General features: G+C 42.2%; 1 long non-coding RNA gene across 1 annotated transcript; it reads left to right on the top strand.

Annotated features, from left to right (window-relative positions):
* Positions 1-16,076: 16,076 nt before the first annotated feature.
* On the top strand, positions 16,077-89,572 carry LOC142014376 (uncharacterized). Its single transcript, XR_012645925.1, has 6 exons — positions 16,077-16,118; positions 46,468-46,619; positions 47,968-48,062; positions 58,577-58,658; positions 89,052-89,141; positions 89,506-89,572. It is a non-coding gene; the product is annotated as an uncharacterized LOC142014376 (long non-coding RNA).
* The last annotated feature ends 54,607 nt before the right edge of the window (positions 89,573-144,179 follow it).

The following is a 144,179-nucleotide window of genomic DNA, read 5'->3' on the forward strand; positions in this document are numbered from 1 at the left end:
GTTGTTGTTTTTCTGTGATTTTGATCATATCGTGTAGATCAAGACTTTAAAAACTGTTACTTAAAATTTGACTCTTAAATCCAAATTTATGCATCTCAATGTGAGCCTTGATTTTCAAAAGCGCCTCACAGTCAGCAGCTCCACTTCACTTGAATGAATTGGTTTCAACTTATAAGTCATTAGGAAGAACCTAACTTTCAAAATCTGTTTCTGAACATCTTAGTTTAATTGGTTTGTGCCTCAGGTTATACACCTGTAAAATGGGAACATTTCTATATCATACAGAATATTATCAAGACTCATTTATATTTATGCTAGAGGAGGAAGGCTAGCATATATTTATGCTAGCCTGGAACTGGTAAGACCCAGGTTCACTTCCCTATCTGTGTTACCATTGGGAAATTGCTTTGTTTCATTGTATACCAGCTTACCATCCATAAAACAGGGGAAATTGCTGGGGCTCTACCAGATTCCAAGTCAGTTTGGGTGAATTTCATGGTCATGGGATTTTAAGAACAGCACATTAAATTATTTCAAATTTTTAAATCTTAAATTTCTCAGAGTTGTAACTGTAGGGGTCCTGTTTCTCACCCGAAGGTAGGTTGTGTGTATGTGTCGGGGAGGATTTGCAAAGTTCTTGTAGGGAAGGTCATGGTATTGCCAGGCCTACTTCTACACCATTGCTGGTAGTGGCACTGTCTCCAGAGCTGGAAGAGTGGAGAACAGTGGCTCTGGGAGCTCAGCTCTGAAGGTAGCATTGCCATCAGCAGCAGTACAAAAGCAAGGATGGCATGGTATGGTATTGCTACCCTTATTTCCATGCTGCTGCTCTCAGAAGTGGGTCCATGACAAGCAGCCACCACTCTCTGATAAATGCTTTGGCAGTGTGAAAGGGTCCTGAAAGTGGGTGTAAATGTAGAGCCTCTTTATGGTCCAATTGCATTGCCAAGCCAGTATCAAAGAAATTCAAGAGTGATTATGTGCTTGCACTGCATGCATCACGAAACATATAATTATGACCTGCTTGCAAATTCACTTTTGAAGTAATTCTGTCGGCAACCACATTCGAAGATGTTTAAGTAAAGCGCACTTCTTCTGCTGACGTAGTATAACCTGGCATATACCTATGACTGAACAAACGAGCATGGGCTTTCATTGCAGGCGCTGAGGGAATAATAGATGGGAATTAGCAAAGGAAAAGAGGGGATGAATGAAAAGATCTAATGAATGTTTTTCTCTTTGAAAGATGATCTCTTGGGCTGAGATTTAGAGTTACGATGCAGCTAATGGTTGATACAAATGGTTGTAGATAGGATAGATAGCCTAAAGATTGATGGCTCACTGTTGTTGTTCTAGCTCTTTAATCCAGGCTCCTTCTGGAATGTAAAGTTCCCAGCTCAAAACCAATTTGAGGACATCAAGAAGAAAATAGATAGCCATGTCATTTGTCTGCTTCTCAAACTCCCCAAGATGTGAAACTGTTTTTGCTTGCAATGACATGCCTATTGATGCCAGGGCTTTTTCACTGCAATGCTTTGTTTGCATTTAAAGGCACTGAATTTCTCTCTGGCAGTATATGTTCCTTGCTACCTTGACCTTTGTAAAGAATTATGTGTGTGTTGTCCACTCTTTTGGATCTTCAGGAGTTGAGATTTCATAGGAACAACAAAAAATCTGAGCCTATGGGGGCAAGACTGCATGATAATAGCAACACCATCAATTATAAGCCTCATTTACAATTCTTTGCAGAAATACAAGGGTATAAAAACTGACACAGCCCAGGGCAGTGATGAGCAGTGGGAAGCAGAGATGGATTTAAAAAAACCCTGGGTCTGAACTTTGGAGACATTTGAATCTCAGTCCATATTTGAATGGTGCAATGTGATTTTATCTGTAGTAGGAAGCATTCATTGGCATAAGGAGCAAAGCATTAGATCTGTGAGAAATCTAAACTTTCAAGTGCAATGCCAGGATCAATGAAAACTATTTGGATAATACCGTAAGATGCTGCCCTTGTGGGCCTCTGGCATTAAGAAATAACAAATGTGGAAGGCTTTTTACACCACCATCTGCTAAATTTTATTTGTTATCACAGCATCAGATTAGAGCACACTGCTGACAGAAGTTTTTGTTGGAAGGTGTATTCTGACAAAACTTTTATCGACAGATCGTGGCTAGACAGCAAAGTGGATCTGCTCTGTTGACAGAAAGCAGCCAGGCTATCAATCTGCTCCTTCTACAAAATGCTTCCCAGAACATCGTCAGATAGGGGTGCATGGCTGGCAATCCCTTCTGGGAGCCCCGGCAAGATGCGCCCTTAAAGGGCCCTCCCCAGGCTCCCATTACCTGCCCATGTTGAGGCATGCCTACCTCCATGAAGGAGAGCACTCCTGCTAGAGCAGGGCTTTGATGCTTCCATGGACACAGCTCCTTCCAGTGAGCCATGGTGCCAGAGCAACCCAACACAGAGGTGCTTCAGCAACTGCTGCACCTCCTTGTGGCCATCCTCTACTTCCTCACAGAGGGCAAGCCTGACACCCCTTTTGAGGAACTCGCTGTGGCTGCCAGACGGTCACACCCTCAGGCAGATCTGGAGGCACTGCACCAGTTCCGACTGGTAGGAACAGCTGGTCATGGGGCAGTGGGATGACCAGCAGTGGCTCCAGAACTTCTGCATGTGGAAGGTCACCTTCCTGGAGCTTGCTCCACCCTCTGGAGACAGGACACCTGGCTGTGGCCCGCCATCCCTGTGGAGAAGAGGGTTGCAGTCACCCTTTGGAAGCTCATTACCCCGACAGCTATTGCTCAGTGGGAAACCAGATTGGTGTGGCGAAGTCCAGCACTGGGGCCCTCCTCATGGAGGTAAGGCACTATCAGGCTTCAGTCCATGCACCGAGTGGGGTGTCCCGCCAAAGGGGGACCCTTGGGAAGTGGGATCGGGGTCTGAGGGGTATGGTGGTGGTGGGTGAAGCCCAATTCCCCAGGGACCCTAACTCCCTAACTCCCTCCCTCAGTCCCTGATGTGTGTGTTCAGTCCCCACCCTTTGCAGGTCACAATGGCTAACAGCACCATCCTGCTGCACAGTCATCCCTCCGACAGCTAAGGCCAGGTTTGCTGCCCTGGAGTTCCCAAACTGCTTTGGGGCTATCGACAGGGCCCGCATCCTGGTCCACACCCTGGATCACAATGAGGCCAAGTATATCAACAGAAGGCAGTACTTCTCCATGATGCAGCAGGCCATAGTCGACCATCATGGACACTTCCTAGACGTTTATGTCAGGTGGTTGGGCCGGAAACATGATGTGTTGGTGTTCCACAGCTCTGGGCTGTGCTAGAGGTTGGAGGTGGGTATATTTGCTCCCAGCCATGAGCTGGCGGTCAGGGATGAGTACATGTCACTGTGAAACATGGGGGACATGGCCTACCCCCTCATGATGAGGCTCATGAGGCTTTACACTGGCCAGTTAGACCCAAGCCAGGAACTTTTTAATGCCTGCCTCAAACAAGCCTGGATGCAGATCAAGTGCACGTTTGGCTGCCTCCAGGCATGCTTCAGGTGCCTGCTCACCCACTTGGATATGGGGGAGCACAGCATCCCCCAAGATGTGGCTGCGTACAACGTAGTAGAGGGGAAGTGGGGGCTCCCCTTCTGAGGTGAGGGGCAGATGCCGGCCAAGGATACAAGCAGCTGGGTGCAGGTCTGATCCACTAGGCCCATTGGGACGGGGTGCAGGTCCAGGAGGCCCTGAGGGAGATTGTCTCCCAGAGCCCCCAGTAACCCTCCCCAGGGCAACCCCAGCTGTGGTCTTGTCCCACAGGCCTACCCCATTCACACCACAACCTCTCCCTTCACCACCTCAGCTCCCTGACACCTGCCCAGTAAAGAGGAATGTAGGCATTGTGAAACAACTAAGTATTTTACTTAAGCAAATTAAAATGTGTTGAAAAGAACCAGTGTACTTGCAAACTATTTACAAGAAAGCAAAATGCAAGTATCCTTGCGGGGCTTGTTAGAGGATTGGGGGAATCTCAGTCCATGGTGTGGGTGGGGGGGGGCACAAACCTGAGGGGGTGCAGGACCCTGAGTGGCATTGACCTTGGAATGGTCTCATGCCATGGGTTTGGGGCCCCATCAGGGCTGGTTTGGGGCTGGGATCAGGGGGAGGTATGGAGGTGGTGAGTGTGGTGGTGTCTGGGTGGGCAGGAGAATCGGGGAGGGGGGGTTTGGGGAGCAGGGGCAGCTGGCAGGAGTTCCAGAACACCCTGCAGGATGGCTGGTGGGTGCAGGGTGGTGGGTGTGGCAGCAGTTGTAGATGGCTTTGCCATCATGTCTCACAAGACATGGGTGGCAGCATCAAAGCGGGACAGACGTTGGTCCCAGCCATACAACTGCCACTCCCTGTCTTCCTGCAGCTGCTTCTCCTGGAGAGCAGTCATCCTCCAGAGGGCAGCATTTTGGTCCCTCTGGAGGTCCTCCTGCAGACGTCAACAGCCCCTCTAGCTGTGGGACTGTGCTGGTACTGGGGTGGGGCTGGTTCACCATGGAGGCAAGGTGGGGCTGGTCTGGCCCCCAGATGATGTTGGTCCTGCTGTAAGAGGGGCAAGGAAGAGAGATGGTGAGTCATTTATGCAGCACAGCTCCTAAGGCCCTGCCTCCACTGTGAGCAGCAACCACCACCCCCTGGGTCAAGGGACAGGAATTTCCTAGGAACAAAGCCATGTGTGGCCTACGCAATGGGCCCTGCTGCATGGGGACTCGTGCTGCATGACTGTGTTGACTGCTGTGTGCTCCCCCCCCGCCCACCTGGAGAATGGGCTAGCAGCTAAGGCAGGTGTCTGGCCATATAGGAGTCTCCTCTTGGGTGGCACATAAGCTGGGAGCAACTTGGCTTTCCCTGGTGCCCTCCACACACCTATAGCTGGCAGTGGTGTCCATGAGAGTGGGTGCTGTTGTTCATCTCTGGGCATGCCTGCATGCAGGATGCCGCACTCCTCAGTGTGTCAAGAATCAGGCTGGCACTCTTGTGGTCAGCTTGCTACCAACCATGGCAAGTGCTGGCAGACACTCCTGGGGCCTGGGGCTTGTCTGGCCTTCCATGAAGCTGACAGCAGGCTGGTGTACATGCGTGGGGGCTGTCTGCTGGGTCCACGTAATGCCCCCTACCTTGCGCATGGTTCTGTGTGCCAGTAGCACAGCACGAAGTCCCACCTGAGCCAGCGAGGTGATGCTCACTGCACTCACCTTCTGTGCCTGCCTCCCACACCAAGGGGTGTGTGTTGTGTGGGGTACTCTCTTGGACCCTCACCCAGCTCCCCAGATACCTGGGAGGTGGCCTGGCTGGGGGGGGACTGGCTCCAGGCTTATGACCAGGGTGCTGCTGCTGCTGGCCTCTGGGCCTGTGTCTGCCTCCAACTCCAGTGGGGGTTGGGGCTCAGAAGCCTGCTTCTCCTCCTCTGGGGGCACCAGCTGCAATGGTGGGGCTTTCAGCACCCTGACAATGGTATGGATTGGAGGTGAGGTAATAAAAGGAGATGAAATAAAATGTACATTTTGAATATTGCTCTTGTAATAATTAGTTTATATTCCATACAGTTACGTCCAATTGACTGAAAGTCCATTCTTATTTCAAAATGAATAACATCTCTCCTACTCAGAACTTCTATCTTGTTTTAAAGGAAACAAAAATATTCCTCAAAACTTAGGTAGAAAAATTGCTATTGCAAACACATTTGTTTGGCGTGTTTTTGGGAGTTCAGATGGCATAATCCGTAAACCATGCAGGATTTATAAGCAAAGAGCAGTTTATCAGAAGAGTCAATGCAACATTTCTTTAGAATAACCTAAGAAAAACAACCAAAGCTGGTATATTTTTTTCTAATGGGCAGATCCATTAAGTTAGGTGTGGTCTGGCGTAGAGAATTTTTTGATCACACCTGCATAAAATGTGTATGTGTCCCCATCCTAGAAGCAACTTTATTGATTTGAAGACACAATCTACTTCCCCTTCTACACACAACCCCATCCTTAAGCTGTAAGGTTTGGCTCTGAGACAAGACATCCTGTGTGATTTCAGCAAGCCCATATGGCCTGTGAATGCTTTTCCCAAGGTGAGGATTAGAGAACATCAAATGCTGTTTGAGGGAAAGAGGAAATCTCATGTAATGCTTTTGTTCTGCTAACATCTATGTAAAGAGCTGCCTGGGAGTTTTGGAATGGAATCTGTCATCACTATAATCCTGTTCTGGAAAATCACAATGGAGACAGCACAGAGAGTGATATCATTGACAGTCTGACACTAGAATTTCCTTTAGCAAACTCATCCTCTAACCAATCTTCCCCTCCTTCCTGATATTTGACTGCCCAATTGGCAGGATAATTGGCATCTTGTTTTTTCCACAGCTGTGATAAAATTTGAAACACAGATATGTGAAAAATAAGCTAATACAGAGGACAGTCTGTTCAATGCTCTCCACAGACTAGAGAGGAATTTCTGTGCATTTTTGGCATCGTGTGCAGGAAATTCTTCATTGGCCTGTACAATACAATAAACAAACCTTCTGTGTATTAACTTAAGCTTTTAGCACTTCCTTCTCAGCCTATGATGAGCAGTAAAACTTTTAGGAAAAGGCATTTGCTTTGTAAGGCTTATGATCTACTCTTCTTGTATGTACATATTTTCTTGACACCTGTTTCCACTTAGGGCCATCATGCTGCTGTGCCAGTATACCAAAATGCCATTGAGTCTCCATGTACAAGCAGATAAATGCAGCTATCTAACATAATTATTCAACTTCCTCCCCTTTCATGGTCTGTAAATTGATTGAACACATATGTGAAGCCCTGTGATCTAGATGGCTGAGTGTGAACCTGGGAGCCAGGCATTCCCAAATGTAACCCAGTGATAGATGTGGACTTATTGGATAACTTTAGGTACGTTATTTATTGATTGCCTCAGTGGTGTGTTCACCTAGCTGTAAAATGGGGATGGTTCTCCATAGTGGTGAGGTGATGATTAATTAACATTTGTGAAACATATAGTACCTGGCCATCTTCAAACTGCTCGATTAAGACAGATATATAATTTAGTAAGCAAGAGCACAGAAGGGGCAGTCTGTAATATATAGGTCCTGATATTTAGAGGTGGTGATCACGCTGAGCCCCTCATAAATTTAGTTAGCACTATGGATACTCAGCACCTTCAAATGAAGCCTCTGTGGCCTTGTATATAAGGACAAGAATACAAGGTCTTCATGTAACAAGAGCACTTTGCACTCTTTAGTATCTTCTGTATGAGGATCCCAAATGTTTTCACAGCACTAATTGGCAAGTTTAGATTTGTCTCACTCTGTGAGTTTGGTAGGGATAATTTGTTATCTCAGTTTTACAAAACAGGAATCTGAGTCTCGGAGGGGTTGAAGTGTATGGATTCATGGAGGCCGTAACTCGAAATAACCATAAATAACCATAACTCAAAATAACTGTAGCCATAATTCAAATTAACTTACGTAATTTGCACAATGCAAATTTTGAACATCCCCCTCTCCTCCAGGTTAATTTTTCAATCTCTTTCTTTCAATAGATTCAGGAAGGAAGAACAGGGAAAAAGACCCTTGAAAGATGGTGTCACACTACAAAATGTGACCAGCTAATAGTACTGTCTCGGATATTTCCTAAGGCCCTATAAGCAGTGTTTCTGTTCCCTGTGGTTGGGATAAAAATCTACATAAGCAATTTGGGACATGAATGGGGGTTCTCCAGTAGCAGAATCCAATGGACTTTTTAAAGGCACTGTGCAGAAAGCAATAGTTACCAAGGCTCATGATGGCAAGTATTATAGAAGAATTCAAATATTTAGCTGTATTGCCCTTGAATAATCCTTAAGGACAGTTATGGTGCCACTAATTAGTTGCTGAAAATGTCTGTGAATGACAGATATTTTTCATGAATAGCATTTAATCCCCCTTCAACACTTAAAACATATTTCCCTGCTTTACTTTTGATGCTCTCAGAGCAATGCTGTGCTAGGAAGGCTGAGCTGCCAACTGGGAATCGTCAACAGAAAATCTATTAAAGGGTGATAAATCATTGGAGGCCCAGCATGTGATTAAAAGCTGCAGCCACCAGCAGTGACCCATGGGGATGCAGGTATCAGTGACAGAGAGCAGGAGGAGGTGTTTGGCATTCCTGTTCAGAGGCCTAACTAAGGCACAGAGGTTTGTTTATGTTTCTGTTCCACTGACTCCTGTGAAATGCCCTCTGTCTGAACAAGGAACACACATTGAGTTGGGGAAAGTATCTCTGGTATTTCTTGAAACTTCAGACACTGATCCTTCAAGGTAATTTGTGAGGCGAATTACATGGGTTTAAAGAGTAGGCAGCATATGTCTGGTCAATTCAGGGCCCTCTGCTTCGTTTGACAGCATTACATACCTTCAAGTGTGTTTAGTGCAAATGGATAGAAATATTGCAGATCAACCCTGAAATATAGCAAATATTCACCACATAAGTAATGTTAATTCTGGTTAGGTTGCATATGGAGATCCTTTCAGGGGTTTTACTCAGTCATGGGCGTTAATGTTTGTCTGAGTAAGAACTGAAGAAAATCTGAGTAAGGTCTCTAGGAGTTGGCTTAATTATGTAACGAGCGCCCTGCAGTGCGTGGTGGCTGTACAGCACACAGAGGAAGATACAGTTTCTCTGGTTATCATTTTATCAGTTGGTTATTTGCCTAAACAATGTGTTTGTAATTGTCCGTCATTTGCATCACATATAGCCCCTGGGGCAGTGGTCTTGCAAGCTGAATTGACACTGCAAAGAAAAGAGGGCATAGGGATAGAAGACAACAAGAATCAGGGTGAGTAATTTAATCTTATTTAAGTACATAAGTGGTCCTCATTGCCTTATTGTGTGTGTGCCTATGCTTGGTGGGAAACATGCTTTGTAATGAGAGACCTGGAGGTAGGGAAAATCCAGAGGAGGTGGAGAAACAGAAGAATTTATTTTAGTAGTAAGGGTGCCATAACATTTTTCATTATATGTCAGATTGTTTATGAAACTCCGTTGCAGTATGGAAACACCTTTCTTTCTCTTGAGCACTTTTTTCCAGGGTGAAGGATGCACCTTCTTTTGCTCAAGAATAACACCGGAATTGCCCTAGTGCCATGAGGTCCATCTGAAAATTAACGTGTAGTAATCTGCCCTCAACTACTAATTGTTGGAGATTGGCTTACGTCCAGATTTGTGAGGAAAAATATTTTCCTTCCAATACTCTTCTTAGCATAAGCTATAAGTTCTCATTCACCAAATAAGTCTGAACTACTGGGAAGGATAATGTGTCCTGCTTAACTGAACGATAGGCATATCGTCTAGAAAATGTCACTGTGCAAAAGCTGTCAGAGCGGCTGCTGCAATGCACTTAGGGCTTAAAAAGGGGAGAGAGAGACAAATCCTGAAAAGATGAGACATAAATTAGGCAAATGGGAAAAATTTGGTGTGAAATACTGGTACAAACCTTTGTCTAACTTGCCAACATAATGGATACCAGATGTGCCGTTCCAGATGTCAGGATTTCCTATTACATTCTGCTTCCAGTTGGGGGCAAGGTGATTGTAGAGGAGGTTTCCATGACAATATATACCTGATTTGGTTTTGGACTCTGCTGCTGTGTTATTTTCCTCTTCTTGGAATTCTCAGACTGTGCCCAGCCACACTCAAGTCATGTAACACTGCTTTCTTGGGGTTTGATAGATTAAAACGTCAGTGTAAATGTTCTCTTAAACCAGAGTAAATATCTTCCCCGACTCCACAGTTTCTTCAGCTCTGTCCTAGGCTCTAGATTTCTTTTTGAAATCCAGGTCTTGGTGCCTGGAGTTTCCTCAAGCCTCTACCCTTTTCAGACTGTTGTTCCTGTCCCTTACTGCAGGTAGCTAAAGCCAGACTCTCTCCCTCTAGCAGGTATGGAGAGCTTCTGGTCCTGCTCCTACCCATAAGTGAGTTTGCTCCAGCTAGACCTTTACATCTAACTAGTGTAGAGAGTTCCTTGTCCGGTTCTCTTTCTGACCCTGGGCTCTTCTGGATTGCCTTCAGGAGCCTCCTTGCAGGGCACTCTCTTTTTAAGTGCACCATGTTCCAGCTCTCCAGATCTCTCTGAGCAGAGGAGCGCTGCAGGCCCTACTCTGGATTTTGCAATTCTCTGCAGATACCTTCCTGTGACACTTTGGGACCCCAGGGATGCTAACAGAGGTGCTGAAGATACCGCTGAGCCCCCGCTTCTCTGCTAGCCTGACCCCCATTTTCCCCTGTCTTGCTGAGCCAGGCTCTTAAGCCTCCCGCAGCAAAGCACACAAGTTAGGGCCATACCCTGCTTCTGATTCGATATTGAGAGCAACTCTGGGGTGTCTCTCAGATATTCACTCCCCCTTGGAGTACTCAGAGTTATATGAGATTTGCCTCCCTCCTCAGTGTGAAGGAAGATATGCATGGCCTCTCTCCAACTTAAACTGGATTATGTTGTAAACAAGAGTGAATTTTATTAGCTAAAAAAGGTGTGTTTTAAGTGGGTAAAAAGGTGAGAAATAGAACAAAGGAGATTACTAAGAAAAATATAAAGCATGCAAACTAAGCTAGATTCACTAAAGAAATTGGTTACAAATGATACTTTCTCACCATAGATATTATGTCAGAGTCCTTCACAGGCCAGAGGTGTCTCTTCTAGCTTGGGGTCCAGCAATTCACCCCCCACTCCCTTCAATTACAATCCTTTTATTTCCAGGAGTTTCTAGTATCTCCTTGGAATGGGTGGCAGAGGAGAAGAAAGCTGTAGACTAAGATTGTTTTCCTCTCCCTGACTTCTATGGAATTTCCACAAGGTGGGAATACTTCATTTGAATTCCCCACCTCCCTTTGGAACAGTTCAGCAGTCCAAGACGGAAGTTAGCGTCAGATGACTGGATGAACTAGAGTCTGTAGTATGTCAGCATCCATGAGACAGTTGCTGTGCAGGGTTCCACAGAAAAGCGAAGCCTTTTCATAGCCCATTGCCCTTGCTGATGGGCCAACATCCCTACCTGTTTTTTCCATTATAGTACCTGAAGTGCCAGCGATGGGAGTGACCCAAAGCAGCAAATTTAAAATACAGATACACATGTCAATAGCTGGCTATACGTCTACATTCAACACAGGCCACTGCTACAAGTCCCTGGCTGTCTTTTAATTGGAGAAGCACAAGCTGACTCTCTCTCACTGTGACAGTTCAGGGATGGATGGTTCAATGGGTTTTTCTGCACAACACCTGTGAAAAGGTAGGGAACTTGTCATCCTCATTTTGCAAATGGGAAACTGTCACAGACAAATCAAATGGCTTGATCTGACACAATAAGCCCATTGTAGAGCCAGGAACTGAACACAGATCTCCTAGGTTCTAGTCAAGTGCCCAAACCATATGATACATATGCAATACTTGTACCTTAAGTATATTACTTTCACACTTCAAGAAGAACTTATGACTCTAGCTGGTTAAATAATTCTTAGCAAATAGTTTAATTAATTAATCTTTATAACAAGACCTGGTCAAATTACAGGCAGAACCACATGGGCAGGTCTTCGGCATATGCAAAACCCCCTGAGGTCAGTGGGATTCTGCCTCAGCAAAGCAGTCCACTCACATGTCTAGGAGTGCCAAATGAGAGGCCATTCTGTAATCCTTACTCCTGTGAGCAGTGCTTTGCTGACATGAGCAAGGGCTTCTTTCAGTTGTGGCTAGGTTAGGAAAATTGTTTGAACCGTAGTGCGGTGTTTTGTATTTGACACACATTGCAGCCAAGGATGCTGCTGGGGAATATGGGGCAACCTCTTCCTAATTAGCTGGATGTATGTCCCCTTCAAAGTATCTTCTCTACCTTGCATGCTTAGGGATAGCTGTGCAGTCTATCATAAAGCACGGCCTTTTGTTTTTCTATACTGCTTCTAGAAATGCAAGACACCTCAGCCGTGTACAAAATAGCAACATTGCTGTGAAAGTTGCCTTATTGCAGCTGCAGAAGGTCAAAGCAGTGGCTTGGAAGCGCATTGAGGTCACTGGGTGGGCAGGAGAGACCTTTCAAAATTACATTTAATTTGACTTGCAATCAAGCAGAAGTAGAAGACAAAACAGGAAATGGTATCTTCAGGCATGGCATGAAATAGTATTGCTGTCACCCTGAATAAGAAAATCTGACATTTTAAAAAGTGACTGCATATTTAAATAGCCTGTAGGGTCAAACTCTGCTTCCTACAGTCCTCTGATAACTGTGCTGATAACAGCTCATGCACTATAAATATCCTAAATCAATAACCCTGTATCACTGCTGAAGGCAGACTTGTTCACATATCACAGCAGATGGGAAGAAAGCAAATAATATTTGTCTTGCCTTTCAAATTGATTTCCTGTTTTTAGTGAGGCTGTGTGTGTCCATATGTTAATTGGATTGATAAGAGAGATTGCAGAGTTCAGGTCAACATCCCTCTACTTGACATGTTATTTAAAAAAAAGCTCCAGGTGGCCAAGTATCTGAGTTAGAAGCAGTTTTACAAATGGTAGCAAGAATAAGGGTCCTTAACTTCTAATGATCAACATTGTGGAGGGTGCTCAGCACCCGTAGATTCCACTGAATCAATAAGAACATTGTCCAGGGATTGCTCAGCACATTGCAGAATTAGGCCTGACATGTCCTGTCTAGATGAGGTTATGCATTCAGGTTTTAATTCTTTTTTTCCTGTGGAGAAAATACTTGTTACGATAAAAGCCAGGTACCATGAGGCTGGACCTAGTGTAAGAACCTGAATAGGAGAGAATCTTCCCAATTGCAGTTTAGAGCTGTATTTTTGTCTCTCCAAGAAGATCTTACTTAATTTTAACTGAAGGAATACTCTGTGGACCACTCACCCTGTCAGATATATGCATGCAACACCTACTGATGTTCAGAGGCACTGTACAACTATATTGAAAGAACATTGTACACCCCCCCTTACTGTAGATACGCTAATCCAAATGGTATTTTGAATAGACCTGGGCAATTTTTTTTTACGGGGGAGGGTAGGAGGGGAGAATCTGATTTCAGTGACATTTGGCTGATTTGAACTAATTTAGCTGAATTTGTTTCAAGTCAACCATGCGATCCTCCCCACAACCAATCAGCTTAACTAACTAACCTCAACAACTCTTTAAATATTCCACAAAACTAAAATGTTTTATATTGATGTTTTTGTAAGAAACATCTGATGAGTTGATTAAAATTGCAGAAAACATGAACAAAGATCAAAAGGAAAAATAATTGTTTTGTTTCCAGCTGAACAAAATGTTTTGTTCCAAGTTCAAATTAATTTTTTCAATTTGCTGATTTTAAAAAGTTTAATATTGGTTTGACCCAATTTAATTTATTGTTCAGTTTCTCAGAATGCCCAGAATTGTTGGGCCACCTGCCTGACAGAGTATTAGAGCTCCAAAGCCTATAGAGAGTCTTTGGTTTAAGATTAGAGGTTAGAGTAGCACAGGTGATATAGTGGGCATCTGTTATAGATCACCAGACCAGGAGGATGAGGTAGACAATACTTTCTTTGAACAACTAAAATAAATGTACAGATCACAGGCCCTGGTTCTCATGGGGGACTTCAATCGCCCTGACCTCCACTGGGAGAACAATATAACAGTGCACGGCCAATCCAGGAAGCTTTTGGAGAGTGTTGAGGACAACTTCTTGGTACAAGTGCTGGAGGAACCAGCCAGGGTCCATACTTGCAATCATGACAGCAAGTAGGTCGGCTTAACAGAGAAATATTTGATGAGCTTATCACACAAAAAAGTAGTTTACAAGAAGTGGAAACTTGGACAGATGACTAGGGGGAGTATAAAAACATTGCATGAACATGCAGGAATGTAATCAGGAAGGTAGAAATGCTGTTGGAGTTGCAGCTAGGAAGAGATGTGAAGGGTAACAGAAAGAGTTTACTATATGTATGCTTGTAGAAGAAGAACATCAGGGAAAGTGTGGGACCCTTACTGAATGGGGAAGGCAACTTAGTAACAAATGCAGAGTCATGTAGGACTTGAAAGACTAACAAAATAGTTTATTAGATGATGAGCTTTCGTGGTACAGACCCACTTCTTCAGATCATAACCTTACCAGAACAGGCTCAATATATAAAGCCCAGAGGCCCAAAAATTGTTATCAAGGTTGACAAATCAGAAAAATTGTTATCGAGGTTGGCAAATTAGAAGAGCAGAGGGATGGCGGCAGGGCTGTGGGGTGGGGAAGTTAAGATTTAGATTAAACATCAAAGTATGTAAAAGAGTCCTTATAATGGGTCAGGTAACTGCTGTCCCTGTTTAAACCATGTGTTAATGTGTCGAATTTGAATATGAAAGTTAGTTCTGAGCATTCTCTCTGTAGATGGTTGTTCAAGTCCCTTTACAGTAGAACACAACCTATGAGATCTTTAACAAAATGGCCGACTCCATTAAAGTGCTGGCTGACAGGTTTGTCTGTTTAGAGTTTTTGATGTCTGTTCTATGTCCATTCATTCTTTGTTGAAGAAGGTTTGCAGCCTGTCCTATATCTATGGTGTGTGGGCATTGTTGGCTCATGATGTCATATATGATGTTAGTTGAGGATCAGGAGAATGTGCCCGTGATTCTGTAATTAATGTGGTTATGTCCAGTGATGGTATCTCCAGAATAGATATATGGACAAAGTTGGCAATGGGGTCTGTTGCAAGGATTGGTATTATTGTGGTATAGCCCGTGGTTGCTTTCTGTCACTAGTAACAAATGGTGTGGAAAAAGTGGAAGTACTCAATCCTTTTTTTCCCCTTGGTCTTCATAGGCAAGATTAATTCCCAGACTGCTGCACTGGGCAGCACAGTATGGGGAGGAGGTGAGCGGCCATCGGTGGTGAAAGAAGAGGTTAAGGGCTCTTTAGGAAAGCTGGATGCACACAAATCCATCAAACCAGATCTAATGCAGTGGAGGATGCTGACAGAACTCACTAATGTGATTGCAGAGCCACTGGCATTATCTTTGAAAATTTTTGGTGATTGGGGTGGTCCCATATGATTGGAAAAAAGCAAATCAGATGAGGTTCAACAAAGACAAATGCATAATACTGAACTTATCATAGAAGAATTTCATGCACTACAGGCTGGGGCTCAACTGGCTCAGCATCAGTTCTGAGGATGAAAGATTTAGGATATGTTGACACTGCCGCAATCTTTTGAAAGAAGTCCTTCCAGAAGATCTCTTCAGAAAAAAAAATCTTTTGAAAGGTTGTGCCCACACACAAAAAAGTGGATCAAAAGAATGATTTGCTCTTTTGATAGAGTGTGTCCATACAGCCCCCGTTTTTTAGAAAGAATGTGCCAGGGGTCAAAAAATCAGGCACCATGAGGACAGCTCTTTTGAAAAAAGGGCCCAAGGAAAATCTACGCACATTTTCTTTTGGAAGGAGCACCTTGTTCTTTAAATTTAATTTCAAAAGAACGCTTTTTGTGGATAGATACTCCACCACATAGTGCGAAAGAGCCTCTATGTGGAAAGAGAAATGGTGCTCTAAAGAAAATGCCAGTGGCTGAATGCTTTTGGTTTTTTGAAAGAGTGGAGTCAGATCCCAGAAAAATCAATGGATTACATGGAGACTACGTGATCCATTTTTCTTAGTTTATTGCATGGTAGTTTATTCTAGCTGAACTTCAAAGGTAAATTGCCAAACTCCAGAGAGTGTAAACAGAGCAGCTGAGAGGGCAAAAGATTTTAGTCCTGATGTTATAAACTTGATGCTTTATTTTTATTTAAAGGTTCTCAGCACTATTCCCCATCAACTCAAGGGTGACAGAACACAACACACATGCCCTGAGAGAAAGATGTCTAAAACCAGGGAAGACCAGAGCTGACATTCCTAATAACTCTGAAGTAAAACAAGCCGAATCCTGCCCTTCTTTCTATTTAAAATAAATAAAAACTACTGTTTGAGAGGGAGGATGAACTGATGATTACGGCTTTGGAACTAGAAGCAGAGATCTAATCCTGGTGCCCCCACTGACTTTCCTGGATGATCTTGGACAAGACTCTCATTGTATCTCCCACAGGTAAAATGCAGCAATGTTTCCTATTATACAAGAGCATTGTGAGGATAAATTCCTTAATGCTGGTTAGGCACACTAGGCTGCATTTTCAAAGGTACTTGGATATCTAAAAATGCAATTAGTAACCAAGTGGTAATTTTAAAAATGATGACATGGATTTAGGTGTCTAATGCCCATTGATTTCAATGCCAGAGAGGCACCTAACCTCCTCAGGCATTTGTGGGCACATATGCTCATGTATCTTTAGGTACCAAAAAACCTTTGAAAATCTGGCCTTCAACTATTATAGTGGCAGGCAGCATAGAAAAGCCCTAGGAATAAAAGAACACTTCATAACAAAAACTGGGTTCAGGTGATCATATTAAACCCATTTAAATCATTTGCAGATCAGTTTTGTTGTTTTGTTACTTGTAACAAAACAGAAAACCTCTGTAATAATAAAATGATTTTTCCTACCTTGAAGTGCTTACAAATGAAATCATTTACAATCTTAATAAAGGCCCTTTGTATGGCAAATCCTGGTCATCAGCCCAGCTCCTAGCACACTATTAGCATAAGAATTCAACTGAGGAGTCACATCCAATTGCTCATTGCATCCTGCATCTGATGGCGGTAGTTGGGAATCAATATTTCAAGTATTCTTGATCTTTATTATACGAAGAATTTAATATTCTGCCATTGTAAGAAAGATAGATCCCAATCAATCTACCTGCTTTGTACACCGTTTATCTTTTGTATTAGTGTAATGCCTAGAGGACTGGTGAAAGGTTGGAGTCCCATTGTCAAGCACTGCAAAAGCACACGGTGCAAAACTGTCCCATTGAAACATGCATGACAGACGTAGGGTGGGAAGGGAAACAGAGGCAAAGAGCAGAGAAACGACATGCATTCAAACCAGCAATAGAATGCAGAGCTCCTGATTCCCAGTCCAGTGCACTATCCGTCAGCTGATGTTGCAGCCCACATTTTGAGCAGGTTCAGAATTGGACTCTAAGTCTCGTTCCTCATTTTGTGGTTTTGATTCATTTCATTTTTCAAAACTTTTTGGCTCCTTTGCACATGGTTCAGTTTGACTTGTTTGGCTGCACATCTGATTCCTGGTGGACCCAGATACTGCAGTCTGTAGAGCATTATCTAATCTATTTTTAGAGTGCATGTGGCTGTTTCTGAAAGCAAATAAAAGTAATCCAGTTAGACCTTGTTTAAATCCATTCAGTAGAAATAATTATCTGAAATGTCCAAGCTTCTAACATTTATCAAGCCAGAAAAAGACACAACGATGTGTATAAAAATGGCAGTAATGGTCAGAGGGAATGAGAATAGAATTGTATGTTGTTTATTTTATTTTATTACACCCACCATTTTTGTATAATGAAAATTGTCTTTAAAAAAAGTTTACAATTTGCAAGGAGCTGTTTTAATTTTTTCCGAAACAGCAAATCTACAATATAAGGGGGCAAAAGGAAAGGGAGTATTGGCTTTAACCTTGGGTTGAAGGTAATACACTAAATTATGTAATGTGACAATACATTTGTAATCACCCTGCACTGGGCTAGTATTTAAACATTCCCCCTTCCATTTTATGACTGTTAAGTGGCTGCTGAGAAACTGGAACCTTGTCAAATAAACTTGACATTACGTTTCAAATTATTTTTAATCAATATGTGAAGAGGCTAAGCACTCCCGTATGTTAGGCACCAGCCATTAGTTGGTAGCTGGTCATTAACTCTAAGATTTTCTGACAGTGACTGTTGTGATTGCTTCTTTTTTATTTTTAATCTTTGTGGCGTATGGGCAAAGGGAACATTTGTGGCAGATTGCCTTGAGGACAATAAAAACTCTCATGTAGTATGGTTGTTTGTTCAGACGCAGACAATAGAGACATTTTGCTATTACCATTTGCCAGCTATCAAGGGGCTTTGAATCTCCTCCCCCCATCCTTTTCTCCCCCCCTCCCCCGGGTGCCTACAACTCAAAACAGATGCAAAATCTTTCTTTTCAGTCCCCTTGAAATGACCTGTGGTGTTGCAGTGTCATTTAGAGGAGAAATTATTGGAGTGAGAGTGGATCTTAACAATAGGGGCCTTGTGCCTGGCACATGACAGAACAGTGAGGGGGCTGTTGGTGACTTTACTGGGGAGGAGCATGGGGATCTGGCAGGTGCTGCCATTGTTAAAGGTCTCAGCTTCTAGACAGTGGTCACAGATGAGTTCATGTCACTATGTTCAGACTCTTTACATGGAGTTCAGTGATGTGACACTGGTCAAGTAGCCAACCTAGCCTTTCTGATCTCTTCTATAAAGTCTTTCAGGAACACAATCCTTTATTGCTGAGATATATCAACATGTCTCCAGGCCATATGGCTCCCAGTTAAAGTAACTTTTGTACTGTCTGAAAGGAACATAAGCACTTAATGTTTACTCTGCTCGTACAGGCTGGACAGCAGCTATTGATCCTGGCATTATTGTGTTAAAATGTCATTCAGAAAAACAATTAAAGTTTCATACAAAATATATGAGTTAGTTTTAGCATGCAGTTTTATGTCATAAGAGGTTACTACTTCTGAGTTAAATGCTGCTTTTCAGCTATGTTTGGAAATATGTAAGAAGAGCTTTATTATTTGTATAGCCATGGGAATGCAGAGATGCTGATGGTATGATCACAGCTTAGAAATTTGATGTGATAAAGTTTGAACTTTGTTTCTACTCTAAAAATTACATGAACAATGTTAAATAATTGTCACACATATTCAAATTAATTTATCCATGTATTAATTTTTCCAAGCTATCTGCACTCTAAGGCTATGTCTAGATTACAGGGACTTGTCAGCAGATCGTGGCCAAACTGCCAAGCAGATCCCAAGAGGGATCCGCTGTCGACAGAGAATGACTGGACTGCCTGGCCACTCTGTAGGGAAAACAGCCAGTTGGAAGCATAGCAGACAGGGCTGTTTGGTGTTGCTCTCAACAGAGTCTCCCCCCACTCTCCCACACTGGAACATTCAGATTGTCTTTCTATCAACAGATCTCTGTTAACAGAGGTGTTCTTCCTCATGGGGAGCAGCGTACAGATGTTGACAAAAGTGCTGCATTTTGTGAACTGACTGTCAACAGATGCCTTGGGAATCTGGATGCTCCCTCGGTTCTGTCAGTAAAACTGTTTTGCTGACAAAACCCTCTAGTTTAAACATAGCCTAAGTCTTGGATAATGCCATAGTAGGTACATCTGCTTCTGTCATACGCATTTTTTAGTTCTAGTTTTTGGCTCATAGAATGTGTTCTCGTAATTTTAAATTATTTATTCCCCAAAAATGGCAAAGTTGGCAGACTGATCAAATCAGCCATATGGAAATTGGTTAATTTCACTGTGATAATTAGAAATGGATGTTAGTTAATGAAAAATTATTATTTGTTACAGCTGCTTTCATGCAAACTGTTCCAAAATGGTCTAGAGCATTAAATTGCACTGTTACAAAACGGAAAAATGGATGGAAAGAGAAAAAAGAAAAATAGAGGTGTTGCCCAAGAAGAAAAATACACGTATTCAGATCATATAGTCCACAGGCTGGGAATATAATGAGAGTAACTTGTATGCTTTACAATGTTTAAAGATCAATACAACAAAAGTACTTAAAAATTAAACTCAACAGCTAAAAGAACATGGATTTCAATGATTTCAAGAACACATTATCTGTAGTGATTAGAATGGAGCCAGAAAATCACAACTCCTCATTTCTAATCCCATTGAGTGTGTCTGTACTGCTCTGGGTATGCCTACAGTACAGCTGGGAGGTGCAATTCCCAGTGTGTGGAGACACACTCATGCTATCTTAGCATATGCTAGTGCACTAAAGATAGCAGTGTGGATGTTGCAGGACAGGTAGCAGCTTCTGCTAGCTACCAAAGTCCAAGTCCACCCTTTTCCATGGGTCTGAGCTCTGGTGACTAGCCAGAGCTGCCACCTTGTATTACCTCAGTACCCACAATGGAATGCTAGTATGAATCTGTCTATCTCTGCTAGAATCATACCTCTCAGCTTCAGTGTAGTAGGCATACCCAGTGACCTTAGGCAAACATCTTTATAAGTCTGTACCTCAGTTTTTCTACCCGTATAGTGGGGTATAAGCTGATGCATGTGGCAAGCTTGATTAATTTTTGTAAACCACTTTAATGGCTTTGGATAACACAACTAAACACCTCTGGGAAATTGAGCCCCACAACTCTCATGAAAGTTATTGGGCCAAATATTCTTTATTGTCTGAAGAGCTGTGCTTTGTCATGGAGAATTCTGTGGTAGCGTTTGGGGAAAGAAAGTGTCTTCCTTAAGATTTCAGTCATGACTAGAGCTGTGCAAATTTCTGATTTATTTTTTGGATTATCAAATGCAAAATTGAATAAAACTTTTTTCAATTAATCCCAAAATAAATTTCTTTTGAAATTTTATGCTAGATAAGAACAAATGAAAAATTGTGTTTGAATCAACAAATTTCCAAATAAATTTCTAAATTAAATTGAGGTAGAAAGTGAAATGAAAAGTAATTTTGAATTGAAATGTTTTGTTTTGAATATGTCATAATATGGTTTGAATATTTTTTTCTGAAAGAAGTCCTGGCATTTCCTAGCTTTGAGGTTGAAAAGTCAAGCGCTCAAATGTATTTAATGTGGGATTTTGTGTGTAATTTCTAACTTGTTTATGTGACAATCTCTACTACTTGTGCTGAGGGATTAATTGATAGTAGGCTGTCATCCTCTATGTGGGCTAGCACTGGAAAGGGATGAGACACACACTTTCACAGATATTTGTTGAGAGCAGAGTTAGTGGTGAGACTCATAAGTCTTATGTTATATTCCTTTCTGGAGAGGGGGAGTGCTCACTTTCTGCCTGTTCCACACCAGTCTTTATGCCTTCTCTCCAATGCCCTCCAATCTGTCTAGTCCTGTCTCCTCATCCCATTCCCCTTGCCCTTGCCCAACCAGCCTTACTCTGCCCCTCAGGGCTCCTATCCAAGTCCCGGACTCAGCTTCCAATCTTTTTCATTCTCCCAGCTTTGAGCTTAGTTAATCCCTAGTATAGAAAGGATGTGGATATATTGAAGTGGGCCCAGCGGAGGGTAACGAAAACAATTAGGGGGCTGGAGCACATGACCTATGAGGAGAGGCTGAGCGATTTGGGCTGATTTAGTTTACAGAAGAGAAGAGTGAGGGGTGATTTGATAACAGCCTTCAACTTCCTGAAGGGGGGGCTCGAAAGAGGATGGAGAGAAACTATTCTAAGTAGTGACAGGTGACAGAACAAGGAGCAATGGTCTGGAGTTACAGAGGGAGAGGTGTAGGTTGGATATTAGGAAAAACTAGTTCACAAGGAGGGTGGCAAAGCACTGGAATGCTTTACCTAGAGAGGTGGTGGAATCTTCATCAGTAGAAGTTTATAAGTCTCAGTTTGACAAAGTCCTGGCTGGGATGATTTAGTTAAGGTTGATCCTGCTTTACTCCGGGGCCTACATTCAATGACCTCCTGAGGTCCCTTCCAGCCCTAGTACTCCTATGATTCCATGATTCTATTCCCAGTTCCTTCTTACCTCAAAGTCTTATCCTTTTTCCTTACCCATCCAATCTCAGTTTTACCCTTGCGCATTCTTATCTGCTCCCCTCTCGCTTCCCACTCCCATAGGATCCCAGTCCTAGCCTTCTTGTTTAACCAGTCCTGGCTTCCATTCCATCCACCTCATATCCTAGTCCCTTTGTCTATCCAGTCACGGGCTCCCCTTGGCGTATCCTGACTCTCTGTCTCTGTGCTCTAGCTTTACCATTCCTGGCCTTGCCTTCAGATCATCCACCTGTGCCCTCAGCCCCAGTCTTCTTCTACAAACAGTCTCAGTCTGTTCTCGTGGTTCACTGTCTCTCCTTCTAATACCTAAGCACAATATTTCTCTTTCTGCTTTTCCTTCCCAGTCTCATTCTTCCTAGGAATCTTGTCCCAAAGGCCTTCCATCCACCGTCCTCTTATTTGGCTCTTGTCTCTCCTACATTTGAGTTGGGAGACTTCTTCCAAGTTGCTGGGCCCAGAAGGCAGGGGTGAGATCACTGATAGCAGAGGAGAGACAGGTTCTTCGGACCATTCCAGTCTGTAGCAATAAGGATTTGATATTTCAGGGTGTAGTGGGGCGGGATGGCTACCCCACTACCTAGAAGGGGAGGACTCCTTCTGGCAACCATTTTGTGTGGAGCCTGGCCCCTCCCAGTCACCTGACCAGAAGTCAGAAGGTGGGGCCATACCTATAAAAGCCTGGGCTGAGGACTCAGAGGGGGGTTGAGCAACTGGAGGGGCCAGAGGATGACTCTGTGCTCCCTGCCTGGCAGCCTGAGGACTCTGCTGGGGTCCAGCCTCCAGGGGAGTCAGAGGATGGCTCTGGGATCCCAGCTGGGAGATGGAGGACTGGCTAAGTGAGGCCAAGGCCTGGGTTGGGCTGCCTGGGCCCCTGCCGTTCCTGACACCCCATGAGCCCCAGCGGGACCAGCCTGCCAGACCAGACCAGCAGGACCTGGAAGACCGAGTAGAATATCCACCTCAGCCTGTGCCCCAAGCCAGCCTGAGGCAGTGGAACTGAGAGGAAGTGCAGGCCTGGATTGGGCCACCCAGACCCCAACTGGACCTGATACCCTGTGAGCCCCAGGATGTCGGTGGACTTTGGGTAGGTGCTGTGGGGGGAGACTGGGAGTGGCCCGGGGATAGAATGGACTGTTAAAGGTCCTTGGGCAGTGTGTTGCAGTCTGGATTTCCCTGCTGACCCACGCAGCAGGCTGTACTGCTGTGACTAGGGCCCCTGGTCTGGGATGTGGTGGAGCAGGTGGACCCGAATCGCCTCAGTCTCCTCCCTTTCAGCCAGCACAGGCAGAGGAACTGTTATGTATGTTTGTTGCTGCGCCCTGAGCAAGGGCCTGGGCCAGACCCGCCTTGCTCCAGGGTCTGGGCTCCTGTTGGTGTGTGCCACCCTGCCCTGAGCAAGGGCCGGGGGCCACCTTCTGTGTTTGTTTGTTGCCTTGCCCTGCATTAGGGCCTGGGCCATCCCCACCTTGCCCCAGGGCTTGGGCTCTTTTTGATGTGGGCTGCCCCTCCCTGAGCTAGGGCCAGGGCCACCCAAAGACTGTTGTGTCCAGCCCTGCCTTGCTCCAGGGCTTGGGCTTTCTTGGGCTTGCTGCCCTGCCCTGAGCTAGGGCTGGGGGCTGACAAAGACTGTGGGTTTGCTGTCACCCTGATCTAAGGTTAGGCCCTGACTGGACCTAATTTCCCCCCAGCACCTGTCTGAAGTAATGCAAGGGGCTTTGAACTATTGCCTCTCACCCACCCAAGGCAAGGTGGGAACCCCCCAGATGAGTGACTTGGGGATTGTTCTGGTAGACATTTGTGGCAGTGGGACAGGACAGCCATCCACTGACCCGGAAAGGGAGGAGCCCTTCTGAGAGCCCGAACTGGCTACACAGGGTAAGTTTGGCTTGGCTCCTCTAGTCCTAGGCTGGAGTATGCTCAGTCATTCTTTAGTGATGGAGAATACACAGTTAGGTCAGTGCCGGAAACTGAGAAAAGCTCAGTGAGGATGACTTTTTCAGCAATTTTAGCTATTAAAATCTAAGAAGTGTCTCCTGAGCATGGGCAAACTGGTTTTTTTCCCAAAAGCTCTTAGTCTTGAACATCGGCCAAATTTAGACAGATTTCCACAGAAATTGTGAAAAGCCGATCTTTGAGAGTAAGACTAAACCTCTGCCAAATATCAGGCCCCCCTCAAGAACACAGATGCTAAAGTTATTCAAATAACTAGAATTTTTTTAATGTGGATAAAACTATATATTTTCCCCAGCCTCATTCTTAGACTGGGATAAACAGCTTTGGTTGAAACCTTCCAAATAATTCAGCCTGGGGCAAACCTTTAGCATAGAAAATTTCAGCCCAAATGTTAAATCTTGGCTAAATTGTAAACCACTGAGAAAAGGTTTTATAGGCTACATCTACTCTAGAGAGATTTGAAGACAAAATTGGCATTTTGTTGACAAAACTTGCAAAGCATCTACCCACAAAATGTATTTTGTCAACAGAAACTGTCAACAAAAAAGTTGTGTAGGTGCTCTGGAGGGCCCTTTTGTCAACAGAGTGGATCAAATGATTGATCCGCTTTTATGTGTTGATGCGATCTGTCGACTGAAATTTTGTCGGCACTTCTCTTCCAACAGTAACTTCTTTAGACAGATGCTTCTAGGGTAGATGTATCCATAATGGGAAGTGTCAGGCAACCTTAATCAGTGGTGCTACTAGTACTGCCTATAATAATGTTCTAGAAATATTGGCGGTTGGCAGTTGGTCCATAAACCACTTCTAAACCACTCCTTGTCTTCTTATAGATATATGATGAGGCTTCTCAGAGGTGGAAGCAAAAGGTGAAGGGCCACTTCACTGCTCATTGCCTGTACACATTGAAACCATCTCAACACTTCTGGAGCTGAGTAGTCAGACATCATTGTAATTGTTCTCAAGGAGGCAACAGGTGTGAAAGCTTTAAAAAATAATCCCCAAACCAAAACTACATTTCACATGACCTGGCATATGAATTTACACTTGTAAATATGTATTTTCAGTAATTGAATGTAAATTATTTTACCAAAAAATTTAGAGAGCTAACTTGTTTTTAACTTCATTGAACATCGTGCATAGCAAGATGAGGCATGTTACCAAACAGACAATGGGAATTAGCTTGTGAGAATTGGAAGCTAGGTAACAGTAGTAATCTCAGCAGAGGAATATTGTAGAAAGGGTGCACTGCTGAATTTGATGAAGCTCATTAGCATAAGTTAGATCAGTGTTTCCCAAATGTAAAACATTAGTGTATCCTTTTCTGGACTTTGGCCTTACCAACATACCCCCTGTTCTCTCAATGCCATCCCCGTACTCGTCTCCTGATTTTTAAAAACCACAAGAAGTCCTGTGGTACCTTACAGACTACCAGGTATTTTGGAGCATAAGCCTTCGTGGGCAAACACCCACTTTGTCAGGTGCATCTGATGAAGAGGGTCTTGGCCCATAAAAACTTATGCTCCAAAATATCTGTTAGTCTATAAGGTGCCGCAGGACTTCTTGTTGTTTTTGAAGATAAAGACTAACATGGCTACCTCCCTGATACTCCTGGTCCCCTTCCAGAAGCAAAGCTGCCATGTAGATGGGGTTCCTTTGGATTGTTTCATATTGTATTGTATCATATTAGATTGTATTGCATCGTATCGTATTGTATTGTTCAGTGAGCTGCAGCTGAGTATTCTTTTCTGAAATGCGAGAGATTAGCTATCTCTAGGTATAGTAAGATTAGCTAGCATATGGCCAGGTCTCCTGTTATTCAGACCACCCAGTTTAATTTCCTAGAGAACATGTCATTTCTGTGTATACAAAAATCACTCTGTGGCAAAGATTGTTCATCAGTTATTGTCATAGAGCTTGTAGTTACTGAAAAGATAACCACTTTGAGCACTGTTTTAGAGAGAGAAGTGGACGAGCTGACTTTTATATTCAAATGTGACACATTAACACGTGGTTTAAATCATGATGGGAACTTTCTGAGTCACTATAGGGGCTCGTCTGCATACTTGGCTCAATCTAATTCTTGATCTTCCCCCCCACCCCTTCACTCTCTGATTTGCTCACCTTGATTATCTTTTTCTGATTTGTCCTCCTTGCTTACGGTTTTTGGTTCTCTGTGTCTTAAATATTGAGTCTGTTCTGGTCTGGCTATGGTCTGAAGAAGTGGGTCTGTCCCACGAAAGCTCACCTAATAAATTATTTTGCTAGTCTTTACAGTGCTACTTGACCGCTTTTTGTTTTGATAGTGTATAGACTAGCACGGCTTACTCTCTGTTACTAATTCCAGAGAAGTGATTCAAAAATAGACAATAGTTCTGGTCTCACACAACTGCCACTGAAATCAGTGAGAATTGTGCATACAAAAGGGCATAGTCTGACCTCTTTAATTATGTTATAGATAAATGTTAGCATAATCCAGTTGAGATCACACCACGTCCTGGCTTTCAATGCAATAAAATGAACAGAGTGGTAAATGTAAAAGAAAATAATGAATTATCATGCTGGAAAAAAAATTTACCGTACTGTAGAAATTTAAAGCATCATCTTTGGGTTATTTTTTCAAAAACTTAATATTAATGGACACGTTTGCACGAACTTTTGTCTATAAATGATAATAGATAAAACAGTTACTTTTATGGTATTAATGAAATGGTGTAACATTACAGGATTTTCACATGCCCCTGCCTTCTTGTGCTAGTACATGAAAACTAGAAAATGAACTGGCTTCAGATTAATTCCATTTCATGGCCGAAGTAGAGCGAAATCCATAAAGTGAATGAAAGCTAGAGGTTAAAACTGATGTTTAAAATTCTTTGCGTGTAATATCTTAAACTAACTGCCACATAGCTATTATTAAATAGTTTTTCTCTCTCTCCAACATCAAGCTATCAGTCCTGGAAATATTTTTTCCCACTTCAACTTGACAGAGTATATTTTAAGAGATAACAGCAAAGCACATATCACAGTTTTATTATCACCCAGTGGAAAGCTTCAGAAATGATCACATACTGTAACAGTGCAATTTCCAACTTTAGGGATTTTATGAAAGAAAAAGACCACCAATTGGACAGGGCTGAAAGGCTGACCATAACTAAACTGTTTTTTCTTGAGACTGCTGGGGCTATTACCAAATAACAGCGAAAAGTGAATAAATTATGGGCATCTTTACTTTGCTGCTTGCTCCCTGGTTTAAAGATACCCTTGTCCTCCTTCTGTCCCTTACATATTTGACAAGTTTGCTTTCAGCAGATATGACAGGCACTGGTAGGGGTCACTGGCCCAATTCCACATTGCCACACTCGACTTGCTCCAAGTTCACTGGCCTGAATTAATGTCTCCAATGGAGGTCATACTACTGAACATTATGAGTTTTTATACATTAAACATGCATTAGTGGTTTTACCCTGCTTAGCTGACAGCTGTAGAAAAATAAAGAAAATTCAGTTTGAACTTTAAAAGAGGGGGCTTAATTTATGTCCAGTACCTTTGTTCCTCAGTTTCTTTTTCATTTGCCAATTGCAAAGCTCAGGGGAGATAATAAAATGGAGGAGCTGCTATTTTATACTTCCACGTGCCTCACTGTGCCCATGCCTTACTGGTCAAGCCAACTTTAACTCTAGAAGAAGAGTTTTCAGATGGAAATTTGATTAAACAATACAATCATCTGTCTCACAATCTGCTTTTTTTAATATGAAGTATTTTTTTCCAGGGGGAATTTTCTTTCAGAGGGTTTTGTATGAAAAGAGAGACATCATGAATACTGATGGGAAGGGCTTGGTACTTTGTTATTTCTGGGTAACAAAGGCAAAATGCTTTAATAAAATCAGACGAAACAGATGTTGCTTTGAGTATATTTTGCATCTTTTCCTTTTTTTTTTTAAGTTGGGAACAATTCCTCTCTCAGACAGAAAATAGCAGCTCATGACAGATAAAATTAGTTTTGGGAAATCTAGCCAAAAGTTTAGTTTTTTTTGGTTTGTTATTGTTTGGGATTTTCTTTGGCGGTGAAAGGGATCTCTGAAGGAAGAGGCACATATGAATTGAAAGCTCTTGTTTCTCAATCTCTGTGTAGTTGCCTGGATATTAGTCCTCGTAGACAGTGTAAAATGGAAAACTGTTAATAAACAAGCCAAGAAAGTATTGTTTGTGTGTAGGAAAAGTGGGGAAAAATGAAATCAGATGACAGTGCTTCATGTTCAAATTAGAATTAAGCCATTTCTTTTGTGTTTTCTTAAAAAAAAAATAGCAGGAAAAACTGGCTTTGTGGGCTGAGGCAGAAGTGAGCCAAAATTGACCTGGGTGGCAATCCTGAGTAAATTACATCATTTCACATTTTCAAAAGAAGACACTTTTGGGGGTAGCTCAATTAGAAAATTTCAAAATGACTTTCAACTTGAGATGTGAATGTCCTAAATGAGGTATGCAGAATCATTAGTGAACTTTTGAACATTCTGATTCTCAGTTCATTAATGTTGATAGAGGGCTCTGAGATTCTAAGCTGGAGAACTGCAGAGCTGGAGTCTCTCCGTAAAACAACCAGTGATGACCAACAGACAATTTCCACTGCCCAGAGGAATTCTCTGCAGGATGTGGCCTGTGAGGGATGAACAGTTCGTTGTGATCTTTTGTCTTTCTGAAGCGCAAGCAGTTCAGGGCAGGTATTCGATCTTCTGAGTGTGTCCAGCACTTAACAAACTATGGGAGCTACCAGGAAAATTATTTTTTCAACATCAGAACACAACATTATGACTTAGGCACTGGACTGGGATTTGAGAGGTCTGCCTTCTGTTTCCAACTCTACCATGGGGTTCCTGTCTGATGTCAGGCACGACAATAAGAGGAAAGCTATCGGAAGTGCCTGACATTAATTTTAGTTTTCTCTGTTTCTAGATTCCTACTTTGAAATACTGTGTTTCAGAGGTGCCGAGATGGCTTTACAACTGCATAGTAATTTGAACAGCTTGTGATGTAAACACCAGGTTTCAAAGGAGATGTAGAAAGAGACAATCCCGAAACCATCAACAAAAATCATTAGTGATGATTCTCTAGTTGGGAAACTTCACAATCTCTAATGTATCCCAGATAGTTTTGTGCTGTGAAAGAAGGTTCAAGTTCAATGGGATTTCTGCCCACAATATTAGCCATATGTTCATATTCTGCTTTCTCTCTCTAAAACAGATTTTTAATCCATAAAAAGACTCACCTTTCATTCAGTGGTTAAACAGTTTAATTAATTGTCTCTTCTAATGCGTTTTGGAGGTATAAATTATTCGTTAGTTTGCTTTATCTGTTTTGTAATAACTTCTTCAAAAGACTCCAGTACAAGTCTGGAGAAGCATGTAAGGAGTTAGCAATCTTGACAATTAAGATACCTATATGGGTCAGTTTTGCATTCCCTGTGTACTAACCTACTTGATTACTTCAGTGAGTTTTGATTATGTCATAAATAAAAAGGCAAGCACTTACATTGATAGTTTGCTCCACTTGTGAAACCATGAGGTCCCTTCTATGGGAAAACCAAAACTATCAAAAACAATGAATAGAAAATCTCATTGCTTAGTAAAATTAAAAACTGAGACTTTTTTGTAACCTTAATCACTTTCAGGTCACTGCCATGAATGGAAATGGTCACACAGAGATGTCTTTAATAGTTATTATAGTGTTCAAAGCCAGGAAAATGGCAGAGCTGGTGATCTTAATTATTTCTTAAATCTGGATGAAGTTCTAATGAACATTTTTTCTTTACCTCCCTTTCCTTTTCTTCCCCACGTCCCCCTGTTATTTCTTTCTGTGGTGCAGATAAAAAGTGTGTATACTTCATTTGACACCTGTTTGTCTACTTCCACACCACTTTCTTATCTAGTTGTGAAACTGTTTCCATCAAAATTTCTAGTGCTGCCTTTGATATAGGTTCTTTTTTCTTCACTTGTCCTCTTGAGGTAAAAGTGAACACCCGCTCCCAGATGATGAAAATGTAAACCTTCTGTTTGATTCTGCTTTTTAAACCCATTTTTTATGCACAAATCACATATAAGCATGACAAATAAGTGCCAGAGTAGTAGGAGAAGCTGGAAATAACTGCCATATGCACATGAAAATATGAGGTATGGCTGAGTTGCTATTTTCCCTAGATTCATGGCTAAAGTCCTGAGACAGAAGGGAGTGCTCTCCCTGCCTGCTGCTCTTACTTTTTGGAAGGTTGTTGCTAGGAGAGTCCAAAAGTCAAGACTGGAAGATGGCAGAGGTGGCCACCAGAGAAATGCTTTATAATTAATATTATTTTGCCTGGGGAGGTCCTTATATGAGGAAAACACAGATGTGGTGACTGAGAGAAACTCTACCCAGCTTTCTGGCTCCTCACACAACCTGTTAATCAAGACCATTCCCTATCATTCCATTTGGAGACGTTACTTCACGCTTGCAACTGCACAAGAACAAATGGAGCAGAAGAGTCTAATTAAACTTACAAGGACTTCTTTATAATGGAGCAAATGTCAGTTTAATGATATAGTTACAAGTCACAAAGAGATTGGAGCAGGCGCCCCTGGTTTTATACATTTTTGGCAAAGTAAGTTGGAAGCTAAGTGCTAAACTGAGGTCAACAGATGGGAAGAGAGAGGAACTATAGGGGGAAAAAAGCAATAACATACACAAAAACCCAACCAAAGGATGAATCTTTGGAAGAAACAGATTTTTAAACAAAGTTTGCCAAATAAGTAAACTTGTTTTTTGGAGGGGCAGATGTGAAGTGCCCTTTCAGTTAATTTTTCACAGGAAAAAGTGAGCACATGCTGGACTTCAATAAATTTTGATGCAACCACAATAGGCAAATTCAAACCATTATGAACAGTTCAGTGCTGGAAGTTTGGAGGGTTATTCACTGATGGCTCTTCAAGTTCATTCCTCTCTTCTATTTTAAACCCTAGGTATTAACTGAACAATCAGAAAGATGCAGAGCTGAATATATTCCTCTTCTGTCCTCAAAACGCACAGGTTGTGTGAAATATATGCTGTTACACAGCTGGGAACAGGTTCTTCTCAACTGTGGGTGCATCTACACTAGGAACTAACTTTCACGTTAACTTTGAAGTTAGGCACTACATCGAAGTAGCCAGCAAAGAGTCTACACACAATTTCCCTGACTCCAAAGTTAACTTCGAAGTAGGGAGCCAACTTCGAAGTCCTTACTCCATTCTTGAGAATGGAGTAGTGCCCTTCTTCAAAGTTTAACTTCAAAGTAGGGTGTGTGTAGACGCTCTACTTCGAACTTGTACTTTGAAGTAAGCAACTTCGAAGTTATTTTTGTAGTGTAGATACAGCCTTTGAGCGTGACCAAGGGAAAGGGATTCAGAATTCTTAGGATCTGTTTCTTCTCAGTCACTGATTTGCCATCTGGGCAAATCAATCTAAGATCTTGAAGCTGGATGCCTGCATTAGGCTCCTAAAGCCCTACTTGGGCCATTCAGAGGGAAAGGAATGAAACTTAAGGAATATCTAGTATATTGCCCCATATGATAGATGTGGAAACTGAGGTCAAGAGAAGTTAGAGGCCAAAATTATCAAACCAAAGTGCCTGAGGTTAAGTACTTAAATCCATACTTAGGCACTAAAATAAGTAGCATGATTTTCAGAAGTATTGAGTGACTGGTATTTTTATTGAACTTTGGGCCCTGTCATTGTTCCTCTGCATTGCAAATTGAGGCATTTATTTATGTAATTTGGATTTAGATGACTAACTTTACAGCATCCAAATTTATTTTTACTCCTCTCTATATTGATATTTATTTTTATATATCTTCAGAACAAATAATTAACTGTGATGCACAAGGCCTGTAGGTAGCTACTTCGAACTGATGCTGTGTCTGTTGACACTTCTCTCCACTTCCAACCATGTTCTGCCATGACCTGGTTGTATCGAAATCTCTTTCAGACAGGAACCGTTAATGAAACCCTGGTTTCACTGTGGTCACTGGCAAAAGTCCTTGCCGTTTCAATACAGGGAGGATTTGACCTCATACCTCTTTGTATGCTTGGCCCACTAGGGGAATCTATTTGTTATTATTATAATATAACAAACTCATGTGATGACCCAACCACAAACTTTGGATAAAGTTTTAATTTGGATTGTGCATAATCTCAAAATAATATAAATGCTTATACTGAGACAGAATAGTGAAATAGGGTATATTACTCTAGCCAAGGATGTATTTTCTGTGATGATCCTTAAGACAAGTCACACATTTATACAAAGCCCTGAAATTTAATAAAATAGACATTTAGCAAATGCCTGCCAGTCTATTTATCTGAGTTTGCCACAACTTGCAGGAAAGGCATTTACAACACGCACACACTTGCAAAAAGCTTCCAACAGTTGGATCTGATGCAAATTCCATGACATATGATTCAAAAATATCAAGAGATTAGAGACAGAACAAACAGGGAATATGTGACCAAATGAGTCTCCCAAACATGTTCCTGTACTTACTAGAGAACAGTTGTGAAATTCTGGCTACCATAAATGTCTATCTCAGACTTCTAAGGGCTGGCTCTGCTGCAATGTATGTGACCACTAGAGTCTCCTTAGCTGAAGGAGAAATTTGTCTGTGTTTTGAGCAAAATGTCTTACCATATTGTATCTGTGTATTTGATTTAGTGGATGATGATTGTTATTTGTGGATGGTAGCATGGTTGAAACTGTTCATATAACCTATGGATGGTACTATGGGGTCAAATCCTCATAGAGTAAATTGGGGCATCTCCAGTGAAATCTGCGGTTACACCAAGTGAGAATCCATAAACAATGAATTGGTCTCGATGCTGCACCATGTAATACTTTAGTTATTTCCTTTGGATGTATGCTGGAGTGGGAAGAACTTACCAAATACAGGCAATTTGGTTTAACAGCATACTTCTCCCACTCGAGAAACATGCTACTGTTTCATTGAAAATCCTCTTGAAAGAAAATGATTGGGTAACATCTACTGTAAGGTTTCTAATGCAGGAATGCTTCAGGGAAGTATTTAAATTCACAGTGAACATAAGAAAACCCAGATGCCTTAACAATGTTTCTCTCTAGTAAATGGACATTGAGCCATTGTTTCCCTATGGCTACCACCTTCCTTAGGTGCTGATTCAGGAAAGCACTTAAGCACATGCATGTCCTTAAATTCTTCCTTAAATAGGGGAAGAAATGGGGCCTCAGTGAGAGCTCAGAGTAAGTATATTTCCATTTCCAGATTGATACAATACAAATGTAAGTCGCTGATTTGTGCATATGTGTATATTTGTATATGGAGGTCATGACTGGGTAAAAATAATAGCATGAGTCTCTTCAGACTAACTGCTAAAAAGGGTCATCTGTTCCTTTTAAACACCAGAATTATTTCAATTTCTGGTAGGCTGGAAGAGGGAAATAATTATAAATTGTTCTCTCTAGTCAATATAACATTTTCTGGAGTAGTCCCAGGTACCTCGAGGAGGCCAAGTATTTCAGAACTGTCCCATGTCTTCCAGCAAGCTCCTTATGGGATATCTGTCACAAATGAGATAATTCCTCAGTGTGCAGGCCAAAAACACAGGAATTGGCTGAGACTTATTTTTTTTAAAAATATACTCTAATTAATGGGTAGAGTTAAAGGAAAGGAAATACTTCCTTCCCTAACTGTTAACCAGCTGTGCAGATATAATGCATATCTGGTTGCCCACCTATGCAGATTACATCACTTCTCACCTATAACCAAGCTTCTATATTTGAACATGAACTATTTCATAAGTGTGACAGTTTGCTCAGTTTTCATGCAGCAGGTCCGATCATGGCTATGTTTTGTACTGTATTATAGGCACATTAGCATATAGTTCAGCTATTGATTGCTATTGAAATATTGGAAAGTGATTGGAATTAAATAGAAATATTTCTTGCCAATAGTAACAAAAGAGAAGCATAAAAGAGAATGTAATTCACAACATCCCTGTCAGTATGTTAAATCATCCATATGGCATGAATCAAACATTTCACCAAAGGGACCATATGTGTTCAAAGGGGGCACATAGTAGCTGTCCCTCATTGTCTTCATTGTATTCAAACTTCTTGTCTTTATGTTTAGGCTCTACTCAATGCCATTCCCAGGCTTACAACACCATTCCCACCTGAAGCTGTCTGGATTCCTTATTCCATTCCACTTGTATGTTCTGCCCCAGACTCCCTTCTAACTACTCCTTTTGCCACTTCATTTCATGTTCCCATTCTCCTTCCTTTGTGCCTCTCATACCATGAGCTCTTGTGGCTCTGAATGTGTCAAATCACTACTATTTCTTTGTACAGCCCCCTCCTTAAAACACATTTCAATTGGAATGCATCTAAAAATAGAAGTTATACTTTACACACATATACATGTGCCTATATTGCAAATATATGTAGAATACATGATAATGTTATATTAAGGATACTGCATCATGAATTCGGTGTTCATATTACTTATAACTAGCAAAGCCGTAAATATCTATGGCATCTCAAAATGGATAAAACCTTTATTCCGCATCATGCCATATCATCAGGGATTCTATTTGTCACATATTTTGTAGAACGGTTATTTTAGATTTTTTTAGAGATTTTCAGAACATGCACATGTCACTATATCTTCTTCCCCTCCACTTGTAAAGCTAGGCAAGCCCTGGTTGCTATAAAAGGTAATGTGCAGAAAGAAATAGAGAAAATTCAAAGATATAGTATTCAACGTATACAAAAAGTGATCCAAAATAAAATTCGTGTACATAACAATACAATTTTAAAATATGATCTCTGAGCACCTGTCTGGACTACATGCAAATATTGTATATCCCACTAGGAAGGGGAAATTTCCAGGCTGATACTCCCTGAAGCATTATGATATATCAGATCTCAAACCATCACAGGTCCACAACTGGCAATTGCTTGTACTAGGTGTGTAATTTTTTTTTTCTTGAGGATGGGGGAGCAATGGTGGGTGAAAATTCACAGTGAAATATTTTGTTAATAGTTTTCTTTGGAAAAAGGTGGCTGTTTGAAACTGCTGTGCTGAGAGGTTAAAATGTTAGATTAAATCTTGAATAGACAGATTAGTGGGCTGAACACACATGAGACGATCAAAACGCATGATAAATTCAAGTTACCATGGGTTCTGTTATTTATTACCTGGATTTCACTCCTGTGTATATAGTATGTGTGTATATCTGTGTGACTACAAAAATGTGTATGTGTTTAATTGTGAATGTGTGTTTATATACATGCATACTAATCTCATTGCATGTATATGTACATAGTGCACACAATGATAAGATAATTTGCCAAATATCTGTTTCTTTATCCTGGCTAATTTAAGAATTTCTATTTGAATACTAAGAATGAAACTAACGCATAAGATTTGAGACGATAAGGAAAGTGAAAATGAGAAGCTTCTCCTTGGGTGGCAATATAAGGTTACATGTACACTTGCCTTGAAGGTTGATGGCTGCTATGCAATTTTTGGTATGCTAAATGCGTACCAAAAATTGACTTCCGTGCCTGTCTTCACAACAGAAGGTCGATGGGACTGCCCCTCCCATCGATCTTCCTTAATCCTTGTGGCTCAAAAGGAGTTCCAGGGTCGATGTCCACCCTGGAATGTCCCTTTTTGAGCATGCACAAAATGGCACTCTGGAAGATTGACCTGGAGCTGTCAACCTTCTATGGTAACTGTAGTAGCCTTAGGAAGTGGAGCTAGGGGCATATATGGGATGTACAAAGAGATAAGAGAGCATAAATTGTTCCTCCTGAAATGTTTATGTCAAAGGGATCTGCTTTTGAGTCTGGAAGGAAATGTATTCAGTATGCATGTAAATTGCCTCCTTAGCTGTGTCTACACGTGCACGCTACTTCGAAGTAGCGGCACTAACTTCGACATAGCGCCCTTCGCGGCTACACGCGTCGGGCGCTATTTCGAAGTTAACTTCGATGTTAGGCGGCGAGACGTCAAAGTCGCTAACCTCGTGAGGGGATCGGAATAGCGCCCTACTTTGACGTTCAACGTCGAAGTAGGGACCGTGTAGACGATCCGCGTCCCGCAACGTCGAAATTGCCGGGTCCTCCATGGTGGCCATCAGCTGGGGGGTTGAGAGATGCTCTCTCTCCAGCCCCTGCGGGGCTCTATGGTCACCGTGGGCAGCACCCCTTAGCCCAGGGTTTCTGGCTGCTGCTGCAGCAGCTGGGGATCCATGCTGCATGCACAGGGTCTGCAACCAGTTGTCGGCTCTGTGTATCTTGTGTTGTTTAGTGCAACTGTGTCTGGGAGGGGCCCTTTAAGGGAGCGGCTTGCTGTTGAGTCCGCCCTGTGACCCTGTCTGCAGCTGTGCCTGGCACCCTTATTTCGATGTGTGCTACTTTGGCGTGTAGACGTACCCTCGCAGCGCCTATTTCGATGTGGTGCCGCGCAACGTCGAAGTTGAACATCGACGTTGCCAGCCCTGGAGGATGTGTAGACGTTATTCATTGAAATAGCCTATTTCGATGTTGCTACATCGAAATAAGCTATTTCGATGTTGGCTTCACGTGTAGACGTAGCCCTTGTCTCCTGTGGCTGTCCTTCATAAAGAGAACTGTACCTTTGGCTGCTGGAAGGGATGTTTTAAATTCAGAAATCAGAGCTTATGAAATAGCTTACATTATTATTATTATTATTATTGTTTTGTTGTTGTTGTTTAATTCTCTGTCCTCAGGCTACATTGCTTGGAGTGATGCTTATTGTGTCACCATGAAAGGATGCAGATTTGTCTCCCTGTGACTCGACCTCACCTTCATTCTTCAGTATATATAATGTAGGGTCACAGTCTTATAAGGAAGTCACTCAAAGCTCAAGGCAGCAAACTTAGGTTTGGGCAGAAAAAAACTGATGCACATTTGTAATGATGTCTTCAGATATTTCATAGCTGATCATATTATTAATATCTAACTGGCCAGTCCTGGGCTTGTGTCTTACTGCAGAAAGGGTGTGGTAACTCTTCAACACTACAGGTGTGTTTACGCTACAAAAATAACTTTGAAGTTGCTTACTTCTTTGAAGTACAACTTTGAAGTAAGCAACTTTGAAGCTGAGCATCTACACACACCCTACTTTGAAGTTAAACAGTGAAGTAGGGCACTACTCAATTCTTGGAAATGGAGTAAGGACTTCAAAGTTGGGCTCCCTACTTCAAAGTTAATTTTGAAGCAAGGGAAAATGTGTGTAGACTCTGCTGGGTACTTCAAAGTAGTGCCTAACTTCGAAGTTAGTTCCTAGTGTAGACGCACCCTACATGTGCTAATTTTGCTTATAGGGCAGGCTGGGTCCAATGAATAGTGAACGGAATCTGTGGTCATTCTGCTGTTGGGGACTGCTGTACCTTGTTGAAAAGAGAGCTCACTTGTAAGCCTCTCTTAATGCTTCCCAGCTGTAACTCTGAATCTAGGATCTCTTTTTCTTTTTGCTGGCTTAGGAAGGCTATTGCAGCTTTAGAGATGGAGAGGGGATACCTGCAGTTCTGTAGCATGCATTCCTAAATTATCCGGGTAGTTTAAATTGACTACAATATTCTTTAATGTCCTGAGAGTTTATGCAGTTGAACTGCTAAGAACTGCCATGGTACACCCATGAGAGCTGTCAACATCAGCGCTGGTAACTGCTGTGGGGCCAGGGACAAGGTGGGAGGGGGTCCCTGCTCCCTGTAGGGGTGAGGCCAAGGGCAGAAGGGGTGGGTCTTAGGGCAGTCAGCCCTGGCCCCCCCTCATGCTCCCTAAAAGTGACATGTGGAGTGGCGACACAATGCTATGCGGTGTTTCAAAGGGTCCAGAACTCAGGCTGTTGCTACTACTTCAACAGCAGTGGCAGCTGGGCTCTGTGGCTCTGTGAAATGCTCAGCCTGGGGGCAACTGCTCCCTTAATGCCCCTCCCCCTGTTAGCAGACCTGCTCATCAACATTTCCGTGACAGGTAAAGCAATTTTTTTGAGTAGTTTCACATAGTGCTTTGACATCTTTTAAGTGCGATGCTTAAATGTACATTGCATCATTACGTACTAATGATGGCAATATCTGGTGGTATTTGGATGCCCTTGGTAGTTGACCGGGCTTTGTCCCATTAGTTACCGGATTCCTGCCAAGTTGTTCTTCTTTTCTTGAAACAAATAAATAAAGGACTGACCCTTGCTGTGAAAGCTGATTTTAGATACACTTTGGCTACACACGTGGAACCTTCTGCAACATTTTCCATTGTACAGACACATTTTTTCTTAGCTGAGCAGCATGATAAATTGTTAATTTTAGGTCATGCAACTTACAGTACAGAACAAAAACAATGACTCCATGGAAAATGAAAAACGTGTCTAGAGGACTGAGTGTAAATTTAAATTTGGCACGTTCAGGAAGTCGACTCTAAGAACAAGGGTGGAAACACCTCATAGGAATAATGTACTAAAACCTAAAGTACAGGAAAGTAACATTCAATACCTCTTGAACCCACCAAAGAAAGCCAGCATGCAATTTTTCCTCTTTAAAACTGCCTGGACATAAGTTGAGTTTTCTTCTGCTCTTCAGATCCAAATAATTTTATTTTGTGTGATGCTCTGTGGCTGTGTCTACACTACAAAATAACTTGGAAACTAACTTCAAAGTAAGGGGCTACTTTGAAGTAGCCTGCAGAGTGTCTACACACACTTTTCCTTTCTTCCAAGTTAACTTTGAAGTCACTACTCCATTCCTGGGAGTGGAGTAGTGCCCTACTTTGAGGTAGCAGGTGTGTAGACATTCTGTACTCACTACTTTGAAGTAAAATGTCCGTCATGGCAGCCCCTCCCCCTCCCCCCGGAGCCTGGCCAGCCCAGGCAGGGCTCTATAGTCCCTGCCGGCTGCCTGACAGGAAGCAGCTCCCCCGCAACCCCAGGCAGGAAGCTGACAGCATGCCACAAGCAGGGGCAACATAAGCTCCCACTTGGACTGCCCCTGCTTGAGGCTCCAGTTAGCACTCATGCTGTCTGACCATGATGGCAGCATAGCAGGACCCCCTACCCCAGGGGCCCCAGATGACAAATCCAATGGCTCTAGGGCAAGGGGTGTGCCAGGATTGGACCCTCCTGGACCAAAAGGGAGCTGAAGGACTTCCTCGCCTCGTGGGGGGAAGAGGAGGTCCTTTGGCAAACCGGCTCCTGCCAGTGCAACGTAGTGGCCTATGACAGGCTGGCAGTGGGCTCACCACCTGAGTCCACCCTGAAAGCACCAGCAGCAGTGTCTGGATCAAAGTTGAAGAACTGAGGCAGGTGTACTGTAAAGCCTGCGACGCTGCCAGCCAGATGGGGGCACAGTCTGCACACTGCCCCCACTACAGGGAGCTGCACAGGCTGCTGGGGCCGAGGGAGGCAACCACCCCGGAACACGTTGTGGACACTACCGCCCACCCCGGTGGACACCGATGATGAGGTGGGCCCCTCTAGCATAAGCAGCCCCCCACGCGGGGGCCGGCCCACAGAGACCGAGGACGATGATGAGGGTTCCAGCAGTGGGACCCTCGTCGTCACCCACCCTTCCGGGACACCCAGCCAGGCATCATCAAGATGAGTCTTGCCTGGGAGGTTGCAGCTTGTAGGTATGGGGCGATCAGGATGTCACAAAGCCTGGGAATGCCACCTCTCCCTCCACAGAACAAACCCACAGCCCACATGCCTGGGGATGGAGGGGAAGCGAAAATGGGCTGATCCATGCCAGGCAGAACCCCCTCAGCATCTGGGGACTCACAGACCATCGGGCAGCAGGGGAGCTTTGTGGGGGCCAGCGGAGTGGGGTTCCAACCCCCTAGGCCCTCGGCAGAGGCCTGGCACAAGGCCTCCTGGACCCGGACCCCATCCCGCTGGGCCTGGCGGCACAGGACACCACTCAGTGCTGGTGGTGAAGGCCCATTGGCTCCAGATCAGGGGGCCCAGGGTAGGGGCAGCAGGGCCCTGGCCAGGTCCTGGAGGGTATGGGTCCCATGTAGGTGACCTGGCCATGCCGGTGAAAAAGCATGGCTGCCAGCAGGCTGGCCAGGGTGAAGAAGAGGTCCTCCCTGGGGAGCATCTGGTGTGCAGCTCTGCTGCCCAGCATGTGGTCAGCCCTCCTGTCTGCAGCTTGGCAACCTTGAGCATGTGCAGGGTGCGGCTGTTGGGAGGGGCCCTTTAAGGGGTCGGCTGGTTGCAAGCCCAAAAGGGCTTGTTGGCAATGCAAACCCTGCCTACATCATACCCTGGCCCCTTACTTTGAAGTAGGGGCTGTTGCTGTGTAGACGCTTCACTTTGAAGTAAGGGAAGTGTGCTTTTTGTGCGCAGACGCTCTACATCAATGTTGCTTATGTCAAAGTTGTACTTCAGAGTAAGCAGGTTCAAACTTATGTTGTAATGTAGATGTAGCCTGTGTCTATCTTCTATATCAAGAAGTCACAAGATGTATGTTTTTCCTTTTAAAAGAAATTTAGGTCTCATGAAAGTGTGAAACTGACAGCAAAAGAAAATGAAATCTGTAGATGAGTCTAATTGTTTTCTTTGATTAAAATAAATTGGAAATGAATAGTACCTACAATATGAGGTAATTTAGGGTATTTCTCTGCCTGTGCAGATTGGTCCCTACCATATACTATGTAATGCTGTTTAGTTTAGCTTTAAAAGCCTCTGGGAAAAATTTTCATCACAGGCCAGATTTTCAAAGGTGTTCAGGTACCTAAAGATGCAGATAGACACCCAGTGGGTTTTTCAATAGTGCCTAAACAGGTTAAGCACCTAACTCATACTTATTTCAGATGGATTTTTGAGGGTATCCAGTCTCCTAAAGATGAGGATAGGTGTGTCGTGGAGTTTTTTAAATCACCTCAACTGCCTAAGTGATTCATTTGGTTCTTAATCGTTAGACTGTACTATGGAAGGCAATGGTGACCTTTGATCCTGTCTGCTGTGTTTCCTGGTGGCTGTTTTGTCAAGAGAGTGGCCGGGCAAGCTGGCCAGTCTCTGTCGATAGAGAAGATGGAAAGAGTGATCTGCTTTGTAATCTTGATGCAATCTGTCGACAGATATCTTCTGTCAACTTCTGACAGCAAATCCCTTTAATCTAGGAATAGCCTTAGAGCTGTTGTAGACACTGAGGGCTACTGTTCCAAAGAGAGTTTGGGCTTATCTACGAAAACAATGCCTCTTTTCTTAAAAAAAGAGGAGCTGGTACTCAGCCGGCTCCCCACCCCTCAGCCCTAGCCAGTCCCTTGGCAGGGGCTGCTGAGGTGCTGGTACTCAGTACTGGCAAATACCAGCACAAAAAGAAGAAGAAGGAAAAAAGGAGCACTGTACACAAACAATTAGTTTATTAGTTTGTGGCAACTACCTTTCTGGAAACTGACTGTGTGGATCATAGTTTGGACCATACTGGTCTGGCAGCCTCAGAACCAGATTGGTCCTGAACAAGGGAATTTGCCAGACCAGGGGTGGTCGCCTGCTGCCACTCCCTGAACCTGCCACTGGCTCCTCTGCCAGCCTCGGCTGGCATCCTGCCAATGGCCCTGCTGGGCTGCCCTGTCTCAGCCCCCTGTCCTGCCCTGGCAGCCCCAGCTCTCAGCCTTGCCGTGGGGCTGCCGTGGCCCCAGCTCTGCCATGGCAGCCATGGGAGGGATGAGAGCCGGGGCCACTACTGGAGCTGTGGCCAGGCTGGGAGCCAGGACACTGCTTCCTGGGTGTCCCTGGGTCCTCTTTCAAACCTCCAGGCTCTCTGGTCCAGCAGCATCCGGATGGGATGTCAGAGGTGTAACTTGTATATGTTCATCACTGCATTCACTACACATCTAAGCCAGGTCAATTTTTTTGTTTCAAAATTGTTATTATTACTAATGGAAGAAAGGGGGAGTTAATATTCATGAATATCAATCAGAAGTTAGATATTGTAGAAAATTTATAAGAGAAGCAAAAGGACACTAGGGCTACGTCTACACGTGCACCCAACTTCGAAATAGCTTATTTCGATGTTGCGACATCGAAATAGTCTATTCCGACGAATAACGTCTACACGTCCTCCAGTGCTGGCAACGTCGATGTTCAACTTCGACGTTGCTCAGCCCAACATCGAAATAGGCACAGTGAGGGAACGTCTACACGCCAAAGTAGCACACATCGAAATAAGGGAGCCAGGCACAGCTGCAGACAGGGTCACGGGGCGGACTCAACAGCAAGTCGCTCCCTTAAAGGGCCCCTCCCAGACACACTTTCATTAAACAGTGCAAGATACACAGAGCCAACAACTAGTTGCAGACCCTGTATATGCAGCACGGACCCCCAGCTGCAGCAGCAGCAGCCAGAAGCCCTGGGCTAAGGGCTGCTGCCCACGGTGACCACAGAGCCCCGCAAGGGCTGGAGAGAGAGTATCTCTCAACCCCCCAGCTGATGGCCGCCATGGAGGACCCCGCTATTTCGATGTTGCGGGACGCGGATCGTCTACACGTCCCTACTTCGATGTTGAACGTCGAAGTAGGGCGCTATTCCCATCCGCTCATGGGGTTAGCGACTTCGACGTCTCGCCGCCTAACGTCGATTTCAACTTCGAAATAGCGCCCAACACGTGTAGACGTGACGGGCGCTATTTCGAAGTTAGTGCCGCTACTTCGAAGTAGCGTGCACGTGTAGACGCAGCCTAGGAGACATTTATGACCAAAAGTGATCAGCCCAGTAAGGGTTTTTTGAAATATATTAGAAACAAAAAGGATTCTGACAGTAATAGTGCAGAAAGGGAAGTGTTCAATAAATATTTCTATTTTGTGTTTCAGGAAAAAACATAATCTAGTTTTCTTATATGGTGATAACACTCTTTTCATTCCCCTAATATTTGTAGGGGCTGTTGAACAGAAAAGTTAGGCATTTTTAAATCAGTGGGTCCAGATAACTAGCATCTAAGGGTTCTAATAGAGCTGGCTGAGGAGCTTGCTGGGCCATTAATGTTGATTTGCAATAAGTTTTGGAGCATTGTGGAAGTTCCAAAACACTAATGCTGTGTCTACACTGAGACAAAACTTCAAAATGCCCATGCTAATGGCCAAATCGAAGAATACTAATGAGGCACTGAATTGAGTATTCAGCACCTCATTAGAATTAAGATGCTTCTGGCCGCGGCACTTTGAAAGCACCACTTTCAAGCGTGCACAGCTCAGCGTGGCTACACAGGGGGTCCTTTTCGAAAGGATCCCACACATTTCAAAATCCCCTTGTTCCTCTCAGCTGAGAGGAGTAACGGGCTTTTGAAATGTGCGGGGTCCTTTCGAAAAGGACCCCCATATTGCAACGCCGACCCGCACACTTTCCAAAGTGGCGTTTTGGAAGCGCCATGGCTGGAAGCGTCCTACTGCTAATGAGGCTCTGAATATTCAGTTCAACACCTCATTAGTATTCTTCAATACAGCCATTAACATGGCCATTTCAAAGTTTTGTCTTAGTGTAGAGACAGCCTGAAAGAGAGCTAATATTATGCCAAGTATTTAAAAAGCTAAGCAGGATGTCCTGGGTAAATGTAAGCCTGTCAGCCTGACATGGATGCAGGCCAGATAATGGAGAGGCTGATATAGAACTCAATTTATAAAGCATTAAAGGGTGGTAATATAATTAATGCCAATTAACATGAATTTAAGGAAAAGAGATCCTGTCAAACTAACTTGATATCTTTTTCTTACGGGATTAAAAGTTTGATTGATAAAGCTTATGCTGTTAACTTAATATACTGAGATGTTTGATTTGACGCAGCATGCCATTTAGAGTAAAATACGCCTCTGCCCCCACAATAATATGGTAGGTATTAAATAGAGTAAAACCTAGCTAAGTGTTAAAATGTAGAGGGAAAACTATCACTGAGTGGGTGTGCTTTTCAGGGGGATGCACAGGGATCAGTTTTTGGCTCTACACTATTTAACATTTTTGACTTGCAAGAAAGCATAAAATCATCACTGACGCAAATTGGGAGAATGGTAAATAATGAAGTGGGACATGTTGCTCCAGTCACAGCAATCTGGATTGTTTAGGAAACTGAACGCAAGAAAAAATGTGTGTCTTATTAGACAAAATGTGTACCTGTAGAGACAAATAATATACATGATACTTAAAGGATAAGGGACCCATCTTGGAAAGATGAGAATCTGAAAAAGGTTTGGATGTTTTGGCTGATAATCAGCTTGACAAGAGAGTTAATGTAATCTCGAAATGCAGGCATTGATGAAGGGGCACCTCAAGTAAGAGTAGAGAGATTATTTTACCACTGCATGTGGCACTGGTGTGAGTGCTGCTGGAATACTGTGTTCAGTTCTGGACACATTTCTAGAAAGATGTTGATAAACAGGAGAGAATTCAGAGAAGAGCCACGAGAATGATTAAAAGGTTAGAAAACATGCTGTATAGTGACAGTAGACACAAGGAGCTGTATCTATTCAGTTTGATAAACTGAAGGCTAATGAGGACTTGATCACAGTTTTGAAGAATTTACATAGGAAACAAATATCTAATAATAACCTCTTTGGTCTAGCAGAGAAACAAATAGCATGATTGCATGACTGGAAGCTGAAGCTAAATAAATTCTGACTGTAAATAAAAAAAAATTTAATGTTGAGACTAATTAATGACTTGAGCAATTTATCCAGGGTTGTAGTGAATTCTCCAAATTTTAGATCAAAGTTTTTTTTTTTCCCCTGAAGGATATATTCTAGGATTTGTTCTGGGGAAGTACTGTGGCCTGTGTAATACAGGAGGCCAGACTAGTTGATCATAAGCGGACCATCTGACCTTGGAATCTATGAATCACACACTGTTAATGCCCATCAGTGGAGCCCACACAGATCACTGCAGCATCTAGAGTTGGGTTGATATCCACCCCCACTTTCCCTCTGGTCCCAGCATGCTGCACAACAGTTGTTTGTCGAATGATGCCCTTAGGTGCCTGTCTGTGTAGAGTCTAGAGAATCACTGAAGCTGCTTCTACACTATGAGATAAAATCAATTTTAAGTCATCAAGCCTGATTTTTCCAAGTGCCTGTCCTCACTGTACATTCCATTAGCTTGATTTATGGAGCACTAAAATCAACATAATGTCAAAATCTTAAAATTGTAGTAGCCTGACAGGTGTAGCATTCAGTTCAAATAGAATTCCGAATGGAGGGTAGTGAGGGTGCACCATGTCTTTAAATCAAATTCATCAGCCTCCAGAGAAGTCCTGTAGGTGCCCCACAATGTCCACCAGTTCTCCACTCTGGCCTCTTACATCTCCATTGCTCTCAGGTGTGGAGGAATTAGGCAACAGGAAGACCTTTACAATTCAGCACCTGGAAGCCCGTGGCTGTAGTGTCATGAAAGGCTGAAAAATTTTCTCTCTTTTCCTTTGCTAGTAGCTTGGTGGGGATGGGGGGTGGGGTCCTGTGGTTCTGTGTATACCCCTACTGGCTGCCCTTTTTCTTCTGTGCTGCCTGGTGCCAGCCACTGCTTTGCCCCCATACCATGCGGCAGGTAGGCTGCGGGTGGGGGTTGTGCTTGTGTGATAGGATGAGAACCTTCTTTTCAGCTGTTTACATTTTGTCCTGACCCCCACTTCTCCTCCCTTCCCTCATGTTTTTTGGGGGCTGGCTGTTGTCTGGGTTCTCTTAGGTGGCTGTGGGAAGTCTCCCTAGGCAGTCATGATTTTCAACGCTGGCTGTAGCTGGGGGGGTCTTTATGGCCATGTCTACATGTGCCCCAAACTTCGAAATGGCCACGCAAATGGCCATTTCGAAGTTAACTAATGAAGCGCTGAAATGCATATTCAGCGCTTCATTAGCATGCGGGCGGCAGCGACGCTTCAAAATTGCCGCCGCTTGCCGCCACGTGTCTCGTCCAGACGGGGCTCCTTTTCGAGAGGACCCCGCCTATTTCGAAGTCCCCTTATTCCCACGAGCTGACAGGAATAAGGGGACTTCGAAGTAGGTGGGGTCCTTTCGAAAAGGAGCCCCGTCTGGACGCGCCGCGCGGCGGCAATCCGCGTCATTTTCGAAGCGCCGCTGCCGCCCGCATGCTAATGAAGCGCTGAATATGCATTTCAGCGCTTCATTGGTAAACTTCGAAATGGCCATTTGCGTGGCCATTTCGAAGTTTGGGGCTAGTGTAGACACGGCCTATCTGGTTTATCTGATGTCATGGTTTTCAGGGCTGCCAAAGTCATCATTTTTGGGTGCTGGCTGTAGCTGGGGGGTTTTTAGGCACCTTGAGCGTGCATGTTTCAATGAAGGCAACGTAGAAGCTATACAATTTCCAGTTTTTGAAGTAAGGCTTGCGGTGGGGAATATTCTTGTCCTGAGGTCTTTTTCTGGCGGGTCCAAACCTGGCTGTTTTCTGGGGTCTTTTAGCTGCCCCAAGCCATAACTGTGAATGATTCATTCGAATTTCAGTGTAGAGCCCATGTCTACGTAAACATACTTGACATGGCAGGGGAAAAAGGGGAATGAAATGTGGGAAGATGTCATCATACACCCTCATCTACTTGCAGGGCCAGAATGCTATGGGGCACAGGGAACCGTGGGAAAGGTTCCCACAGTACATTGCTGCCGCACGCGATTTAAGGTGCTTGCGTGTGGCAGCAGTAAGTCGATTTTGTGCGGAGCATGTGGGAAGGTGAAGATGGTCAAAATTGAATGGATAAAATTTGTTAAGAGATCTATTTTAATAAAATGGATTTTATCTCGTAGTGTAGATGCAGCCTGAGATACTTAAAGCCTGAATTTGGCACCAAGCTTCCATATTCAATGAAGAAGAAAGAGGCACCTCAGAAAGGGATTCACTAAAGCCAGCATATTGAGCAACATCTTGCCTAAAGTAGCCAAATGGGAGCTTCCATAAAGTGAGTAGCTCTATATTAAATGCTTTTTCCTCAGATTTATTGTATGTACAGAGAGACAGAACAGTTCCAGCTCACACTTAGTGCAAGATTCTATCCTCTTCCATAAATGGGCCTCATTCATGACCTGTGACCATCTGTAGGGATGAGCAAGTTTTTCATTTTCCATGCCAGTTCCATCCATTGTCTTCTCTTTTGACTGCCAGTAAGGAATCCATTAAGTCCCAAATGTAAAGATGTTTTTTGTATTGTGAACACCTGTCCATTAGGAACCAAATGAAGCCTTCCACCTCATTTCATGTAGCCTAGTAAAGAGCTGTCAGATGGGAACAATAACAGTTGGTCACTAGCAATCTGGTTAGTGCTCATTCAAATTGGTGACCTAGAATTGAAAGCCTCAGTATCTCATCACCAATGTATTTTTGTGGGGTGGAGGGAAGTTACCCAGATAATATTGGTTTTTGCTGGGTAATGAACTAGTACAGAATAGCTTTCAGAAACAACTGCAGTGCCTTTTTATATGTGGCTACAATTTTCAACTGTCCCCCCCTTCTATAGAAATCTTCTTTTTATTTGAGATTTATGGTACTTAATTTTTCTTTCTATATAAATATGTGTAACTGACATCTGTTTCAAAGATAATATAAATTGGAGTTAAAATCAAAATGAATATTTTTCCACATCATTCCTTCTGTTAGTTTTGTTTTTAACTGACTGAATTGTGTTACACATGAGAAGGTAGGAACAGTATATATTACTCGTCTTTTATTTTGTTTTCACTTTCACTATTGGTTGCTTTTAAGAGAGAGAACATTGATGCACTGACCTTTAAGATCCTATGAAACTTTTTTTTGTGGGGGGAGTGGTGGGGGACAGGAGTTCGGGTATCCCAGCCAAATCATCCTTTGTAATTAAATGCTGTTTACCCAAAATTCTTTCTGTAGCTTCACTTTAACAAAGGTTTCTTCTCTGCTTTTAGCCTGAAAAGATTTGTTTTCCCTTAGTGTTCCACTGTAGAGGTGGCTGCATACCAACAGTGACAGCATTTTAGCTGTGTATTGTTAGTAAATATGCATTTAAACACATGGAATTATTATTACTTTTTAAAATGTTCATATATGTAGGCCTTCTTTGTGGAGCTAATGAAAAGGCAAGGATTCTAGCTCCAGAGGTCTTATAAGCTAATTTTAAACATGATGCTGCCATTGGGAGTAACAAACTGTAGGAAAGAGATGAAGTGGGGAGACCATTTTTATAGCAATAATATCACATAACTACTAAATTCAGGTGGTTCAACTCAAAACATTTTCCTAAAATAATAATACATTTTTCTGTCTCATTTCTTATGAAGACTGTAGGAAAGGAGAGTCTTAAGGATTGATTAGAATGAGAAGAAAGAAGTGGCTTGTTGGACCAGAATTTGAAGAGCAGTCTGGCACTTATGTAGTAAGTATATAAGTAGTACACAGGTACATAAGTAGTCACATTGACTCTTGGGCCGTGTCCACACTAAGACAAAACTTCAAAATGGCCATGCAAATGGCCATTTTGAAGATTACTAATGAGGTGCTGAAATGCATATTCAACACCTCATTAGCATGCCGCCGGCCATGGCTCTTTGAAATTGCCGTGTTTCACTCCTGCATGGCTCATAGGAATAAGGGGATTTTGATGTTGGTGGGGTCCTTTTGAAAAGGACCCTCATCTGGACAAGCCACGTGGGAGCAAAACGTGGCAATTTTGAAGAGCTGCGGCTGGCGGCATGCTAATGAGACGTTGAATATGCATTTCAGTGCCTCATTAGTAATCTTCAAAATGGCCATTTGCATGGCCATTTTGAAGTTTTGTCTTAGTGTAGACGTAGCCTTGGTGTTTCATCCCTTGCTAAAATTGGGCATATGCTTAAGAAACTTGATGGAGTTGGTTCTTTATGCATAAAACGAAAGAAGATAAACAGATGTAAACTACTGCAATTCATTAACACTCCTGTACATGGGAATTTTTGATGTAAGCCCCTTCTAGAAGTCAATGCTGGTAACAGGTAACATTTTTTGGAAGAGCTTAGATAAAATCAGAAGGTTGGATAGCTCAAAAGAATTGAAATAAAGGTCTGAAACACTACTTTTAGATTTGCAAAAACAAAATGAACCAAGCATATGCAACCCCAGTTCTATGACCCATTTCAAATTTCTACCAACAGGTGTTAGAAAAAAATTATTTTCCAAAGCGGGCAGGATTTGGCTTCTAATATTCAAAATAAGAGCCAGGGAATTGTGGAAAGCGTGAGAATTTTCCAGTGTCATAGATTTGTCATCTTACATCTCATCTAGTTCCCTTTCATTTTGTTCCTTTTTTGTTTTTTTATCCCATCCGTGCTTTCTCTTGGCAAACTTGTTTGCATTTCCTTCTCCCATTGTGGAATCCATAGCCAGCACACTTATGTGCTATAAAAGGCAAAATCGTGAAAATTTGTCCTTGACAAACCCAGTGGAGGGAAAAGAAGAAAGGAAACAATTTCCTTTTCCTTTGTTCTTTTGGTAGCTGCTGAAGAAAGTTTGCCAGAAGGAGCAGTGGCTGTACACTGCTCAGCATTGTAAAATAGTGTCCTGCCATATTTAACAAAATAGTTGTTACTTTCTGAAGAGTTAAACAGAAACAACTTGACTTGTGGCAGTGAACCTCATGAAGAAGATTAGCTGCAGGAGAGTATTTGAAGTCTGCATTGAAAGAGGGAGAGTGCTGCAGCTGAGAACCAAGGGAGAATGGAGAAATGGAAGTGGTTTTTAAAAGAGGCACGGTGGCCTACATCATGGAACTTGGGTGGCCAGATGTCTGTTTTTTGAGTGGAAGGCCAAGTTGAAAAGGGATCCTGGTGGCCCAGGGCAGTACTGCTGACTAGGCCATTAAAAGTCTGGCAGGTTGTTCTGTGGTGCTATGGTCAGGCTCCTTATTTGTCCTGGCTCCATGTGGCTCCTGGGAAGTAGCTGGCAGGTTCTTGTGGCTCCTAGACATATGGGGATGGGGACAGGGAGGCTCCCCATTCTGCCTCCATCATGAGCACTGGCTCCATAGCTCCAACTGGCTGAGAACTGCAACCAATGGGAGTTGCAGGGATGGGCAATATGCAGAGCCTCCTTGGCCCTGACCTAGCAGCAGTAGAGACCTGCTGGCTGTGTCCTCGGAACTGCTCTAGGTAAGCACTCTCAGGAAACTGCCTCCACTCCTGTACCCCAGTCCTTTGTCCCAATCCTGTTGTCCCAGTCCTGACTCTCTTCCACATCCTGAATCCCGCACCCCATCCCAGAGCCCACTCCCTGAGCTGGAGCCCTCACCTCCCTGCACCTCCAACTATCTGCCCCAGCCTGGAGACCTCCCTCTCCCTGACTCTGAACCCCTCATTTCCAGCCCCACCCCAGAGCTTGAAGCCCCAGCCAGAGCCTTCACACACACATCTGGACTCTGTCCAACTGCTGATGTTAAGGGAGGGGAAGAGGAGGGAGTGAGGCGGGACAGCAGAACCGCAGGGAAAAGATGGATTGGGGGTGAGCCCTAGGGAAAGGGGCAGAGCCAGGGGTGGATCAAAGGTGTTTGGCTTTGTGCCATTTGTTAGCAACTCTACCATGGAACTGGATTCTATTCCAGGCTGTGTCACTGATTCAGAGTGATTTGAAGTGAGTCACTTCATTGTTCTTTGCAGGAAACAAATTGCTCTGTGGGGAGAAATTGGTACTTATCGCCTTGTAAGGTGTGCTGTCATCAGTGTGTGAAAGTACCCTACAGTGCAGGTCCTAGGGATTACTCTGATGTTTTAATACTAATCATGTTACCACACTGATAGCTGAGTTAAGGAAACGTGCAATTATTTTACTATTAGTCTGAGGACACTGAGCATGTTACTGATACACCTAGGTTACGTCTACCCTTCAGCTGGGGCCATTCTTCCCAATGCAGACAGACAGATATGTGCTCACTCTGCTGGTGCTGCACACTAAGACCAACATTTTATTCCCACATCACACACACTTTGTGCACATATGTAAATTCTAAGGCAGTAGAAATAAGGCCTAGGGAGCCTGAGCTGTGATGGGATGAGGAAGATGAGGGGCATTGTATGCACAGTGAGCCTGAAGGCCTAATTCTGCCACATGTTCTGGGCAGGTGGGAGCACACACACCAGCTGATTTAGCTGTAGCTGTTCGGACAGAAACACTCTGGATTCTCTCTTTCCCCAGTGCACCTACTCAAGGGGACATACTTTGTTCAGAGTGGGTCAGGTTTACTAATCTATAGTATATCCAGTTCCAGAGCTGATCAGTGACTGACTGAAACACACTTTGTGACTTTGCCCTGCATGGTACAAATATGATCTATATTCTTTTTCACTCCTTTGAATGGAGCAACAAAGTATTGTGGAATTAAATAATGACTTCCTAGAAGCTGTCTTTATAAAATGTCCGCCTTATTCTTAGTCTTTTCAGGGGACCTGAAAAGCCAGTTGTTTTGGGCTTGAGTGTTTTATACGTCAGTGCTTTTGTACTTCAGTTGCAGGATGGATGAGAACTTTAGCAGAACTGGAGTGTCCTTCAGGAGCTTTCTGAGGCATCCACATTGGTTAGCAATTTAATTTGAAAAACCCTTTTCAGCAAGAATGTGGCCTATTCTTGTACAAACAGTGCTGTTGTTTTTGCTTTTGATCGTTTTAGAATAAAATTTAAAAAAAGAAATTAAAGAAAATGTTTGAAGCATCAGAAAAGTCTGGAAAAAGAGACATTTTCCAGCTTAACAGTAAAGTGTTTGTATATTTATGGGGTTTATTTTGACCAGTGGCGCGGGGTGGGAGGAGGTTTATGCAACATAGAGACCACAACACATATACTATATATAAATAAAATGTTGCTCAACTTTTGCCTGAGCACCAACAGATCTTTAACATTGTGTCAAACTTTTCAAGGGTTCTGTTAGCACCAAGATCACTTTACTCCAGAGTGAGCTGCAGTATGGGGTGATGCATCTTGCTGCTGCACAAAGGCAGTGGTTGGGATGGAGGGGAAAAGGAAATTGGGGCTGCCTCTTGCGCAGCGGGTAACCTGTGGTGACTTAGAGTTAAACTTGTGTGCAAAACGTTGCTGAAATTCACTGATAGGTTTCAGGAACAATTTTTACAGAATGAAAAGGAAAGTATATTGTTGCCGACCTCTCATTACCACAATCGCTGTCATGGGATTAAAATGTCATATGAAAAGAATTCAAAAATGACTGCCATAGGGCCTGGCCTTTGCCCAGCTTCCAGACGATTGCTGCTGGCTCTAGTTCCTTTAAAAAAAGTTTATTTTCTTAGCACAAGCAAATAAAGCCACAAAAGTACTCTTTTAATTCAGTCCTTTTTCTCAGGCGTCCAGGTTATTTTTCATTAGAAGCTGCAGGCCTTGGGCCCTGATCCATGGGAGTATAGAGGGCCCCCTTTAAACATCATGCTTAAGGACTGTGAAGTTGCGATGTAAAGTGCAACAGTGTATAAAGGGGAGTCTTCCCCTCCTAAGAATATGTGTAAATACAAGGGCATAGGGCCTTCACATGCAATAACAGTGCCATTGCCTCAGTGTCACTGTCTGAGCCCCCTGGCCTGCCCCAGCTTCCTGGGAGCTGCCACTCTGCAGGGTGCCCCTGGGGCTGCCCCCCAGGCTCACCGGGTGGCTTGTTGGCCTTGCTGGGCACCAGCAGTGGTGGTGAGGGCACCAGTGGTTCTCAGTGCAGTGAGGTGCTGAGCAGGTGCTGGAAGCCAAGGGGAGCTGGGAAGGAGGCTGCAGCCACCTGCCCTCCCTGAGCCCCAGGTCGTGGCGGCTGGGCCCCTGGCCCCACCCCGTGGTTTGGCCTGCTGCCCAGCAGCTCAGCCTTGAAGAGCACACTGGGCGGAAGAAGCATACGTGATGATGTAAGAGCAGGGAATTTTTACATACGTCCACAACATAAGCGTGAAACAAGGTACAATGGGGTGACTTTTAAAGGGGATCCCCTGTACTTAAGAGTCAGTAAGTGCTAACCTCTGGGAGCGCTTTATGAGCCCATGAATAGCCCAGTCTCCAGGCTGTCTTTGGGGCTCATCTGCTTTGACACAGGTGAGCTGGCCTTGTTCTACCTGTAGGTGCCAGCTCATCTGTGACTGTGATGTTTTAAAGTCAACAACAATTGGAAAAAAAAATATTTGTTGTTGCCTATTCTTGACAAAGTGAAGAGCACAGCATTTTCCACGGGGACTCTTTATAACCAGAAAGCTATTCTCCCAGGCAGTGGGAGACTGTTTGAAATTCCTAGAATTGGTGGCTTATCTGAATACATTCACCCCTACCCTGCTTCCTGCAAAAGCAATATGTACCAGTGCAGGAAGGTCAGTTTCTCCTCTACTAGTCATAACAATCTTCTTTCATATGTTTGACCCACACAATAAAATGTGTAAGTAGCTAATATTATGGATGTTAAACAGAAAGGGCAATTTAACTTCTGCTTACTTCTCTATTCCGTCCTTTTGTCAATAAATTGCCAAGTCACTGTTATGAGGGAGAATCATTTAGGAGAGCAAGCCCATCAAAAGCAGGATTACTGTGTTACACATACAAAACAAAGCAGCAGTCACGTAGCACTTTTAAGACTAACAAAATGATTTTGTGGGACAGACCCACTTCTTCAGATTTACAGAATTTCCAGTCCAGACCCAGTTATTTAGCTAGTCACACACACACTTTAGTATTAGTTTCAAAATGAATCTAATTTCAAGTGTATCTGAAGCATCCTTTAAATCAACTCTGCAAATCTTGAAAATTTCAGTTAGGATCACAGACTCATAGGGCTGGAAGAGACCTCAGGAGGTCACTGAGTCCAGACCCTTACCCAAAGCAGGATCAACCCTAACTAAATCTTTGTCAAGCTGGGACTTAAAAACCTGTAGGGATGGAGATTCTATCACCCATCCAGTTCTTCCCCACCCTCCTAGTAAAATAGTTTTTCCTAATATCCAGTCTCCCCAACTGCAATTACAGACCATTGCTCCTTGTTCTGCCATCTGTCGCTATTGAGAACAGCCTCTCTGTATCCTCTTTTGAACCTTCCTGTGGATTATTAAAGGCTGTTACCTTTAATACATGCAAATATTTATTTTGATTTTCATAGTGAGAAGCCAGCAGTAGTACACAGACAATCCAGGAAGTTTTGGAGGATGTTGGAGATAACTTCCTGGCACTAACACTGAAGGAACCAAGCAGGGAACTGGAATAGCTTGACCTGCAGCTCAGAAACAGGGAGAGTAAGGGAAGTAGATGTGGGTGGTAGTCTGCGAAGGAGTTATCACGAGATGATTGATTTTAGGAACCAGGCAAAAGGAAGAAAGGAAAGCTGCAAAATACACATCATGTACTTCAGAAAAGCAGACTTACACGCCTTAGAACAGATGGGCAAGCTCCCCTGGGATTCTAGTATGAAGGGGGAAGGAGTTCAGGAGAACCGACAGTATTTTAAAGAAGCCTTCCAGAAGGCACAGGAACAAACCATCCCAGTACATAGTAAGATAAGCAAGTATGGAAAGCGACCACTTTGGCTTAGCACTGGAATCTTTGGCAAATTTAAAAACAAAAAGGAGGCATGCAAGAAGTGGAAACCCTCTCCCTCCCGGCTCTCCCTGCCATGGTCAGCTCCTCCACCCCCTCCTGCTCAGCTCTCCCAGCCTTGATCGGCTCCTGCACCCTTCTCCCACCCAGCTCTCCCAGCCCTGGTCAGCTCCTGCACCTGCTCCTGCCCGCTCTCCCAGCCCTGGTTGGCTCCTGATCTCCTCTCTTGCCCAGCTCTCCTTCTCTAAGTCTGCTCCTGCACTCTTCCTTGCTCCTGCACCCTTCACCCCAGCCAGAAACCCAACCCCAGCTCACTCCTGCACCCTCCCACCCCTCTAACCACCCCATCCTAAGCCTGCTCCTGCACCTCCCTCCCAGCCAGACCTCCATTCCAAGCTTGCTCCAGCACCTTACCTCCCACCCAGACTAGGGATAGAAGAGTCCATTTAACTGGTTAACTGATTAAACTGATGGGGGTATGGCTGGGTGCCCCTGCTCACAGTGGGCTGGGGACCAGAGTTGCTCTGGCCCAACTGGAGTGACCCTGCCTGTGGCACTGCTGCAGGTGGAGGGCACTCCAGTATGGCCAGAGGAATCCCCAGCTGCAGCAGCCTGGCTTGGTAGTGCCCCCTGGCCTGACCAAAGCAGCTCCCATCCATGGTAGCCCCAGAAGTGCTGCAGAGTGGGGCCCTCCAGCTAGGCCGAAGCAGCCCCTGTCCCGGTGCACCCTGTTAATCACTTGCAATTTCTAAAATGTGACTCCTGTATATAATTTGGTCACGCTTTCACTTTATAAATGAAAGCTGTGACTATATTTAAATTCCAGATTTGAAGTATGAATGTATAGTGTGTATATGTATGTATCTATATAGTATATAATACACACACACACACAGAGACACACATATTTGTGCATGCATAACTGGCTGCATAATTGTTCATAGAGAGGAGTAACGAATGGTTCACAGTCATGCTGGAAAGGAACAAGAGGGGTTTTCTAGAGGTCAATTCTGGGGCTTGTCCTGTTCAACATCTTCATCAATTATTTAGATCATGGCATATAGAATACGCTTGTCAAGTTTGCACATGATACCAAGCTGGGATAGGTTGAAAGTGCTTTGGAGGATGGGGTCAGAATTCAAAATGATCTGCACAAAATGGAGAAAATAGTCTGAGGAAAATGGGGAGAAGTTCAGCAAGGACAAACGCAAAATAATCCACTGAGGCAACAACAATCCGTTTCACGCATACAAGACAGGAAGTGACTCCCTAGTATGTGACACTGTTGCCAAAAAAATGCAAACATGATTCTGGGATGCATTAATAGGAGTGCTGGGAGCAAGACACAATAAATAATTCTTCCTCTCTGCTCTGCGCTGATTAGGCCTCAGCTGGACTACTCTGTCCAGTTCTGGGCCCCACATTTTAGGAAACGTGGAGAAAATGGAGAGGGTCCAGAGAAAAGCAACTAAAATGATTAAATGTCTAGAAAAAAAGACCTATGAAAGAAGATTAACAGAACTGAATTTGTTTAGTTTGGAAAAGAGAAGGCTGAGAGGGGACATAGAATCATCGAATCCTAGGGCTGGAAACAGGATCAACGCTAACTAAAACATCCCAGCCAGTGTCAAGCCAGAACTTAAAAACCTCTAGGGATGGAGGTTCCACCACCTCTCTAGGCAGTGCATTCCAGTGCTTCATCACCCTCCTGGTGAAATATCAGTAATATCCAACCTTCACCTCTACCTCTGTAACTTCAGGCCATTGCTCCTTGCTCTGCCACCGTCATTGTTCTCAGCCTCTCTCCATCATCTTTAGGAGCCCCACTGCAGGAATTGGTAGGCTGCTATCAAATCGCCCCTCACTCTTCTCTTCTGAAAATTAAATAAGCCCAGACCCCTCAGCTTCTCCTTATAGGTCACGTGCTCCAGCCCCCTAATCATTTTCATTGCCCTCTGCTGGTCCTGCTCCAATGCATCCACATCTTTTCTATACTGGGGGGCCCAGAACTGGATGTAATACTTCAAATGAGGCCTCACCAGTGCCAAATAGAACGGAATAATAACTTCTCTAGATCTGCTGGAAATGCTCTTCCTAACGTGCCCCAATAGGACACTACAAGGGCTCACTGTTGACTTGTATTCAGCCTCTCATTCACTGTAATCCCCGGGTCCTTTTCTGCTGTACTGTTACTTAACCAGTGAGTCTCCAGCCTGTAATAATGCTTGGGATTCTTCTGTACCAAGTGCAGAATTCTGCACTTGTCCTTGTTGAACTTCATCAGATTATTTTTGGCCCAATCCTCCGATTTATGTACGTCACTTTGGACACTATCCTTACCCTTCAACATATCTACCTCTCCCCCTAGCTTTCTGTCATCTGCAAATTTGCCGAGGGTGCAATCCTTGCCCTCATCCAGGTAATTAATAAAGATGTTGAACAATACCGGCACCAGAAGTTGATGAGGGAGAAAAATTATTCTCCTTAGTCTCTGATAACAGGACAAGCAGCAATGGGCTTAAATTGCAGCAAGGGAGGTTTAGTTTGAACATTAGGAAAAAGTTCCTAACTGTCAGGGTCATTCAGTACTGGAATAAATTGCCTAGAGAGATTGTAGAAACGCCATCATTGGAGATAGTTAAGATCAGGTTGGATAAATATCTCACAGGGATGATTTAGATGGTGCTTGGTTCTGCCAGGAGGGCGGGGGACTGGACTTGATTACCTCTTGAGATCTTTTTCAGTTCTTGTATTCTCTGATTCTGTGGTGTATACACAAACACACACAAATATATATGCATATATATACATGCATGTTTTATATATGTGTATACATATATATTTGTGTGTGTGTGTGTAATATATATGTGAAAAATAATGGTTCTCTATGATGATTTGGGTGGTGATTTCATAAGATCACTACTTTTTTATTTCTGGGTACTTGAGTTCAACTAAGAAGCGATAAGCTTGTACTTTTACTCAAATAGTTTTCTAGAAGGCTGGTTTGACTTCTACTTAATTACATTTTTCAAAGTACCAGTACTTTTATTCAAGTAACTTTTTTGAGTACTTTTTCCACCACTTTTAATCTCTTAGTTAATAATGTTTGAACCTGGACCTCACACCAGGGCTCCAACATCTCCATACAGTACACAGATTCAAGTCCAACCAACCATATCCCCGACTTCCTAGCATGGTCCTGAAATGAGTACAAGATCCATTTTATTTGTGGTGCAGTCTGGGAAAACTTGACTGTCCATCCCCACCACCCACACATCCCAGGAAGCTGTCACGGCCTACAAGCACATCCTGACAAGCTATCATTTTGGCCTGCACGCTCCCAGCAGCCAAAGTCAGCAACATGGAGGAGCCATTGTTTCAAGAACATCTTTTTCTTTGGAGTTCACTCCTCTTACAGACTAAGATTCCATGAGGTAGTAGTGGACATTTTAACAGCATTTTTTTACCCATCGCCCCGGCATCAGATGGCGCTAATGATGGAACAGACAGAAGAGGATGATACAGACAAGTAAGCCTCAGACTGGCTGATGCCGCTCATGACCAGAGATATTTCCCCCATCTGGAGAAGTGTCACAAGACTAGTGGATTCACATCATCATGGAGACCTGGCACAAACAGTGGTGGGCCCAGAACTTACTCATGAAGAGAGCTACATTTCTGGATTTTTGTGAGCACTGTGCTGCATCATGCCAGTGTCATATGAGATGTGTGAGGTGGGAGGGTGGCTATACTGGTCTGGAAGTGAGTTGTTGTAAATTTCTGTTATTTGGCTAAACCATACTGCTAAAGGTGTGCTGCTAACAAATTGGGTGTTGGGAAGTCAGCTGTGGATAAATTGGCAGTGGTGATTTCTGATGCAAGTGGGCTTGTGATTTACCTAGAGAAGATGGGCGTAAACAATATCCCTGAAGTAATTACAAGTTTTGAGAAAATGAAGTATCCAGACATTGATGGGACTCATTTCCATTGGTTTCCCTTCTCAGGTAGCAAATGAGCACATAACCCCCCAGCAATTATACTACTCCATTGTTACACAGGCATTGTGGACCACAGAAGCTGACTTATGGACACCAGTGAGGACTGCACTGGAAAGGTTCATGATGCCAGAGTTTTCAGCCAATCAGGAATCTGCTTGGACAGTTTGGACACCAGTTCCACCAAATAGCATAACACTGTCATAAACGGAATTATGGTCCCCACTTTTATAAGCGGGACCCTGAGTACCATCTTTTGCTCTGGCTTATTGTCTTAGAGGTCCTGGCAAAAGAAGGATTAATGACACGTGTAGAATGATCATTAAATATGTCCTTGGTTGATTGAAATTCTGCTGGTTCTCTACAGAGTTATTTGGATTTCCATGCCATGAATGCTTGCTGCATTTCTGCGTCTTGCTGTGCTCGTCACAATCACTGGGAAGGCAAAGGTGAGTGAGCCGTTTGTCCTGACTGGAGCTATGACAGTAACAGGCTGCTGGACTAGTAAACCTCAGCCAGAAAACGTAGCCATGGCAAACGGGAGAGATGCATACAGGCAACAGGAATCACATTATGGACTGTGGTCCCACATTATTCATGTGGTCCCACATGAACTTACATGAGCTGGTGGAAGGGGAGAAAAGCACATTTATGAATGTGTTATGTTAATTGTAAATGAGGTAGTCTCACATCATGTGATGAAATGGGTGGGTGCTGCTAATGCATGCAGTGAAAGGAGGTTGATTATTAGGCTGTATTACTGCTGACGTGACAATGTTTGAGGAAGAGTTCTGCATTTACATTATGCATTGGTGTACACAGTTTTGTCTTGGGTTACTACTAGCCTGCTGTGCTTTCCCATGTGTTTATTAGTAGTTGAAATACACATTATATAAGCAGCACTGGCAATACATTTTCTTCATAAAATAAAAGCTTTTATTTGTATTACAAACATAACAATACTAAAGCATTGCCAGGTAGGCCAGCTGCCAAATGAACACGGCTATAATAGTAATAAACCCCCACAACCAGTAATAAAATGCAGTGCTTAAACCAAACACTGAACAATACAAGCAGTGCTATCAGAACAAATACCCCAATGTTGCGTGTCCCCTGCATGTTTTCCATATACTTTTTTTGTGAATTTAGTGCTTAATTGCTACTGGTGGGGGGCAGAGGCCTGCAAGTGGTGGTGGACTGCAAGGAAGAATGGGTGTGCACAGGGGTCGATACTCTCAGTGGGAATGGGATTGGCATGGAGGTGGACGTATTTGGGTGGGGGAGTGGGAATACACTTGCCCTGCTCATCTGCTAAGTGCCAGTTGCCTTGGGCACCCCACGGTGGAACTGTCCAAGCTGGTCCTGGCATGCATGGCACCATGGAGAGGACTCAGGCCTTGGTGTAGGTTTAGGAGGCGTCTGGACACTTGTGGCCAGCTGAGGTACCTGCGAGCAGATATAAAACAGAACATTATTGTCTCAGTGATTCACAAATAGTTTAGGAAAAGTCCTTGTGGAATCTTAAGGACAAAAAATGAGACTTTTGGAAACAATGTATTGTGAGAGGAATGTTTCAGATTCCAGAGGCTCCATGGACACAACCAGACGAACCACAGTGGAAAGAGTGCACAGAGAATGGTAAATTAAAAATCAGAGTTGAAAAATTGCAGACCACCTTGAGCTTTGGGGGAGGAGGGTGACCGCAGTGTATTACATAAGCCGTCTCTGGCATGTCAGGCATGCCACATATGGGAGGACAGAACAGTTCTAGTGGTTTTCTGAATGGCAAAGCCTGCCATGGCTGCCACCAAAGTATTGAAACTTAATGTGACTTAACAGTATAAATTCTAGTTGACTCACTCTGGGTGTGTCTTCACTAGCCCCCTTCTTTGAAGGGGACATGCTAAGCAGCAGGTCGAAGGAGGCTAATGAGATGCTGTGATCCATATGCAGCACCTCATTAGCATAATGGCCATCACAGGAACTTCAAAGCTGTTAACTTGAAGCATTGACAGGCCATGTAGTCGCAGGCGCCTTGAAGTATATGCCGAACTTCAAAGTTTCTTTACTCCCAAAAAGTTTTGGGAGGAAGTTACCCTAATTAAATGTGTGTCCTCTCTGCTGAGATGGCTATAAACGAGGTCATCTATGAACATGTTTTTGTGATGTGAACACTTGTCTATTAGGTGTTTGATTTCATATAGGCTATTCAACAATCATCAAATGGCAGTGACCTTCATCCACTACTAGTTTGGGCCAGATTCTAGTCGACTTAGTGGTTCAGAAAATGCCATTACCAGGCTCCAGGACCATATCAGTGTTAATTTTAGACATTCTTTTTGGAGATAAGTGTCTGTACACATTTCTCTGTTTGTACTGGTTTTTGTATTAAACTAAAATGAAAATCAGCTGCAGTGCTTTATTTCCATACTAGCTCAGAACAATGCATCAGATGAAAGGACTTTCTCGTCTGAGCCTTAGTTAAGCAAGGTATCTAAACATGTGCCTGACTTTGGGTATAGGAATCCTCCTATTGACTTCAAGAGAGCTACTCACATTCATAAGTTTAGGTATGTATTCAAGTGTTTTGCTAAACTGTGGCCTAGGGTCTAAGAGAGAAACTTTTTTCACGGGAATATGTAGTGCAATTAAAACTACACCACCACCTTTTGCAAAAGTCTAAGCAGGTGCTTAGATTTTTGAGGTCCTAAGTCTTTCTTTCTTTCTTTTGTTATGTTTTGTTGACATGAAATCCAAGGCTGAATTGCAAAGGAAACAAACTTTTGCTCCCACTGTGTTGTGCGTACAAGCTCTCTGATATGTTTTATTGAAATTAGACTATAGCATCTCTGTGGGTCTACACTGGCTCTCCTGTGCTGGATTAAGTAACTTTTTTTTTCTTTCACAATGGGTGAGATGTGTTTAATTTATTGTAGGAAATTCTTAAAGAGGCAGGATCCTTTTAGAGCTTCCTACAATAGCCGTGAAGCACCTATTTAATCCCATTGAATGGAGGCTAGATTTACTAGCTGGGTTAGACGTGATTTTTGTTCAAAAGTCATCTTGGAGTACATCGAAGTTTGAAGATCTTTACAGAAAAAACAAGGAGAAACAAAAGGAGTAAATTTTAAAAGGAACTTTTTCAAGGAGTTTTAGATGTTAAATAGATAGAAAAAATGCGGTGGTTTCACTGAAACAAGTGTTAAGGTGGCAGAAATGTTATTGATTTGGTGGGAGATGCTAATGAAGCACTTTAAATGCAAGTTTTATGGACAAAAAGGGGCAATTTCATACCAAAGTGCAGCAAGGTTACTGAATCAAAGGAGGAACTCTTCAGTTCTGCAGGAGGACAATGTCCTGTTGTCAAATCTTTTCTCTTTTGACTTTAAAGATGTTTTAAATACACTATTTACTAGATTGTGCAACCTCTCTTGCCCGCTGATTGAGAATTTATGACCAGAAACAAACCTGTTAGGAAAAAAAGAAAAACTGAGTTTGATTCTTACTGTAGCTTTCTAAAATAGATTGAATGAACTTAACCTGAGCCCAGTAGGGGGGAGGGCAATATGTTTTTCAAGACCAGAGGCTAACATTTGAGTGCAAACAGAATTTTGTCTTTCAATAACAATTAAAAGACCAAGAGAAAGTGTGTGTGTGTTTGGAGGACATCTGTGGCCTTATGGTCTGCGTTAATGTGAAGCTGCTCTTTTTTACCGTAACAGCCCTAATTCTGAATCATGCCCCATTGATTGCCAATTGTGGTTGAACATATTCCTGGAGGTTTCATCACATGACATAATTTTTTATTAAATTATTAATTTTTAATTCTTGGAGACTCCAGGCCAAGCCTGGAGGGTTGGCAACACTAGCATTTGACACTTCCAGGTTGTGAATTCATCATACTTTTAGATGGAAATTCACAAAATTATTATTCTAATTAAAGCTATAGTTTCAAATTTTATAAATGTCAAGGCCTTCAGACGAGGTGATGTAGTATATTTATCCCTCATCTTGCTCCCAGGAAAGTGAGCAGCAAAATATCCTTTCACGTCTATGGGACAGGACCAAGTCCCTTAAGAGAATAACTGAGTAATACTTGAACAAGATTACCATCTGGTTAATTTACCAAAATGTAACCTTCATGTTCACTGAAACAGTGATTAAAGATAAGAGAAATGTAGCTTACTTTTCCCCATCAGATTTCACAGGGCCACCTTGTCTGGCTTTAAAGCTACTTGAGGGTAGAGACAATACTTTACTGTGTGTTTGTATGTGCCTTGCACAATGGGGCCTCAGTCTCAGTCAGAGCTTTTAGGTATACTGCCATGCATACAAAGAATAATACATTTCCAGGTATGAACTATTTAGCCTTTGCCCTTGGACATACTCATGACAATAATATATGGTGAAGTATGGGACCTGATTCTAAACTGCAGCTCCCCTTACAGATTCAGAAATGGCACAAAAAAGAAACTTACTCGGGAAAAGAAAAATCTTAACATACTTTTTCAAATGTCAAAAACTGAATTTAGTATTTTAATTGCTTACTTTTTTTCCATGTTTAAAATCTTTTTTCTTCTAACTTTGCAGTCCCCAGTTCTGTCTGAAAATCAGAAGCAGAAGTTGTGTTCTCTTATACCTCTGAAAATTAGGAGTACATGAAATCTCATGAAGATGTCTTTTTTAGAAGAATTTCTAGTCTAGTTTTGGACAAACATTTTCAAGCTCTGTTATAATTTCCCAGAGGCTGTGTCTACACCACAAAAATAACTTCAAAGTTGCTTACAGACTTCGAAGTTGAGCATCTACACACACCTTACTTTGAACTTAAACTTCAAAGCAGGGCACTACTCCATTCCCTACTTTGAAGCTAACTTTGAAATAAGGGAAAATGTGTGTAGACTCTCTGCTGGTTACTTCAAAGTAACGCCTAACTTTGAAGTTAACTTCGAAGTTAGTTCCTAGCGTAGAGGCACTCAGAGTGTTTACAGCTGGAACTATTAAGATCTCCAATATCTTTTTAACATTCTGCCTCCAGATTTCAAGTATTATCCTTTTAAAAGGCTTTGTGATAGCACATGCTTGCATTGCTTACACAGGTAATGGAATGCATAAGGTACGAAGCTAAAAAGGACTGTATATGTTCTCACTTTGGAGAAAAACCAAGAGTCCAGCACATTTTAAAAAACAAAAAATATTCTCCTGAAAACTAGGTGGCAGTAATAACCAGCCATTCAACACTGCCTGTAATCAGTGGTGCAATGATTCATACTGTTCTGAATAAAATTAGTTGGCAGTAGTAACCAGTCATTCAACTCTGCCTGCATAGATGATGTGAACTATCCCCATATAGACTGGGTACATATCACCTCAGGATGGGAAAGCTGAGATGAAGGCTGCTGCCACACTACCATTCTCTCATTGGAGGTGCCATGGTAATGAGGCAATTCAAAGCAAGCTACTGAGGCGCTAACATGCATATTCAGCACCTCATTAGCATAATAGTGGCCATGCAAATAGACTTCGAATTGCAGATTGACAGTGAAGATGGGGGCAGGTTCGAAATAAATGCCCTGCTTCGACATTCTCTTACTCCAATCTAGTTTTGTAAGAGTAAGGGAATGTCAAAGTGGGACACTTATTCTGAAGCTGCACCCATCTTCACTGTCAATCTGCAGTTCAAAGTCTGTTTGCATGGCTGCCATTATGCTAATGAGGTGCTGAATATGCACATTAGTGCCTCATTAGCCAGCTTAGAATTGCCTCATTACCATGGCACCTCTGACGGGAGAATGGTAGTGTAGCAGCAGCTGAAGTTTTTTGACATCTTAAATGACTGCTTCTTGGAGCAGCTAGTCCTGGCAGACACAAAAGGAGAGGCGATTCTTGATTTAGTTCTAAGTGGAGCACAGGATCTGGTCCAAGAGGTGAATGTGTCTGGACATCTGGGTAACAGTGACCACAGTATAATTAAATTTAACATTCCTGTGTCTGGGAAAATATCACAGTGGCCCAAGACAGTATTTAATATCAGAAAGGGGGCTGCACAAAAATGAGGAAGTTAGTTAAACAGAAATTAAAAGGTAGAGTACCTAAAGTGAAATCCCTGCCATCTGCATGGAAACGTTTTAAAGACGCCATAATAGGGGCTCAGCTTAAATGTATACCCCAATTTAGGAAACATAGTAAGGGAACCAAAAAAGTGCCACTGTGGTTAAACAATAAAGTAAAAGAGGCAGTGAGAAACAAAAAGGCACCCTTAAAGAAATGGAGATTAAATCCTACTGAGGAAAATAGAAAGGAACATAAAATCTGCCAAGTTAAGTGTAAAAATATAATTAGGAAGGCCAAAAAAGAATTTGAAGAACAGCTAGCCAAAGAGTCAAAAATAATAGCAACATTTTTTTTAAGTATATCAGAAGCAGGAAGCCTGGTAAACAATCAGTGGGGCCGTTGGATGATCGAGATGCTAAAGAAATGCTCACGGTGCAGAGAAACTAAATTATTTCTTTGCATCAGTCTTCACAGCTGAGGATGTGAGGGAGATTCCTAAACCTGAGCAATTCTTTTCAGGTAACAAATCTGATTTACTGTCTCAAATTGAGGTGTCATTAGAAGAAGTTTTGGAATAAATTGATAAATTAAATACTAATAAGTCACCAGGACCAGATGGCATTCACCCAAGAGTTCTGGAAGACCTCAAATGTGAAATTGCAGAACTACTAACTGTAGTTTGTAACCTGTTATTTAAATCAGCTTCTGTTCCAGATGACTGGAAGATAGCTAATATGATGTCAACCTTTAAAAAAGGGCTCCAGAGGTGATCCTGGCAACTACAGGCCAATCAGTCTGACTTTAGTACCGGGCAAACTGGTTGAAACTTAGTAAAGAATAGAATTGTCAGACACACTGATGAACATAATTTGCTGGGGAAGAGTCAACACAATTTTTGTAAAGGGAAATTGTACCTCACCAATCTATTACAATTTTTTTGAAAGTGTCAACAAGTATGTGGACAAGGGGGATCCTATGGATTTAGTTTACTTAGATTTTCAGAAAGCCTTTGACAAGGTCCCTCACGAAAGGCTCTTAACCAAAGCTAACTGTCATGGGATAAGAGGGAAGGTCCTCTTTTGGACTGGTAGCTGGGTAAAAGATCAGAAACAAAAGGTAGGAATAAGTGGTCGGTTTTCCGAATGGAGAGAGGTAAATAGTGGTGTCCCCCGGGCGTCTGTAGTGGGGCCGGTCCTATTCAACATATTTATAAATGATCTGGAAAGAGGGATACAGTGAGGTGGCAAAATTTGCAGATGACACAAAACTACTCCAAATAGTTAAGTCCTAAGCAGACCGTGAAGAGCTACAAAAGAATCTTAATAAACTGGGTGATGGGGCAACAAAATGGCAGATGAAATTCAATGTTGATACATGCAGAGTAATGCACATTGGAAAATATAATCCCAACTGTACATATAAAATAATGGGGTCTGACTTAGCTGTTACCACTCACGAGAGAGATCTTGGAGTCATTGTGGATAGTTCTCTAAAGACAACCACTCAATGTGCAGTGGCAGTCAAAAAAGCTAACAAATGTTGAGAATCTTTAAGCAAGGAATAGATAATAAGACAGAAAATGTCATATTACCTTTATATAAATCCATGAAACATCCACATCTGGAATACTGTGTGCAAATGTGGTTGCCCCATCTTGAAAAAGATATATTGGAATTGGAAAAGGTTCATAAAAGGGCAACAGAAATGATTAAGGGTATGGAACATCTGCCATATGAGGAGAGATTAATAAGACTGCAACTTTTTAGCTTGGAAAAAAGATGATTAAGGGGGGGATATGATAGAGGTGTATAAAATCATGACTGGTACAGAGAAAGTAAATAAGGAAATGTTATTTACTCCTTCTCACAACACAAGAACTAGAGGTCACCAAATGAAATTATTGGCAGCAGGTTTAAAATAAACAATAGGAAATATTTTTTCACACAACTTACAGTTAACCTGTGGAACTCCTGCTGGAGGATGTTGTGAAGGCCAAGACTATAGTAGAGTTTAAAAAAGCCCTAGCTAAATTCATGGGGGATAGGTCCATCAATGGCTGTTAGCCAGGATGGGCATGGAGAGTTTTCCTGCCCTCCGTTTTCCAGAGGCTGGAAATGGGTGACAGGGAATTGATCACTTGATGATTAGCTGTTTGTTCATTCACTCTGGGGCACCTGGCATTGACCACTGGTGGAAGACAGGATACTGGGTTGATGGACCTATGGTCTGACCCAGTATGGCTGTTCTTATAAGGCTCATACTTTTCTGATGAATTTTGAGTGGGCAGTAACACAATTACCAGTTCCTTAGAAAAAGTACAGGACCAAAGAGCAAGTAAACTTTTGTACTTGGAGAATGGAAATATTATATTGTCACAGCAAACCCTGTGAGCAGTGAACAGGAGCAGCTAACAGGGAGTTTGCCTGGGAAAGCATCCTCGAGGAGCTCAGGTGAGTGTGGCATTTGGGGGGCTGTGTTGTGAGCTGGTGGGTTGAGTTTCTTGTCTGTGCGTTTGTTTGATTTTGCAGAGAGGGGCAGTTTGAATACCTGCCTGTGTGCCTGAGCATCTGTTTTGCAGAGAGGGGCAGCTGGAAAGTGTGTTTGGCAGTTTGGCAAGTTTGCAAGGTGTGAATTGGGAGAGCTTCCTTCCAGGTGGGCCTACAAGGGCTAATTAGATTGGAGGCAAAGGCTTTGAGCTGGGCCTAACCAGCTAGCAGCTCTGTAAGAAAGCAGCCCCAGCAAACCCTGTGAGCAGCTAACAAGGAGTTTGCCTGGGAGTTCGCCTTTGGGAGGAGCCCCATACCTGTTTTCCCTTTCTTATACGGTGTTTCTCTTGTGCCCTTCAAGGCGGCAGTAGAAACAAATAAGGAATCTCTGAAAAGGGAAAAAACGGACAGTGACATGGCTGGTGAGAGGTCTGTTGTTGTGACCTGCATGTCATGAGCCATTTTTGTCTTACTCCCGAATGATAGAAAGGATTTTCTATGTACCAAGTGCAAGTTGGTAGCCATTTTAGAAGAGAAGGTTAAAGGACCTGAGGTGCAAATATCAACCCTCAGGTCCATCAGAGAGGGTGAAGACTTTCTGGATAGAAGGCAACAGATAATATTGCAGGAACAGCAGGCTGCCCAAAACAAGGAGGAGAGCTGGAAGAATGTTACCTCGAGAAGGAGAAAACCAGTTCAGGTCTCTCCAGTTCCAGTGGAGTTAAGTAGCCGCTTTCAGCCTCTCTCCACAGGTGATATGGTGGAGATAACTGGGGCTGATACAATCCCTGTGAGGTATCTGAAAGAGTCCCCACGGTTTCCAAGGCATGGGATGCGCAGTCCTAGGGATGTGAGTTCTATGACCACCATCCCTAAGAGAAAAAGACGGGTGATAGTGGTTGGGGACTCCCTCCTAAGAGGGACGGAGTCATCCATCTGCCACCCAGACCTAGAATCCTGGCAAGTCTGGTGCTTGCCTGGAGCTAGAATCTAGGATATTACAGTGTCCCTGCCAAAAATTGTTAAACCTGTAGACTATTACCCCTTCCTACTTCTCCTTGTAGGAACCAATGACACAGCTAAGAGCAACTTTGATGAGGTCATGGCGGATTATGTAACCCTAGGAAGGATGATCAAGGAATACAGTGCACAAGTGGTGTTCTCGTGTATCCTCCCTGTGGAAGGAAGGGGTCTGCGTAGGGATCATCGAATCACAGAGGTAAATGTGTGGTTGCATAGGTGGTGTAGCAAGGAAGGATTTGGTTTCTTTGAGCATGGGATTATTTTTCATGAACAGGGATTGCTGGGAAGAGATGGGATCCACCTCACAAAGAGAGGAAAGAGCATCTTTGTGGGCAGGCTTGCAAACCTAGTGAGGAGGGCTTTAAACTAGGTTCATCGGGGGAAGGTGACACAAGCCCTGAGGTAAGTGGGGAAGGAGGAGAGAACAATCCAGTGGGTTTCCTGGGTGAAAAGGAGAAAGTGGGACAATTGGCCCCTTCTCTAAGATGTTTGTACACTAATGTCAGAAGCCTGGGGAACAAACAGGAAGAACTGGAGGCCCTGGCACAGTCAGAGAAGTATGAGGTGGTTGGAATAATGGAGACTTGGTGGGACGATTCACATAACTGGAGCATGGTCATGGAGGGTTACAAACTGTTTAGGAAGGACAAACAGGGTAGAAAAGGAGGAGGAGTTGCGCTCTATTTGAGGGAGTGGTATGATTGCTCAGAGCTCGTGTATGAGGAAGGAGAAAATCCAGTTGAGTGTCTTTGGGTTAAACTTAGAGTCACAAGTAACAGAGGTGATGTTGTAGTTGGTGTCTGCTATAGACCGCCAGATCAGGGAGAGGTGATAGATGAGGCTTTCTTCAGGCAGCTAAGTGAAGCATCCAAATCACGGGCCTGATTCTTGTGGGAGACTTTAATCATCCAGACATTTGTTGGGAGACCAATACATCAGCACACAGACAATCCAGGAAGTTTTTGGAGAATGTTGGGGATAACTTCTTGGTACAAGTGCTGAAGGAACCGTGTGTGCAACTTGACCTGCTGCTCACAAAGGCCGCGTCTACACGTGCACGCTACTTCGAAGTAGCGGTGCCAACTTCGAAATAGCGCTCGTCACGGCTACACGTGTCGGGTGCTATTTCAAAGTTGAAATCGACGTTAGGCGGCGAGACGTTGAAGTTGCTAACCCCATGAGGGGATGGGAATAGCGCCCTACTTCGAAGTTCAATGTTGAAGTAGGGCACGTGTAGACGATCCGCGTCCCGCAACATCGAAATAGCGGGGTCCGCCATGGTGGCCATCAGCTGAGGGGTTGAGAGACGCTCTCTCTCCAGCCCCTGCAGGGCTCTATGGTCACCGTGTGCAGCAGCCCTTAGCCCAGGGCTTCTGGCTGCTGCTGCAGCAGCTGGGGATCCATGCTGCATGCACAGGGTCTGCAACCAGTTGTCGGCTCTGTGGATCTTGTGTTGTTTAGTGCAACTGTGTCTGGGAGGGGCCCTTTAAGGGAGCAGCTTGCTGTTGAGTCCGCCCTGTGACCCTGTCTGCAGCTGTTCCTGGCACCCTTATTTCAATGTGTGCTACTTTGGTGTGTAGACGTTCCCTCGCAGCGCCTATTTCGATGTGGTGCTGCCCAACGTCGAAGTTGAACGTCGACGTTGCCAGCCCTGGAGGACGTGTAGACGTTATTCATCAAAATAGACTATTTCAATGTCCCTACATCGAAATAAGCTATTTCGATACAGTGTGCACGTGTAGACGTAGCCAAACAGGGAAGAACTAGTAGAAGAGATAGAAGTGGGAGGAAACCTGTGCTGCAGCAACCATGAGATTGTAGATTTCACGATCTGGACAAAAGGAAAGAAGAACAATCCAGGGTACTATAGACCCGTCAGCCTTACCTCAATCCCTGGGAAAATAATGGAGGGAAACCTCAAGGAATCCATTTTGAAGCACTTGGAAGAGGGGAAAGTGATCAAAAGTAGCCAACATGGATTCACCAGGGGCAAGTCCTGCCTGACCAATCTGATTAGCTTCTATGATGACGTAACAGGCTCTGTGGACATGGGGAAGTTAGTGGATGTGATATACCTTGACTTCAACATGGCTTTTGATATGGTGTCCCACAACATTCTTGTCCATAAGTTAAGGAAATATGGATTGGATCCTTGGACTATAAGTTGGATAGAAAGCTGGCTTGATGGTCGGGCCCAACGGGTAGTGGTCAATGGCTCAATATCTGGATGACAGTCTGTTTCAAGCGGAGTGCTGCAAGGCGCGGTTCTGGGGCTGGTGTTATTCAACATCTTTATTAATGACGTGGATGAGGGACTGGATTGCACCCTCAGCAAGTTTGTGGATGACACAAAACTAGGGGGAGTGGTAGATATGTTGGAGGGTAAAGAGAGAATCCAGAGGGACCTGGATAAATTGAAGGACTGGGCCAAAAGAAATCTGATGCAGTTCAACAAGGAGAAGTGTAGAGTCCTGCACCTGGGGTGGAAGAATCCCAAGCATTGTTGCAGGCTGGGGACTGACTGGTTCAGCAGCAGTATGATGGAAAGGGATCTAGGGGTTATGGTGGATGAAAGGCTGGATATGAGTAAACAGTGTGCCCTTGTAGCCAAGAAAGCTAACGGCATACTGGGGTGCATTAGTAGGAGCATTTTGAGCAGATCTAGAGAAGTAGCTGTTCCCCTCTATTCGGCACTGGTGAGGCCACATCTTGAATATTGTGTCCAGTTTTGGGTCCCCCAGTATAAAAAGGATGTGGATTTGCTGGAGCAGGTTCAGCGGAGGGCAACAAAAATGATTAAGGGGCTGGAGCACAAGACCTACGAGGATAGGCTGAGCGATTTGGGTTTGTTTAGTTTACAGAAGAGAAGACTTAGGGGAGCCTTCAACTTCCTGAAGGGGAGCTCTAAAGAGGAGGGTGAGAAACTGTTCTCAGTGGTGTCAGATGACAGAACAAAGAGTAATGGTCTGAAGTTAAAGAGGGAGAGGTGTAGGTTGGATATTAGGAAAAACTACTTCAGCAGGTGAATGCATTGCCTAGAGAGGTGGTGGATTCTGTATCCCTCGAGGTTTTTAAGTCCCGGCTGAACAAGGTCCTGGCCGGGATAACTTAGTGGGAGTTGATCCTGCTTGAAGCAGGGAGCTGGATTAGATGACCTCCTGAGGTTCCTTCCAGCCCTATGATTCTGTGATTCTGTGATACTATAGTAAATGAAGAATGATTAAAATGATTAAAAGTGCAAACCCCAGAAGAATTAACAAATACTACTGGTTAGATAAACTGTTTGTGTACAGTAAAACATTAATATTTCTATTTTCTTTGAGTGATAGATAAGGAGAAGCTGACATTTTAGCTGAGGACTATTGTAAATGGCTTACCATCCGCACCCTATGGGTATAGTTAATCTAAGGGACTAATATTTCACTCCTGCTCTTCTAAACCAGAAGGAACATTTCCAAAGTCAGTGGAACTACTTTCGTGTGAGACTGGTCTTCATAGGGAGATACTAGCCCCTGAAGCTCTCAAGAGTTCATGATGAGTATTTTCATTATTCCTATGATTTTCCTGAGACATCAGTGCTAGAACTATTAGCCCCCTTGAAGATTTATTGGCAGGTTGCATTGTTTAAAGGTAATATTCTCCCATTACATTCACCCAGAATAATTGGATTTAAACATGCAGACTTAGGCTGTGCTTACCAGTTAAATCAAAGAAAAAAACCCTATTCCCCAGACCAACATAGCTATGCCATATCCCGACCTAACCCCCAGTATAGATGCACTTATGTCAGTGGAACAATAATACTGTCACAGTAACTATCAGTGTTCAGGGAAGAAGTGATCCTATATTAATGGATAATCCCCCTTTGTTAATGTAGGCTGTGTGCACAACATGGGGTTATGCTTTGCATAGCTATGGCAGTGTAGCTGTGCTGGTATAGTTTCTGTGGTGTAGCTGTATCCTGAGTTATACAGGATTCTGTGAGGTCTTTTTATGGCTCATTTAATTGCTCGAGTGCTAAGAAAGTGAAGAGCCATTTAGCAAACCATGTCAACCACTATCCGAAGCGGTTTCCTACCTGCTGCCACTTGATCATGCAAGCTTATTATTTGCTTTACTGTAAAGCATTGTTTTCTGGAAAATCTTGGAAACCTGGACATGCTCAAAAAGTGACGGAAGTTGCTTAAACAAATTTTACTTTTCAATATAAGGGAGCAATTGAGGTGTTTATTTTCTTTATATTAGTTTTTTAAAATTTTCTCTGTTCTCTGTATGACACACATCTTTTGCTGTTAAATGATTTTTTCCCACCCTTCCCTCCTTAGCCTGGGAACCTAGGTCATAGCTGTTGCCTACTCTTGCAAGAAAAAAAAAAAAAAAAAAAGATCTTCAAGATCTCAGGCTGAACTCAGAGTAGGCCGTTGATGTTGCTAGCAGTAGAAGGGATTGAATTTGTCAACATTCTACAAAAAACAACAAAACTTTAGCAAAAACCTCACATTTTGGATCAGAGCTAAATGGGATAGAATGATGAGCCCAACACAGATAAGACACATCAAGAAGATTGTACTGTTATTGTATCTCCACCTATGATATACTTTGGGTTATAAATATGGGTAGGTCAGTGCTCTGCACATTTCTTCTGAGCCTTTCCCCTCTTCTTTATTCAGTTCCTTCCATTCCCATCTCTATCCCTCTCTGTGATTTTTGCTTCTATTCTTAATCTTGATACTTTTTCTTCAACTAGCTAGATTGAAATAAACAATTTTTCTTTTTTTTTATAATTTATTTAATACAGATAAGTTATGCACTTGTGTGTGTGTAATTGTTTCAAGAATAGCTAACGTTAGGTAGCAAATGATTAATATAAGAAATTTATATATCGTTTTTACAAAGTTAACAGAAAAAAATAAGAAGTGCCACGTAAAACCTTACTAAAAACAGTTTATTCAATGAAATGTCTCTTTATCTATTCATGGGTTGTCCAGATGTTTTGTTTGTAATATTTCTTGATTTTTTAAAATTCAAAATTAATTGTACAGTAATTTTTGTCACTTATTTTATCTCTAGAGTGTTTGTGAGTAGTTCTTTGGGAATATTTGCTATATACAACTGAGCTGTATTGGGTCATTTTGATTGTAAATACAGGTTTCACAATCTATTTCTCTTGCCTGACCAAATGAGATGATCTCTTAGAATATTGCTTCCAGTATGAATACTTATTGCTACATAGTCTTAATTTGCTTTCTCCAAATATTTTGCAAGGCCATGGCTACAGTACCCACCCCTTTCAAAAGGAGCATGTAAATGCAGCGTTCAAAATGCAAATGAGGTGCTAATCTGAATATCCAGTGCCTCATTTGCATAATGGAGTCCACCCAGCCCGCTGAAAGTGCTGATGTTGAAATAAAAATAGCTGGGGTTCCTTCTAAAGGGTGCCCCAATTTAGCAAGCACCCTTCTTCCCCCCCAAAATACCCCATGGCTATTTTTATTTTGAAATCAGCCCTTTCGATGGGCCATGTGGCTACCATTATGCAAATGTGTTGCTGAATATTTATTTCAGAGCCTCATTTGCATTTCTGAATGGCCATAATTTACATGCCCCTTCCAAAAGGGAGGTGTAGAGTAGCCATGGCCTAAGTCTTTAAAAATAAGCTGCTTCTTTGAATGTTCTTTCTAGTACATTCATTTGTTGGAATATGTATGAAAACTGAACACACAAGGAGCATTTATATAGTCATGGCAAATTTGTCAAAATGTCCAAAGATCTGCAGTAATTGATCAGTGCTGGTGATAACCAAGGCTTTGTCTTCAGAAGCACTTTCATCAGTCAGGGTGTGAAAAAACACATCCCTTACTGACATAAGTTTCACCAAGAAAAGTGTTGGTGTAGACAGCTCTATGCCAGTGGGGTAGCCTCTCCTGTTGGCAGAGAGAAGCTATACAGTGATAAGTGGACTAACAGCTGCAGCAGTAGAGCTGTACCACTGTAAGGTCCGTGCTCTAGACATAGCCAAAGAGGTAGTTGTTTGGCACCCAAGAAATCCAGCCTTGTCCTGGATTGTCAAGGACAATCCTAGGATTGTCGCTTTGTAACTTAATACAGAACAATGGATGTAGAAGTTTTAACTGAGAACTTACTGCTCATTTTATTTCAAGTTGTCCTTGTTAGCCAGTATGTGCATCTTCACTGATCAAGTATGCAAAACATTGAACCTACATTCTTTCTTTGAATAACTGTGATATTCATGAACACAATCTTCCTAGGCCTTGGAAAAAAAGCAGGAAAGAAGATGTATTATTTTATCACGTGTAGTTGTTACCCTATATATGATATTATGCAACATTTAAAATTATTTTGCACTTGGCAAGATTCACTCTGGCCAATTGTTGTAACCTATATTTCCCTGCCCCAGATTAACCTGAGGAATGGTAGAGGGTGGTATAGCTGCTATTCTGGGATGGGCATCTTTTGAGTGGATGTTGTTAAGGCTTAGCATTGATTCAGATATTCACTGAAGATCTGGAACTGGGGCATGGTCTCTGTACAGTCAGCATTGCCCACTTTTGGTTCTGGGCCAGTACCCCAGCAGATGGGAGGTTGCAAATGCTTTCCTTTACATTGCCTAAAGCCTGCATAGCCCCTGAGTCAAGCTTATAGGCTAACAGATATTCTGAAGCATAAGCTTTCATGGGAAAAGACCTGCTTTGTCAGATGCATGAGTGGGTGGTTCCAGAGGAGGGTCTAAATATACGTTTATGAAAAGGAGGGAGTTCCAGATGAAAGGAGGGCCAGAGTTGACAGGATCTGTTCAGTCATGGAGGAAGTGGCCTGTTTTCAGCAGTTAATGTGGAGTTGTGAACATCAAGAGAGAAGAAATCAGCTCAATTCAGTCACGGTGGATGTGGCCCATTATCAGTTGCTAATGTAGAGGTGTGAACGTTAAGAGCGGAGAAACGGCTTTTGTAACTGGCCAGCCACTCCCAGTCTCTGTTCAATCCTTGGCTGATAGTGTCGAATCTGCAAATGAATTGCAGCTCTGTACTTTCTCTTTGGAGTCTGTTTTTGAATATTTTTGTTATAGGATGGCTACTTTTTAAATCTGTTGCTGAGTGTCCAGGGAGATTGAAGTGTTCTCCTGCAGATTTTTGTATGTTACCATTCCTGATATCTGATTTGTGTCCATTTATTCTTTTACGGAGAGACTGTCCAGTCTGGCCAACGTACATTGCAGTGAGGCATTGCTGGCATGTGATGACATATATTATATTAGTAGATATGCAGGTGAAAGAACCCTTGATGGTGCGGTTGCTATGGTTAGATCCTGTGATGATATCGCAAGTGTAGATATGTGAGCAGAGTTGGCAGCGAGGTTTGTTGCAGGGATTGGTTCCAGGTTTAGAGTTACTATGGCGTTGTCTATAGTTGCTGATGAGAATTTGTTTAAGGTTGGCGGGCTGTCTGTAGGTTTAATCTGTCAGTACCAGATTTAAAAGTAGCAATCCTACAACAAAAAACTTCAGTTACAAAAGCAGAGCCCCCCCACTCATGCATCTGACAAAGCGGGTCTTTGCCCACGAAAGCTTTTGCTCCAAAATATCTTATAGTCTATAAGGTGCCAGAGGACTTTTTGTTGTTTTTGAAGATACAGACTAACTCGGCTACCCCTCTGATACTTGATTCAAGCTTATGCATATGTCAAGCTTTTACATTTCAGTGAAGTGGAATGTTGTCCAGATCCTGCTCCCACTGAAGTCTATAGTAAAACTCCCTACAGACTTTGGTGGCACACAACTTGTTTTCTTTTCATGGACAGAACTTAAAACCAATTGGAAGTTTCCCAGCATTTCTATTTAACTTTGCATTTACTTTCACAAGGGTATCCTGGCATGAGCACCAGTTGCTTCCAAGTCTCTGATAAAATAAAATCTTGATATGTGTAGTATATCAGTAACACAGAAATCTTAGCAATTGCTTTTATGTCATCAGTGATCTGCTAAGTAATTAAAATTTATTGCTTAAGATTGCGGCCACTTTGCAGCTATCATGCACTTCTTATGATGTGATTATAATTTCTTTCATGTCTTGCTGTTCTGGTTTTGCTTTTACTTACAGTGTTAACTAGATCACACTTGCTGTATCTAAATTCCTTCTGCCTGCTTTTATAAGTACTGCAGCTCCTAATGATGGATGATAGAACCAAGGACGAAGTTACAAAGGGAAAACTAGAGCAAATAGGATCTCAGAGCAAAAGTTCTGATTTGGTAGATAGAAGATTTGGTCTCTGTTCCCACCTCTGTGTAATTATTCCTTATTGGATTCTGTGTTAGCTGTGCTTGAACATGGGGATAGGAGGACCTGACTCATGCTTTACAAGAAAAGAGAAATTCTTTTTATTTCTGGGAGAGGTAAGAGCACCTTTTGTATTTACAGGAAACCAAAAGTAAATATTTAACTGTAAAGACTTAGTAATGAAAATATCATTTTGATCCATAGAGACAAAAGTCAATAGAAGTATATAGGGAAAAATGTATTTGTAAACACTACTTTCCCAGCCATACTTTGTACATTGGCAAAGAGAAAAAGGTCTGTTTCAGATACAGGTTGCACCTCCCTCATTGGGCACCCTCAGGACCTGACCAGTCCTGAAAAAGGGAATTTGCTGGACAAAGGGAGGTCCCTGCCTCAGTCCCCCAGCCTGCACCTCTTCCTGTCACTAGCTTCACTTCCTCCTCACTGGCCACCTTGCCTCTGTCCTCCCAGACTCACATCCAGCCCCAGTGGCCCTTTGCCTCTGGCCTGGCCCCGGACTCTGGCCCTCAACCCTGAACATGGGCAGTCTGCCAAATGCAGCCCCATAGAGGCTGGCTCCAGCAGCACCCAGGCTGCCAGATGCAGCCCTGGCCCTGCCCTGATCTCAACCCTGTGGGTGCTGTCTCTGGCCCTCGCCAGACTGACGATGCAGCCCCCGCCCAGCCCTGTGAGTGCTGGCCTAGACAACACAAGCCTCGCTGGGCTCCCCTACATGGGGTTGCCTCCCCTCGTCCCCATTGCTGGACTCCCACCTGTTATGGCTCCCAGCCACTGGCCCTCCTCCTGATAGACTCCTGGCCTGGAGCTCTCTGGGCCAGTAACATCTGTGGTCCATGTTGCTAAACCAGAGAATCCTGGTTTTGGGAGGTGTAACCTGTATTGCTTTTTGAGTAACTTCAAAAAGACTAATATTCTTCCATTAAAATGTAACAGAAATCTTTGCTTCATGAATCTTCCATTTGAGTTAAGGGCTCTGATCTTGTACCACAGAAGTCAAAGGATGTATCACCATTGACCTTTGCTAGATTAATAGTGACAGAGAGGTACTGGTGTTAGTCTGTATTCTATCAAAACAAAAAAGCTGTCTTGTAGCACTTTAACAAAATAATTTATTAGGTGATGAGCTTTTGTGGGACAGACCCACTTCTTCAGATCAGAGCCTTACCAGAACAGACTCAATATATAAAGCACAGAGGTCCAAAAATTGTTATCGAGGTAGACAAATCAGAAATATTGTTATGAAGGTTGGCAAAACAGAAGAGCAGAGGGACAGTGGGCGTGGAGAAGATAAGAGTGGTGTCAAATATCAAAGTATGTAAAAGAGTCCTTAAAATGAGTCAGGTAATTGCTGTCCCTGTTCAAACCATGTGTCAATGTGTCGAATTTGAACATGAAGGTTAGTCTGAGCATTCCCTCTGTAGACGGTTGTTAAAGTACCTTTTCGGAAGAACACAAACTGTCAGGTCTTTAACAGAATGGCCCACTCCGTTGAAGTGCTGACTGACAGGTTTGTGTATTTGGAGATTTTTGATGTCTGCTCTTTGTCCATTCATTGTCAAAGAGTGTTTGCAGTCTGTCCCATGTACATGGTGTGTGGGCATTGTTGGCACATGATAGCATATGTGATGTTAGATGAAGAACAGGAGAATATGCCCATGATTCTGTAATTAGCGTGATTAGATCCAGTGATGACATCTCCAGAATAGATATGTGCACAAAGTTGGCAACAGGGCTTGTAGCAAGGAAGAGTTCCAGGATTAGTATTCTTGTGATATAGTTTGTAGTTGCTAGTGAGAATCCTCATCAGGTTGGGAGCTTGTCTATAGGAAAGAACAGGCCTGTCACCTAGGGCCTTCTGGGGTGTGGCATCATGATTTAGGATAGATTGCAAGTCTTTAATGATGTGTTACAGTGGTTTGAGTTGGGGGCTGTACGTAATGACCAGTGGTGTTCTGTTATTGGCTCTTTTGGGCCTATCTTGGAATAGTTGGTTTCTGGGATTTGCCTGGCCTTGTTGATTTGTTTTTTTTACTTCTCCCGGTGGGTAATTCAGGTTTATGAATGTTTGGTAGAGATCTTGTAGGTTTTGGTCTCCGTCAGTAGTATCAAAGTAGATGTGATTTTATCTCAGAGCTTGACTGTAAAATGATGGATCCTGGTGTGTGTGCATGATGGAAGCTAGAACTATGTAGGTAAGTGTAGTCGTCAGTGGGTTTCTGGTAGAGGGTGGTATTGATCTGGCCGTCAGTGATTTGTACTGTAGTGTCCAGAAAATGTATCTCTTGTGTGGAGTGGTGAAGGCATAAGTTGAGGGTGGGATGCAGATTGTTAAAGTCTCTGTGGAATTCTTCTAGAGCCTCTTTACCATGGGTCTGAATGATAAAGATGTCATTGCTAGATGGACAGGCCCAACAGGTAGCAATCAATGGCTCAATGTTTGTTTGGGGGTCAATTTCAAGTGGAGTGCCCCAACAATCGGTTCTAGGGCAGTATTGTTCAACATCTTCATTAATGACCAGGATGAGTGGATGGATTTCATCCTCAGCAAATGTGTGGATGACACTACGTCAGGACAACAGGTAGATACACTGGAGGGTAGGGATAGTGTCCAGAATGACCTAAAAAAATTGGAGGATTGTGCCAAAAGAAATCTGATGAAGTTCAAGGTGGACAAATGCAGAGTCCTGCACTTGGGACGGAAGAATCCCAAGTACTGTTATAGGCTGGGTACTGATTGGCTAAGTAGCAGTGCAACAGAAATGGACCTGGTGATTAGAGTGGATGACAGTCTGTATATGATTCAACAGTGTGCCCTTATAGCCAAGAAGGATCACCACATATTGGGGTGCATTAGGAGAAGTATTTCCAGCAGATCTAGAGAAGTTATTATTACCCTCTACTCGGCACTGGTGATGCCTGATTTCGAGTATTACATCCAGTTCTGGGCCCTCCAGTATAGAAAGGATGTGGATGCATTGGAATGGGTCCAGCAAAGAGCAACAGAAATTATTAGGAGCTGGAGCACATGACTTATGAGGAGTGGCTGAGGGACCTTGGCTTATTTAGTTTTCAGAAGAGAAGAGTGAGGGGTGATTTGATGATAGCCTTCAACTTCCTGACGTGGGGGCTCTAGAAAGGATGGAGAGAGGCTGTTCTCAGTAGTGACGGACGGCAAAACAAGGAGCAGTGGTCTGAAGTTATAAGAGTAAGGGCACTTCGAAGTTGCATGGGTACTTTGAAGTGCCCTTGGCTACACAGCTTGCCAGCACTTTGAAGCTGCTAAGTTCAAAGTTCCTGTGGCGAGAATTAGCCTAATAGGTGCTGCATATGCTATTGCTATTCCCTGCTAGGGCTGATTACCATGCCCCCTTCAAAGAAGAGGGCTAGTGTAGACAAGCCCCAGGATAGTGGTGAAGCACTGGAATGCTTTAACTAGAGAAGTGGTAGAATCTCCATCCCTAGAGATTTTAAGTCCCAGCTTGACAAAGTCCTGGCTGGGATGTTTTAGTTGGGGTTGATCCTGCTTTAGGCAGGGAGCTGGACTAGATGACCTCATAAGGTGCCTTCCTGCCCTCGGATTCTATGATTCTATGATAAGATTAAGCTCCAGGGGTACACTTCCTCACAAGCCACTTTTGCATTACATCAAAGAGAGAAAAAAAGAGCACATATTTATGCATTAGTTCTTTGTGGTCCCAATCCTGCCAACACTTATACACATGCTTAAATTTAAAATACATGTACAAGTGTAACCTTTCTACATAAGATCTTTAGGATCAGGAGTCCTTGAGCCACTTACCATGATTTAAAGCAGTGGCAGCTGGAACTTTGGGCCCCTTTGAAGTACCACGTCAGTGCTGCTCTGCTGTTCCACATGGTTCTGAAGGGGGAGAGAGCTCAGTGTCATGGACCAGGTGATGCTGAGGGCCGACAGCCTAGACCCTGCTACTTCTGCCCTTGGCCCTGCCACTTACAGGGTATGGAGTCAGCCCCTATTCCCTACAACTTGCCTCGAGGTCCACAGTATCCCAAAGAATCTAAGTCCTTGCATATTTAAGAATTTCTTTGCCTGTCACTTCTGTGCAGTGATCCTTGAAGTAGAGCATAGTAATTATTTAGCAGCATACAATGATGCCACGCAGTAGTATGACAAAGGTGCAGATTCCTCTTTACAGTTCATATTGTACTACAAGTCAAATTGTAGGGAGTCATAGCACAATTGTACTAGGATAATTTATTCCCCTTCTCACTATGGGAATAGGCCATAGTGGTATTTAAAAAAACAAACAAACAAACAATCAAACCCCCTTTATATTGGTCTAACTAATAGCTTGTCTACACAGGGACATTCAGGAAAGATAATCTGAATTAACCAAAGCAATAAAGTGGATTAATTGAATTACATTAAAAACATGTGAACAGCCTCAGTCTGAGCAGATATGCTGAAGTAAGGTCATTTAATTCTGAATAACAGTGTCACCAGGGATTTAATGTGGTTTAAGGAGTTCACTTCACAGTCATGCTTTTTGTTCATTTGGATTAAGTTTCCTTGATGTCCCCATTTAGACTTGCTCTAGTTCTACCCCAAAAAGATTGCATTTCTTTAACTGTACTGGTACCCTTTTGTGTGTAGCTGAGCTCTTGTAACATCTTTTCCACATGTGTAGTGTTTACTTATTTGTGCATGTCCAATGGAATCTCAATTTGCAGATTAGAGACATGGAAGAAATATAATTAGTGTGTATCTTACAAAAATCCAGGCTACCTCTGTGTCAGTTTTCTAGTAAGAAAGCTTTCACTGGGCAAACATTCTAGAAATCTCTCTTCTCTTAGAAATTCCAAACGTCTGTATCATTCCCTTTTTGAATATTTTCCCTGCTTCTTAAGCAGTACAATAACCAGCTAAGAGAATTCTTATTTGGTTATACTTCACAGAAATGTCCTTGCAACATGGCATATGACAGCAGTCAAAACAAAACAGCAAATTAGGTTATATAAGTAGAAGGATCATATAAACATTATTATTATCAAAATTAAATATTTATTGGTTCCCACGTGGAATGCCCAGTGCTCAGCAAAAAATCCCAGATAATCTCTGAACTATTGGATCACATCCTTTGCTAGTACAAATTGGTGTAGTATCATTGATTTCAGTGATTTATACTAAGTAGCTGGCCATTTCAAAAGATGATATGGATGCCAAAAGCACTAACTCCTGCCCCCCCCCCAGTGTTGTTTATTTTTAAGTCTTAATATAGCATATAGACATTTCTTTCAAAGTTTTTCGTTAGAAACCATTTCTGGAAATATTATATCGGTTTCTTGCATAAGGTGATCACTAAAGTATATATGCAACCTTGAAATATGTTTCCTTGTGAATTTCCTCATGCTGGTTATTAAAAAAAATGCATATTTAGGGACTGTATTACCTCAGTTTTCTGCCAGAGTCTTCCTGATTTGTACAAGCATAAAATTGCAACAAATCTGATTGACGGTCTTAGAACGTGAATGCTAACACACGATATATTTGAGAGAGTTTGTCTGTCTGTATGTCCATCTGTCTGTTTGTTCAAGAACTCCCCTAAATGGTAAGAAAGAGGAGTTGCAAATTTGGTATACATCTTCCTCTTATCATAACTGAAAACAAGGGAAGGGTTTGGTTGTGCCAGGACAACGGGATGTCCCTGGAATGGGATTACTTCTCATAAAACCAACCAGCCCTGAGCCTCCCACCTCCAAGGTGCCCTTTAGGGAGAGCAGGCGTGGGGAGGCTGAAGGTCTCCCACTCCCCCAGTTTGTATAGGTACATTAGTAGCTGTTCTCCCTCATCATGGAGCAAGGGGACAGTGCACAGTTGGCTGCATTCCTCACTCTGGCCAGGGAGTGCAGGTGTCAGACAAACCTTGATCTGCCTCGGCTGGTTGACGTGCATCTCTCCCTGGCTGTGCCTGCTGGAGCTGCAACAGCCAAGGAATGGTGCTCCTCATTGGACACCAAGCTGCTGGGGTGAGAGAAGGCTGGGGTATTCCCTCCCAGGGCAGCCTGCATACTGAACCCCTCATCCCCAGCCCTATCCCAGAGCACTGATTTAAATGCAGCATATACATTTTCATTCTATTGTCCAAAAAAACACCCTTAAATTCATTGAGTGAAGGACCCAAGTAACACCAGGTAAATCTTCTAGAATGACATAAGAGTAACAATCAATCCAGCTCAGTTCATGGGCTATAAGAGTGAAATTCTTCCTTTACAGATGAGAAGGAGCACAGGGAACAGCAAAGTAAGTATTCTGAAAGAGTCTCACCTGTATGTACCTCCTCTAAAAATGAGAACTGACTTAAAATGTAATGTTCGTTCAGTGCCTAAGACTCAGACCTCTGCTTGAGATTGCAGGCGGTACTCAGTGTTGCTCAGGATTGCGCCATATGCGAGAACAAGAACAGAACAAATTGACAACAAACCATGGTGGGCAGGCTAGGAGGCATTCACATGCTGTGGAAAACTCTCCGCAGTGCAGAAGTAATTATTCTGGCATTGACAGGCTTAGAAGTTCCAAAACTGTTTGCCTTTCTCCTACTTGGAACAGAAGTAGGAAATACAAGAAATCTCGTGAGAAGACCTGCTGTCATGAGATTTCCATTCCACTTATATAGGCGCAAGTGAACTTTGAATGTTTGGGTGCTTATCTGAACTGAACCATCAGATAGTTTAAGAGGTTCCCCTGCTGTGAGCCAGCAAGAAAAGTGCTTTTCTAGTTTAATGAAGAAATCACTTGGCTCTTCTTTCTTCCTTTGACATATTGAACAGGAATAAAATTCTCTAACAATAATGTGGAGCATTTCATACAAATGTTGCACATGAAAGATATAGATGAAGGTATAATCACTTCACGTTCCTGGACGAATGGTTTTAGATGTGCTGCGGCGTCCCAGGCAGTCTCTTGAAAGGCTTGCAGGGCTGCCTCCCACATTTTTTGTCTTCTAATCATGGTATTATTCTCTGGCCTTGTTGCCTGAAGAATTCGTGCAGTCTGTTTTCATCTGGAGCAAGTTTTAATGCAAATTCTCATCTAGCCTGTGGGTCCCTTAAATGAGGAATTCCTATGGTTTTAGGGGTTTTTTTTCCTGCATGATATTCATGAATTGAAATGTGTGAATAAAGGGACTACTCACATTGTACATAGCCAGAGATAATCTATTCAGCAGAAAACTTCATACAGTGATTGAAAGAACCTATTTTTATTGCACTTCAATTTGAGAAGACTCTTGTATTTCTGTGGTGCCTTTCATCTGGCGATCTCAAAACTCGTATCACCATTAATGAGCAAAGCCTCATAACACTCCCCTGAGGTGGTTAAATATTATTAAACTGATAACACAGATGGACAAAATGAAGCTCAGAGAGTTTGTGACTCACGTAAGGTTCACACACCAGGGACTGGAAACAGAGCCCAGAAGTTCTGATTCTCCATTCCTGTTACAGGGGTTCTGATTTTAAAGTGTTTTACACCTTCTCTAGTCATCTACAGCAGTGCAAATTTGAAGTAGAATGATACCAGTCTGTAATGTAAGTGTTTCTCACTCACTTTGCACTGATGTAAATGACTGCACAAGCAATGGTGACTCGATCTCATAAACCACACAGTTTCCCATGAAGACTTACTGAACAAGAACATATCACATATAAATAATCTTGGTTTTCACTTCTATATCACCTTCAATCCAGGGATCTTACAGTACGTTGCAGATGTTAATGCATTAAGCCTCTCAACACCCCTACGAGATATGTAACAGATACTACTCCAATTTTAAAAATGAGGGTCCCCTAATGGAAATTCCTATATCATTTAATAAAAAACCGTCCTAAAGGTTTTTTTGAACAGAACATTGTAGCAGTAGAAGTAGATTTTTCCCCCATTACAGTTTGTATAGTTCTTTCCTAGAAAGGGAAACGAGGCACATAGTTGTTAAGAGTTTATTAAAAGTCACAAGGGAAGTCTGAGGCAGTGTTCGGAATAGAACCTGAATTTTCTGTCTCCCAGTTATGGCTTAATCAGAAAAAATATCTGTAATGCCAATAAGCAAAAGTCAGACCATGGGCTGGCTCTATCCCTCGGGTTCTCCCCATACACATTCAGCTCAGTGAGATATTATTGGCCTGACTAGCTCCATAAGTGTTGTCAACATATAAAAAAGGACCCCTTGGCTACCTGTCAGAGACAGGTAAAATTGTTGCAAGCCAGAGTTGCACATTGGCTTGGGGTTTGATCCCTCAGTCCATTAGCCTGCAGTATCCATTGCATACCTATAGCCTTGCAATACAGGTCCACTGTTGTCAACAGTGTGCCTAGACAGCACAGGGTCAGACAGCCCACAACTCTTTTTCTGGGGGGGCACCCACCAGAGCCCAAAGGCAGAGCAGGTTGTTTGGGAGATACACTGAATGGTTACTACTGCCCACTGGGCTTTAATGTGACTCTTCACTAATGAAATCCTGTAGCCCACACTCTTGTCATCTCATTCCACAAGTGGGAATCAATGTAGCTCAAGTAGCAAAGGTATACCAGACCACTGTCCACAGCCCATGTCACCTCGGAGCATACTGCATTGGCTAATTGTCAATGGAAAGCACTGAATGTGGCATCCACAGCAGAGATACTACAGTGTTATGGAACTTTGCTCTTGCAGGCTGTCGTGAAATATTGACACAGTTGTAAAAACGATTTTCTATAAACAGCCTTCATTTAACAAACATTTTACTTCCTGTAATTGTGTGCGCTCTTGTTTGAACTCGCCAAATATGTGATTATTCTCTATCAGGGAGATAAGAAATCCACCCTAAGGAAATGCAGGATGGTATTGTTGTATAATGCTTCAAAGGGAGATCCACCATAAACAACTTTGTGAGCCATTTTTTCAGACTGGTGAGGCCTCAACTCCAAGAGGCCTGGGGGTTGGTGTGGGGGAGGCGCAGAAAAGAAAAGCAGCTAATTTTCCTTTTGTCTTGCACACCCTGACAAATAACTCAATAAGGCTGTGTCAACATGGAGAGGGCATGTTAACGAGGGATTTCAGAAGATGCTAATGAGGCACTTCCATGAATATGCAGTGTCTCGTTAGCATAATGGCGGTTGCACGTAATTCGGAAGTGTCACTTTTAAAATGCACGCTGCCTGTGTACTCTGGGGCCTTTCAAAAGGACCCCCCTGATTTCAAAAGCCCCTTCTTCCCATTTGGTTTTGGGAAGAAGGGTCTTTTGAAACTGGGGGGTCCTTTTGAAAAGTGCTGGTGTACACTGGCAGTGTGCATTTCAAAAGTGGCACTGCCTAATCGCTCATGGTTGCCATTATGCTAACGAGGCACTGCATATTCATGGAAATGCCTCATTAACATCTTCAGAAATCCCTCATTTGAAGACACGACCTAAATGAATGACATGCTGCCGTATTTTTACCAGAAGAAAAATGAGTTTACCTCATGCAGGTCAGGTCCACACTGAACAGTTTTGCTAGTATAGCTATAACAGGAAACCCTTCTTGTGTGGATGAGCTGTGTAAAAGTGTTTTTTCTAGCATAGTTTATGCCAGTTTGTTGAGCAAAGTAAGGCACTAGGCATATCAGAAAGAGTATTGTTAGGCTGGTAATTGCAGCTACCCTAGTGGTTTCACCAACCAAGCTATGTCAGCAAAAATCACACTTCTAGCTCACATTCAGCTAGTAGAAGTTTTAAATGTAAAGCTGGTCTCAGAAATATTTCAATTTTCCCACATGTTCTACACTTCTGAAAAGGGCTGGCTTGACAGCCCTGAGGGAATGAAAGCATCTGCCCACACACACCAAGTACAGCAAGGTCAGTGTTGTCTTAACCCTGGCTAAGAGGGACCTACTTTATGCATGGAAGACTAGTCCAGTCTCCATACCCTTTGTTTTGTAGATTTCTTTTATGAGACTGCCCAAAAGGTTGCATCGTAGCCTGTTCTGGCAATGTTTTTGTGCTTCAGATACTTGCTGGGAACATCCACTCATTCAACCGAGGCCTTGAATTCACTTGAGGATGGATACATGCAGAGTGTTCTGTATATGATCAAAAGGACAAATGAGATGAGTAGGTGATGAGTAGGTAGATGCTTGTCAAGGCAATTCTGGCTTACTGACAGAGACGATGCCCACCTGCCAATTTCTGCCTAGTAGCAAGTAAGAGGCATTTGAACAGTTAACTGTCTCATTAGCAAAATGAAAATCACAGTTAATCCCCATGTCTCTTCAGACACTCCCATTCTTCCCTTATGACTTGTTCTCTCCTTCCTTTTCTCCCCTGAGAGCTGTACAATGAGCTTGATTTATTGCCACTCATTGTGGAGTGCCTAGTGCTAAATCTTGTTTCTGTGTGTTATCTCCACTTGTACCTGAGCCTAGAATGTCCATGACTTTAGTCCACTGCTGGACGTCCCTCAGGTCTTGAGGGACCTAGGCCAGACAAGGATTGTATGGTGGAGAGATCTGGCTACTCCCAATATTGGCTCATGTTCGAAGCGGTTGTAGTGTGATTTCCCCCCCATTTTCACGTCACCAAAATATTCTGAATCATCTTTTTAGACCTTGTAAAGAGGGATTTAAAAAAATTAACCCCCCTGGTTTGCCAGTGAAATAATTGGCATTATTTGTTATCAAGACCCCTACTCAAACCAGCCCCCGAATTCTGAATGTTTGAAACTTACTCATCACTGTGTAGAGTAATGAGCTGGATGAAATCTTGTCATGGATTAAGTTAAATCCTCTTTAAAATTATACTTGAAAATGCCTTTCATCTAAGATAGCTGTAAGAGACAGTAAAGGGGCCACACAGCTAAAACAAGGCCTAAAACAAGTCTGCTCAGAAACTAGCACCATGTGGGTGGGATGTTCCACTGGATATGTTGTGACCACAGGGTATGTGAGATGACACACTGAACCTGAGACCAAATGAAAAGAGGTAGAGGAGAAATGTAAGAAAGTCAAGCAGTAATGGCCGAAGAGCACAGATATCATAGAGATAGCTGTGTTAGTCTGTATCTTCGAGAACAACTAGAAGTCCTGTGGCACCTTATAGACTAATTGACTTCATTGTCAGCTATGATGAAGCGGGTCTTTGCCCAGGAAAGCTGATGCTCCAAAATATCTTTTAGTCTCTAAGGTGCCACAGGACTTGTTGTTGTTCTCAAAGAGCACAGAGTAACCCTGGAAAAATCTAAAGAAAGAGCTTGTTGGTGTTGGTGAAAGAGACTTTGGCTGTAAGCTAAGAAACTGTTATTTTTGTTTTTGATGGTTCCTCCCGTTTTTTTTGAGAACCAGGCCTTTGTGCATTCCTTGTGAATAAACAAGATTGCATCAAAGAAATTGCCAGATTCTATCCTTTTTTTTTTACTTCTATCTGGAAAGTTCTCCAGGGCTCCAAAACTGGAGTAGTTGGGGTTGAAACAGGACAACAATGGAATTTACATTCCTGTTGAAATCAGTGAAGTCAAACATTTTTAACTTTACTTTTAACATAAAAACCTGGGTGACACCTATATGAGTGACACCTTGCAGTGATTAGAAATCATTTTCTACAAGCATGGGTGGAAAATGTCATCTTGTTTTTTTCCCAATCTTTCCTCAAAGTAAAAGTAACATAACGCAAGTGATCTGCAAATGTTTACAGCAGTTGTATCCACTGACTGAGATAGATGTCTGTTCAGGCAACCACTTAAACACGGGCTTGAATTCATTTCTGTTTAAGAGAGCACTTAAGAATGATATGCTTAAAATTAAGCACTTGCTTAAATGCTTTCTTGAATCTGGGGCTAGGACTTCAGCTGCATGCCCGGGGCAGATAGTTTTCCATTCAGCTGCATGTTCTCTAACATATACTGGGACACAGAAGTGAACCATGGCAATTTTTTTGAGGGTTGTTGTTCTCTGTTAAGTAGCAGATAGACCGGAGTTGTACATCAGGACACTCATCTTTATAACAGGAAAGGACAGCTTGGAGCAGCAGTTACAAACATTTGAATGACAAATTCTGGTATGTGCACCAGTGGTTAGGCACTACTGTGATAGAATAAAAGCCTAATGCCATATTTGACCTTTCAAAAAAGAGGACGCCCCTGAGAGGGTGTGTATCTGTACCAGTGTCTACCAACTCATACTGTATTAATGTACTATAGATACAGAAACAGTGCCATTGGACACCATTATGGCTTATTTCAAAATAGCACTATTCCTTGTCTTAATAGTGCCTATTTTGGAATACTCATAGGTGTTACTCCTCCTGCAATGAGGTTTACCAATTTTGAAATAATGCACCTATTTCGAATTTATTCCAAAATTGCATATGCGTAGTGTAGATGCTAGAAAATTTATTTTGAAATAACTGCTGTTATTTTGAAACAGCTCTGTAGTGTAGCCATGCCCCTAGTGTCCCTAGAAGCAGAGACATATGTTATACCAGAAACCCTATGGAATGTATTTTATCTTCTGTATTGATTTCATTCAGTACGGTGATCTTCTATGCCTTAGCTTTATTTGAGATCACATGGGTAAAGTGTTTTAACTGTAGGCATCTGATGGGCAGACAAGACCATTTACTTCATTATGACAAGATGTGAATTAGTTTAAAACTCTTTTGTTGCGCACACTGTCTGTTTATAGCTTTGTGGTCTCATTTTTGACTAATCATTAGCTGACATGACTAGACATGAAACAGCAAGCACATGTGTTCAGCTATCATTTTGAGTGAAGCTCAAAAACAATCAGGAAGAAATAACCAAAGTAAAAATAAATTGGACAATCATTTTTATGAAACAATCAGTAAAAGGGACACATGAATGTCACAGAATGTTTGAATATAAGCTCAGCTATATTATGTATTATTAAGTTGTTTCTGGTATGTGAAATGCAAATATGTATAACTCACTTTACTGGGTATTTCTATATCCTTGTGCAGTTCTCTGAGATTACTGACCCCTGAAAAACATTACCTGAGCAGAGGAGTTTCTGGAAGTGCATGCACAGAGGAACTGAAGGAATTGCAGAGGTGGGTATTATACACAAGAATTTCAAGAAATAATTGTGCTTTATAATGTCAAAATTATGGTTCATTTATAATGCAGAGGCTAAATATTCTGGACACAGCACACCATGTCTTGGATAAATGAATTTGTCTGTGAACTCACCTTCTTGATATCCTTCCAGATGAACTACAGTATTTATAAACACCTTTGAGAAACAGAATTGGGTTTATGTAAAACTTAGCTAACATAAGGCAAACACTAGTAAGGGACAGACTGTATATTGTTAAGTGTGTAAACCATAGTCACCAGAAGGACTTATTGTTTTGCTGGTTGATCCAGACCACAGGAATGAATTCATTATACATTATTTTCTTTCTGTTCATGCAGGTACCACACCAGGGTGGCTAGGGTGTCCCCAGCTAAGCAAATAAGTCTGGAAAGAAACAAAGCAAAATGCAAGTGACCAGGTTTCTTATTTTGCCTATGAAAATAAGCTGGTGAGCCTAAGGCTGTGATCTATGTAAAATGCATGTAACCCATTATTATCAAAATATAACTGCATCTGGCCTATTTAAGGGGACAAAAACCAGGATAAAATTGTGCCACCCCATGAACAGCAGAATAAAGTACTTATTGTGCAGTAAAGAAATAATAAAAAGAAAAGGCTCTGTGATCTCAATCTGTTATACGAAATTAGAGGAAATCAAAGATGCGTTAACAATTGTTTTCCCCTTCACTTTCATTGCGTTAGCTTAGAGCTATTTGCCACTCAAGTTTTTTGCCTACTTGGACATTAATATAGATTCTTATGGTTGACATAAGTCTTGTACTGGTCTGGATGTCACTTAAATGGATAGGTTTCTGTATCAGCTGTTTTTAAGGTCTTTCGGGATTTGGAGACAAGTTCATGCCTGCGTAAAGAACTAGAGCTGTGTCTACACGTGCACGCTACTTCGAAGTAGCGGCACTAACTTCAAAATAGCGCCCGTCACGGCTACACGCGTCGGGAGCTATTTCGAAGTTAACTTCGACGTTAGACGGCGAGACGTCGAAGTCGCTAACCTCATGAGGGGATCGGAATAGCGCCCTACTTCGACGTTCAACGTCGAAGTAGGGACCGTGTAGACAATCCGCGTCCCGCAACGTCGAAATTGTGGGGTCCTCCATGGCAGCCATCAGCTGGTGGGTTGAGAGACGCTGTCTCTCCAGCCCCTGCAGGGCTCTATGGTCACCGTGGGCAGCAGCCCTTAGCCCAGGGCTTCTGGCTGCTGCTGCTGCAGCGGGGGATTCATGCTGCATGCACAGGGTCTGCAACTCGTTGTCGGCTCTGTGTATCTTGTGCTGTTTAGTGCAAGTGTGTCTGGGAGGGGCCCTTTAAGGGAGCGGCTAGCTGTTGAGTCCGCCCTGTGACCCTGTCTGCAGCTGTGCCTGGCATCCTTATTTCGATGTGTGCTACTGTGGCGTGTAGACGTTCCCTCGCAGCGCCTATTTCGATGTGGTGCTGCGCAACGTTGATGTTGAACATCGACGTTGCCAGCCCTGGAGGACGTGTAGACGTTATTCATCGAAATAGCCTATTTCGATGTCGCCACATCGAAATAGGCTACTTCGATGTAGGCTTCACGTGTAGACGTAGCCTAGGAGTGTGGGGTATTCCACTGTATCAACAGAAACAGTTTTTAATTTTAATATTCTTGTTCTGGAGCTAAAAGACATATTTATAATACTAAACTAATAATTACTAAACCAGAGGCACTCAATCAATGAAGAGTTCTTTCATGTGGTTGAAAGACTAACTATCAAATAACAGGAACAACTTGTGAATCATAACTGGAGATAGGTTGGTTATTTATAATTAATTCAGTTAATGATTGCCATCTAATTTTTTCTGATAGGGTTTGGCTTTTGAATAGCTCACAGTTTTCTTGGTCTATCTATTTTGCCAAATGCCCTCTGCAGACAATTGTTGGACTGTCAATTGTTCGTGAATAGTACAGTAAAACAATTCAGTGTGCACAATCTGTTGTGATTTGAAACATAGTATTTTTCTGAGCCTTCAATGAAGGAGCATAACTATCAGAGTCCAGCCTCTAATAAGAATGTTCACAAATATTAATTTGAAGAAGACCACATCAATATTCACAATATTCACTTAGGCCTTATTTCTATTTATAATATGGACCTTTCACACTGTTTAAATGTGAATTACATTCATTTTATGGCCCCTTTACACTGCAAAGTGGCCTCAGTATAAATAAGAGACAGGCTACTGAAAGTTCATGGTATCAGCACAAATTCCAACCATTTTCTTGTTCACAGTGATATGCCTGGTAAATGAGGAGAAGAGGTACTAATCTAGTGAAATCAATTAAGATACTGGTAGATTTGCAATAACTCAGTATTACAGGAAAGAGTGTTTAAAGATGAGACTGAAAAGTTAGGGGAAATGAGAGCTGATGACAATTTTAGACAAAACTGTTTAACACAGAGGGTATCCAGCAATAAAGCAATAAAGAACAACAGTGAGTTGATTGCAATAATGTAAACAGAAGTAAGAAGGCATGCGTAGAACTCAGGAAAATGCCAACAAAATACTAAGTGGAATATCAAGAAGCAAAGGCTGCCATTTCAAAAGCATCTGTGGATTTTGAAATTTTTCCATTCTGGATGTCCATCTTGGGACACATTAGATAAGCTCAGTTTTTCGAAAGGCAGCAGGTCAACACTTTCTGAAAATCAGCTGCTTGAAAGGTGTCTTCAGATAGGCATCCAAAAATTGAGCTGCATTTGAAAATCTTGGCCAAAGAGGCCACTGGTGGTAGCAGTAGGGAAGCTGTAGGTCAGACGTCTCAAAGTAGGCTAGGAAGTACAGTGATTAAAAAATAGCCAGAGCCCTGGTTAAATGGCAGCTTCCATTATTGCTACAGATAGAAGGGTTTGGTGATAATGAATTGAATCTCATGACTGCGTCCCCTGAATGAACTGAACCCCTTACATGAGTCTTGTGAAGAGAAAGTTCATTTCAGGGGTGTAAACCAAGCATAAAGACAAAAGACAGAGAAAGTTTGTTTCTCTAAGGATACATCTACACTGCAAAACTAGGCTGAATTAGTTATAGTTGATTTTGTAGCTCCTGATTTTGTATAGGTGAAGGTGCATGGTAAATAAGGTTGATGGAACGTGTCCCCATTAGTGATGGCAGGCTCAACTTTGTCAGAAATGCACTGTGGGTATCCTTCCATAGTTCCCAGAGCTGCAATGCATTGTGGGTGTCTGTCCCAGTGTCTGATGGGGAAAAAATCATGTGCCACAGGTGGTTGTGGGTGGGTGTCATCAGCACCCCATAGCACCCTTCTTTCCTCCCCATCCCTTCAGAAAGCAACAGCAAAAAGTGTTTTCACCCCCATTCTTCATACCCATGTAGATGCCACTGCAAGACTAGTATGTAACCTGCACATCTTAAAACTGTTGTAGCAAGTACTATGAGCACCTCACACATTGTTTTGCTGTATGTGCAGAGCCTAAGCAGCTGTGCCAAGGAGGACATGAACATACATGAAAGGGAAACACTGGAGAGGAGGAATGGTGAGATGCTGGTCACACTCAATGTTTTGAACACAGTAGAACAGCGTTTCTGGAGCCCTGAGACAAGCATAGACTGGTGGGATCACATTGTTTCATGGACTCTTGAGAATTGCTTTCCCCCTCCCTAAAGTGCAACAATACCAGAAAGAGACCTGCCCTGACAGTTGAGAAGTGTGTGACAATTGCTGTGTGGCAGCTTTCAACACCAGACAACCGTGGGTCAGTGAGCAATCGATTTAGAGTGGGTAAATCTACGGTGAGAGCTGCTGTGACCCAGGTAGCCAAGGCAATTAATACCCTTCTGCTATGAAACACAGTGACTGGGAAATTTGCAGGACATAGTGGACAGTTAACTTGCAATGGGGTTCGCTAACAGTTGTGGGGAGATAGATGGAACAAACATCCCTACCTAGCCACCAGACCACCTTGCCACAAAATACATAAACCACAAGGAGTACTTTTCTATGGTGTTGCAGGCATTGGTGGATCACAAGAGTCATTTCATCCACATTAATGTGGTATTTTAAGGAAAGGTGCCTGATGTGTGTATCTTTAAGATCTCGGGTCTGTTTAGAAAGCTTCAGAGTGGGACTTTCTTCCCATACCAGAAAATCACCATTGGAGATGTGGAGATGCCAATAGTGATCCTGGGCGACCCAGCTTACCCCTTGCTTCCTTGGCTCATGAAGCCATACACTGGCAGCCTGGACTGCAGTAAGGAGCAGTTCAACTACAGGCTGAGCAAGTGAAGAATGGTAGTAGAATGTTCGTTTGGCTGTTTAAAAGCAGGTTTAGGAGCCTCCTTATTTGGTTAGACCTCAATGAAGGCAACATTCGCCTCATGGTGGCAGCCTGCTGTTCATAGAAGTGGCATGTTTGTGGTTATCACCCAGAACATCTGTTTGCTTCCCTTGTTTATGGTATGCCTGCCTGAGCGCCTTTATTTTTTTGTGGCACTGCTCCATATCCCTGGTGTATCCTTTTTCCTTCATGCCGAGTGAGATCTTGGCATGTAAGTGTGCATTTCTTTTGCAGCTTCGTAGTTTTCCCAGCACTCCTCTTGAAAAGCAGGAGTACAAAAGTTGATCTTAGGAGCCCTTAAAGTTGATGGAATGACACCTGTAGTGTGGACTGATTCCTTAGAAATTTGAGCTAAATCACCTCAATTTAACCTAATCTGCAAGTCTAGACCAAGCCTAAGGTTTCCTAAAGGGTTGCTGAAGGGAAAGACAAATTCAGCTTTCTTTTTACTCCATATTCAAGCAAGATTAGATTCTACCAATATAGTTTATAAGAATGTGTTGTCTGAAGCTTCTGAAATAAAAAGACCATACTTTCTGATCATTCAAGTTCCGAGTAGTTAATTTCAGCTTTATAGGAATGCAATGTCAAAAGAAAGCTGTCTTATTTCACAGCTCTCTAGCTTATCCTCCCATAGCCCTTTTTGATCCAGAAGTTTTAGTTCAGACATCTCACAACATATTTGTGATGTAAATAAATAGGCAAATAAATAAAATAATAATAGGAAAGGGGAGGGAAGTGGATTGTTATATAGGCAAAGACAAAAACAGCGGTTTTCAGATATACATTATCAATCTTCCAGTATGGACCTTTTGTTGCTCTGCAAAGAATATAGGCTCTTGAAGGGCAGGATAAAAATGCCACAATGAAACCTTTGCTTCCTAATGTGTCACTTATTTGTATTGGTTTTGCACTTGTCTCTGTACTAACTGTGGCTCCCCATCTCTCACAGAATATAAACTCACTTTAATTCCCTCTTTAATTCAGTGATGCTTTTTATTGCAGTAGTTCCTTTTAGTTGCTTACTACCAATGTTGAATAGCCACTGTGTGAAACAGTTAGGTCTAACCTCTTTTGCTGTTCCCAGTTTCCACAGATGAAGAATTACATCTTTAAATGCAGTTATATTTTTTTGTTTTTATGGATTGTTAGCCATTAAAAAATGGAGAAATCCCATTAGGTTAATTCCCTCTATTCTATTTATCGCTCTTGTATTGTCTTACCCCACATATGTGTGGACAAAGTTTGCATAATATATTTCTCTGTCTTGTCACTTCCATCATTTATCATCTTTCCCATCCAAACAAGCCATTAACCTTAAAAGCTCATTTCAGAGGTGTCCACTATACCACATTTCTGCTTCCAGCCAAAGTACTAATGTTATATAAGATAATTTTGATTCATGATTACGAAACCCAAATCGCTGGAGAAATTCTGTGATTTTTAAATAAATGATTAATACCCATCATTTTGATCTCATAAAGTGAAACTGGAAAATCAGGGAGTATAAAATGAAAAGGTGAGAACTTTCTTGTAACACTTTGCAGAATTTTCATGGTCACAATTTGTAATTATGGGTCTATTTATAAATTGTTTTAGAGGGATAATGAATGATTAGTAAACATTTTAATAAATGTCTTATCAATGGTTTTACAGTTTAATACTTTACTTATGACCAGTATGTGTAATAATGTCTACCAGTTTCTGGGGGTGTTCTGATAACCATCTGTAGCACACATTACTTGTGTCTGTAACAAGCTTTAGCATCTATTATTTGTATTATTAAACTTTATATAATATAATATAATATAATATAATATAATTCTGTATTTTGCATAGTGCTATGTGCAAGTATTTCTATAAACTTGCTGTGATGAGAAAGTGATAGACATTTTAATTCTGGATACATAAAGAAAATTGGCCCAATCTTTAGCTTTCCCTGCTCATATCTGGTGCTGCAGGATAGGGAGTGAAGAAATGTGGTATAAAGCCCTCACTCCTCAGATACTGCTCCTGGAGGAGATTGGCTGGACTCAAACATTTAACCCTATATATGTACGAGTTACACTTTTGTTATCTGCAGTAAATCCAAAACCTCCGCTAAAGGGTCTTCTTGTATTTTCTGAAAGGTCTAAGCTCAACATTCAGGGAAATAGGGTGTTACAATGCACACTGCTGAAACACTGTCAGTGGGTACAGTTCAGTTAGTACTGCCTAAGAGCTGCTGAATTACAATTTTTTCTAGTGGCTCAACAGAGTCACCAAGAAGTGGAATATTTGGGGATGTTCTATTTCCACAGCAGTTCTGCTTTCGAGTGCCTGCAGTGAAAATAAATCCCAACATTTCTTGCATTCTGCACCAATGGCATTTTTTTTATCAGTGTATGACTGACCCCCTGAAATTAGGAGGAACATTTTTTTGTTTCTTCTTCTTCTTCTTCATCATCATCATCAACCAGTGGTATCTGAAATTTGACAAACAACAGTGTAGAATGTAGCTGCAGTAAACAAGGCTACGTCTACATGTGAAGCCTACATCGAAGTAGCTTATTTCGATGTAGCGACATCGAAATAGTCTATTTCGATGAATAACGTCTACACGTCCTCCAGGGCTGGCAACATCGACGTTCAACTTCGACGTTGGGCAGCACCACATCGAAATAGGCACTGCGAGGGAACGTCTACATGCCAAAGTAGCACACATCGAAATAAGGGTGCCAGGAACAGCTGCAGACAGGGTCACAGGGCGGACTCAACAGCAAGTCGCTCCCTTAAAGGGCCCCTCCCAGACACAGTTGCACTAAACAACACAAGATCCACAGAGCCGACAACTGGTTGCAGACCCTGTGCATGCAGCATGGATCCCCAGCTGCAGCAGCAGCAGCAGCCAGAAGCCCTGGGCTAAGGGCTGCTGCACACGGTGACCATAGAGCCCCGCAGGGGCTGGAGAGAGACCGTCTCTCAACCCCTCAGCTGATGGCCGCCATGGCGGACCCCGCTATTTCGATGTTGCGGGATGCGGATCGTCTACACATGCCCTACTTCGATGTTCAACTTCGAAGTAGGGCGCTATTCCCATCCCCTCATGGGGTTAGCGACTTCGACGTGTCTCCGTCTAACGTTGATTTCAACTTCGAAATAGCGCCCAACACATGCAGCCGTGATGGGCGCTATTTCAAAGTTGGTGCCACTACTTCGAAGTAGCGTGCATGTGTAGACACAGCCCTCCAGGACTGGCAACGTCGACGTTCAACATCGACGTTGCACAGCACCACATCAAAATAGGCGCTGCGAGGGAACGTCTACACGCCAAAGTAGCACACATCGAAATAAGGGTGCCAGGCACAGCTGCAGACAGGGTCACAGGGCGGACTCAACAGCAAGCCGCTCCCTTAAAGGGCCCCTCCCAGACACAGTTGCACTAAACAACACAAGATCCACAGAGCCGACAACTGGTTGCAGACCCTGTGCGTGCAGCATGGATCCGCAGCTGCAGCAGCAGCAGCCAGAAGCCCTGGGCTAAGGGCTGCTGCACACAGTGACCATAGAGCCCCGCAGGAGCTGGAGAGAGAGCGTCTCTCAACCCCTCAGCTGATGGTCACCATGCCAGACCCCGCTATTTCGATGCTGTGGGACGTGGATCTTCTACACGTGCCCTACTTCGACATTCAACTTCGAAGTAGGGCGCTATTCCCATCCCCTCATGGGGTTAGTGACTTCGACGTCTCGCCGCCTAACATCGATGTTAACATTGAAATAGTGCCCAACATGTGTAGACGTGACGGGCGCTATTTCGAAGTTGGCGCCGCTACTTCGAAGTAGCGTGCACGTGTAGACACGGCTTAAGAAGGAAAGGAATTCATCTCAGGACATTTCAAACCTGTTCTTGTTGGGACTCAGGTTGGTCAATGAAACCAAATCTTTGCAGTAGAGATGCACTAGATGCAAAACTCTAAACACCTTGTAGCCACTGTACACATTTGAATCTGGGTGAAGAGCCCAATGTTCTCTCTCTGGTCAATTTTTACTTCTCAGATCTGTTATAAAATTACATTTTTAGGGCGTGAGAAGATAAGAGAAAGTTTGAGTTACTCACTCACCCAGCTAGTCAGGCAAAGGAGATTGGTGAGGAAATAAGGTGATGGAATGGAGTAAGATACATTTTTAACTATTTCCTATAAAACCCTTCAGGCTTTGGGGCCTAATCCACCTCCAGCGCATGAGGGGATAAAGATAACTTTCCATGAAGGCTGGTTATCCTATGGATGTCTTCTACAAGTTTCTTTACACCTTCCTGTCAAGAAGCTGGTTCTGGCCCCTGTCCATCACAGGATACTGAAATAGATGGACTGTAATTCTGAGCCAGTTTGGCAACTCTTATATTCCTACATGGTATCAGGGATCAGAATAAGGACAGGATCCAAATTTATGGGGTAGCATGAAAACAGGTATCAAGATTCTCATTTCTGTAACATTTCTTGCTCATGTATGAAGCTGCTAGCCAATAATGTCTTGGGGAGGGAATGAATTGTCCCTAGGGCATTTCAACGGGAGCTTTCAGGGTTTTCTTCTTTTCCCATGGAGCACTAGGCAGGATCTATGCATTAAGAGTGGGCTGGGATAATTCCAAGGATCAGAGAACACATTGGTGATTCTCATTCATCTCCATCATCATCCTATTTTGTTTTTTCTAAGCAAATAATTACATGCCATATGTAATGTTATAATACTGTTGGGGCAGACAGTTTCACATTATATTCCTTTCACGGGAGCTAGATGGCGTCCTGGCTTAATGCTCTATTCTTTTTTGTTAGAAGGCTCTGGAGCAAACCGGGCTTGATGAGGTGACAAATTGATACACTGGTGGGAGTATAGTCTCTAGTGGGTTTTAGTTCCCCCTAAAAAGGTGACACTTAGTGTATCATGGTTATCAGATTCGACCCTAGCAAAACTGAGTACTGTAACTGCAGAAGTCACACCCTTGCATGGTTCAACTACACAGGGAAGCCTGCACAATTGCACTTGTTGGCTTCACACCTGGGTTCACCCACTGCTTATCAATCATGCGCTTTTCACCAGTTCTAACATTCCCTGATTAAAGAAAGAAAAGAACAAAACACTGACATTTCCCCTGCCTGCATGTAGAAATATGTAAGTTTTTCAGGCTATTTCTGATATAGAGTTATTCAAGGCTGTTCAGATGGAATAATCCAAACTTTCTCTGGCAGTATAAAAACTAATATATAAAACTTCAAAGTAGATCTCTATATGCAAATATCAGTAAGCTGCTGGACACGGTATTTTGCATTTAAACAAAGCCTTGTTCTCTCTTTTTATCCATGAGAAAAAGAACTCTGGCTAAAAACAGATGGCTTGTGAAACAATGCAAAGAAATTGGGGAATGTCACTTAAGAAACTTTTGTTATGACAAATGCTGTTTTTTTGCACTGTTTGAAAATTCACAGAGTAATGTGTAAGAGCCTAAATCAGCCAGCAGCTAGGAGTGACTGGGTGAGTTGGAGGATTAGTAATAGGCAATGTAGCCTGCGCTCTCTAAAAGGGTCAGTTTACATCCAGCCCAGGTTGATACCACTCAATGGTTGTTCAGTGGCCTGAATGAAGTGAGTCTGGGGCTTGTGAAACAGTTTCTAATTGGTAGGGATCTTTATATAAAGCTCCTCCAACCCTCTCTGTCATTGGCACTTGCCCCTTTGCTGGCAGACAGGCTGCAAATTAAATGGGCATGGAAAATGAGCAATCCTATTATATCTGGAGAGGCCTGTGAGGGAGGATTGAAGCGCACTAATGATGAATATGCTGTACCTGTTCTGTAGATAAGTAAATAACTTCAATACCCAACTGAGATGAGTCTAGGAGCTCAGATCTAATCCTCCTTGAAGTGTAGGGAGCTTTCAGATCTGAATATCGGTTAGCCGACTCCTGGTATATCATTTTAGTTTCTTTTGCAATCAGAGCTGCATAATGCAATGGAAGGAACAAATGACTACACATTAGGAGACCTGGGTCCTTCCGCTGGCCCTAAGGTGTAACCCCAGGCAAATCACTTCATTTTTCTGTCCCTTTGTTTCCCCTTCCCTCCTTTCTCTGCTTTGTCTGTTTAAATTGGAAGCTTGCTGGGGCATGGGAAGACTTTTGCTGTGTGTTTGTCCAGTGCCTTTTGTGTGGGGCCCTGATCCCAGTTACAGCCTCTAGGTGCTACTGTAATCCAAATAACAACACCCCCTTTTTCCAAAACTAAAACCAAAACACCCCACCAACCAATCAGACAGAAACCCCCTTAAGGATGCTAACTTCAAAGTGCTGACAGGTGTCTAAGTCTTCACAGTCAGAAGATGACTGGCATGGAATGTTAATGACAGGTATATAAATGGAATGCCCACAGGGTGGGGATGCTACCCTAAAAAATAGTGCTGTGACAGTGAAAAATTCAGTAAAAAAAAGTATGTATTTTAATGTGTGTTGCATTAGCTGGTACCTGTGTTCTTGGAAGTCATGGTCCCAAAGTCCCTTAATAGTTTTCCAGGTTGTAAATGAAATACTGTCTAGGTAGGTAGGCAGATAATCATGAATCCTGTAAAACAGGTGAGGGTTGGGAGTGCTCAAAGTTTGAAACAGTTCAGATGAGAAGCCTCCAACTTTTCAATGTTTATCTAATTAAACCTAAACTCTCATCTCTGTCAGATTTACCAGTCACTCGTAAGGACTTATCTGGGAACTGCTTTACTATTACAGTCATGGGCAGCATAGAAAGTCCTAAGATACAACTCTTATTTTATTCGTTCTTTGCTCTACCCATGTTTAGTGTATTGAACTCCATAATTTCTAGGGACCAGATTATTACAGAGGCAATATTGTCTGCTTCATCTCTCTAAAAAACAATTGTGGGCAAAAATAACTGTGTGAGAAGAGGTCTGGTGTTGACCAATATGTTGCTGGCTTTGTTGCAGGTGAGCTTTTTTTACGATGTTCTAAAGAAGGCAATTACCCTGCCTTTCTTGTTTTATCAGATGATTCATATCTGGCCATGCTTTATATAGAGTATAGTGCATTCTTTATTTTTTCAGATCTTAAGTAACATAATATCAATCATCGAAAGCATGAATTCATTTCAGGATGGAAATGGAAACACCACATCTTAACAGCTAATAATAGGAGTGACATTGTTAAACAATTAAAATGAAAACTATTATTAATAGGTTCCTTGTGCACATTAAACAAAACCTCACTAAGCACTCTGTTTTATTGTTTAGCCTTCTGCATGAGTCATGGGGAAAGTGTTAATGTTCAGGAGCTGATATGAATCATGTTTTTTGTGAGCAATCTTCCAAGGCCAGCTTTGAGACCCTAAACATATTTACACTTTGTAGTCAGCATGGTGCAAGGAAACTGAAAGTGTAATCAGAGTGAACTTGCTTAAAGAAATTCCCTGCATTTTATGTATATAGAATGCTAATGTGGGGGTGAGAATAAGCTACTAAATGGAGTGTTGTGCACATTAGGGTAGAAGTTACAAATGGAATGTGACCAGAAAGCTCCAGCCAATATATGCTAAAAGTGCTCTGGAACTTTGAAAGAAAATCTTATAGTCATGTCTGGAATCCATAAGATACCCTGTCCACAAAGAAAGATGCCCGGTTCTCTTACATTCTGATCCACAGTGCTCAAAGTGTCTGTGGGTTCTGATCATTTTACCAACAGTGAGGTAACATCAAGAGGAATAAAGATGAGCAGTACATAAAATTACATCAATGTGCTCTAAGTAACTTGGGTGCTAGAATATCTTGTATGTACGTTTTACAGATAGAAGTGTAGAATTATTGAAGTACAAGCTACTGTACTGGTTTGTATGCAGCTAGACTACAGAAATTAGCTCTTCTATTGAGGTTAATTAGTGAATTAGTAGTAGTAATTTGCAATATCTGTCTTGATTACTTACAATAATTTTCAGTAGATGTTGATAAATATCTTAATGACCTGAAAGTCTCACAGAACACAAGAGGTCTGATTTTTGCCTGTTCAAGAGGAGAGAAAGAAGTAACTGATATTCAAGCCCTTTCTAGCCCTGCAAACTACTCAAACTTTCTGGTGACAACGTGTTGTCTGGTGGAATGAATCAAGAGCCCACAAAAATCTCATCCTATATTTTGGAATTACCATGATATTTTAATGGTATTGTTCATGTATTTCTTTTATGCTACTACAGGGTGGATTAGGACATTTTCTAGGATATGAATACAAATAAATCTCTCTGTTTGGCTTTTAGTATCATACACTTATCTACGCAATGCAGGAAATTCATGGGTGTTCCTGAGTTGGGGTTATTTTAAAGTACATTTTTATTTCATTCTTATCTATGAACCCTTCAATAGTAGCAGTAGCTTGTACATTTGTAACAGTATTCATCTGAGAATGAAAAGATGCTTTTCAAACATTACAGAAGTAATCCTTGTAACACCCTTGTAAGTCTGTAAATGTCAAGACTGGCTTCTTATATATGTATGAAAGTAGTCACAAATGAGTTGATATAACTTGCCAATGGTTTAACAGAACCAGAAATGGAATGAAGTCCTACCTTTAGCTGCTAAACCATATTATATTTATGATATGACATATATTTACTTATAAAATACTTTCTTGTACAGCCCCTGCTAAACTTTGAAATGCAGAACTAACAGAATCTTGTTCAGGGGGCTAAGGCAGTATGCTTTGTTTACTGCAAATGGGATATAATTACCAGTCTCAGTTGCTCATGGTGGTCCACTGGCCTGGTGGTCTAGACACAAGGAGGGGAGCTGGGTCATGCTGGTGTGCACCATTGCTCCTGGAGGGTGAACACAGAACCAAAAGACCCAAGCCTATGGTTTTGCACCCATCTTTTTTTGGCTACATCTACACAAGAGGCTTTTCATGGCAAATCTGGACTTTTGTTGTGAAAAACCACGACATGTCTACACACAGAATACATTTTGTCAAGGGTTTGACAACAAAACTTGGCACATCCACTGGCAGCATTATATCTCTCCCTGTTTAGGTATAATGCCTCTCTCAGCAATGTTCTGTTGGCAAAACATCCATGTAGACACTCGGGGGCCCGTTTGTCAACAGAAAGGGCTTCCAGTTCACCAGGCAGCCCTGTTTGCAGAGCTTCTGGTTAGCCACTCTGTTGAGAGAGGGCTGGGCAGTCTGGCTTCTTTCTGTTGACAGAGCGGATTGCTCTTTCAATCTGCTTTTATGAGCAGACGCGATGTGTCGACAGAAGTTTTGCTGGGAAATCCCTCCTGACAGTGACTTCTGTCAACAGAAGCATCTCATGTAGATGTAGCCTGTATGTTTTAGTCCATAGATCCTGTCCTGTCCCACTGCCTCAAGGTATTGTATGACTATGGCCGTGTCTACACTAGCCCCAAACTTCGAAATGGCCATTTCGAAGTTTACTAATGAAGCGCTGAAATGCATATTCAGCGCTTCATTAGCAGGTGGGCGGCCATGGCGCTTCGAAATTGATGCACCTCGCCACCATGCGGCTTGTCCTGATGGGGCTCCTTTTTGAAAGAACCCCGCCTACTTCGAAGTCCCCTTATTCCTATCTGCTCACGGGCAGATCTGCATGGCCAGTTTGAAGTTTGGGGCTAGTGTAGACATAGCCTTTGGGTCATCAGTTAATGGCAGATGTGACTTTGATCTTTTTCTTGATGGGGGTACTCTGTCTGTCTCTGTCTGTCTCTCTCCTGTTCTTTTGCAGGACTTGCCCACACTGTTCTTCAGTCAGCAAGGTGGTGCAGGGAGCTGGTCACTGAGAAGGGCTAGCTAGTGTCTGGAACCGAGCCCACTACATACTCACCCATATTCATACTTCTAGACAAGATTGTCCACGCATCTAACTTTAAGCAGAGCTAAGGCTAGGCAAAGTTTAAAATGGGATTTCACTTACAATAGGGAGTTGCTTTAATTACGGAACATTGAACAGTTTAAAAGGGGGTTTCAATTACAATATGGAGTCCTCAATTGACTTAGAACATATTTAAAAAAAGGAGTGACAATAACAAGTTCTTCAAAGGCAATTCTTAACAAGCTACTAACAAACCTATCCAAAAGTAGTTAACACTGTTTCATTTACAAAATCACATTGATAAAAATTAGTTCACAGTTCATGAGGTTACATAATGTTGCATAAGTAGACAATTTAATTAATAATAAAACATGGTTTCATTCCTGCAATTTTCCTGCAGGTGTACAGAGTCAGACTGGTAGCTATGAATCATGAAAAGAGCCATTTCATTCTCCAGAAGTACACCCCTATTTCCTCCCTCTGCTCCTCCCCTTCCCAAAGTACACATTTTATTGGGGAACTTTAATGACTGGCTTTGCTACAATTTGAACTACGTCTTGTGCTCTCAGCTGATATGACTCTCCTGTGCTCACAGGTGGCAACCATCAGCCCTGCAGTGTTGGAACATGTCTCTGGAATAGTGGTAGCCATCTTCATGACATTGACTGGTTCAGAATAATGAAGGTTTGAGTCCCTGTGAGAGGGCACATTTTGATTTTCTTGCAGAAACCAGCACATCAACCTCCCAGATATAATAGTTGATGTTCTGTTCAATGATGGAGATTAGTCAAAAATGCTATTTGCCAACAATCTAAAGAACCAAAAGATAATAGACAGAAAAGGAATTGCTAGTGCACACAAACGTTACATTAATGTTACCAAAGGCCCCGGTAAACTTTGTTTCAGAATGACGGCCTCCCAACCTTATGAGGATTCTCACCAACAGCCACAGTCTATACCGCAGGAACACCAGTCCTGGGACTTTTCCTTGTAATAAAACCCGCTGCCAGCTCTGTCCACATATCTATTCTGGAGATACCATCACTGGACCTAACCAGGTTATTCATGGAATCACTGGCACATTCTCATGTTCTTCAACTAACATCATATATGCCAGCATGTGCCAACAATGCCCAGATGCTTCGTATATTGAACAGACTTCAAACTCTCTCAGACAAAGAGTTAATGGGCACAAAACAGACATAAAAACACTCCTGATCCACAAACCGGTCAACCGACATTTTAATGGAGTGGGCCATTCTGTTAATGCCTTAAGAGTTTGCGTCTTACTGAAGAAGAATTTTCACTCTACTTTGGAAAGAGAGGCTGCTGAACTTTCTTTTATATTCAAACTCGATACATTAACATGTGGTTTGAACCACATTTAATTTCAAAAAGGGGAATTACACTAAAATGAGGAAGCTAGTTAAACAGAAACTAAAAGGTAGAGTAATTAAACTAAAATCCCTGGAAGCTGCATGGAAACTGTTTAGAGACACCATACTAGAGGCCCAACTTAAATGTATACCTCAAATAAAAAAACACAGTAAGAAACGTAACAAAGAACCACCATGGCTAAACAGCCATGTTAAAAAGGCAGTGAGAGAGAAAAGGGCAGCTTTTAAAAAGTGGAAGTCAAATCCTAGTGAGGAAAATAGAAAGGAACATAAACACTCCCAAATTAACTGTCATAATGTAGTAAGAAAAGCCAAAAAAGAGTTTGAGGAACAGCTAGCCAAAAATTCAAAAAACAATAGTAGGGTGTTTTTTAAATACATTAGAAGCAGGAAGCCTGCTAAAAAAGCAGTGGGGCCCTTGGACGATAAAGATATAAAAGGAGCGATCAAGGAAGACAGTGCCATTGCGGAGCGATTAAATGATTTCTTTGCTTCAGTCTTCACGGCTGAAGATGTTACCGAGGTTCCTAAATCTGAGCCAGCCTTTTTAGGCAACAAATCTGAGGAACTCACTCAGATTGAAGTGACATTAGAGGAGGTTTTGGAATTAATTGATAAGCTGAATAGTAACAAGTCGCCAGGACCAGACGGCATTCACCCGAGGGTTCTGAAAGAACTCAAATGTGAAATTGCGGAGTTATTAACAGTGGTTTGTAACCTATCCTTTAAATCCACTTTGGTACCAAATGACTGGAAGACGGCCAATATAACGCCAATATTTAAAAAAGGCTCTAGAGGAGATCCTGGCAATTATAGACCGATAAGTTTAACATCAGTACCAGGCAAATTAGTAGAAACACTAGTAAAGAGTAAAATTGCAAGGCATATAGAAGAGCACGAATTGTTGGGCAAAAGTCAGCATGGTTTCTGCAGAGGGAAGTCGTGTCTGTCTAATCTATTAGAATTCTTTGAAGGGGTTAATAAACATGCGGACAAGGGGCACCCAGTGGACATAATATACCTAGATTTCCAGAAAGCCTTTGACACGGTCCCACACCAAAGGCTTTTATGTAAATTAGGTGGTCATGGGATAGGAGGAAAGGTCCTTTCATGGATCGGGAATTGGTTAAAAGACAGAAAACAAAGGGTGGGAATAAATGGTAAATTTTCACAATGGAGGGGGGTAACTAGTGGTGTTCCCCAGGGCTCAGTCCTGGGACCGATCCTGTTCAACTTGTTCATCAATGATCTAGAAAATGAGGTAAGCAGTGAGGTGGCAAAGTTTGCAGATGACACCAAGTTGTTCAGGACAGTCAAAACCAAAAGGGATTGTGAAGAACTACAAAAAGATCTCAGCAAACTGAGTGATTGGGCAGCAAAATGGCAAATGAAATTTAATGTGGGTAAGTGTAAGGTAATGCATGTTGGAAAAAATAACCCAAATTACACGTACTACATGATGGGGTCAAATTTAGCTACGACAGATCAGGAAAGGGATCTTGGAGTTATAGTGGATAGTTCTCTGAAGACATCCACGCAGTGTGCAGCGGCAGTTAGTAAGGCAAATAGGATGTTAGGAATTATTAAAAAAGGGATCGATAATAAGACAAAAGAGATCATACTTCCCCTATATAAAACTATGGTACGCCCACATCTCGAGTACTGCGTGCAGATGTGGTCTCCTCACCTCAAAAAAGATATATTGGCATTAGAAAAGGTTCAGAAAAGGGCGACTAAGATGATTAGGGGCTTGGAAAGGATCCCATATGGGGAGAGGCTAGAGAGACTGGGACTTTTCAGTTTGGAAAAAAGGCGATTGAGGGGCGATATGATAGAGGTATATAAAATCATAAATGGTGTGGAGAAAGTGAATATAGAAAAATTATTTACCTTTTCCCATAATACAAGAACTAGGGGACACCAAATGAAATTGATGGGTAGTAGGTTCAAAACTAATAAAAGGAAATTTTTCTTCACACAGCGCACAGTCAACCTGTGGAACTCCTTGCCCGAGGAGGCTGTGAAGGCCAGGACTCTATTAGGGTTTAAAAAAGAGCTTGATAAATTTTTGCAGGTTAGGTCCATAAATGGCTATTAGCCAGGGATAAAGTATGGTGCCCCAGCCTTCATAACAAGGGCAGGAGATGGATGGCAGGAGATAAATCACTTGATCATTGTCTTCTGTTCTCCTTCTCTGGGGCACCTGGCATTGGCCACCGTCGGCAGATGGGATGCTGGGCTTGATGGACCTTTGGTCTGACCCAGTATGGCCATTCTTATGTTCTTATGTTCTTATGAACCGGAATGCGAATTTTCTGGGTCATTATAGGGGCTCTTTTGCATACTTGGCTTAATCTAATTTTTGATCTCCCCCCCACCCCTCTACTCTCTGATTTGTTCACCTTGATAATTTTTTTTCTGATTTGTCAATCTTGATTATTATTTTTGGTTCTCTATGCCTTAAATATTGAGTCTGTTCTGTTATAGGTATGCTCTGATGAAGTGTGTCTGTCCCACGAAAGCTCACCTAATAAATTATTTTGTTAGTCTTTAAAATGCTCTTTTATTGCTTTTTTGTCTTGTTATACCTAGATTCTCATTACAGTGTTTCTTGTTCTTCTAATGCTCTTGTTAAAGTTGGTAACTCATGTGCTTAAGTCCAAGCAGCTGCACAAGTTTTGCAGGATCAAGGCCTAATACTATTTTTTAAAATAAGTTGAAAGCCAGGTGTCAGATCATTTAGTAGTGGTTAAAGTGTGTATTAATCGCCTGATCAAACATCCTTTTCTTTTACAACTAGGACTGAACATAAATATAACTGCTTCCTTTTATGTTGCAAAACATATATTGACATTTGATTAGCAATGCTTTCTTCTCTAGTTTGTTAATATATCTACATTTATAAGAGGTATGTTCAATCTACTCTATTTACAGAGAACTTGGGGCAACCTCCACCCATGAAATAGATAATATGCAAAGGTTATTTTATTGTTTCAAATAATCCTCCCCTTGGTTTTTGGTAGGCTACATCTACACTATGAGATAAATTTGAATTTACAGCGGTGAGCTCATCACTGTCTTCACTGTAAATACCATTAGCTCGAATTAGGGAGCGCTAATTTCGACATCATAACATCATTGAAACTGGCTGGGTGTAGCATCAGATTTGAATTTAAAAGTCTGAATGAAGGCCAGTGTGGAAGCGCCACGTTCTAAAATCAAATTCATTAACCTTCAGAGGTGTCCCGTATGTATCCCACAATGCCTCATATGCCGCTTCCGTTTCCGCTGCTCGCCAGGTGCACAGGAATTAGGTAACAGGAAACCCATGAATTTGAATTTGGCACCAGGAAGCCCATGGTTGTGGGGTCATGGTGGTATGAGAGGCTAAGAAACATCTTTCTTTCTTTTGCTATTAGCACTGTGAGTGCATTTACCCATTCATAATAGCCACAACATGGAGTTCATGGTTCTGTGTCTACCTCTGCAAGCTGAGCACTTGGATTTTTTTTTTTCAGGTCTGGTGCCAGCCCCTGCCTTGCTGCACCATGTGGCAGCTAGGTTGTTGGGGGGGAGGGTCATGCATGAAAGAGAGGTCAAGAAACTTCTTTTATGCGGTTTACACTTGTGCAGGGTTCCTCCTCCCCTACAGGTGCCACACAGTCAGGGTCTTTCCTGCACCCAACCACATCACATTGCTAGCCCCCAACCCAATAAAAGGACATGCCTGCAGACCATGGTGCCAGGCAGCACCATGTCCTCGATTTTGCACAGAGGACTCCAAAGGAGGCAAAGATTTTCAGGGGCTTGCTGCTGCCTAGGGAACCATTTCAGCTGGCTCTACAGCCACAGCCCCCATGTTCCCCTGATGAAAAATATTTTGGGAGTTTGCTGCTGCCATGGGGAAGCCTTCCCTGGCAGCTAAGATTTTTGGGGGCTCGCTGTTGCTGGGGGGGGACCATTTCAACTGGTTCCCCACCCCCACCAAATTATTTTCTGGGGCTTGTTGCTGCTGTGGGGACCATTTCCACTGACTCTGCAACCACAGACCCCACATCCACCCACCAAAAAATATTTTCAGGGGTTTTCAGCTGTCATGGGGACCATTTCAACTGGCTCTGCAGCCATGGTCCCCACACCCTCTCCGCACAAAAAGATTTTGGAGACCATGTCAACGAGTTCATCATCCTCTGATCCACCCAACCCCCTGTGACAGACAATCGGTGCTGGCCCCACCACCTGAGCACCACTGTTTATTAAAATTTGGTGAGCTCCATTCTCCCTGTTGGACAGCTCTGTGTAGTGTAGTGGGAAGCCAAAAATCTTTTTCCTAACCCTTTCTATCCTCAAGCTTTGGCCCCCTTAACAGAGGGAAAAGGGGGTGGAAGGCCAGTTAAAAAGACACAGACTTCTGGGTAATCCCAGCGTAGCCTGACTGGGAAGCCAAAAACCCTGCCTCACAAAATCTCTTTTTTCCAAACCTTTACTATCCTACTCTTTCTTCAAGCTTTGCATTGCATCTGTGTGTTGTTCAGGGATCATATGTAATCAGAGGAGGGAGGACAGTGGCTGGAGGGCCAGTTGAGAAGACTCAGACACCGGCTGCTTTTTGTAAAATCTTTGATAATTCAGTTACAGCAATAGTTATAAAAAAACAATTCAGTTGTAGAAGCAAGATATTTCAGTTAATGTGGTGATCTTTGTTGATGCCCTACTTTCCCTTCCTTCCTCCCACAAAAATGGCTGTTTGCTTTCCATGGGAGGGGAATGAGGGCAATGCAATGTGAGAAGATGACATCACATACCCACAACCACTTGCGGGGCATTTTTTCCCATGCTGCACCAGGAAAAATACCCAGAATGGTACAGGGCTGAGGGAACTGTAGGATAGGTTCCCACAATGCACTGTTGCAGCAGTGAATGTTTGGTGATTGTGTGTGGCAGCAATAAGGCGACTTTGTAGGGAGCCTGTGGGGAGGTGAGGATACTCCAATTAGAATTTATAAAACACAGTATTACAAAGTCGATTTTAATAAATTCAAATTTATCTCATAGTGTAGATATATCCTAAGTCCTGGCTTTCTTGAAGCAGCTTCAATTAACATGTAAATTATAAAGATTGAGGTTAGTAACCTATCATTGCTTGAGAACAATGCAGCTTATGGAGACTGACATCTCAGAGGGGCAGCCATTTTAATCTTGTAGCTTCGCAAATAACAAGCAGTCCTGTAGCACCGAAGAGACTAACACATTTATTAGGTGATGAGCTTTCATGTGTAAGACGCACAGCTGAAGAAGTGGGTCTTGCTCATGAAAGCTGATAAATGTGTTAGTCTCTAAGGTGCTACTTTATTCCTTGTTGTTTGTGAACAAATGTTGAAATTTAAATAGGCATTGTATGAAAACTAGAATTTAGTTACATGTCACAGTCTCTCTGCTAATACTGACAAATTCATAGTTTTGCTTGGTGTCATCATTTAGATCTCTTCAAATAAGATGTGTCCAGATGATTCCATCTCTGCTCATAAAACTGTTTACAACCGTCTGCAGTGAGTAATATGGAAAGATTTGCAGGGGAGATTTTCAAAAGCCAGGTCAGTGTGGGTTGGGCACATAGTTTCATGTGTGCATTTGAGAATGTCCAGTAAGGAGGGGCAGCCCAGAGCTATGTTAAGGTAGCACCATATATTCAATACTGTGAAAACCTAAGGCAAAGGAAGTCTAGTAGACATATGTAACTTAGCTGTACTGTAGCTGCCTTGTATACTGAAGCAGTGAAGCTGTGGTACTGTGTGCATCAGACGCCTCCAACCCTAGGTAATTACTCATAGGGCTACCCTATGCTGAAGGGCAACATTCTGTGGCTTTATTGCTCTGGTACATGAGCTCATTAGGGCTACATCTACACTAGAAGCATCTGTCTACAGAAGTTACTGTTGGAAGAGTTGTTCCAACAAAACTTCTGTTGACAGGCTGGGTCTGCACATAAAGCAGACTGATCGTTTGATCCACTCTGTTGACAAAAGGCCCCCCCACTCCGAGTGTCTACACAGCTTTTTGGCTCAGTTTCTGTCAACAAAACACATTTTGTATGTAGATGTTCTGAGAGTTTTGCGGACAAAATCCTAGTTTTGTCAACAACATTCACTAGTGTAAACATAGCTTAGGACATAGAAAGATATAGTTGAGCACAATTGTCCTGTCAGTCTTCTGTTTCAGCCAAGAAGATCTCCAGCCTGATACACAGCTGACCAGAACTGGGAGATTTTAAAAGTGTTTTAAAGTCTTCTTTGCAACCTCCCTCCTGATTTACACTATGTAGTCCTTGTCCATGACTTAAGATGCAGCTTGGAATTTTTCCTTTTTTGTAACTCCAACAATCAGGTCAGATTTATTGAATATTTTCCTGTTAGAAGATTAACTTTGTCTGTTGTTACCGGTCTTCAAAGAGACTCTTGGATCTCTGCCTACCTTCAGTGGGGTTGGTGAGCACATTTTCAAGGTTGAAATTTTAAGCTTTGCTGCCATACATTGTCTGCAGGTTAAATAATGACTGTGCTGAGCTGATTAATATGGAATGTTTGGTTTCATTATTGCTGATCAAAGGGCTGTTATATGTCTAAATTGCTAGTAGTAAAAATTGAATCACTGCTGAGTTATGCAGGGTTTTCAGAAGTCATGCAGTAAACATGTATAAATGTAAAGTATCAAACAGGAAAAGAAGAGCTTACTTTAGAAGTTATTTCTCCACCAAAATCAGTAGGAATTAGGCCATTGTCTTCAAGGGTGCAGGATCAAACTGTTATTATTTAACTCTCTACAGGCTGTTGGAAGATACAACACCTAGCTTGGGTGATAGGTTCTGTAGAAATGTGCACATACACATATTGCAAATAATGAAGGAGCCTCAGTGTTCAGACGGTACATACACACAAACTGAAAATGGATCATTTTCCACATTGCTTCTCGGAAGGCATGGTCTTCTGAGAACTGAGAGATGGGCAGATGCATTTTGTCTTTGCACTTCTCAGATTCTGAACTGTTGTGACATGGTTTGATCTCCAGTGAAATTAAGAGGCACTCCAGGGAATGGCCTAATTGGACTGCAAGGGATGATATAGTAGCCTAACATAGGCTAAACACAGTGTGATCTTATCCTATCCCTTCTTGCTCTTCCCATTCTCACTCCCACCTCTACACCAGCACCCACCTTGCCTCTGAGAGAGACAAGGGACAGTATTCCATGCCAGGGCATTCCCCATCTGGTTATGTTGGTTCTGTATTTTCTTTGCATGACTAGTAGGCTGTGAGTGGAAAATTCTTAAACGATAGCACATTACTTCCTAAGTTGTCACTAAGTATGTAAGATGCAAGGCAGGAGAGAATCCAGACTAGTGGAGAGGAAGGGAGCTCAGCAATTTTCAAAAGCTGCTCTGCACCTGCTGGATTGGGCCTGTTAGTTCATTGCTAGTGAAGATTTCACTCAATCCTTGTGGAGTTCACGAATGCTTAATCCTTGGACTTCTTTGTAGTTTGTCTGTCCAGGACAGGACAGACTTTTGTGACAATAATACTGGCATGGCATCATTTGAGAACTCTGACCTTCACTGTTGCACTTAGAATATCAGTATTCTAGACCTTGACCTTGCAACTGGCCCAGAGATGGTCCTTTTGTCTGCTAAGGCACTGTGGTCTAGCCCTCCTAAGGTTGCACAAATGTCTTTTCTTGGGAAGCAAAAAGATTCAAACTGAGTATTACACATTTTATGTTAATTGTATTAACTTATGAGTTCCCTTAGGCTGAGCATCAAGCCTTTGTAAACTAAACATAGAATTATATGCAAATTGTTGGCTGTATAAAAATATCTGTTCGTGGTTTGTCTTTCACTTACTGGTCTTAATACACAATAAAAAAGATGTTATGTAATTTATTTTATTAACTATGTTAAAAACTGTACATCCTGCACTGATTACAAATTCCATTAGCTGGAAGAGTTAACACTTGTGATCAATATATTAATAAACCTATAGTCTTTCCCACCGAGTTTGTTCTTTCGCATTCTTTCATTCAGACACCCCATTTCGGTTGATATTGAGTCTATTCAAGAAGCATGAACAGAATAAACATATACAAATGCAGCCGAAGGAATCCCTCTCAGGAAGTATGTTTGACCAGTGAAGACTAGTTTGTCAGCTTGGCATTCCGATGCAAACTGCCCTGGGATCCATTGGCCCATGGGGATATGTGGGACTTTGTTCATTTCAAAGGGTTAAATTTTATTCTTCCCTAACAATGGGAACATTTGGAAGCCCATCCCCACAGGGACCCTTATGGAGTTTCCTTTTTTAGTAGCTGAGCCAGCTCAAACTTTCTGCAGTGAACTAAACACTGACAACAATGACAAGTATGATTTGATGTGTTCCTGTAAATTTGGATAATTTATTTTTCAGTTTCCTGCCCATGCCCATTTTGCAGGTTGAACAAATCTAATTGTCATGTGGACCAAGTACTCTAAATACTTGCATTATCAAGGTTCACATTCCCATAGTTCACTGCTGTTGATACCTTTCATTGGCTTATCAATAATCAGTGTGTTTTGTTTGCTTATTTCTCTTTGGTAGCTTTTTGGTTCGAGTGGCTGTTTGTACAGCATTAGTAACATAACAACACACACATGGCAGTAGGCTGTCATTGTGGACAATTATTTCATATCCATGCACTTTTATTATCACACTTTTACAGCCTGCTTGTCAGTTTTTAGGTGGGGAAGCGTATTATGGTTGAACTTGGCATAGCAAGACTGATACGGTGAAACAGGTCAGAGAGGCTCAATAGCTCAGAATAGTTTATAGTGACAGGTGTAGGAGATAAAAGAGGAGTGTCATATTTACTAGGATACAATAGACAAGGATACACCATAAAATCTGAGCCAGTGCAGGAGAACAGAAAGTAAATTATTGTTTTATGATTACCTTTTTTTAAAAACTTAGTATGGAAAGCATTGCAATATTCTGAAGTAAAAGGTAAAAGTGTAGCACAGAACTGGATAATTTAACTTCACCTTGATATGGTCATAATATCCTTTCAATTACAAATAAAAACAAAGTAAAATAGTCTATGCCAGGATAAAACAGACAACCATGTCTGAGGATATCTGTACAACTTTTCAGCATTATGAATGAAAGAGAGGCTGGTAAGGCAATGTTTACTTCCAGATAGAAATCTAGGCCAGATTTAGATTGGAGTTTGGATCCAAGGCTGGCTGAGGATGACGGTTTGGGTTCAGGTTGATAATTAATGGTGCTGACATCAGAGTCACTCCTGCCAGAGTGATGGAAATCTTATGAGATCAGAGAAATCCTGTATATCCAAACTGAAGCCAAAATGTAAAAGCCCCAGGCTGATTTAGCTTGACAAGGGAGCCATTGTCGTACTGGTGGGTTCTGTTCCCAAGTTTTGAATTCAGTCCCCTTCCTTAGACTCAAAAGGGCTCATAATAGAGGATCATGTTTTGGTCCATCCGTTAAGAATGGTCTGTAGCAAGAGTCATTATAATTGGATTTTTATATTACCCTGGCACCTGTAGTTGGACATGTTACAACTGGTCAATATTTTTCAAAGAAAAGTGTTTTTAATTGAAAAATGGTAGTTTTCCAAAAATGATAACACTGATATTTAAATAATTGTTTTCTTAGAACATTGTACCACCCATTACAGAAATGGTTCATTTGATAAACAGCCATTTTTATGACACAAGCACTCTTAATTTAGTGACATTTTAGAGTCTTGTCTGTGTGAGATTGAATAAATCTGAACTGACTACTCTGGATGTTGCTCCACTGTGATTATTTTCTTGTCAGACCAGGACCATACTGGCTCAAACCTGTCACTGAGTTTAACAGGACATATAATAACCCATTTAAAACATAATGGATTTATTGCTTTGTTCAAATCAAAGGTGTGCAGCTTCAAAGGCTCTGAGTTCATTGGGATAATATAGTTGGCTGACTTTTTTCAATTGGCTAATACAGAGTTTGAAATCTGTTTGTTTAAGAAAAAAAAGTTAAAGTAAACAAAACTCCTTTTGAGATATTTACACCTCGGTAGTTGGTAACTGTTGCTGTAAATTGAAGTGTCCAAAGTTTCTCAGTGGATCCTTTTCATATGTCTAGATAATATAATTCAAGACTTCAAATATTCATACTTTGCACTTCGTGCAACTTTTATTTCTCTGTTTCCTTTCCCCTTTGTCTTCTTCCCCATCTTTCTTCTACCTTTTATTTTCATAACCATATCTCTATCTTTAGTGTTGTTAAATATTGGAATGGAGAGGAAATGTTTGGAATTGTTTAAATTTTCATGTGATTGCCTGAAAACATGTGACACTGGCCTATATTTTCAAGTTCCATTTCAAATGCAGAATTCACCTAACTTCATTTTAGGCCCAATTTCACTACTGTGCTGGAGTGAAAACAGTAATTCCAAGTCAAAAGAGTTACTTTCTACTTGCTGTCATGTGAGGTCAAAATTTGAACTGAATGTTCATGCAAGATGCTGTATTGAATTTCTGGAAGGTTTTGCTGTACCCAGGACAGAGTTCAAAGAAAATTTGGCCTCTTTGTGATTTTTGCATGGGAAACTACACAAAGCACCATGGGTGTGCAAGTTTTAACTTGCAACTAGGCAAACCTCTGTGATTTCAGCTGTGTTTTGTGTTGGGTACTTGCAGATAGGAACTTGAAATTTTAAGTGTGAGACCTGGAATGAGACAGAACTTTAAGAAAGGCTTTCAGAAAGCCCTGTGAACTGAGCCCCTCGAGTTTTTGTTTAAAAGCACTTGTAGATTTAATGATCAACAAAATTAAGTTTTTTAGAGGGTGTCACCTCTGGCCACTTTCAAGATTTGTCTGTAAGGTGTATCTGTAAGCAATAGTTAGTCCCATGAGAACTGTGAACAGCAGCAGTATTTCAATAGAAAGGAAAATAGATATCAGAAATGTGGTAGCAGGGAATGCAGGAGTAGAGAATATACAGATGGGAGGACATAGAGAAGCACTTTTCAAATGTGAGTTAAAACAGATTATGGGCTACATCAGTAAAAAAGCTCAAGATAGAGAGCACGATAGGCAAGCCAGAAGATTATGGAGGCTGAAGGCCTGGATTATGGGGATGGGGGAGGAATCTATGTGCACAACAGTGACTTAGTGCAACTCCATTGGTTTCAGAGAAATTACATCCTATCAGCTTCTTCAGTAGGAAAGTTGCTGAGTTAGTACATTTTAAAACCTCATCAAATGTTTCTTATTTATTTCTATATAGTTAACTGATGAAGGTGGTTGCCCTAGAACTTCTCCTTTTGGAAAAAAAAAATGGGCACATTTCTTGCTGCTGTGTGTCATGTAAGCTCATATACTAGAGATCATCGTGCATCTCTAGAGAAGGAGAATGGGCTCTAGAGAATGAGGTGAAGTATGGCACTAAGGCTGTCAAGCTGTACATGTGGTGCCTGAGTGTTATTACATAGAAAGGCTGTGTGCCAAGGAAAGATACCCTGGGCAGGATATCACCACTGTGGAATTCCTCGTTGATGTAAGTGAGCTGAGCCGCAGTTTTTTTCATTTTCCATATCTCTGAGTGGTTGCTGATTTCTGAAAAAGTTGGTTGGGCATCTCAATCCCAATGGAAAAAGGAGCAAGTACTTGCCCTCATTACTCTTTTTCTGAACCTGAAGGGTGAGTAGGGCCAAATGTTGCATATTTTCTGGACCAATGAATTGCCATTTGCTTCATATTGTTTTACACATTGCAGTAATTTACTGAGCTTTGTGTGGAAAAATTTAAGGCCCAGGCATGCAAACATACAGACTCAAATGAATAGTCTCATTGAGCTCCGTGGACACCCACGTGTATATCTGTACACATGTTTGCAAAATTAGGAGCACAGATGCTTAGCTGTTACTTATCACGGAATGGCCTATGCTTTGGCCTGTAATAAAGGAGTGAGGTTTTGAGATGCTCTTGGCATAAATAAATAAATAAATAAATAAATAAATAAATGTGCTATTATTTAGGAATCTGGAAAGCTGCTGCTGTATGCATCATCATTTGCTATTTTGGAATTATGAGGGGAGAACAGATTTATTGAAAATTTTCCTCCTCCACATTCAAGTTTGGCATAAAAGCACATAAGTGAACCAGCTGCATGCTCACAATTTTTTGCAGTTGTTTCTTGGAGTTAGGGCTTCTCCAGCAGGAAAGCTGCTGAGTTAGTACATTTTAAAACCCATCAAATGTTTTGTATTTATTTCTATATAGTCAACTGATAAAGACCCATTCAAGAGGTACACCCTTCCATATTTACAGTGCTAATGTGTGTATAGCAAAAGGAAGCAATTACATTTATGGAGCCTGTAATAGGCTAACAGAGATTTAGCATGTTTAATTTAATTTAATTTTTTGTGTTTGCGTGTCTCCTTACTGGGAAAGGTGAGTGTCCTGGAAACTGAAGAGTGATGTCCTCAGTGGAAGTGCATATTAGCCAACAACTGTGCAATCCTTCCCACCAGAGTCCCCTCCCCCCATATCCACACTTTATCTCTGCCTTCACCTGAACCTTTCAGGAGTGAGTGAGAGTAATTTAGTGTCCATTCCTATTTGGGCTTAGGTTTTCCTCAAAGTTGCCATTTATAAGGCTCCTTACGGTAGAGATGTGAAATCATTTGGATATGTTCCATCTTTTATGGTCTTTGACTCAGTAAAGAAAGGGCAGGATGTAGCTCTCTGTATGGGAATACATCATAGTCATGATGTTACGGTGATGAATGCTTTAAAATATAGACTCATCGAAAAACCCTATAGCAATAATAGGGATGAGCAGTAAAATCCCATAGAAATAACTCCACATATCCCTGGAACAATGTTCCCTCTAACTTTTTCCATTCTTGTGCAAAATAAATTTTCTTATGAGGCACCAAAGCATATGCAGCTGTGCACCACAAATAGAAACACATGCTGCCAGCAGAGGGCATCTGTGGGTGCTCTGCAAGTCACTTGGGAAGCACCTGAATTTCTTATGAGTGGTGCCCAAGCTCTCAGTGTACAGGGGCCACTCTCCTGGAACTGAATGATCCACTCTGTTTCTAGAACCATTCATAGGACTTTTCTAGAATGAAATGATGAGCCAAACACTTAGTGGACTAGAAAAGCACTTACATTTTTTTTCTGAAATATGTCAGAGATGAAATAGGAAATGAAGTGATTTTAATGTTTAGTAAACAGTCATACTGCCCATCTTGTCATTTTTTCTTCTAATCTCACAGGTTGTTTTAATCCAAAGCCAAAATAAGTTCTTAATACCACTGTTTCAATGCTCCTTCTGCCTTCTATGTTCCTCCTTTTGTCTTCTGGATACTTTAAGAACAAGCAGTGCCGTAGAAGTGGCAAAACTCACACAGGTGATAAGGAACTGACTCAAAGAGCAGGATGAATTTAAAACAATTTGGAAAAATGCAATTATGAGTATAATCGATGGTCAGAGGCAGCCGTAAAAGCTGCAACTGGCAACAAAGATAGGAAGCCTTTTTTATCTTGTGTGGGTAAAGCAGGAGATTGGGAGTCAAGGCTCCTGGGTTCTGCCGTCCGCTTGGTTTCCAGTGTGACTTTCTACTATGTATAACTTTTGTCAATTCCCTTTAGGCACCTGAATTAGGCTTTCTCTAAAAGGGATCAGAAAGAGATCTCTGTAGTTCTTTGGTCTCGTAACCTGCCAGAATGGTGTAAAGTGGCCTGAGTGCAAATGAGAATCAGGCCCATTAGAGGCGAGTTGCAAAGTCACATATAGCAATTATGTGCCTAATCCTCATTTACTTTTTCTGGGATTTGGGTGCCTGATTTTCCTCTGTACCTTTGGAAATCTCCCCAAATAATACTTATGTACTACAGGTTGGACTTCTCTAGTCTGGTACCCTTGGGACGTGACTGGTGACAAACCAGAGAATTTGCCAAGCCACAGAAGGTCAGTATGTTCTAGTAGCATTACCAACATTTCCACTGTTTACTGGGCTCTTAGAAGACATTAGCTATGTCTTTTGAGATCTTTTAAAAGAAACTTTCTAAAGAAGAGATCTTTCAAAAGAAGCTCTTCTGGAAAATCTCTTCCAAAAGAACTTCTTTTGAAAGAGTGCGTCCACACACAAAAAAGCAGATCAAAAGAGTGATCTGGTCTTTCAAAAGAGAGCATCCACTCTGACCCTGCTCCTTTGAAAGAATGGGCCAGGGGTCGAAAATAAAGACTGTTCTTTCCAAAGAAGGGCCCTGCGCAGAGTCCATACACATTTTCTTTCGAAAGGGGGCACTTTTCCTGAAACAGGAAAGGAAGAGTGATTTTTGAAAGGAGCACCACATTCATTGATTTACTTCTGAAAGAATGCTTTTTGTGTGTAGACACTCCATGGGCTCTTTCAAAAGAGTCCCCTTCTTTTGAAAAATCTTCTATGATTCTATGAAATAACCTGCTATTGTAGACACAGCCTTTTAGAGATAAATTAAGTAAATAACAGCACAGAACACTGGCTATGTCTACACTAGCCCAAAACTTCGAAATGGCCATGCAAATAGCCATTTCAAAGTTTACTAATGAAGCGCTGAAATACATATTCAGCGCCTCATTAGAATGCCGGTAGCCGCAGCACTTCAAAATTGATGTAGCTTGCTGCCACGTGGCTCATCCAGATGGGGCTCCTTTTCGAAAGGACCCCGGCAACTTCGAAATCCCCTTATCCCTATCTGCTGATAGGGATAAGGGGATTTCGAAGTTGCCGGGGTCCTTTCGAAAAGGAACCCCATCTGAACAAACCACGCAGTGGCAAGCCGTGTCAATTTCGAAGTGCTCCAGCTGCCAGCATTCTAATGAGGTGCTGAATATGTATTTCAGTGCTTCATTAGTAAACTTCGAAATGGACATTTGCATGGCTATTTTGAAGGTTTGGGCTAGTGCAGACATAATCACTGACAGCCAGGACTGGTGGCTATAAACAATCTTTATGGGACCACAGAAAACTTGGCCACACCCATGATAAATGGACATCAGCTAACTAAAATCATTCCGGATTACGGATGTTAATGGATGACAGAGTGCCAGACAAGAGAGGTTCAATCTGTAGTAAATAACTTCCTAGCACTTAATGACACTGAATTTCAGGGTTAGGAGATCTTCTTTCCGTCAGGGATCACTGACACAATAAAATCAGTCTTGGGCCACGCACAACTTAAGAAATACCAAACTTGTTCACACTCCATTCAGGACACTAGGGCTTGTCCTGTTCCAGCCAGCCAGCGCTCATGCTCCAGCCCGGTGAGATTTGCCATGGGCTGGATCAAATTAAGCAGGGGGCTGAGGATTCCCACCCCTGTCTAAAGCTTTTCAAGAACCTGGGATTAAATGCATTATAAATATGCAAATTGTTCAGTTGCCTTATTTTTTATGAGCTCATTAGTGGTTTTCCCCCTGGCAAAGGGAAACATGATGAGCAGTCCCCTGCAGAGCAGAAGGCATATTGTGACTATTAGCCCTGATTTATCTCTGCTTCTTTGGGGAAGAACCCTCTGCCACACGTACCTTGTGCAGTATGCATCCCGCAGGACACTGGCATAGCTAGGCATGCAGGTACATCGGAGGGTGTGGGAAAAAAGGCCCTGTCCATACCTGCTACTTACACCTTGGGAATGCAGCTGTAGTAGCCTTGTGGAGGCTGCTTCCCTTCCCACATTGTTATCCCTCAATCCTTGACACTTCTGCACAAGATAGGCTATAAGCCTGCCATATTATTTCACTATTACTAATAGGTATCTGGATTCTAACACTATTATTCTTATTGTATTACCTTGCACTGCAAATAGTCCCACCAGTTTCCACAGGATTATTAGTAGCATAAGGTAGTAATCCATGTGAGTAAACAGGTGCAGCCTGATCCAGATAATTTAGCTCCCTTTCCCCCAAAGAGAGAGCCTTGAAAGTAGTAACCTAATAGGATGCAGAACATTGGGTAAGCAGATGGACTGACTGCATGGACCAATAACAGCCTTCTACCTCAGCAACACTGAGATCACATTTTAACACCGGCATGTTTTATTCAGAAATTGTTCTGCAGAAAGACAAAGACATGCCTGAAAAACCTGGCAGCAGCTGTTATATGTAAAGGAAGTGACAGCTGTGTCATTACCGTTACTGTTCCTGTCTTGCTGTAGCCAAAACAAGCTCATATGGAGCTGCAAAGTGAATCTGCAGGATTAGAGTGGGACTCACTTTGGGGGAGAAGACAAGGATTTGAATAATGGCTCAGGACTGGAGTTTATGAATGAGGAGTTTTCATTCATTTAACAATTGCAAGGTATATCCCAGAATCTCAGGCTGCTCCTTGCAAATGCAAAATGAAGAACCAAGGAACCTAGCTATTTGTGTCTTTTCTAAACTGAATCATCAGCATTACAAACCACATTCAGTATCAGCTGTTTTACTTTTTGTGTGGGATTTCTGGAAGGGAAGTTGGGTGGAGGAACCTTCCTGTCTAGCAACGGGGATACTTAACACAAGGAAATGTTTGTGGTTCTGGACATGATGGTACCTTCTGGTATTTCACTGCTGCTTTTTGCACTGATGCATTTCATTTGGCTGTCAAGACTTGCATAGCAAATGCTCTGTAGACTCAAACACTTTCAATTGTTTATGTTTTTCAACATTGGAGTTTTTAATACCCACCAAAGTTTTCTGGAGGATATAAAGCATCGTGTGAATTGCATACAGAAGGGCCTGCTGTCTCCAGTGATCCCTGCATATAGCTGTCCACCTATGCGTCTGGGCACATTGGGCAACAAGTGCCCACCAGCGATTTCAGTCGGCTGCAAATAATTCCGCCTCCTCCCATGATATACCAATGTTTAATAAGTCTTCCTTAAATGTGGTGCGCCAGGTCTTGAGTGGCCTGCCTCTCTTCCTTCTTACTTCTGCTGGTATCCATCTCATTGCAGTCTTTGGGTGCAGTTGATCTGGCAGACACAGAATGTGTCCAGCAAACCGCACTCTGCGCTCTGTCACGATATCCTGCAGTGCCCGTGACCCACATCTTTGTAGTATCTCCTCATTGGTAACGCGATCACGGTAGGTGACACCCAGGATCTTTCATAAGCAACGCTGGTGGAATACATTGAGCTTGCCTGCTACTCTTGACGATATTTTCCACGTTTCACTAGTGTAAATGGCGACTGGCATGATGATGGTGTTATACAGTTGAACTTCTGTTTCAGTGTCGATTGTTGGTGCAGACCAAATTGGGCGCAGTCTTTGGAACGCTGCTGATACCTTACCAATTCTGCAGTTAACATCTGCCTCGACACCTCCGTCATTAGACAGAGTGCTGCCAAGATAGGTGAACTGCTGTACTTCTATGCATTGGCGTCCGACCACTAGTGGTGTGTTTGTCTGAGTGTTCCCAACCTGCATCAACTTTGTTTTATCACTATTTATCCTCAGCCCAATTTTGCCAGCTTCTGCTTCCAAATTTGTCGTCATGCCTTGTAAGCATTTGCTCGTTTCTGCTAGCAGTGCAACTGAAGATTGCCCCCAGATATATTGTGCAACTACATATACCCCTCCGCCCTGCAAAATGCTTCTAAAACATCAGATTAGACAAGTCATTGCTTGTACTGTGCAGGCATTGGAGTGTGGACACTACTCTGTTCAACATTGTGGTGCAACTACTATCTCTTTGGTTTCCAAGTCCCAGTCATCTTGGCTGGGGGTAAGAAATTCTTGGCACTCACAGACCCTGCTGTTCATATGACTTCTCTAATGACACATTCGGGATCTGTAAGGAATGTTGTGTGGAGATGCAATAAATGTAACTTCCCATGAATTGCAATGAGGACATATTATTTAAATTTTTGTGGGCATCATTGTAGTGGCCTAAACCTTGACCTGTGACTTGGCTGTTTGGTAACTTTTGAATCACAGCACTTTTATCCTGCCTGTGCAGTAGATCCATAGCAAAAACATGGAATACATTTGGTTTCTTATTCATGAATTAAGTCTTCAGTGACCTGAGAAATACTGCAGTATGGTATAAAGTAAATAAAGACTGAAAAATCCTTTTAAAAAGACCAGTGTTGAAGAAGTTTGGATTGAGGCAGTTTAATTCTAGGGAGATTGTATCCAGGCAGGTCAGTTTATTATTGGTTCAGATTTAAGTAATTATTAATTATACTTTACCAACTATCTTTAGCCATCTGATTTTGAAGAAACAAGAAACATGATCTGTGGTGAACTTGCTCTGCTGCAGTTCTTGTTCATGAACTCAGTGCTGATTTGCAAATTGAATAACAAGGGTTACCAGTGTGTAGTTTGTATAGTGTCTCTATTTTATACATGAGCATTAACGAAAACTGAACTTGATTGAAGGTACCTTTCATTTCCTCTTTAATATGTCTTTAATACAAGACCACAGTTTGATCAATTACAAATAATTTTACAGAACTCGGCTTTGGACATAAAGTAATTGGCCCTTTTCAGATTAGCTAAATAAGGACAACAAAAGTAGAAGAGCTAACTTCACTGTTGAAATCTGGGAGCAGGAAGAGGATTAGTCTAACTTGCACTTTGTTTCTACAAAGAACATTAAGGCTCTGATTTGTGTTTAGAAGCAATGAATGAACAGCTCTCATTGACTTCTGCTGGGTGTTTATGGCCTATAAGAACCAGGTCTTATCCATTTACAGGAGAAGTGACCCAAAAACAGTCATAGATCTGAGGTGAATCAATATAGTCTAATGATTGGCTGAGCCTCTAGGGAAAGAGATGTATATACAGCTAAGAGGCAAACAAAAGAGCAAGTGCAAAAATAATCAGCCATTAACCACTCAGGTGGCCGTTGGTTTTAGAGACGGGTATAAGCCACAAAGTTCTGTCCCAGCTCTGAACTTCTACAAAGGATATTGTGCCCAAAAATGTATGTATACCCTGCCCAAATGTGTAATTACATGTGAAAACAGTTTTCGACATATTTCCATTTAATTCCCTATTCTCTGTGGCCAAACACTTGCATGTTTTGGTCACTATGCATGTATCTGTGTATTTTATGGATTTAATCAACATGCAAATACTTAAAAATAGTAGCCAGAAGTATTAGGGATAGCCATTAGGTTGTGCTCTCCCTAATATGGGGAAGAAGGTATTGAAATTACTTATTTATTATATTTTTTCTATGGCAAAGATCTTTGGAACATTAAGGCTGATTGCTTGACTAGCTGAACTTCCTGAAACTTATGAACATAGGGCTCATGAGCCCTTAAGTTTCTTGGAATGGCTAATTTTACTGCTTAACTGATGAAAAAGAGGAACATTTTTAATCATCAGGTCTTTTTTTTTTGAAAGGTATTTTGTAACAAGAAGTTATAATGAGAGAATGTTTCCGTTTATGTAGTGTGCCCCAGCTGAGATGGTGATGCAATATTCTAGGTAACTGTGTAAATTTTAAATATATTGAAGTTGTCATACACTTCTGTACTCAGTGCCATCTATGCCTTTCCAGACATCAATGCTACACAAAGTTTTCCCTTGGGAAACTGACTAGGATCAGATGAATGAGGATGCAGTTGCTGAAGCGCGTCTTTGCCCATGAAAGCTTATGCTTCAAAATATCTGTCAGTCTATAAGGTGCCACAGGACTTCTTGTTGTTCTCGAAGATACAGACTAACATGGCCTCCTCTCTGATACTTGACTAGGTTCAGCTTACATTTGACATCAGGAAGCTTTGTGGGATAATCAGAAAAGTCAAAATGGATAGAGGCATCAGCAGTTTCTTGGAGGAACAAATAACTGAAATCATAGGGTGGTTTTCCCCCTTCCAAGCAGAGTTTTCCAACAAATATCATTCCTTTTGTAGAAATTAAAAGCCTTTAACATAGATGATCTAGAAAGAAATTTTCAGCCGAATTTTTATGGGCTAAATATTCCAGTCTTTTCAGAGGCATTGGTCATCACTTCTGCAGGAAAAAATCAAATGTGTATGGACTGAGTAAATTCTGGGGAGGGCTTCACACTTTGGCCCTTTTAAAATATAAAGGGTAGCAATATTAAATCAAGCAAAGGCACTGAGCTGAGTGCAACGATAATGTTCAATGCCAACAAAGAGACTGATTTGAATAAAATCAAGGAGGCAAAAGTCTTATCAAATGACATGAGGTCAAATTCTGAACTTCCATCCATATGTACATCACCTATGTAACTCAGTGGGAATAACATGCATGTAACTGAAGGCAGAGTGCTTCCCATGCACTTCAGTTTATTAAAGGGCTGCATATCAGAACTAATAGTGTATTTGGGTGCATTCCATTAGCAACTTAACTTTCAGCAGGTCATTTTAAGAAAAAAAATGAAATGGTGGAGATATCTAACTTCCACGTATCAGGAAATCATATGTAAAAATATTGTTATTTCTGGCTTTTTCCAATCTGCTGTTAGCGCTGAATCCTCATTAGTGACCTGATCAGGCCGGATTTCAGCCTTTCTACCTGCTGGGTGGAAATGCATGTCACAGCAGTAAAGGCATCTGCTTCCTCTAGTTCAAAGCTTCTGCGGTATTTTGTTTGACTTTAAAATCAGTTTTAAAAGTGGTTTGGCAAGTGATTTGAGTCATCCATATTTTTATTTTTGGTTCAGGTCACCCAGCAGCAGCTCTTAGTTACATTCCTCCACTAGAACTGCCCATGTTTGCTTTCTTTTATAGCTTTGGAATGACTACAATAAGTTTGTTGTGGTTAACACCCTGAACACCTGGGTAGCAATATCAAACAATGTGGAACTTAATTCATAAAATTAGAATTACCATTCTGTTACTTGAAATTATCTACCAGTCACAGTCTTGCCTTTTCAAAACATAAAATCTTATGAATGAATTGTTCATGTTCATTTAGCTTGAGACAATAGAATAAAGCCCAGTCATACACAAATATTCAATGTGAACTATACCAGCATACAGGATATTAGATTGTGAGTTTTATTGCCTCATAATATAAATTAACTTCTTAGACATTTTGGAATTAAGAGCTAAGTGAAGACAAAAAGTTCTTGTCTTTGTCAAGATAATTGTTCCACTTGTTTTTCTTCTGGATCTTCTGAGTCTATGATGTTTGTATTCCATACCCTCATTCATAGTAGATGTTCAGTTCATATAGCAAGTCTATGCCTCTGTAACAGGAGTGGCCAAACTTACTGACCTGCCAAGCTGGGGTCCACCTGCTTGGGTTTGGGTTTCATCCTCACTCTTGCTGATTCCCCAGACCTCGGCAGAGAAGTCCCTACTGTATCACCCTGGTGCGAGGCAGAGGTCCTGAGCTCCCCTTCCCCGGTCTGACAGGTATAGGGTAGAGGAAAAGCTCCATGAGCCACACTTTAACTGCTAAGTTGAAGCTCGGGGCTAGCAAGCCACAATTGGGCCATCCTACCATGTACAGGCTGGCTAAGTTAGTAAAGAGGGCTCTAAAATAGGTTTGGCAGAAACCGGTGACCAAAGTCAATAGGTAAGTCATAAACATGGACACCTGGGAGATAGGTCAGAACATGGGCTGTAAAAGCAGAGATAAAGGTGGAAAAGACAGAACTTGGGGGTGGGAGTGGAAATCAAATCAGCATCTTAGTTGTTTGCTTACTAATGTGAGAATTATGGGGCATTGTAGAAACTTGGTGGGATAACACACCTATCTAGAATATTGGTGTAGAAGGGTATAGCTTGACCGGAAAGGACAAGCAGAAAAGTGTTGCGCCATATATATTAAAAATGTATACGCTTAGACTAAGGATGAGATGGATGTGGGGGTTAGGCTTGTTGACAGTCTCTGGATAAGGATAAATGCTGTAAGAACCAGGGTGATATAAAAATAGGGGTCTACTACAGACTAACTGGGATGAAGAGGTGGGTGAAGCTGTTTTTGAACAATTAACAAAATCATCCAAAGCAGAGAACTTGGTGGTTATGATGGACATCAAATATCCAGACATATGTTGGGAAACTAATACAGCAGGTTACTGATTATCCATCAAGTTCTTGGAATGTATGGGAGGCAATTTTTTATTTCAAAATGTGGAGAAGGCTACTGGGGGCCGGGTGTTCTAGGTTTGATTGTAACAAATAGGGAGGAAATGGTTGAGAATTTAAAAATGGAAGGCAGCTTGGGTGATCCTGAGATTATAAAGTTCATGATTCTTAGGAAAGGTTGGATGGAGAATGGCAAAATAAAGACAATGGATTTCAAGAGGGCAGATTTTAGCAAACATAGAGGGTTGGTAGGTAAGGTACTATGAGACTCAAGACTAAGAGGAAAAGCAATTGAACACAGTTGGAAGTTTTTCAAAGAGACATGATTAAGAAAACAAGAACAAACTATTCCGCCACACAGGATAGATAGAAAGTATGGTAAGAGACCACCCTGACTTAAACAAGAAATCTTGAATGATCTAAAAATCAGAAAGCACTCTTATAAAAAGTGAAAACTAGGTCAAGTTACAAAGGATTAATACAAACAAGTAACACAAGTATGGAGGGGCAAAATTAGAAAAGCCAAGGCTCAAAATTAGGTAGAGACGTAAAAGGTAACAAGAAAACTTCCTACAAATATCTTAGAAGCAGAAGGAAGACCAAGGACAGGGTAGGCTCATTACTAAAAGAAGAGGAAAAATTAAAACAGAATATACTGAAATGGCAAAGATTCTTAATGACTTCTTTATTTTGGTTTCCTCCAAGAAAGTTGGTGGTGACTGGATGTCTAGCATAGTGAATGACAGTGAAAATGAAGAAGATTCAGAAGCTAAAATAGGAAAAGAACAAGGTAAAATTACATGGACAAGTTAGATGTCTTCAGGATACCAGGGCCTGATGAAATGCATCCTAGAATAATCAAGACGCTGATTGAGGAGATGTGTGAGCCATTATCTATCATCTTTGAAAAGTCACAGAAGACAGGAGAGATTCCAGAAGACTGAAAAAGGGAAGATATAGTGCCCATCTATAAAAAGTGAAATAAGGACAACCCGAGAAACTACAGACCAATCAGCTTAACTTCTATGCCAAAGGTCATGTAACAAATAATTAAGGAATCAATTTGCAAACATCTAGAAGATAATAAGGTGATAGATAACAGTCAGCCTGGATTTATGAAAGCAAATCATGTCAAACCAACCTGATAGCTTTCTTGATTAAGATAACAAGCCTTGTGGATAAGGAGGAAGCAGAAGATGTGATATACCTAGATTTAGTAAAGCATTTGATACAGTCTAGAATGACTTTCTCACAAATAAACTAGGAAAATAAAATCTAAATGGAGCTACTATAAGGTGGGTGTATAATTGCACACTGGATAACATTTCCTAAAGAGTTTATAGTGATGCTGGAAGGGCTGGATAACATTTCCAATGGTTTATAGTGATGCTGGAAGGGCTTAACAAGTGGGGTTCTGCAGGGATCAATTTGGGGATTAGCTTTGTTTAATATCTTCATCAGTGATTAAGATTATAGTATAGTATATTTGAAAAGTTTGCAGATGGTACCAAGCTGGGAGGTATTGCAAGTGCTTTGGAGGATAGGGTCAGAATTCAGAATTATCTTGACAAACTGGCGAAATAGCCTGAGGCAAACAGGCTGAAAGTCAATAAAGACAAGTGCAAAGTACTCCATTAAGGAAGGAACAATCGATTTCACAGATACAAAATTTCAGGAAAGATATTGCCAAATTGGGGAAGGTCCACAGAAGAGGAACAAAAATGATTAAATGTCTAGAAAACATGACCTATCAGGAAAGATTGAAAGGATTAAGTTTGTTTAGCCTGGAGTTGAAAACTGAGAGAGGGGACATGGTAGCAGCTTTCTAAAAGGGTGTTCCAAGGAAGAGGGAGGAAAAAAATATTCTCCTTAATCACTGGTGATGGGACAAGAAGCAATGGGCTTGAATTGTAGCAGGGGAGTTTTAGGTTGGGCATCAGGGAAAACTTCCTAACTGACAGGGCAGCTAAGCACGGGAATAAATTGCCTAAGGCGGTTGTGGAATCTCCATCTGTCAAGGCTGTTCCCCATGCTGACACTGAGTGCAGAAGGTGGGGGCTTGCAAGAGACTTCAAAACACCTTCCCTTTATAGGATTCTTTTTAAAAGCTTACCAAGATTACAGATTTCATGACCTTGGGAGGCAGCTGCCACCTCCAAGTGCAATTCCCCTTTTTAAAGCCCAGGAAGATACACTTGGAATCTCTCCCTGTAGGGCAAACCTAAATTCTTTACCCTCCCTTTGGCCTGGGCTATACTAATTAGGTTTATGTTTCTCCTCTTTGTCATGTAAAATATTTTTTTTAGCCATTTCAAAATAATCCAGAGAGAATTCTCAAGAATGTTGGGTAAAGGTTTTTGTTGCTGATGGTTACACAAGAAGAAGAGTAGAAAATAGAGCTGGAAAGTACCCAGAAGAACATCAGGCCCAAAGCCATTGTTAGTGCAATATTGTCTATACAGTGTATAGAAGAGGGCAGGGGGCTGGGGTTGTGGGGGTGTGCAGGGGCAGGCAGGCAAGGGCTTGGGGATGTGCAGGGCGCAGGAAAGTGGGTGGGGCTGCAGGAGTTAGTGCGGGGGTTGAGAGATTGGGAGGCTCAGAGCAGGGGGTGCAGAGCTGCAGATGGGCTTGTGTGTCTGCCCAGGAGGCAGGAGCTGTGCTACCAAGCCATCAGCTGTTGTCTGGGGCCAGTGCCAGGGCACTGAGGGCCACTCAGCCCAGCCTCTGTCTCTTCCCTGTGGCCAGCCCATGCAGTCCAGCTAGCAGCTTCTCCCCAGAGCTGTGGTGCTTGCTGCCCCCTGGGGTCATTCAGGCATATAACTGTCCCTGGTAACACAACCCTCCCTTTCCATTTGCTGAGAAACAATAACATTCTACACACACTCCATAGAGCTGGCACAAGCAAACCCTCAGCTGACTGTAAGTTATGAGAAGAGGAAGCTTTATGCCAAATTATTGTTTCGGAGGAGTTCTTAAACAAACAGATTCATGCACGTACGCACAGCAGGACAGATGTGCAAACTCTCTCAAATATATAGTAGCTTTTTCTGTGTGTCCAGGATAAAATCAAAATACAATGAAATAGCAGCTGCTGACCAGTGGAAAACCTGATGAAAAGGATTTGTAATACTAACAAAAGGTCCAATACCTTTTATTGTGGTCAGACCACTTTAAAAACTATAGGAAATGAAGCAAAGTGGATGAGTTTATTGATTATTGCTATTAGTGACCTATTTGTCTTATTACTTTCATAGCAGACACATTGGTAGGCATGAGGAATTTTAAGCATGTTGTGACATAATAATGATCCCAAGACTCCTCTAAAAGTATACTGTCGCAGAAAAAATTGATTTGTGTCATTTCCCGTTAGCTATGTCCCTTGGCAGTATAAAAACTTTTTTTCTTTTTCTTTTTTGGCATGGTGCAGCGGGGGAAGTTATGCTCATTTTAGTGACATTCACAATGCACTGTACATTAGAGAAAGTCATATCACAACAGTATATTGGAATAATTTATATGTTTAGCAAAATGCCCAGAATGCTTTCTGTGTATGGATAGTGACAGCATTATTTATCCTGACCTTTTCCTTCAGCAAAGAAAGTGCCCTTTAATTAGTGATCTCTGGAACTAGGGGTATCCAAAGGCAAAAGGGCAGAATTTCCAGAATCAGAGAAGAAATGAGCCTTCTTTAAAAATAACCTTGAAAAAACACGACGACCTGGAAAATAAATTACAGTGGCCCCAAGACAAGGGTCATATTTATGAATCGATAATTGGCATATAACATTTTAGAAGTATTTTATATGTGCAGACATATCAGCTAAGGTTTTGATCCAGTTTAGTAGGGCAGGAGATCTTTAGTGAACATATGAGTACTACAATAAGTAATGAATAATTGAGTTGAAGAGCACATAGTCTGTCTTGAACTCTTCATAAATTATATTTTAAAAACCTATGTTGAAGAAGTGTTAAGGTTGCAAGATGCACTAAAAAGTTAAGAAATTCCATATATAAGGTCATCTGTACACCATTTTAGCTGAAATTTCCCAGAAAAATTCAGCTTGAGGGAACTTTCTGGCATTGAAAATTTCAGCCCAATTGCTTAAAAGATTGCAAAATTATAAGCAACCAACAACAGGTTCTCATAATAGGACATTTGGGGCAAACCTGAAGAACTGCTAATAGCTTTGCCTACAATAAACTTCTTAGGGAAGGGAAAACATAATCAGAATTTCCACAATCCCATCTCATTGGACCACCTTCCTGATGTGAATCCAGGGACTCTGTTCAAAAACTTTTCCACAGGAAAGTTCTTCTTTTCCCATGGAATGCTTAGGGCGAGGATAAAATTACTGAAATTTGTCAGAGCTGCACTGGCTAGCTGCTAAGGACAATCAACTATCAGATGGCCACCACATTTAGCCTACATCAAGTTAAGGAAAGCAATTGATGCGTTCTTTCTGTCAAACAAGATTCTCCACTTTCATGAGTTGAAAAGGAGAATATTATGTCATCTTAAGATCTTATTCCTTTCCAATATCTTCAGGACATGAAGTACTAAAAAGGTTGCTATTAAGTTTGGCCCATTACTCCATAATGTACTTGTGAGTCAATATTCTTCTCTTCAAATGAGAGGAAGGACAACCTGGATTTTAATACTGCTTGTGTGTCTCAGGGAAATTCAAATTAGGGACTTTTGATCATATGGTCACTCCCTTAAGGTCAGTTAAGGGAAAAAGATAACAAAGAAATGGTATTCTCATTGTGATAATCTAGTCTGATCTCTTCTATGACACACAGCAACAATTTTCACCCAGCAATTTCTGCATCAAGCTCACAATTTCAGTTTCAGCAAAAGCATGTCTTATTGAAAGACATCCAATATTTATTTGAAAACTTCAGTTGATGGAAAAGCCATCACAAAGGTAAGTTGCGTGCACAAAAATGAAAACTTGTTTGCAAAATGACATATTCATGAATTTAGCACAATTAGGAACGTAATTCGCACAAAGATGAGCACTGAGTCATCTAAACATCCATCTGAATATAATTTTTTGCACAAATTTAAACAATTTTTCACAAATGTTGCAGTCTTTAACTTCTAACCCCACTCTCATCATAAGTAGTCTTTAGAAACCAGTTTAGAAGACAGTTTAAATCTTTTGAGCAATTTCCAGTAGTGATTTACACTTAAATCTCAAGACTGGTGTGAATGCACTGCTTGTTCATGCCTCAAAACTTGTTGTTTCTTTGCAAGATTCAAGTTTTCAGATTCCACGTCTTCAGATCACAGCCAAACCAGAATAGATTCAATATTTAAGGCACAGAGAACCAAAAATAGTAATCAAGGTATCTCTCTGTTACTATTCAGACATACATGTGTACTTTGAACTGCTTATCAGTCACCATCTCTTTTGGTTGGCTTGCCTTTTTCTTGTCATTTCTATCCTTCTCTTAGGAATGCCTTTCCAACATATTTTGATTAGTGATGTAAGTAGCTGTTTGTGCAGTTAAAAGCAAACTCTCAGGTCATACACTGTATGTTTATTCTTTGGCTTTGAGGAGTGTTTCATTCAGAATAAATTGCTATTGTTTCTTTGCCTTCCCATGGGAAAGCTTCAGTTTTGGAAACCATTCAACAAATGCAAGGTATGCAAAGAATAGTGTAAAGACAATACTTGAGTTTGCCAAATGCTTTGTTTATAGATAGTAGTTACAAATTACTATATCTCTTTAGTACAAAAAGCTTCAGAGATTTTTGTGCATGATAGACTGGACTGAGCTTCGATTTCTTGATGACCCTTACAATTGTTAAGCTCCTTTATTTGCTATATTGTGGTCTTTTCTTTCCCTAAAACTCTGACATGTTATTAAAAAGAATAGAAGGAGCTATGAACTGAGGTTGAACGTTTCTGTTCCAGCACTCTCTTGTCCAGCAACACCCATAATCCAGCATGATTTTAGTTAGCCAGATGACATCTTATCATGGATATGGCCAAGTTTCCCTTGGTCCCATAAAGTTTGTTTAAAACCACCTGTTCTGTCTTTTAGGGTGGGTCTACACAGAGGGCTATTGCTGGCCTCTTCATGCTAATGAGCAGTCACACAATTGCAAATGGCCACTCATTAGCATAATCTTGTGGCTAATTAGCATAGCCACGTGAGATCTCACTGCCAGCAGAAGCCACTGCCAGCAGTAAACAGTCCATGTAGATGTGCTTCTACTGGCAGAACACTCGTCTGTCATCAGCCCCTTATGCCTCGTGACAGAGGGGGTTTTTAGTAGCAGAGAAACATCTATACAGCCTGTTTGCTGCAAGCAGCAGCTTCTGCTGGCTGTGAGATCTTGCATGGCTATGCTAACTAGCCATGCAGTTATGCTAATGAGCTATCATTTGCAATTGTGAGACAGCTTATAAGCATGAAGCTGCTGGCTATACCCCTCCACGTAGACTCAGGCTTAGTGTTCTGTGCTGTTATTTAACTCTAATTTATCCCTTAAGTAGTAACAGAGAGGAAGCCGTGCTAGTCTGTACACTATCAAAACAAAAAGCAGTCAAGTAGCACTTTAAAGACTAGCAAAATAGTTTATTAGGTGAGCTTTCGTGGGACAGACCCACTTCTTCAGACCATAGCCAGACCAGAACAGACTCAATATTTAAGACACAGAGAACCAAAAACAGTAAGCAAGGAGGACAAATCAGAAAAAGATAATCAAGGTGAGCAAATCAGAGAGTGGAGGGGTGGGGGGGAAGACCAAGAATTAGATTGAGCCAAGTATGCAGACGAGCCCCTATAGTGACTCAGAAAGTTCCCATCACGATTTAAACCATGTGTTAGTGTGCCGAATTTGAATATAAATGTCAGCTCGTCCACTTCTCTTTCTAAAACGGTGCGGTAATTTCTCTTCAGTAACACACATACCTTGAGGTCATTGACAGAATGCCCCATTCCATTAAAATGTTGACTAACTGGTTTGTGGATCTGGAGTGTTTCGATGTCTGTTTTGTGCCCATTGACGCTTTATCTAAGGGAGTTAGAAGTCTGTCCAATATACAAAGCAAAGGGTCAACGGGCACAAAACAGACATCGAAACACTCCAGATCCACAAACCAGTTAGTCAACATTTTAATGGAATGGGGCATTCTGTCAATGACCTCAAGGTATGTGTGTTACTGAAGAGAAATTACCGCACCGTTTTAGAAAGAGAAGTGGACGAGCTGACATTTATATTCAAATTCGGCACACTAACACATGGTTTAAATCGTGATGGGAACTTTCTGAGTCACTATAGGGGCTCGTCTGCATACTTGGCTCAATCTAATTCTTGGTCTTCCCCCCCACCCCTCCACTCTCTGATTTGCTCACCTTGATTATCTTTTTCTGATTTGTCCTCCTTGCTTACTGTTTTTGGTTCTCTGTGTCTTAAATATTGAGTCTGTTCTGGTCTGGCTATGGTCTGAAGAAGTGGGTCTGTCCCACGAAAGCTCACCTAATAAACTATTTTGCTAGTCTTTAAAGTGCTACTTGACTGCTTTTTATCCCTTAAGTGTCTTCTAAGAGCCCCGTAAGAAGTGGTATTGTTGGTAATGCTGCTAGACAGTAATGATCTCCAGTGGTTTGGCAAATTTTATCTTTGGGCATCCATCAGGTCCTAAGAGTGGCAGACTAGATAGGTACAACATTAATACATTTTTAAAAAAATCACTTTTATTTTTCTTGGAGGAAAACTTACTCTTTGGTTTCCAACATGATGTACTAAAGTACAATATTTTGTGACAATTTTAGGGTCAAATTTATAAGTTTCAGTGAGGTGCATGTACCTTTCAAAGGCAAGGTTTCTTAAGGGTTAAAAATTCAGTAGAAGACTGAATTTGTTTACATTTATAGAAAATTAAAAAATAATCCTACAGTGTCAAGTTTGAAATGTCTCTAAATGAAGAATAATATGATAGAGGGAATTTGCTCAACATGGACTTTAAAGCTAAAGACACGGCAAAGGTTGTAATGGATGCACATACCAGTTGTTGCTGTGAGAATGATGTGGAAATAGAGCACTGCATTGCTGTTACAGATATGATTGGCTGTCCTTACATTGTTGCACTGCAACACATTTTATTAATTTCCTAATAGAAGAATTCTTGAGCTTCTTTAATTTACACCTTCTCTTTCACAGCCTTATAAAGTCCGATTCTCAAGATTAAATAAAAGGTAAGAATGAAAACTTTTTTTTTTCAGTGCTATGCTGTCACAAGTATTCAGTTTAATTTATAAATGAACTTTTGTTGGGCAAATAGGGCTGCATCTACACTACAAGATAAAATCAATTTTGTTAAAATTGATTTCTTAACACTGGGTTTTATCCACTTGATTTTGAGCATCTTCACCTTCCCACATGCTCCCCACGAATTCGACTTCTTGCTGCCACACACAAGTAGCTTAAATCGAGCTTAAATCGAATGCTGCTGCAGTGTATTGTGGGAATCTATCCCACAGTTCTCTGAGCCCCTTTGCATTCTGGCCACACAAGTAGATGTGGGTATATGATGCATTTCATTCCCTTCTTTCCCATGCAATGTTAAGTATGTTTAGGTAGACACAGTTGTTACACTGAAACTCAAATGAATCATCAACAATGGGCTGTGGCAGTTAAAAGGCAGTACCCATTTTCCAACCACATAAATCGTGACCGCCCACAGAGTGCCTCTCTCAGGCTTGGAGCTGGATTTCGGCCGCCTACAAAAGAAGACGCTTATGCTGAAGTAGACTCAGTTGTTACACTGAGACTCAAATGAATCCTCAGACTAAAAGACCCCAGGCTACAGACAGGTTTGTACATGGGAAAGAAGACCCTTAGGACATGAATATTCCCCGCTGCAAGCCTTACTTTGACAACTGTGGTAACTGTATAGCTAATACATTGCCCACATTGAGACAAGTATGGCTCGGGGGGCCTAAAGGAGCCCCGGCTACAGTCAGCCCCCAAAAATCATGACTGCTGAGGGAGATGTCCCTTGGGTGGCTAAAAGAGCCTCAGCTACAGCTAGACACCTAAAACTGTGACTGCTGAGGTGGATTTAGGAGACGTCCCTGGGTGGGTAAACGAGACCAGGCAGCAGCCTGAAAATCGTGATCCTCGCCACGTGCAATCTGCCTGGTGCCTTGTGCAGCAGGTCATTTTATTGGTTTGGGCTCAAGCCATGTGAAGCGGCTGTGCACAGGAATGTTCCAGAATGTGTGGTGCCTCTGTGGGGAGAGAAGAGAGGGGACGTGGGGGTCAGGACAACATGTAAGTGGCTGAAAATAAGTTTCTCCTGCTACCGGACAATCACAACCCCCACCCACAGGCTAGCTGACATGTACGGGGGACCAATGGCTGGCGCCATGCAGCACAGAAAAAAAAAAAAGCAGCTAGCGGGGGTACACACAGAACCCCACAGCTGCGCTCCTAGCAAACAAAAAAAAAGAAGATTTTTCAGCCTCTCATGACCCTAGAGCCACGGGCTTGCAGGTGCTGAATTGTAACGGTCTTCCTGTTGCCTAATTCCTATGCAACTGAGAGCAGTGGAGATGTAAGAAGCCAGAGAGGAGAACTGTGATGCATTGTTGGGCACATACGGGACATCTGTGGAGGCTAATAAATTCGGTTTAAAGACATCCGACATCCTTACTACCCTTCATTTGGATTCTTAAATTTGAATAGAATGCTACACCCATCAAGTTACTTCGATTTTAGGATTTTGATATCATGTTGATTTTAATGGTCCATAAATTACAGTGAGGACAGGAGCTGGGAAAATTCAGGCTAACTGACTTAAAACCGATTTTATCTTGTAGCGTAGATGCAGCCTAGGTGTTTTAATCACTTCTGCTTGGCTGGAGGGAAAACATACTGGTCTAAACTTTATGTTAAACTGTATCTTGATACATTAAATCTCTCAGCTTTAATCATTGCAGAAAACTTAATGTGTACTCTGAGTCATTTCTATTCCCATTCAGAATTTTCACATAATAGGACTGCTGTTATTATCAACACTAAAAGCAGTGGCCACTATGGGAGAAGAGGTACCAAATTAGGTAGACCATAGGTCTGATCGAGGCATAAATCACTTGGGCTCAGTGCTTGGACACAAGTTTGATCAAACCTTTGCTGAGCAGTTCTTGAGGGCAGCTCTTGCTAAGGAACCTTGAATCTTCAACCTTTCAGAGACTACAGCTGTTGTGATGAGCTTGTAGTTGGGCACTTCTCGTTCGACATCTTGAAGCAGGAACAGCTGCCACCACTGTCACTACTATCCCTCCCAAGGATGACAAGAAGAAGAAGGACACTGGGAAGTCCGCAAAGAAGGACAAGGACCCAGTGAACAAATCTGGGGGTAGAGGTAAAAAAAGGAAGTGGTCCAAGGGGAAAGTAAGCGACAAGCTGAACAACCTTGTTTTGTTTGACAAGGCTACTTATGATAATCTGTGTAAAGAAGTGCCCAGCTACAAGCTCATCACATCAGCTGTAGTCTCTGAAAGGTTGATGATTTGAGGTCTGCTCTAGGTTAGCACTGCATACGTTTAGCAGCAAAGTACTTGCCGTAGCCCAAGAAGTCTGTTAATATGTGACTTTTTGTCCTTTCCCATTCTTATCTAGTATGTTTCTGCTGAGGGCGGTAGCATTAGTTTACTAGGGAGAAGGAAGCAAAATTGCCATTGCTTCAGCTCCAAACATCTGTAATGGGGCTAGGGAATTTGGGTTGTGGGTGGGTTTGTAGTCTTGCCTGAAAGAAATAAAGTATTTTTTAAAATTACAGCAGATGTGGGTAAGGAAAGAGTGAGGCCGCTGTTCAGCCATGGACAAGATCACCGTGCTGACCTGGCTTTCTCAGTTATGCGTCACTTTGCCATTGGCTTTAGTCTCAGGCACTACCTCAGAAACAACTAGGTCAGTGCATCAGAAGCTCATCCTGCAAGAGCGCTACTGATAACTTTAAAGGCTATAGAACTGGTCTGATTCTCCGGCCAAATAGGCCCCAGCCATAGGGCAGCTGTAAAAGGAAAAATCTGCATCTCCTTGTGCAATGTCTCAGGGACTTGTTGAGGCTCCCTACATACACCCTGCAATAAAGATTTGGGGCAGCCTGGAGGTCATGAGCATAGCTAGAGGGCACAACTCCCTGGAAAGCACTGTGCAGATGATAATATAGGCCCCTGGAGCATCTGTGGTAATGGTCTGTAAAGGGTGTGGAGAAGGGAGAATAGGAAGACACCATGCTCCCTGAATTTCTGCCCAGCACACTGATGTAGGCAGCACCTCTTCACACACATTGTTTAACTGCACAGGAGCCAGAGTTTTGTCCTGGCTCATGGAGACCTGCTGGTAGACCAGTTTTCACTCTGAGCTTCCTTTGCTCCAGGCTAAGTGTGGAAACGTTTATCTGAGTTCCCACCACACCTCTGCCTGGGAATGGTTTACTCAACCCACAAGTCATTTGATATGAGGCCCTTGACTTATATATACAAACATCACACCTTTGTTATATTTTGCCGCTGTGTATTTTCTCCCATGCTGGCAGTCCACTCCATCCCCATGATAAGGGCAAAGGACGAGAGTGTGTTTGTGTTACTCTGCATGCAGGCCACAGTCAGTGGTGAAGAGAATCTTACCCAGGAGTGTCACTCTGAGAGGTGTGCAAAATTCCATCAGTGGTGGTTCAAAGGAATCATACAATCCTCCCACCCCCATTTCATTTTGTATGGGGGGTCCAACATCTTAATCACCAATTAAAATGTGCATTTTGAAAGCGACAAACCCCACTGGTTATCCTTGTAGCACATCAATTGAATCAAACCATTCATAAACCCCACCACCACGCTTCCCAGCAGAGTTTGCCTCCTGTTTTGTCTGACTCACCCTTTCTCTTTCTATTTATCAGCTGAGGAGAAAGCTGAGCCTTGCAGGTTGCCCTGAAAGTTCACAAATCATGCTATTATGTGCTGAACTGGAGAGACTGTTTCCAAAGCTATGGGGCGTCAACAAAACACAGCCTGCCAGCAGTTCCCCCTCATTTATCACATTGCATCCCCAGCTCAGATGCAGTGACCACAACTGCAGCTGTATGTCAAGGGGAAAGACTATTCTTAGACCAATTAGGGCTTTACAGGTCAAAAATAGCCTCTTAAAATCAACATGGACATCAATAGACAGCGCAGATTGCAGAGTGCAAGTTTAATATACTCATGTAGACAGACATACTGATAACAAGGGCTACAAAACTCTGCATCAGGTACAGTGGTTGGGATGAAGATGAAGTCCAATGTAGAGCTCACTGCATTAGCCTAATATTGAGGAGAAAAAGAAACAGATGTCAGTCTGAAAGTCGGTCCCTATGTAGATGACAAATGGTCAACCTGGCTTTAGCTGTTATCTGATATTCCAGTAGCAAATAGGAGTCTACCCTCGGATTACAAACCCAATCATCAATGGTAGAGGCGCATCCGCAGCTAAAGGAGGAGAAATTACCTTTACCATCTTGTCACTCGTGTATAATCTGGAATGAATCTGAGCCAACTTACCCTCATCCATCTCCCCGAGACATTGAGAAATGCAGTCAAACACTCCCACTGGGCCAGTGGAGATAGAGGTATAAAGTAGTGTGTCATCTTCCTTCTGAAGACCCTGGAACTCATGCCTACCCACAAACCTTCCCCTTGGCCTCATATGCATGCTAAACAAGAGAGGTTACAATATGGATCTCAGGAGAATCCCCCATGACAGCACCATATAAGTGTGAGAGCCACTACCCAATGTGCCTCTTTGAAAGAGTTCTTCAGCAAGCTGGGATTACAGCCACAGAAGAAATAGCCCTGTCCAGAGCCCTTATCTACCTCATGGGCCATTCCTTGTCATGGTGAGTTGGCTTGTGTGTCTCAAGGACTCAGGGAGTTATGCCTGTGGCAGTTACAGTCACTCAGGTGGGCCGAGCATTAACAAGAGAAAAACCAAGACAATGAGGATCAACCAGTCTAACAACACCACCATCACACTGGGAGGGGATGACCTGGAAGATATGGAGCAGTTTACCTACTTGGGGAGTATTATGGGCACAGTTGGAGGAACAGATAAGGCTATCACTGCCAGGTCAGGGAAAGCAACTGCTGCATTCAAGACTTTCTGTCCCATATTGAGTTCACAAATAATATCTGTGAAGACAAAACTGCAGATCTTCAACACAAACAGATGCCTGAGGTACATCCTTCACATCAAATGGCATGACCTCGTCACAGATGAGGAGCGTTGGAACATAGGAGAACAAGAACCAATTGACACTGAAATCAAGAGAAGAAAGTGGGGATGGCTAGGCCACTCCACTGCTGCAACACGATGGCATCCCATCCAAAATTATTAACTTGATGTGTTCAATGTATAAACCGTTGACATGCCAAGATGTTCACAATGGTGTCTTGACAGAATCCTTCAGCATACTGTTGGGAATGTGACAAGGGTCCTCTTGTCACCTTTCCTGTTATTGATCACAAAGGATGGGGTCATAAACAGGACAATAAATGGCCATCAGAAAACCATTATCCAACATAGTCTTTCAAGCTCTCACATGGAACCCACAAGGAAAATGCAAAAGAGGAAGACCTCAGACAATGTGGAGAAGGTCTATTGAGATTGAAGGACACAACCGGGGTACTCCTGTAGCCAGCTAAAAGTTTTGTCCCAAGACAAAGTGAAATGGAGGAGACTTGTAAGGACCTATGCTCCATGTGGAGAACAAGGACTAAGCAGTAGTAAGTAATAGAGTCATTATGGTTAATAAAAAAGTCAAAGGCTGTTTCAAAGATGGCTTACAGATGTAATAATCTTATTATCATTGTGGATAGTTTTTCTTCATGGCCATCAAGAGCAGATCATTAACCAACACCAACAGGACTGTCTTTCAACATAGTTGTGTGTGTAAATGGCCAGGAGACATCAGAGTGCTAGATACTGTGTGTTTCATCACAACCTTTTCAATAATTATTTTATAATGCAAGATTCGCTACTGGGCAAGATAGTTGACATCAACTAAAGACTTCTTGAGTATAGGTTGTAAAAGAGCTTCTTTCTGGGGAGCAGGCTGCCTGCAGTCCTTCATGGAGGCACTAACCTCTACCAGAACAGATCCAACACCTTTCTGCAGGCCTTCACTGGGCAAGGCAGACATGGGGCTCAGCACAAGATGATGTCCAAAGCATTCTCAAACCTCCAGTATTTCAGGGCAGGTCTACACTCAACAGGCAGGTTGAATTAAAATATGCATTTCCAGCTATGTTAGTTGTGTAGCTGGATTTGACACACCACAATTTGTGCTTCCATATCATCTCCACTGTGGAAGGTTGATGGGAGTGAATGCTCAAGGGGCAGGAGTACCAGTGCCACGGCAGGCACCCTGTTAGTTTGATGTAGCAAGTTCCTATCAGATGTGCTAGATTGAACTCTGGAAGATTGACTGTAGTAACATCATTCTTCCCAGAAGTGTAGACATAGCCACACCCTGGCCAAAATTCAAGTAGAGAGGAGACACAACATTGGTTCTCTCAGGAATAAGCTGTGCTCCCACAGAATCAGGCAGTTCGTGACAAAAAGAGTGATTTAAGACATAAGAAAATTCCTCATAACTGGAGGTACTTGAATCAACAACCCAGTGGGGGTTCTTGAGCAGTACATCACTAAGACAAATTCATTCACATGAAAACGTGCTGACCATTTGGTTTAAGTTATCCATTCAATCCTGTATTTCATTGTGACACTCTGAAACTGCTTTTACACTACGAGATAAATTTGACTTTTAATACATTCAATTTTTAACCTCGTTCTTATAAATTTGAATTTAAGTGCCCACAAATCTTCTTGAAATTCAATCCACCATTTTCCATGTCACATTTCTGTGTCCCCATTGCCCAGTTCAAGTTCAACAACATGAGCAGTGAATTGTGGGTACCTATCCCACAGTGCCTTAGCCCTGGTTGCTTGTGGGTGTTTCATGTTAGAATCCCAAAATGCAAAGCACTGTCCCAGAATTCAGAGCACCAAGTAACAGAATTCAGCCCTCCCCCAAAACTGCCTGGGTTCCCTGTGCTGCATGTCCTCTGCAGACATTGGCATAGTGGTGGGAAGCTGTGCTTTCAACCCTTCCCACCCCATGCCAGGTTTCATCAGCCATGCATCCAGAACTTTATATTTGCAGGCTGGGGTGCTGCAAAATTCAAATTCAAATTCTAATTCGATCAAAAATTTGCCAGCTTCCTGTGACCCTCTTCCTGAGCGCCTGGATAGAGAGCAGTGAAGAGGGAAGTGGCCATACATGGAGGGTCACCACAAAGCTTTGTGAGATACATACGTGACACTTCTGGAGGCTAATAAATTCAAATTAAAGGCATGCTGCTTCCACACTAGCCTTTATTCAAAATTTTAAATTCAAAATTGATGCTATACACATCCAGTAATATTGATGTTTTGTTATTGGCATTAGGGCTCACTAATTCAAGCTAAAGTATTTAGGCCGTATCTATACTGGTACAAATCTTCTAAATAGCCATGCTAATGGCCATTTCAAAGATTACTAATGAGGTGCTGAATTCAATATTCAGCGCCTCATTAGCGTTAGCATGCTCCCAGCTGCGGCACTTCGAAAGCACCACTTTCAAACACCCATGGCTCAGCGCTGTTATGGGTGGGGGGGACCAAAAGGACCCTGCACATTTCAAAATCCCCTTTTTCCTCTCAGCTAAAGGGAATAAGGGGACTTTGAAACGTGCTGGGTCCTTTAGAAAAGGACCCCCATGTAGCCATGCCGAGCCAAGCCGTGGGCGTTGAAAAACGGCGCTTTTGAAGTGCCGCAGCTGGAAGTGTGCTAATGCTAATAAGGTGGTGAATATTCAATTCAACGCCTCATTAGTAATCTTTGAAATGGCCATTTGCATGGCCATTTTGAAATTTTGGCCAAGTGCGGCCACAGCCTTACATTGAAGACAGTAATGTTTTAATAGTGAGTTAACACCTTTAAATTTAATTTTATCTTCTAGTGTAGACACAGCCCGAGTATCTTTCCCAAACCTGAAGAAGAGCTTTGCATAACTTAGAAGCTTGTCTCTCTCACTACCAGACATTGATCCAATAAACTATATTGCCTCACCCCTCTTGTCTCTGATATCTTGGGAGCAACACTGCTACAATAACACTGCATATACATTCACGCACACTTCTATTTAAAAAGATTGTTCTCTGAAATGTAGTTATGTAATTTGCTTCAGGCAGCTGGGTGAGGTTCAAGTAAATTATTGCTTTTCTTCCATACCTGTCTCTTAAATGAGTTCACATATTACAGAAGATTAAGGAAAACAATGGGGGCTATTAATGGGAGAAGGGAAGAGGGTGAAGGGACAGCACATAAGACTGTTCTGGTTCTTCCTTTGCCCTTCCCCTCATCATATTTTGCTATGATAAGAAGACATGCAAAGGAGATTAGCTACTAGGGAAGTGTTGAGAACGTTGACTTCTAAGTGCAGTTAGCTTTTAAACTCAGTAGGCCTGTAACAGTTCCAGTAGTGGTCTGTATTGCATAAGGTTGTCTACTATTAAAACTCTTGTCATTCCCCTGGGAACGGATCTTTATAAAATAAGATTCACTTTTTGTGTAAAGAGAATATTTCAGGTAGTGGGTTTGTGCCTAGACCAGAAAGAAATGACTTCAAGTGTCCACACTTTTTCTGTGGATAAATACTACACACATGTCTGCAAGTGAATTATTTGTTGGCCCCAAACTTTAATTTAGGACCCCACTTTAGTGTTGGTTGCATTCGGAATCCCTCCAACTGATAATTTGTAGGCTTTCACCTGGCCAGGACTTATTAATATGGATAATAGTTTGAATTTATACAGTGTTCACCAACCAAAAAGGACATTTGCTGATGACTGAATCTGAGGCATCCTAGTTCTTTCTTTTTCCAAATGTAGGGAAATACTGCATTATTTCAGGTACACAATAACTATTGACTTTTGAATGGCAATCACTGCTTACCAGCTTGCAGTTGAGGCTCCAGGACTTTTCAAACATTCATTAATTCCCACAACATCTTTGGTAAAAGAAAAGATACAGGACTCGCTGAAGATTACACAGATAGCAGAGGTGCAAATCAAGCAAAGAACTGATTGTTTTACTCATAGTTTTGTGTGCTAGACAAAAAAAAAATCCCTCCCTTACTTGCTGTTGGTTTTTCAATTTATATAAGCTTTTTGTGGATAGATTGAAGGAAAAATTTCATTTTCAACTGTAGTTGAAGTCAAAATAAAGGAATGATGTAAATCT

The sequence above is a fragment of the Carettochelys insculpta genome, chromosome 6, assembly GCF_033958435.1.
Source record: "Carettochelys insculpta isolate YL-2023 chromosome 6, ASM3395843v1, whole genome shotgun sequence".
NCBI classification, from domain to species: Eukaryota; Metazoa; Chordata; order Testudines; family Carettochelyidae; genus Carettochelys; species Carettochelys insculpta.